General features: G+C 44.2%; 3 protein-coding genes across 6 annotated transcripts in view; 1 reads left to right on the top strand and 2 right to left on the bottom strand.

The window, feature by feature from the left end:
* The window catches only part of eya2 (EYA transcriptional coactivator and phosphatase 2), a 50,031-nt gene extending 26,505 nt beyond the window's left edge, over window positions 1–23,526 (top strand). For all 4 annotated transcript variants that reach the window (XM_084317185.1, XM_084317183.1, XM_084317184.1 and 1 more), the window contains 11 exons: window positions 2,887–2,963; window positions 3,138–3,318; window positions 3,618–3,754; window positions 3,895–3,978; window positions 13,280–13,369; window positions 15,328–15,386; window positions 17,527–17,687; window positions 18,431–18,545; window positions 18,658–18,779; window positions 21,778–21,878; window positions 22,308–23,526. In XM_084317185.1, the coding sequence (XP_084173311.1) occupies window positions 2,887–2,963; window positions 3,138–3,318; window positions 3,618–3,754; window positions 3,895–3,978; window positions 13,280–13,369; window positions 15,328–15,386; window positions 17,527–17,687; window positions 18,431–18,545; window positions 18,658–18,779; window positions 21,778–21,878; window positions 22,308–22,388 (1,208 nt within the window). In that variant the 3' untranslated portion in view covers window positions 22,389–23,526. The remainder of the gene's footprint in view (window positions 1–2,886; window positions 2,964–3,137; window positions 3,319–3,617; window positions 3,755–3,894; window positions 3,979–13,279; window positions 13,370–15,327; window positions 15,387–17,526; window positions 17,688–18,430; window positions 18,546–18,657; window positions 18,780–21,777; window positions 21,879–22,307) is intronic.
* A 16,848-nt stretch (window positions 23,527–40,374) lies between these two features.
* On the bottom strand, window positions 40,375–48,671 carry pxmp4 (peroxisomal membrane protein 4). Its single transcript, XM_084316253.1, has 4 exons — window positions 48,477–48,671; window positions 44,922–44,984; window positions 44,641–44,839; window positions 40,375–42,107 (listed from the first exon to the last, which is right to left on the bottom strand). The coding sequence occupies exons 1-4, from the start codon at window positions 48,587–48,589 to the stop codon at window positions 41,838–41,840; spliced, it is 645 nt and encodes a 214-aa protein (XP_084172379.1). The 5' UTR covers window positions 48,590–48,671; the 3' UTR covers window positions 40,375–41,837.
* Window positions 48,672–48,802: 131 nt separating this feature from the next.
* Window positions 48,803–135,450, bottom strand: itcha (itchy E3 ubiquitin protein ligase a). The gene is made up of 24 exons (XM_084316252.1): window positions 135,320–135,450; window positions 133,555–133,625; window positions 109,293–109,434; window positions 106,072–106,196; window positions 90,772–90,903; window positions 82,736–82,784; window positions 80,057–80,229; window positions 79,193–79,475; window positions 77,576–77,671; window positions 72,726–72,900; window positions 70,009–70,078; window positions 69,470–69,554; window positions 67,519–67,647; window positions 66,704–66,776; window positions 63,904–63,975; window positions 63,624–63,712; window positions 63,083–63,242; window positions 62,671–62,804; window positions 62,242–62,382; window positions 58,163–58,283; window positions 57,798–57,902; window positions 54,719–54,815; window positions 54,361–54,433; window positions 48,803–51,685 (listed from the first exon to the last, which is right to left on the bottom strand). Exons 2-24 carry the CDS (start codon window positions 133,577–133,579, stop codon window positions 51,586–51,588), a joined length of 2,649 nt encoding a protein of 882 aa, XP_084172378.1. The 5' UTR covers window positions 133,580–133,625; window positions 135,320–135,450; the 3' UTR covers window positions 48,803–51,585.
* Between the last annotated feature and the right edge of the window lie 8,729 nt (window positions 135,451–144,179).

The raw sequence follows: 144,179 nt of genomic DNA, 5'->3' as shown, positions 1-144,179 counted from the left end.
CGTGTGGTAGTGAAAGGGTTAAAGACAGCCCTAATCTGGATGTCACAGGGAGATTGAGTGGTGACAGGCGTCACACTGATATAAGGCGGAGGGGGAAGTAGCTGCCTGTGGGAAGAAAATTCCTGCCTGGGCAGTAAGACTGATGGTCTCCCTCTGAGACACCAGCAACACCAGCAGCAGGCGGCCCCACTTTCCCACCTGTATTGTTGTTTGAACCATAAATCAAACTTCTGAGCTCCTCCTCCACCGCTGTCACAACACAAGGACACAGAGAGAATGTCATGGTCCACTGCCATATTCACACGGCGGCCATTTTTCTCTTACATCATACGCTCAGGTTGGGATTCGTGTGAATATGGTCCATTTGTTCACTCATACAACTCCAAAGAATGAGGAACTTGGGCGGGGGGAGGGGGGGGGGGGTTGCTCCATTGCAAATAATTGTGTGTATTTTGTTTTTCAATATGAGGGTAGGGTTCAAGTTGAGAGTGAGTTGAATCAAACCCTGATGTGAGACACTACGTACTTTACTCTCTTTTTTATTTGTTTTTCTTTTTTTAATTTACGATTGTTTTCAGACGAAAAACCATTTATGTAAGTCCGTTTTTTAAATTTTCCGATGAACCAATGTTTTCAGAGCTAATTAAATTATCTGAAGATGGTAAGCGGGAGTGTTTGTGTACATTCGTAGTTAAAAACAGTAGGGCTGTCTTAAATACTTCGAAGCTTCGTTCGATGGCATGAGCTTCGAACATAAAAAAAAAACCGAAGTGAAAAAAAAAAAAGAAAAATCCTCCAAAATGCATCTCCAAGGGAATATCCCTTGGAGTTGTACATGACGGCGACGCCACACAAAACATTAATAAGGCTATGCCTATGCTGCTATGACTAATGTGTTACCAAGTTGGCTAATTTAATTGTAATCATCTGCTTTTGTAGGTGCATTGTCTGATATAATTATAAATTATAAATTAAATATAATATAATTGTTTGCTTGATAGACGAAGGTTGCAACACAATTATGTAATGTCATGTCGTTGGCTGTGAGAGCAGCCCCACTGCACCCAGGCAGCGCAGCCGAGTGAAACCTTGTTGGCTGCGTCACAGTCACGAAAGGGGCTACTTAATTAATTTATCCAATCCACTTTATTTATAGAGCACATTTAAAAACAACAAAGTTTACCAAAGTGCTGTACAAGTCCCACAACATAAGATAACAAAAATAAAAAAATAAAATATTATAATATATATATATATATATTTTTCCCCCGAAGCTTCTAATTAAGATCTAAGCTCGGCCCCGAAGCTTCGATTGCCAAAAAAAGCTTTGAAGGTCAGCCCTAAAAAACAGCAGAGGTTGAGTGCGTTTGGAGCGATGTATCACATTCAGATAATTGGGACGACAAATAATGGACTTTCCAAAATAAAAAATTTGAAACAGACTTAAAGGAGCGCTTCACTGAAAAACAATGCTGATTTATTTTGCACATAATGTCACACACATCCCAAAACTCAGTTTTGCACATGTTAATTTAATTTGACAGCTATTGAGAGTAAATTTGTTTGAATATGGCCACCAGTGATATCATATGCAATATCATTGAATCCTTGTGTTGTGTTTATTACCTTTATATTCTATTAATATTCTATAAAAGGATATAATGAAAAGATTGCAATACCTTGTCTTATAGGGACTGGTACCTTTTCATTGAGCGGTAATTAACACAAGGATTCAATGTCCCCAATGATCACTGGTGGCCATAATCATACTCTCAATAACTGTCAAACGTAATGAATGCGTGAGTTTTGGGATGTGTGTGAGATTATGTGCAAAATAAATCTGCATTGTTTTTTGATGAAGTGCCCCTTTAAATGGTTCTTCATTTCAAGTTAACACATTGACTGCCATGCTCTTTTCCCATCTTTAGTCAATGGCGCCAGCGTTTTTGACCATTTTCGCAATGTTTGCGGACCCATCGTGTGTTCTGTATTATAGATATGGAGACAATAGTATGGCTCATTTGACAGGCATTGTTTATAGTCCAAGAGTGACAAACCAGTTCATTTCTACATACTGTAGTTTGTGCGCTATTACACGCTAAACATTGCCCCTTTCCAAAATAATCCAGTCTTTTTTCATAGATCGCGAGATATGACGTGTTATATGCATTATGCCAAAAATCATTCTGGTTGCTTGCCTGAAACCCCAAATACTTCCAAATCAAAGGTATATACCATATACATATGTGTCTTCACAAAATCATCAATGGGGGGGGGGTGGTCGTTTTAACTAGAAACTGCGATCGTTATGCGTAGCATGTTTCAGGTCCGGTAAAATACGACACTGTGATCGGTACAGAAGCATGTTTTACGTAAAGAAAATACCAGCAGGTTACCTAAGATAGACCTTACCTCAGTCAGAAGATACTCCAAAATGAATAAATCCTGGCGATCGCAATTACTCATGTATATTGGGCATGGCTACCATACGGGAAATAATAGCTCTGAGGCACCAAATCTTCCACCGATTGCTATGTTGTGATCCACTCCTAGGCAGAAACAGCCGGAGGAAAGTCAGTACTGGAAGACAAGTGATATCCCCAGTTCAAAAGGTAGGCGATACTGCCACCCGGCGAGATTCGATCGTCATTGCAATTCCAACGTAGGCAGATGTGCCAAGGAGACCCAGGGAGCTCCGGCTGAGTGTATAGAACGGGGATCAAAGGAAAAAGATCAAAGGATCAAAACCCGAGAATTCTCTGTATGGCGTTCAACCGCTGGCGGCAAAACCAGACTTTTCTCGGGTTTGGCGCAGAAAGGGTTAATGTGACTATGTGTGAGGCGTCCCTCAAATGTAACCGTTTGGATGCTGTTGCTTCTTCTCAGGTGGTGGCATTTCACCCGGCATTTTCCAAGGAACCAACGCCATCACAGGTTCAACCCCATTCAATCCTGCGCAACAAGTGAGTATTTACGTCATGTTCCACTGAGCCAGGGCATGAAAACCAACAAATATTTACAAATGTTCAATTCCTGAAAAGTTTTGCTCTTTTTGGAAATGTCAGGTATTCGCCCGACAGCAACGAAATGTATGTTTTACCTGATGGTTGTTTTCCGGCGTGTCTCCATCTTGTCAGGACTTCTCAGCGTACTCCTACAGCCAGGGCCAGTACTCTCCATATTATAACTCCCATCACTATAACAGCCCCTACCTCGCCGGTAGCAACATCAGTCCCACCGCCATCACGGCCCCGATAGCCTATCAGCATCCAGAGCACCCAGCCATGCTTCCCAATCACAGCCCAGAACCACACATAGGTAAAAGAAAAACAACAACATTGTTTTATTTTTTTTAATATGTTGTTTTCTAAACTAAACTAAACTAAACTAAACATGTATTCATGTGTCAACTCTGTGTGTGTGTGTGTGTGTGTGTGTGTGTGTGTGTGTGTGTGTGTGTGTGTGTGTGTGTGTGTGTGTGTGTGTGTGTGTGTGTGTGTGTGTGTGTGTGTGTGTGTGTGTGTGTGTGTGTGTGTGTGTGTGTGTGTGTGTGTGTGTGTGTGTGTGTGTGTGTGTGTGTGTGTGTGTGTGTGTGTGTGTGTGTGTGTGTGTTCCAGGAGAGTACCACCCGCCCCCCAGCCCCCCCACCCCAGGTAAAGAGGAGGCGGTCCCTGCGAGGCGGGGCTCCGATGGGAAGCTCAGAGGCAGGAAGAGAGCCAACGACCCTGCTCCACCTCTAGACTCTGATATAGAGGTACACATACACACACACACACATGCAAATATATACACATAGACACACACATACTGTATACACACTATATACACACACACAGATGAACCCATGTGGTTTCATAAAGGCTAAAGAGATGTCTCTCTGTCGTTCTGCTGCAGCGTGTGTTTATCTGGGACCTGGATGAAACCATCATCATATTCCATTCGCTTCTCACGGGAACCTTCTCCACGCGGTTTGGCAAGGTACAGTGGTGCAACGGCCCTCTCTGACGTTTACTCTTTAAGAGTACGGGCTCCGTCTCGCAACACGACAGCACATAACACAAGTCCCCACAAAGGCAAACCGTAGCGTAGGGCACTACGGGTACAGTATAGTGGTGGTATAGTGACACGTCAGATCCGTGGAAAGTACGCAAGCTAGCTCTCAATAAAGCCAGTTTGACTCACCGTGGTGATGTGGCGGTGTCTCATCTCTCATGCCGCAATTCATTCCTGGCCGCTTTCCAAGCGAATGGAGAGCTAGCCCGCATACATTCCACGGGTCCGACGCGTCACGCTCATACTGTACACGTGTAGAGGGGTGCAGATATAGTGGTAGATGCCTACATACATGTACAGTAGAGGACAACTCTGTCCTACGAAGGCTGACGGCAGTAGCTTAGTAATTGCTGTTTGCCTCCGTATAGTGCAGTGTTACGCAATGTGTACACTAATGTGTCAATTATTAAAAAAAATTTAACTCACAACACACCAACGTAATCCCGCTGCATTCAGATAGCCGGCAGCGGCGAGAGGGTGGACTGCTTATTTGCCTTAGCGGTCCCCGGGCCGAGCGCGCTCGCTGTGGATCTGACCTCGGGGTTCTGACGTGTGAGCATTTTCACACACTGCTTGTTTTGCCTCCCTGCCCTCTTGTATCTTTACACAATGAACTGGGGTTGTTTGGCCGCCCCGGAGTCCCGCCGTGTGATTGACAGCCAGCGGGGACCTTTACGTAACGGGGCGGGCGGCTGACGGAGGGTAAAAAGGACAAGCGGTGCGTTTCTTGTTTTTGGCTCCGGCTCCGTGTTTTGAATTCTCACGGTCCCCCGGTGGGTTGACACAACGCTGATGGGAGTTTTGAGAGCTGCAGCGCTTTTCAGGCTTCAAGCGGGTTCAGCTGCACCAGGCCCTGCATGCCGTTGTTTTCTTTCTCTTTTTCCTCTCTGTCCGGGTGGGGGTGGGGGGGGGGTGACAGAGAGAGGGAGAGGGAGAGAGAGAGAGAGAGAGAGAGAGAGAGAGAGAGAGAGAGAGAGAGAGAGAGAGAGAGAGAGAGAGGATGTGTTGAAATCTGACTGATGTGCCAAATTCCTGATTCCACCCACCGCCTCTACTGACTCCCCGCTGCTGCAACCAAGGAGTTCATTCAGACGGGCGGTCTGACTTCAAGACTCAAACACGCAATCGAGGAAATCGAATGATCGGCGGGCAGGAATAACAGTTCCGCTAACAGAGAGACTTCCCCCCAAATTGAAGTGATAGATAGATGATGGTTTAATATGAAACGATGGCATGGAATACAGCATGAATGTAGCATAGCGGAACGAATGATGCTTCATCTTCGGTGCCGATGAGGAGCACGGAGCAATCCCTGCCGTGTCGCACAGGCATTATAGTTTTTCATTCGGTTTTTATTTCTTTCTGTTTTAATTTTTGGGTTTTTATTTCTATTTAATTTGTCATTTTTGTTTTCAATTCAGTTATATATATATATATATATATATATATATATATATATATATATATATATATATATATATATATATATATATATATATATATATATATATATATATATATATATATAAACTACAATAAAAACTAATACTGAAGCTAAAAAAACTAAACTCAAACTTTATGAAGGCAATTGATTAATCTAGACACCCCAGTCTCAATGAACATATGCACCAATACCTCCTCACACTTGCCGTATTGACAGAATCGACCAAATGTACAAAGACTGAAACTAAACAAGACATTTAGTACACAATATAGTTCAGTACGTTTAAAAAAAAAATCTAAAGTCTAGTTTTTATTTTTATTTCAGGTAACAAAAATGGAGTTTTCATGCCTAGTGTTAGTATTTAGCTCACAGGAATGATGCACTAGGGTTAAGGAGGTTAGGGTTAAGTCTTATAGTAGAGGAGGTAGTATAATATAATTAGGTCTCTTGCCATTAAGGAATATTATATCATATTATTATTATATAATAAGCATTATTATATAACCGCATTAAGGTTTGCAAGTTGCATCTTATTATTATTGTTATTATATCATGTTCTATCCCACCTTTCATGCAACAACTAATAGACGGAGCAATATTCCCGCGGGTTGGTGGTGTAGGGATAGTGGTATGGGGCAGCGCTCCACTTGTGAAGATAGTTGTGGTTATGATTAGCTACAAGCCACATTAAGTCCTATAACCCCAGCAGAATGAACCACATCATCAGAAAGTCACACCCCTGTCCTGGCAGGCTGCTGGTCCCATTCACACAGTACCTTTGCTGGCGGCTTAATGCCAGAACAACAATGCAATGATAAGTGTGCTAAGGAGCCAGAAGAGCAAAGTAACAACAGTAAAGAATAGGTAAAGAAAAAGGTTATGCACCTGCAAGACACAGAATAAACATTATATAATACAATATAATAATTAACAATAAACATGTATTACAATAAACAACAATAAACATTTTGTATGACAACAGCAGAGAAGGTACAGTAGGATCATTTAACTGAATATACTTGTCTACATAAAGTGTGTACATTTAGGAATTGTGTTCTTTAAATCTTAAAATCAGAAAATGTTTCACCCCAGCTGACTAGATACTGGAGGTGTGGCCATCTGCATGTGGCCTTTGTCCTGCTAATTGCTTCCTACTATACTAATGTCTTCTTTACTACTATGTACTCATCACAGCACCCAAGTTTCAGCACTGTTTGAACATTGTTACTCAGAGTCGTACCCTTCCTGCTGACTTGTCGTACAGAACTTGTAAATCCCTTTGGATAAAAGCGTCAGCTAAATGACTAAATGTAAATGTAAATGTAAATAAACTCATACAGGCAGGTCATAAGAGCCTGTCCTCTGATTTTGTCATTGTCCTTGATCAAAGGTACTGGCGACTGAGACCATCATTGTTAGAAAGGAATTATAGATTAGATTAGATTAGATTAGATTAGATTATATTATATTATATTATATTCAAATCTATTGTCATTATACAGCACAGGTACAGTACAACTTAAAGAAGTTTGGCATCCAACCAAAGTGCAAATGTAGCAGTAAAGTGCAACAGCAATATACAATGTACCAGGTGATTAAACTGGGTACAAATTGTACAAATTAGTACTACTGAGTGTAGTGCTAATCAGATGTATGTACAAAGTTGTATTATAGAAGATGTAAAGAAGATTATACGCTCACATGTGGATCAGGGACGACCGAAGCTGAATAAAAAAGAAAGTGTGCGTGTGTGTGTGTGTAGTGTGTGTGTGTGTGTGTGTGTGTGTGTGTGTGTGTGTGTGTGTGTGTGTGTGTGTGTGTGTGCGTGCATGCGTGTGTGTGTGTGTGTTTGTGTGAATTGGCTAAAAGGGGGAGTGGCCTATCACAAAAAGGTTGCAGCTATTGCAAATGTTTGGGCATGTGTGAGTTGGGATCGGTGTAATCTCTGAAAAAATCACTACATCTCTCTCTCTCTCTTTATCTCTCTCTCTTTTTCTCTCCCTCTTTCTCTCTCTGTCTCTCTTTCTCTGTCTCTTTTTTCACTCTTTCTTCTATTTCTCTCTTTCTCTATCTCTCTCTCTGTGTGTCTCTTTTGATCTCTCTCCTCTATTTCTATTTCTATCTCCCTCTCTCTCTCTCTCTCTCTCTCTCTCTCTCTCTCTCTCTCTCCCTCTCTCTCCCTCCATCTCTCCCTGGACTCCCTGGTCTCATTTCAAAGGGACCGAGTGTGTCTTGTTCCCATGACAGGCAGATAGTGAACTCTCACAGTAAACAAATGTTTGGAGCTATAGGTGAGGGACAGGCCCAGGCCTATAGGGAGCGGAGAAGACAAACGGCCGTGTTGAAAGGTGCTAGTTGTCACCAGCTCAGAGGACTGAGATACACATGAGGGGTCGATTCCATCTGCAACAGCCTCTTCCCTTATCTCATCTATCGCACGCACGCGCGTGTGTGTGTTTGCGTGCGTGCGTGTGCGCGCGTGTGTGTGTGAATTTTCCTCCATGGCCAAGTTTCTTCTTTTTTTTCTATACCAAACATCCGCCGCAGAACAATTAACCCTTTCAGCTGTTTTTGAGAAGTGAATGTTCTAATGATGATGTCACACTGGTGACTGTTGAAAGCTACTGTGTCTTCTAATCGTAAGATAGGAAAGTCTTATATTACCTGAAAGTCTTTTATTACCTGAAAGTCACCTGAAAGTCTTTTATTACCTGAAAGTCTTATATTACCTGAACGTCTTATATTACCTGAAAGTCTTTTATTACCTGAAAGTCTTATATTACCTGAACGTCTTATATTACCTGAAAGTCTTATATTACCTGAAAGTCTTTTATTACCTGAAAGTCTTATATTACCTGAAAGTCTTATATTACCTGAAAGTCTTAGAGTACCTGAAAGTCTTAGAGTACCCGAAAGTCTTATATTGAAAGTCTTAGAGTACCTGAAAGTCTTATCATACCTGAAAGTCTTAGAGTACCTGAAAGTCTTATCATACCTGAAAGTCTTAGAGTACCTGAAAGTCTTATCATACCTGAAAGTCTTAGAGTACCTGAAAGTCTTATCATACCTGAAAGTCTTAGAGTACCTGAAAGTCTTAGAGTACCTGAAAGTCTTATATTACATGAAAGTCTTATCATACCTGAAAGTCTTATATTACCTGAAAGTCTTATCATACCTGAAAGTATTATATTACTTGAAAGGAATTGGTAGATTTTATTATTATTATTTTTTTTTTTTTTTTTTTTTTTCTTTCTTGCATTCATGGATTATCTGAAAGGAGCAGCATTTTGTATTCCTCCTTGGTGCCTCTGTATTGAAATGCTCTTATTCTTTGGAGGAAGCTGATTACAGACAATTACACCCCCCCCCCCCTTTGTTTCCTTTGAATGCTTTTTTAACCTCAACTCTCTCACTTCATCTCTCCCTCCCTCCTCCTCCTCCCCTTCACTCTCCTCCTTGTCCTCCTATAGTCTTCCCTTTCTCCACCCCCCCTGCCCGCTCTCTCTTTTCTCTTCTTCTACCCCTGTGCCATAGTTTCTTGTATTTTTATTCTCCCCACTCACTTCAATCACACCAGGCACTAGACAACCAGGCCAGGCTCGAGGAGGTGCTAGACAGGCTTGAGGAGGTGGTAGACAGGCTTGAGGAGGTGGTAGACAGGCTGGAGGAGGTGCTAGACAGGCTCGAGGAGGTGCTAGACAGGCTCGAGGAGGTGCTAGACAGGCTCGAGGAGGTGCTAGACAGGCTGGAGGAGGTGCTAGACAGGCTCGAGGAGGTGCTAGACAGGCTCGAGGAGGTGCTATGAGGTGCTAGGCAGGTAGGCTGGAGGAGGTGCTGGGCAGACAGGTTTGAGGACGTGCTAGGCAGGCAGGCAGGAGGGAGGGGGTACTGTAGGAGGTGCTAGGCAGGCAGGCAGGAGGGAGGGGGTACTGTAGGAGGTGCTAGGCAGGCAGGCAGGAGGGAGGGGGTACTGTAGGAGGTGCTAGGCAGGCAGGCAGGAGGGAGGGGGTACTGTAGGAGGTGCTAGGCAGGCAGGCAGGAGGGAGGGGGTACTGTTGGAGGTGCTAGGCAGGCAGGCAGGAGGGAGGGGGTACTGTAGGAGGTGCTAGGCAGGCAGGCAGGAGGGAGGGGGTACTGTAGGAGGTGCTAGGCAGGCAGGCAGGAGGGAGGGGGTACTGTAGGAGGTGCTAGGCAGGCAGGCAGGAGGGAGGGGGTACTGTAGGAGGTGCTAGGCAGGCAGGCAGGAGGGAGGGGGTACTGTTGGAGGTGCTAGGCAGGCAGGCAGGAGGGAGGGGGTACTGTAGGAGGTGCTAGGCAGGCAGGCAGGAGGGAGGGGGTACTGTAGGAGGTGCTAGGCAGGCAGGCAGGAGGGAGGGGGTACTGTAGGAGGTGCTAGGCAGGCAGGCAGGAGGGAGGGGGTACTGTAGGAGGTGCTAGGCAGGCAGGCAGGAGGGAGGGGTACTGTAGGAGGTGCTAGGCAGGCAGGCAGGAGGGAGGGGGTACTGTAGGAGGTGCTAGGCAGGCAGGCAGGAGGGAGGGGGTACTGTAGGAGGTGCTAGGCAGGTAGGAGGGAGGGGGTACTGTAGGAGGTGCTAGGCAGGCAGGCAGGAGGGAGGGGGTACTGTTGGAGGTGCTAGGCAGGTAGGAGGGAGGGGGTACTGTAGGAGGTGCTAGGCAGGCAGGTAGGAGGGAGGGGGTACTGTAGGAGGTGCTAGGCAGGTAGGAGGGAGGGGGTACTGTAGGAGGTGCTAGGCAGGTAGGAGGGAGGGAGTACTGTGGGAGGTGCTAGGCAGGTAGGAGGGAGGGGGTACTGTAGGAGGTGCTAGGCAGGCAGGCAGGAGGGAGGGGGTACTGTGGGAGGTGCTAGCCAGGCGGGCAGGCTGTCATTTCAGACGAGCTAATCTGACGTTCACCTTTGGCTGACGTCTCCTGTTCTCTGTCTCACTGCCATTAAAACAATACACACGCACACACCTACTCTTCCACCCTTGCACGACAACAATTCACCTACACTGTTTATCAGCCCCCCAAGACCTGTGGTTTCTACAGTGCTGTCAGTGGAACACTCGTAATTTACTTATTAAGAAACAAGTGTGAACTGAACTTGTGGTTCCTAATGAAACTCAACACCCGGGGTATTTGTTTGGCTTTCGGTGAGAGGAGAGGGAGGGAGAGAGAGAGAGACAGAGAGAGAGGGAGAGACAGAGAGAGAGGGAGAGAGAGGGAGAGAGGGGGAGGGAGAGAGAGGGAGGGAGAGACAGAGAGGGAGAGAGAGAGACACACACACACACACACACACACACTGCACACATGCACACACACACACGCACACACACACACAGACAGAGAGGCCAGGCTGTGTTCACTTGTCATCAAGGATCGATTGAAACAGAATCTCACATTGAAGATCTAAGAGAGTTTTTCTTTGATAAAATAAATAATATGTATCCTGATTTTATCCATCTCCCAGAGAGAGAGAGAGAGAGAGAGAGAGAGAGAGAGAGAGAGAGAGAGAGAGAGAGAGAGAGAGAGAGAGAGAGAGAGAGAGAGAGAGAGAGAGCGCGAGAGAGAAAGGCAAATGATAGAAGAGTGAGACATGGAGGGGCAGACAGACAGACAGACAGACAGACAGACAGACAGACAGACAGACAGACAGACAGACAGACAGACAGACAGACAGACAGACAGACAGACAGACAGACAGACAGACAGACAGACAGACAGACAGACAGACAGACAGACAGACAGACAGACAGACAGACAGGAGTCCTAAAACAAGGCTGCAGCGGCTGCCAGAGAGAGTGATTGACAGGTAAATCCTCACACTTCCTCATTGCACAGATGAAACCTGTTTGTGTGTCTGTTCAAGTTGATGAGTTGGCAGATGTGCAGACTGGAAGGCTGTTTAGACAGAGACAGACACAGACAGACACAGACAGACACAGACAGATACAGACAGACAAACTGACACAGAGAATAATGACATGAATTACAACGTTATAAATAATCTGATTAAACTTCCTGGGACTCATTAAGAAAATGCCAAACTCAGTCCAACCCTCAAACGTGTTTGTCAGTTTGTAATTGAATCGTCTAGGGCGCAGCGCCCTACAGGACTGTTATCGCTTGCACTGACTTAATTCACGAGGTCAATCCCACAGACCTGAGGCGAGGAACCAGTTCTCCTCACTCCAATAACCAGGGGCTAAATAAGCTGCTTAATTAACTGCACAATTTTATATTACCGAGGTCTAAATGATCTTGCGTCACTCGAGGCGAATGACTGACGCGTGTTGTGCAAGAGGTGACAAGTTTAATAACTTTTGGGTGGCGGTCCGGTAGGGGTGGACGGTATAAACCGTATGAATTTGCGCTACGGTATGGATTTTGATTATACCTTCATACCTTGTGACCGGTAGACTAGAGCAGCTTATTATGATGAATTGAAAATGGGGGACCCTGATGTAAACAAGACGAAAGTCTTTCTCTGGTCTGCATCCCCTTAACAATTGTGTGTATTGAGCTGTACTGTATTGTACCCATTCTGTAATTTGTTAATAAAATGTTCAATCAATCAATCAATCAAGCTAGTCACAGCAGTAGCAATGACGTTAACGTTACTTGACGATTCACTCAACGTTTGCAGTGGTCGTTGCATAGTGTTTAATTGTACTGAGTTTTTCTCCACTTAATAAATTAATATACCGCGATATATACCGTTACCGTTTATGCTTCAAATTATACCGTGATATACATTTTAGACCATACCGTCCAGCCCTACGGTCCGGCCTCATGCCCAGGCTAGGGGACGTGGCTTCAGACCGCAATACATACCTCCATGTCTGGGATCAGGTACTGAGTGGCACCGGTTCAACGTGCTGGAGAACCACCTCCTAGACCCACTCATGTTGCTGCACCGAAATAAGCACCGGAGTTGTGAGACTAGTGACAGCTGATGAAAAAGAAAAAGAAGAAATGTCTCCTCCTGATTTGAACGGCTGGCAGGGCTCTCTTTTTTTTGTTTGTTGGGTAGCACTTTCCATGGCTAAGCGTTCAAGTACAATAATGAAAGAAATAAAATGCACTGTACTGTCGGCCGTGTGGAGCAGCCATAATGTTCGGTCTGAGAGGCTGGTTTACAGAGGCAGGTCAAAGGGAACAGAGCGAGGGTTACGGATGTAACAACGGCTCTCTGATAGAACAGAGTTACTGTACGGATGTAACAACGGCTCTCTGATAGAACAGAGTTACGGATGTAACAGCGGCTCTGATAGAACAGAGTTACAGATGTAACAGCGGCTCTCTGATAGAACGAGAAGATAACAAGTTTAAATTGGTGACTCACTGTTCAAAAAAGATATAAAACATAATTTACTTCATGTGTCGGAAGAGTATCAATGTGTTTCTGTTAGTCATGGTCACATTTCTAGAGGTTGAATCAAAGGACCCCTTGTAATACGGCTCAGTCCATGGTCTGAAGTTAATTAAGTAACGCTTTGTCTGTGAAGCTTGTTAAACTGTCATTCTCATTCTGTTAGTAAATGTTAGTGATAGATCATTGATATGCTGACGCTAAAAAGAAAAAAGGTTATTGACTTTGAGTTATTGTGTGTGTGTGTGTGTGTGTGTGTGTGTGTGTGTGTGTGTGTGTGTGTGTGTGTGTGTGTGTGTGTGTGTGTGTGTGTGTGTGTGTGTGTGTGTGTGTGTGTGTGTGTGTGTGTGTGTGTGTGTGTGTGTGTGTGTGTGTGTGTGTGTGTGCGTGCGCGTGTGTGTGTGTGTTAGGACTCTTCTAAGGCCGTGTCTCTGGGTCTGTGGATGGAGGAGATGATATTCAACCTGGCTGACTCGAGACTCTTCTTCAACGACCTGGAGGTGAGACCAGTCATGTATTTACACACAAAACGATCCCCCAAGGCCAAACTATGTACCTAGCGAAGAACGAGATGGAGTTCTGCACTTTCCACATTGTGCCCAGTAGACTTAAAACTCCGGTAGTGATAAACGCTTAGCTTAGTACATAGATGTTATCCCACTCCTCTTCTAGGAGTATTCCACAGGGTCATTATAGTGTAGTTTTACATGCTGTCAGTGAGGGAACAATATGGAGGCTTTTCATCATACATTCCTCTGCCTTGTTCCAACAAAGAAAAGGATTAGAGATGGATGAGAGAGAGAGAGAGAGAGGGAGGGAGAGAGAGAGTGAGAAAGAGAGAGTCTCATACAGAGGAGAACAAGTACACTGTGTGCTGTGTAATTATAGGTGTGTGCCGGTGTCTCTCGAGAGGGAAATTAGTTAACAGGAGGAGAGCAGTTGAAAGGGAGGAAGGAGGCCAACAAAGCCATTTACAAACCCCACTCTTATCCCCTCTGTTGTTGTCAGAGCTCAGTAAATCTGTACAGGAACAGACCGGCAGTGGGCTGACATCTCATGCTAAGTCTTGCGGTTACAGGCACCCCCCATCCCCATCCCCGCCCTCCCCCCTCCCTCCCCCCCCCTCCCTCTGGTGGCAGTAGCTGCGGCGGGGAGGCTTGTAAATGTTTTTCGTCGCCATCATCATTACTGTAACACCGCCGCTACCATCACATAATTATGTGGTAATTGGTACGGATCACAGGGCCCAGTTGATATAAGTCAAAATTTCCATTTCGAAAAAATTTCCGTATTTTTTAAGGAAACTAATATGACCAAGTTGCCCCGGATAAAGTAACGCATGGTAGTATATTTCCACTTCACAGCCAACAGGGGTAATTAAATCACTGTAGACTTGAGAAAGGTGTTGAGAGGGTCTGCTGTGGGTCTGGGGGGGTGATTTGTGTGTGTGGGGGTGGGGTAGGGCGGGGGGTGTAATACGCGGGGGCCGTGTTAACGGGACTGTAGGGGCCGACTGGACCAGGGTGGGAGGCGGATCGCAGCCTCTCTGAGGTGAGGGCCTATATATGGATGGAGAGATGGATGGAGGGAAGGATAGAGGGATGGATGGAGTTATGATGAGGTAGCGTCTCCCTCCGTCTTGAGCTGAAAGGTGATATGGTAGGAGAGCTTGTCTGTTCCTGGGGTCGCTGTGTGACAAGCAAGAGTTATAGTATTTTTGTCTGTGTGCGTGTGGGTGTGTGCGTGTGCGTGCGTGTTTGTGTAGCTGTGTCGTAGACGTAGCAGGATTTAGAGGCTCAAAGAGGGGATCGGGTAGAGGATGAGAGATGAGAATAACAGATAGAAAGATCAGAGTCTCATGACTTTCACTGCAGACAAATAGCATTGTTGGTCGCAGGATGACAAGGCCGGGTTTTCATATGAAAGCATATTTTCCTGGTGCTATACACCGAGAGGGCGTCATCGTGATAGGCAATGCAGTCAAAATAAACACATTAAATGTAATTTAAATGTAACGTAAACCACTTAAGATCTTATTTAGATGTGCACAGTCTTCAGACGCGTCGTTGCTGTCGGCTTTCAGATTGTAGCTAATGCATTCTGCCAAAGGCGTTTTTTAGCAGTAGACGAGGAGTTTGGGGGTGCGGCGTTACGGCGCTAATCGGGGTCGTGTTAGTTGATTACGGTGGCGTGGTGAAGCCAAGCTACCTTTTTACCATACACACAGGAACCTTCTCTCTCTTTCTCTTCTATGGTGCCTTCTTGTCCCAACGCCCCCCCCCCCCTCTTCTCCCCCTCCTCCATTGTCTTTTTATTCTACTTCTTTTTGTAATTTCCTTACTCGCCATCATCCCCGCGGGCTCTCTGGAAGCGGGGAGGCCTGCCTGTGCAGCGCCGGGGCTCTGAAACGGATCTCCCTGTACTGACTCATATATCTGCTTTCCTTCTCATTTGCCAGGAATGTGACCAGGTTCATATTGATGACGTGGCTTCAGACGACAACGGCCAGGACCTGAGGTAAAGGCCTCTGCTGTTGTACAGCTCTGCTGAGGGACTCTGACAGTTCTATTATGCCTCCTGAACCAGACTTGGCCTCTGGGTTTTTCATGCCGAGCGGGGGATTGGGTTGTCAAGGCAGATTGTGAGTGTGTGTGTGTGTGTGTGTGTGTGTGTGTGTGTGTGTGTGTGTGTGTGTGTGTGTGTGTGTGTGTGTGTGTGTGTGTGTGTGTGTGTGTGTGTGTGTGTGTGTGTGTGTGTGTGTGTGTGTGTGTGTGTGTGTGTGTGTGTGTGTGTGTGTGTGTGTGTGTGTGTGTGTGTGTGTGTGTGTGTGTGTGTGTGTGTGTGTGTGTGTGTGTGCACGTGTGTGTGTGTGTGTGCGTGCGTGCGTGCGTGTGCGTGTGTGTGCGTGCGTGCGTGTGTGTGTGTACACACATGTGTGTGTATGTTTATGTGCGCGCATTTTATCCTCTCCACTTCCAGCGCTATATGAGTATTTCCATAATTCTTTCATTTCTCATCAAAACATATCTTTATCACCCTCCCCGTCTCCACTGCTCCAGACGTTTTATTGCATAAACTTGTCGAAGCGCTTTAGGATACGTTTCAAAGCGATTTGAAGAAGAGCCAGAGTACACCAAAAAATGTCTTAGTAAATTCTTTGCTTTATTGCAATTTACTAAGGCCTTTTTCCATTCGGAGGGTTGTTTTAATTCCTCTGCTAACCAGGGCGAATGCTTCCCTCCTCTCTCTCTCTCTCTCTCTCTCTCTCTCTCTCTCTCTCTCTCTCTCTCTCTCTCTCTCTCTCTCTCTCTCGCTGATATCAAAAGCTGACTTCAGTGCTCGATAGCTGTGAGGTTACTGTGAATTTCAATCCCATATCATTATTTCCCCTGGCATTTTTGTGGCAGCGCTGGCGCAGAGGCTAACGTTTTTGATTAATGGTTTGAGCGCTGTTTTTACTTGCACCGTGTCCTTTGTTGTTACGCTTCCAAAGGAAATAGGAACAACGTCTTTGTTATCGGTTTGTGAAAATGAACAAGCAAATAAAAAGCCATGCATACATGAATGCTAGTCGCTCGCCCGGTTTCCCACAAGCATCTTGGCACTAAGATACCATTTCAAATCCAATGGAGCAGAAACTGTAGTGGTTTATTTTTCTTTTGGGTGTTCTGTAACGCATATATACATCATACTGTGTAATCACAGACACATAACAACTGACACTCCGCAGCAGCACGAGTGAGATGAGATGAGATGTTTTTTGTCCCCACGAGGACTGAAATGATATGATTACAGTCAGCAGTGCTCCTCGCCGTTTGGGAGCAAGCAGACATAAACACACTTCTATACACTTAACATGTTTTGTTGATTGTTAATTGTATGCATTAAATAAATAAAACATGTACACAGTATATAAGAAAGAGAAGCCACAGGGAGCTCCAGTAGCTCACCGCGTACCTCGAGCGCTATTTCGGCGCCGGGGACAACCGTGCTCGTCACGGATCTGGGGTTAGCGAGTTCGATTCCCGGACTGCAGCCGTATCTTTCTCAGAGTGTCTTCCCCCCATCTGTACCCATTCAAACCTGTTTCTGTCGGTCATTCTTGACCAGAGAAAATGCGATAAACGCAAAAAAGAGCCAGCGGAATGGCCAAAGTTTAAAAAAAAAAAGAAAGAGAAGCCACACTGGTGATGATCAGAGATGACGTTGTGCTGAGATGCTTCTCGTGTCTTCTCTCGTCTAATCATTCCCTCATGTTGCAACATTATGCACTCGCACACACACAAACGCACCATAGGTCACTTTAAACACACAAGAATAGGACACTTTAGAAAGGAAGGAAAAGGACACTTTAAGAAAATAACTTGTTGTGATTGTTGCATAGTATAGTTAGTAACAGCAAGTATAGCATAGGGACATAGAAGAAAAACTGCACATTGTAGTGCACATAGGATCCAGTGCCTTGAAGCGATTTATTAACATGTCTATTTACCATGTCTATTCTAGTTATCTTTTTATTATTTATTACTATTACTATTGTTTTATTGCACAATCGTAGCGGGCATGGCCAACCGCATTTCCCTGTATGCCCTGGTATGTATGTGATGAATAAACTCTTGAATCTTGAATCTTGAATCTCGATGTTGCGCCTCCACAGTACCTATAACTTCGGCACGGACGGCTTCCAGAGCCCGGCGGGAGCGGGGTCTCTGTGCCTCGGCTCCGGGGTCCACGGAGGGGTGGACTGGATGAGGAAACTGGCCTTCCGCTACCGCAGAGTAAAGGAGATCTACAACACGTACAAGAGCAACGTCGGGGGTGAGTTTCGCTCCTTATTTCCTTTTTTCGACACTTGTCCTTTCAAAGTGATATTTGCTGTTCTCACTTACCACTAAGAAGTTGTGGTGATCCTTCTCCCTGTGTACTGGGGACTTTTAAAAGTTATTATACATGATAATGATAGGGGGTGGGGTGGGGTATCGTCACAGTAAGGCAACAATCAAATGACTATAATAACCGTGCTGGCACTGTCCCCACTCCTCTCTATGGTTTCAGAGTGGCCTCGGTGCCGCGCAGTGTTTTAAATAGAACCCACGTCAACGTGAACGCGCAGCACGTTGGCCCGGGCTTGTCTGCGGTTTGCGGAGGCCAGTCTGCTCGCTACTGAACCTTGTGTTTTCAAAGCCTTCCCTATCTGCTAATTAAGGGAGTGTGAAGGAATACCCTGCAGTTGCTTTTCATGTATACAAAAGAAAAAGAGAAAAAGATATGTTGAGTGGGGAGTTGAACGGCGCTGTGTTGTGTTGCGTTGGCGCGGCGTACGTACCAGTGATTACAGCTGGCTGCTTCTAACTACAGTATGCTGGAAGCCATGTGTCTGAGGTTTGGATAGAGAGGTCGCCGTGTGGGAATTGTCCATCCGGAGATTGAACACAGGCTTGCTGTCAAAACATTGATTTTGCAATGCCTTTTGAAAATGTGAACCCTTTTTATTGGAACTATGACATTTTTTCTTTTTACAAGAACTGTCCATCAAATCTGTGCTATATTCTGATTGGCAGGTTTGGTGGGCAGCCCCAAGCGAGAGGAGTGGCTACAGCTGAGGAGGGAGATGGAGGTTCTGACAGACCTGTGGCTGACTCAGGCTCTCAAGGCCTTGGCTCTCATTAACTCCAGGTCCGTTCACGTCAGCATAGTGTGATTTACAGTGAGTTCAACCCACTCCATATGCTGTAGAAGACATTACTGTAGGTTAAACTCTGTCATTTTGCCCCTCTTGTCTTTCTAGGCCTAACTGTGTGAACGTGTTGGTGACGACCACCCAGCTCATCCCTGCCCTGTCCAAAGTCTTACTATACGGCCTGGCCTCAGCTTTCCCCATTGAGAACATATACAGTGCCACTAAGACAGGTGAGAATAAAGGATACTAAGCCCGCCCTCTTCTCTTGATTCTCCAATTACAACTGTTGCTTCCCCTCGGACATCCGAGGGAAGCAACTGTTGTGATTGGATAATCAAGAAAAGAGGGCGTTGAGATAGGTCCATTCATTGAAATGGACTGTGACAGAAGGATACAAGCTAGGCATTTGTAAAAACAAACAACAAACATTTGTAGTCTAGCCTTCACTATAGGCTACACTATAGCATGGGTTGAAGTCAAGAGGACTTTTTGAAAATAGTCTTGAAAGGCTTATCCAATGAAATACTACATGTTTGGTTGAGTTGACATAGGTGAGGCCGTACGGTGCAAGCCAAGAGGAAGGGCGCACGGCGGAGCACGAAGCGAGGGTGTCTCGGACTCCATCCACGCCCGCTGTGCGCTATCTACCTGTGTTAACCCTTTCACTGCCACACTACCAAAGGGTTAACCCTTTCACGACGATAAAACAGAAGTTTAACCCTTTTACTGCCACACGACAAAGGGTTAACCCTTTCACAACTACACTACAGAAGGTTGACCCTTTCACAACCACACTACAGAAGGTTAACCCTTTCACTACCACACTACAGACGGTTATGGTAGTGAAAGGTTAACCTTCTGTAGTGTTTCAAGTTTCAAGTTTCTTTATTTGTTGTCATACAAAAATACAGAATACTTTTATATGAAATGCTTTTTCCTGTTTAGCTCCTGAGAGTCTGCTAGATAAAAATAGATAAGTATAAAATAGAAAGTCAAGAGTACGTAAACAAGTGTAAACAAAAGTGTTCAATATACATATATACAATACAGAGTAGGGAAAAAAATTAGTAACTGAGTTACAATACAATATACAGTACAATGCAGAAATGGGATGAGGTACAACTTAGGGTAAGGTGCAATGAGGTATGAGTTGTAGTGCAAATCTCTTTACCAATAAATATAAAGTGTGTTAAAGTGTCTAAAGTGGGTAAAGTGGGTGCTACAGTGAGTTGTTTATTTAAAGTGAGTGTGTACGTGTGGATGTGTATGCTGTGAGTGTATTTGATGGTTTGTTACATAGTGTTATTGTCATTGAGCATCCTGATGGCCTGGGGATAGAAGCTCCTTCTGAGTCTCTCTGTGCTTGCCATGAGACTCCGGTATCGCTTGCCTGACTGCAGCAGTTCAAAGAGGCAGTTGTTTGGGTGGCTAGAGTCTTTGATTATTCTCTTAGCCTTACCCCTGCAACGCTTGTTGTAAATGTCTTGGAGAGTGGGAAGCCCCCTCCAATTGTGCGTTCGGCTGAACGGGCCACTCTCTGTAGTCTGCTACGGTCTTGTGCGGTGCTATTCCCAAACCAGGAGGTGATATTGCCAGTCAGGATGCTCTCTATTGTGCATGAGTAGAAGTTCTTAACACTTTGAGTGCCACGGGTCCGGTGCCCCGGAACCCTGTTGCGTGCCACCATCCACTTCAATGACAGAGCTCTCATATTTGCGAACACATAAACTATATCTTAAATTATGGCTATGTGTCTAATATGGCTGTCGCTTATCAATGACTTGTTTGCAGTCAACATTGTCGAAACGGATTGTTTTTTAATCGGTTCATTTCCGTTTTATACCATTTTGAAAAACGCTCGTTTTTTTAAAGTTCCAGAAAAAAATAAAGATTCTGTGATAAACGCCCTTTACTGGAATACACTGGAATACACAAAACACGTTGTCATTTTCCAGCCTATTTATGAATAGTTTTCAAATAAACGCTAGATTATCGATAGTATATGTGTACTTGCATGCTATAGATTCTCTTATTTCCTGATTGCACACACACACACGCTGATATATAGGTGAAAATAGCTCTGATTATCCCAAGACTGGTAAAATAGATTCCTTACCTCAGATCAGATGTTCTCAAAAGATTATTCCAATTTCTGATCGCCATTCCAAATATCGATCGCGTTTATTGATCCAATGCTGGGTACTGGAAACACATTTTCCGCTGTTCTGGTGGTAGGCGATTACTTGGATCGTCTCCGGTTACTTGTCTGACAAGTAAAATGTGGAAGCAGGACTTTTTTTTCTCCATGCGTTTCATTCAATCCAATCCAAAGGGGTGCAGTACCATCCGGAGAGACGATAGGGGGCAGTATTTTCCCTGTTCGAGTTCAGACTGATCCCCACTGGTAACGTGAGGCTAGATTGATGAAAAATGAATGGAAATCGATAATAAAAAATAAAAACGAGATCTCTTGTCGTTGGCACTCAACAGTTTGCATGAACTAACGAGAAATCTCTAAGAAAGTGTTAAGGATCTTCTGACTCACTTTGAACTTCCTTAGGCGCCTAAGGAAGTAGAGGCGTTGCCATGCCTTCTTGACTACACTGCCAATGTGTGTGGTCCATGTCAAGTCCTTGGATATATGGAGTCCGAGGTACTTAAAACTGTTCACTCTCTCGACCGGTGCCCCGTCGATGCTGAGGGGGGCTGTAGTCCCTGACCCCTGTGGTAGTGTGGTAGTGAAAGGGTTAATAAAGCATTGAGACTTTCATATGCATAGAATTTGAGAGAAATGTTGGTACATACAGTAGCGTATATGTTATGTAAATGTTATTTTAATGTATATGTATCTGTTACATTCGTTGTGTAGTCTAATGTCTGTCTGTGTGCTGTCTTTACATTTTGCGAGGTGTCCTCCGTCATGCACCCTGTGTGTTGTTGTCCTGTTAGAACATGGATTGTTGTACGTTCTTGCACAGATAACCAAGTCAAACTGGTGTATCTCTCGATACTGGTGAATAAAGTGATTCTGATTCTGAAAAGAATATATCTTAGGATCATCTAATTTTATTTAGTTTCTCTTGTCCCATGCCTGTGAAATAGCTCTTCCTTTCCTTACAGTAGCTTCTCCTGACATTCAATTTAATACACAGTATATATATTTTTATTTATGTACCGTATATATATTTTTTTACTTGTGTCTTATTCCATGTTTTCCCTGTTTCCCAGGGAAGGAGAGCTGTTTTGAGCGCGTGTCCCAGAGGTTTGGTCGCAGGGCTGTGTACGTGGTGATCGGGGACGGAGTGGAAGAGGAGACGGTAGCCAAGAAGGTGAGACTCAAATCATCATTTTGGCTTTAGAAAGAAATGGGTAACCTACGATACACTCACAGCCAACCTGTCCTTTCAGTAGCTCCTGTGTCTCTAGTTTTTGGTTTTTGTGTGACTTGCGTCTTGGAAGATTCTAATGGCCATGAATCACATGGGCAACATATTAAAGCAGCTAGTAGGAATATTCTGACATCAATATATCATCGTAAATTCAATGTCCATACCTTGGCAGGATTATTATTATTATTATTATTATTATTAGGAGATCGATAGAGACTGAAAGACAATTGCCACGACCACCATTAGTCCATCCATATCCTCTATTTTCTGTTGATATTCTGTGTGTCCGTCCCCGGTGTGTAAAATGTGTCGTCCTCTTAGAAATACATCAGTATTAATCAGTCTGATTGTAATGTGTGGGTCTTTCAGAAGAACATGCCGTTCTGGAGGGTGTCGTGCCGGGCTGACCTGGAGGCTCTGAGCCACGCGTTGGAGCTGGATTACCTCTAGAGGGCGCCAGCCACCACAGTCTGCCCTTAAACACCCACCTCCGTGCCTGCTGAGACACTAAACTCCACGGTAGAGCTACAGGAGTACTGGGTGAAGTTGCCCTCAGACTTCTGATCTGGGGTCAGTTTGGCTATTCCTTGCCACGTTTTGATCAGGAAACGCTGATTTCTAGTCAGTGCTCAGGGGCAGCTTCACCCCTGAGCCAGAGGACCATTGGGGAGGAAGCGAGGACAATTCACTATGTACTACAACACAGTCAAGAATAAGGGACCAAATGTTTCATATCTGAACGCAGGGAATTTGCAGGAATTACTGGAAATACTTTTTTGTGTGTTTTTCTTTTTTCTTCATCAATTCACAAAGACTATGAAAGGTGTCCCACTTTTGTAGATGAAAGAGAGCTGCACTGAAAACAAAGACCTATCTTTACCGACGTTCGCGGTATAGGACTGAACAGATTCAGTGTGTCTGCCTGGATGAAAGGCTTTGTCTCTGTTGTCTGTCCTGTTCCTTTTCTTATTCGGTGAGAGGCTAAATTATTTCTACTTTCCTGTGTGACCAACACAATTCAAAAGATAGAATTAGAAGTGAGGTCCAAAGTCATGAAGTTATTATAAAGAAAAATCAGTCTTTTCTACTATATTTTAGAATCACTTAATACATAGGCTAGAAAATAACAATTGTTAGCATTTCCCCACATAGTTTGAGACTATTGAAAATAGTCCAGTTACAATTTACCTTTAAAACACAAGTTATTTATTGATTGGTAAAAGAAATAATTAAAAAAAGGATATTGAGATATAGAAATGTTCAGAGCTCAGCATAATAATATAGCCTATACAGAGACCAAATATGCCCTTGTAAAAAATGTTTTGATAACAAAATTGTCTTGAAGATGCTGTAATATAGGCTAGTGCTTGAATATTTTCGGATTCTGGGTTGTATATGTTGTCCTGTTTCAACAGTTTTCTGACGTCAGTTGTCTGAATAACCTCTATGTAATACAGATGAACTGGTATGGTTGTGCATGTGCCTGTTACACTGCTTGTCAGCTTAGCTACGATTTGTATATAATGTTTTATTGTTGATTTATTTGGACGGACAGTTATAATAGATTAATAAAGATAAGTTAATTGCATTCTAGAACAACAGACTTTTCTTTTTTAATTTCACTTCACATTTATTGTCAAAAGCATGTTCACTGCCATTGATTTAACTGTGTGTATGAAACCATAAGGTGTGAGCAAACGGATAGATAGACAGATAGATAGATAGATAGATAGATAGATAGATAGATAGATAGATAGATAGATAGATAGATAGATAGATAGATAGATAGATAGATAGATAGATTGATAGATTGATAGATTGATAGATAGATAGATAGATAGATAGATAGATAGATAGATAGATAGATAGATAGATAGATAGATAGATAGATAGATAGATAGATAGATAGATAGATAGGTAGGTAGGTAGGTAGGTAGGTAGGTAGGTAGGTAGGTAGGTAGGTAGGTAGATAGATAGATAGATAGATAGATAGATAGATAGATAGATAGATAGATAGATAGATAGATAGATAGATAGATAGATAGATAGATAGATAGATGGTCAATTTAAATATGTGATCCTTTTCTCACTCCTTTATTAGGCTAAATGCATCATACTGTAACATTACAATGTATATAAAATAATAACAATAACAAAAAAATACAAAGAGGTAAACTTTGTACACAGCAGTAGGCTATACATATTTACAAAAACACTGGGTTATAGATTAGATTAAATGTATTGTCATTGGACGAGTACAACTAAATTAAGTTGGCATAAATATGCTAAACTAATGTATGTTATGTGTTATTATATACAGTATACATATTATTTATATAAAAACAATGTTTCACACAGTGTTTTTTTAACTTGACCATTTCTAAACATTAAGATGTCCCACAAATAAAGATCAGTAAGCTACTGTCAATCAAATACACAAGTACCCCTTATTTGGACCAGTCTTACATTTCTTAATTTCTCACAATTAAATTATACTTTTTTTATCAAAGAATTCGACAGAGCACAAAACATACTGTTGAGTGAAAAGTTAGAGCTTATTCACAGTGGTGCATTGTAATGTTATGTGGAAAGTAAATACATGCATACATACATGCATCGTTGTACTGTAGGCCTACTTGTGCTGTATTCAATACATTTGAATCTAATCTAATAAATGAAAAACAAATCTCTAAATAAATGAATATTACACTTGACATTCATAGTCCGTCAAGTCCCCAGACTGGTTTGAATTCACTCATTAAACTTCAGCGGGTTGATTATGACAGTTGTTGGTCTGTCTCCTCAAAGCCCGGCCAACACCTCGTTTACAACATGACGTGTTCGACAGGTGAGACAATGGCGACCGTTAAAATGTGACTCCGCGGTTTTGATTGATTGATTGAAAAGTTTATTAACAGATTGCAGAATGGGTACAGTACAGTACAGCTCAATACATACAATTGTTAAGAGGATGCAGACCTGAGAAAGACTTTCGTCTTGTTTCCATCAGGGTCCCCCATTTTCAATTCATCATATGACACACATGACATACAGATAGACAGTACTGCTACATCTATACATTTATGACATACCAGATGGAGACGCCGTCTGTCTCTAAGCTGTGTTGACAGTCAGAGACCATCCTGTAGCCTCTGATAACCGTCTTCTTGTTGCTGTTCAGAGCCATGCCCGCCTGCGTGGAGCATCTTGGTTCCCACCATCCTGGGGATAAAGGTGATGTTCTTCACCACTATGCCCCCTGGTGGCAACATCGGCATCCTGCAGGGAGAGGAGAGGAAGGGGGTCAGCTTTTAGGTTTGCTCTCCCACACACATTGGCTAGTAGTGGGTGCAAAATGTCATCACCGTTTTAGCAGACACAGATGCTTTTAGCGTAAAAATACTATTCTCCCGGTGACCTGCCAGACGATTAGGAGGATTGACAAACGGTAGAATTACAGAACTAAGAATAGCCACAGCTAGTTGGTGGCTGGTTTGATGTTTTTGAACTAAGAAAATGTGGTGGTCTGAACAAAGCCAAAGGTAGGGGGAAAAGGGTGCTTGAATGATGCTGCAATGAACAAATGGGTCCAGCTGCTGGTGATCAAGGTAACTGAGAGGATAATAAGAAACATATAGTTGTGCCTTCAGAAAGTTTTACGAGAAACATATAGTTTCTGCCTTCAGATATCATTACCTTACTCATCACATGTTTTTCTTTATACTATATGTTAGATTACTGGTTGCCTAGCCACATATGGCAGATTCTGGGTTTGCTGCCCATGTTAGACCATATAAAAATCTATAAAACATAAAAAGTACTACATAAAAAAGTATTACATACTTTCCACACAGGGAACTTTGCAGGTGTATTGCTGTGTCTGTGACTCACTTCCACCCAAACACAAAGAGTCCTTGTGCAGTTAATACCACACTCTACCTACATTCCTCTGGTGACGCGATGTACTGTACTCTATTGTACTGAACATTCAAACATTCTTTTCCCCACTGAATGGAGTCAAAATGAGTGGTTGTCAAAGCCGTCCTTTGTCACTCCTGGTCTATGTAGTATACATCAATTAGGAAGGCGGGACGTGTCCTCACCTGAAGTGAAGCTTGCCCCAGATCAGCCCTGCGCCGTCTACAGTCATCACTCCACTGACTGGCACAGAGAAGGTGTTGGTGAAGCTTAATAAGGCGGTGTGCTCCTTCTGAGGTACGATGCAGTCTTCATCTGCGATCTAGGAAGATCGCAACCCGTGTTAGTTTGGAACATACAATATGCAGTGGTGGAAGAAGTACACAGTTCCTTTACTTAAGTAAAAGTAGAAATACCCAGATGAATGAGTACTCTGGTAAAAGTAAAAAGTCCTCCATTCAAATTCTGGAGAGAATAGCAAATAAAAGTAGAGAAGTATTTGCTATTGAATGCATAAAGTAAAAGTATGACGTTTGTGAATTCCAGTGCTTGGGAGAATTCGATCCTCAATCCATTGACCTCTTATGTTAAAGTGGTATGTGGTCCAGTTATGCTGCTCTGATTAAAAGTTATGTTAAAGTGGTTTTATACAACGGCACGCAAATTTCTCGATTCTGATTGGCTGAAACAGTCAACTTACACGTGGGTATTTGTACTAAACCTCACGCTCTTGGTCCCAGGACCCGCCCACAACCGCATTACTATCACTCCGCCATGCGAGTTTTTAGAAGTGAAGCAAGATGGCGGACAAACCGGACAGTAAACATTACGAAAGGATATGGATCAATAGGGTCATAACGACTAAATGAAAAACGATTCTGTGACGGCGAATGTGTTAGTTGCTTAAACAATGTTGGATGATGTAGGGATGCTCAATATTGGCTTTTTTACCGATACCGATATACCGATATTGTCCAACTCTTAATTTCCGATACCGATAACAACCGATACCGATATATGCAGGGTTTCCCTCCCCCAAAAACGGAATAATTTCAGGTAATTAACATTACTTATTACATGGTGTTTTCACATTCGCCGAAATGCTTGCTTGTGATTGGTCAATAGCCCCCCCGACAGCGGTCATTATCAGACAATAATGACCGCTGTGGGACAATAATGACCGCTGTGCGCAGCTGTTCGCAATCAAGCCCCACTGACACACACTGTTTCAGTGCAATTAGACACTGCCGGTGTTCTGCTGCCGGCGATGACAGGGGGCGGAGCGACGAGCGGAGCCAGAACGCAGCCAGAACCAGTGTTGCGAGTCGATGTAAAATGAATTAGGTATATTGTTAGTAAGTTAGCCATGTAATAAGCGGGATAATGTATAGCTATACTCGATCATTGTCGCAAAATAATTGACCTTCACTGACGTTTAAAACAGCTCGCCGAGGCGGCTCGGTATTTTAAACTCTGTGTCGGTCAATTATTTTGCGACAATGACCTCGTAGCTATACATTATCCCTTACTTATTACATGGCGTTTTAACATTAGCCGAAATGCTTGATTGTGATTGGTCAATAGCGCTCGGCAGAGGTCCGTTATTACTCGATAACGGACCTCTGCCGAGCAATAATGACCGCTGTTTGCAGCTGCAGCAATCAAGCCCACTGACACACACTGCATCAGTGCAATCAGACACACCTGCCGGCGATAATAATAATGACAGCGGAGCCACACAACAACTGCGACTGCATTTGATCTCGTCTTGTCGATGGTGTAAAATTAATTAGGTATATTGTTAGTAAGTTAGCCATGTAATAAGCGGGATAATGTATAGCCTATACTCTGTCATTGTCGCAAAATAATTGACCTTCACTATGTTTAGAACACCTCGGCGAGGCGCCTCTGTATTCTAAACTCCATGTCGGTCAATTATTTTGCGACAATGACCTCGTAGCTATACATTATTCCTTACATATCTCTTGTTGTGGAATTTACACAACATTATGCATACTTTTGACAATAAATAAAATCTGAATTTATTCTTACTTGCTTGCTTGGGTAAATAAAGGTAATAGAAATGTTAAAAAAAAAAAAATATTGGCCGATAATATCGGTAGGCCGATAATATCGGACATTATGAGTCATTGTGGAACAAAATAAAAACCGCGCGAATTGATTGATTGATTGATAAAAAAAAAAACTTTTACTTATACTTTCTATAGAAGCAGCTGGGAGGTGCACTGTTTTAAGTGAGCGTGGACTATTGAATTGATTGATTGATTGATTGCTAATTTTATTACTGTCCGCCTTGTTTCCAACTGGTTAAGTTTAGGCCCTCTTTCGAAGTTGGTTAAGGTTAGAGTTTGTCTTTAGAGCAGGGCGATAGACCACCAGCCCTGATTCCAAACTCTAACCTTAACCAACTTCAACTAACAGGAGTGATATGCTCCTCTTCCGTGTTTTCGTTAAAAGTCTGGCAGCAGAGTTTTGAATCAACTAATTTCTCAATAGATTTTTTTGGTAGACCAGTAAAAAGAGTATTACAGTAATCTAAACGACTGGAAATAAAAGCATGAATTCGTTTATCAGCATCCTGTTGGTAAAAATGGCCGCACTTTGGCAATATTTCTTAAATGAAAAAATGCTACTTTAGTCACCTTGTGTGCTTTTTAAAATGTATTAGGTCAGAATCTAAAATTACACCAAGGCTAGTTACTTCTGGTTTACTCTGATGGGCTATATTTCCTAGCATAATTGAAAATGCATCCCTTATTGTTTTAGGGCCAACCAGAATTATTTCAGTTTTATCTTCATTTAATAAAAAAGATAAAAATATTCATCCAGTGATTAATTGCAGACAGACAGGTAGTTATACGCCGTATTCGCTATCGCGTCCCGCTCTGAGCCTTATGAGATATACCTATCTCCTATGATACCTATTGTATCTCCCACGAACAAAAAACTACATGCACCCCACCTGTATGGGGCTCCGCCCCCATGGTGGCACCGCCCATATAGCAGTGACTCTGGTCACCACACATCCTTCCTCTATTTTCGTCCCAGCGTACTTGGATGCGTGCACCGTACGATAACTAGTAGGATGAAAAGATTAAAGAAGATTCGTAATGTTGAGGGCTTACCGGAGGATTGTGTTTCCCTGGATTCTCCGGAGCTTGTTTCGACGACGCAGACCTATGCTGGTGGTTCCTCGGCTGACGGCGACGGACCGAGGGGCAGCGTACAAGGTTTGGCTAACGGGTCGGCTTGTACAAAGGTGAGGTCTGTGTCAGTAGGCATCGATGTCGGTGTTGGTCGTGCTGTGGAGTATGTTTCAGCACCGGGGCCGGGGCGGCTTGGCGATCGTTCCACTGTCGTGGGCGATGTCTTGGCGATCCTGGAACATGCTGTTAACGCTAATGCTACTACTGTTTTTTCTGCTAACACTGATGTTGACGCTGGAATGTCTAGTAATCCCCGCCGCGGGTTTCCGCTTTTCCCTCCTCTTGCCAGCTTCATTGATGAAGGTCAGTCGGTGGTGGATGTGGGGGGGTTTGCTGAGCTTTATTTACCTTTTTTACGGGTGAAGGGGCTGACAACGGGGTGCAGGCCGGGGGTACCTTGGCTGAGCAGCCAGGTAGCTTTTTTCCTGTGCCCAGGCGGGGATGAACGGCGTTCCGCTTGGCCGATGCTTGATAACATATCGGCTCGGAGGGTGGCAGTATGGACGAATGAGTGGTATACTGCTGCAGGATGGCATTTAGCGGCGGCCAGTGTTGTGGCTCAGCTGGCTACTTTCCTATCCAAGATGGCGTCGGGTTGTGGGTCTTTGGGTCAGACCGACATTGTAAACGTGATTCATGTTTGTGGTGTTATAGAGATCTTGACTCAGTCGCAAGCTATAACTGCGGGGAGGATTCGGATGCTATCAACTTTAGTTGTTAGGCATGCTTGGTTGGAGCAGTCTCCTCTTGGGGAAGAGGATAGGTTTTCTCTCCTCATGACTCCTTTTTCCTTTTTCTTTTTGGGCGTTCTGTGGAGGCGCAGGCGGTTATTGATCGGGGTCCTACACCGCCTCACGCTGTGCAGCCAGAGGTGGGAGCACGGTCTCGTCAACGACTGTGGCGAGATCCTCGACAGGCGGCCATGTTTCCCCCGCCAGTGGTGCCCTGGTTGGAGTGTCAACAGGGTATCGCGAGGCCGACAGCCTTGGCGGCCGAGGGATCGGCCATTTTGGGTGATTTCGGGTTTGGTATACGAACCCGTCGTCATTTTGCCGCGAGCAGCCCGCTCCCCGTTCGGTCCGCTTTCTGTTACCCTCAGAAGCGGGGCTCTGAGCGTTCTCCTTTGGCTGCGGGCCGCGAACCTTCTTTGAAGCGTATGCGGCCCCATTCTTCGCTTCTCATGGGGGCAGGGGCTGACACCCAGTTGATGGCTGAGCCTGGGTCTGTCCGTGAGAAGGTTCCGTCGTCGCGTGGTTCCTACACCGCAGGTTGTGGGTGGGTGGAACCTGGTGTTACAGCTGCCACTAGCTCCAGTGGTCAGCAGGGGGATTTGGTGCCTCTTCTGTTGAATGCTCAGCAGGGGTTACCCCGGCTTCGCCCTCGCCAGGCGGGGTGTCGCGCTGTTGCCTCCCACTCCCGTCAAACCGGCAGTGGTCTGCAAAGAAGAGGCGAGCGTGATTTGAGTGGTAGCAATATCACTGCAGGGCTTCGGCGTGTAGGAGCCCATGGGGTCCTCATGCCTTGCGTGTCTAGCTGCGGAACGACTCCTCAGCGTACGCTGGTGGGGTGTTCAGGGGGCGAGTGTGTGTCCACAAGTTTGGTGACAGCTCCTCCCGTATCAAACCGGCCCTTTCTGTCGGGGTTCTCCCTTGGGTGTTTTGCACGACGGGGGGGACCGGGCCAACTATCTACTGTTCCTTGCGGCCCAGCGTCAGTTGGCGGCGGGGGCACTGTGGGATTATATTCACATATGGCGACGGGAATGCCTTTTGAATCGGTGGTTGCGGAGAACGTTAGAGGCGGGGCTGGTTTTGCAGTTCGCACAGCCCCATCCTCCGTTCTCAGGTTTGGTACCGACCCTATTGTCAGGGTCGGACGCGGTGACAGCCCTGGCCGACGAGATCCAATCTCTGTTGGCGAAGCAGGCCGTCGTTGTGGTCCCGAGCGAGGACGCAATGTCAGGCGTCTACTCCCGTTATTTTCTGGTGCCCAAGAAAACAGGGGGGGTCAGACCTATACTGGATCTGTCTGCGTTCAATCGGTTGATTGTAACGAGACCATTCAGGATGTTGACCGTCCAACTCCTTCTGCTTGCTGTCAGGAGGGGGGACTGGTTCACCTCCATAGACCTGAAGGATGCGTATTTTCACGTTCCTATTTTTCCTCCTCACAGGAGGTTCCTACGGTTCCTGTTTCAGGGCGTAGCGTACGAGTACCACAGAATGCCGTTCGGGTATTCTCTGGCTCCCCGCACATTCACCAAGTGCGTGGCGACTGCGCTGGAGCCTTTACGTCGTCGGGGGATACGAGTTCTATTCTATCTCGACGACATTCTACTCCTCAGTCGTTCGGAGGAGGTTGCCAGGTCTCATACCAGGCTGGTGGTGGAATTCCTCACCAGCCTGGGTTTTGCTGTGAATTGGAAGAAGAGTACCCCTCTTCCCAGTCAACAGGTGGAGTACTTGGGCTTGACCTTGAGGTCGAGGCCCATGCTTGCGACCCTCTCGGAGCAGCGTCGGTGGGTTCTCCGTCACGCGCTCGGGGGTTTCCGTCTGGGAGGGACGGTTACGGCGCTGCAGGTGATGCGTCTGCTGGGCCTTATGTCGGCTGCTCACGTGGTGGTTCCTCTTGGCCTCCTCTTTATGAGGAGGATACAGAGGTGGTTTATCTCTTTGAGACTGGATCCAGTGAGGGACAAGAGGAAACGGTTGACGGTTCCTTTGTCGATATGGGGGGACCTCACCCATTGGAGGAGGCTAGGTATCCTCTCCGTTGGGGTCCCCATGGGCGGCAGGAGCTCACACGTCACGGTCTTCACCGACGCCTCTCTCACGGGTTGGGGAGGGGTGCTTCGGTCTCATGCAGTGGGGGGCAGATGGACAGGTCATGCTGGCCAGGTTACCCTGCATATCAATGTGTTGGAGTTGAAGGCGGTTCTTCTGGTCCTTCAACGGCTCCACCACCTTGTGGTGGGCAGGCACGTTTTGATCAGGACGGACAATGTGACGGCGGCTGCGTATATCAACAGGCAGGGTGGGACTCGTTCCGCCCGCCTGCTCCGGGCGGCGCGCGAACTGCTGCTATGGGCATCCCGCAGGCTGCGCAGTCTGAGGGCGCTCCACGTTCCTGGTACGGAGAATGTGGGCGCGGATGTAATGTCTCGGGGCGGTCTTCGTCACGACGAGTGGGAACTCCGCTCCGACATAGTCAGGCAGATTTGGGATCGGTTCGGGGAGGCCTCGGTAGATCTGTTTGCGTGCCGACATTCTCACAAGTGCCCCTTGTGGTTCTCGCTCAGTCGAGCAGATCATCCCCCCTTGGGGGTGGATGCCTTCTCAACGTTTCCGTGGCCGCCCGGTCTTCTGTACGCCTTCCCTCCTGTACAGCTGTTGAGTCAGCTGTTGGAGCGGATACGGAGGGAGCGCAGGACGGTGATCCTGGTCGCGCCGGACCGGGGCACGTCGGTGTGGTTCCCGGTCTTAATCCAGCTTCTGATCGCTCCCCCTTGGGTCATTCCGTGGTCGGAGACGGCCCTCTCTCAGCACAACGGGGTGTTTGTCCAACCTCCGGTGTTGGGTCAACCCCTGGTGGTGTGGCTGGTGGGGGGGTGAGTCTGGAGGGGATGGAGTCCTCTGTGGTTGATACCATCCGGTGTGCGTATGCTCCCTCCACTGTCGCGGTTTACGCGGGCAGGTGGCGTGCGTTCAAAGAGTGGTGTAAGGGGGGGGGCTGGGACCCAGTCTCCTGTCCCCTGGATGCTGTTCTGAGTTATCTCCAGTCTCTTCTTGATGGGCTGTCGGCTTCGACAGTGAGGGTATATGCGGCAGCTATATCCTCCTATCATGAGGGTTTTGAGGGGACTGTTTTGTTCAGCCACCCTCTTGTGAAGCGTTTCCTGCTTGGCGCTCGACGCGTTAAGCCGGTGCATCGCTCCTTGGCTCCGACTTGGGATCTTCAGTTGGTCCTCGTCGGTTGTCCTTGGCTCCGTTTGAGCCGCTCGAGCAGGCGCCTTTGGGCCAGCTGTCCTTCAAGACCGCGTTCCTACTGGCTGTCACTTCCGCTAAATGCGTAGGTGAGCTCTGTGCTCTCTCGGTACGTCCAGAGTGCCTGTCTTTTCGGACCGATTGCGGTGCCACTCTGCGACCTAATCCTGCTTTCATGCCTAAGAATATCCGGAGTTCCTTCCGCTCCCGGGATATTGTGGTTCAGGCTTTTCGTCCTCCTCCTCACGCTAGTGAGTTGGATGCGGGCCTTCACCTGTCATGTCCAGTCCGTGCTTTGGGGTTTTACCTCAGCCGTACTCAGGGCTTCAGGGTTACCGATCAGCTTTTTGTCTGTTACGGTGGGGCTCATGCTGGTAAGGCACTGTCGAAGCGGCGCCTGTCCTATTGGTTGTGCGAGGGTATTACCCTCTGCTACACATTGGCTGGGCAGGATCCCCCTGGGGGCGTCAGGGCGCACTCCACTCGTGGGGTGGCTGCCTCTGCCGCCCTCCTGGGTGGGGCCTCGGTGGAGGACATCTGTGCTGCGGCTTCGTGGTCCTCCCCGGGCCCCTTTGTTAGGTTTTACCTCATGGACATGACCGGGGGTTCTGTCTCCCAGGCGGTTCTGGGGTCTGTGGCCTTTCCTGCTTCCCTTCCTTTGGTTGGGTAGCAAAGGTGTATGGGTATGGGCCACAGTGTGTTGAGTCAGACGTGGTTCCGCCTGTACGGTGTGTTCAAGGGGTTCTAGTTTCCCTCTTGTTCGCATTTCAGGTGGAGTTGACTGCGCCCCCCCTTCGTTAGGGAGGATGGGGTGACAGGGCTCCCCGCACCCCTTGATGTGGGCTTACGGGTCCTCAGGGGGTACATTTGTCGGGCTTCGCGTCCGCTCTTCCCCATATCTCATAAGGCTCAGAGCGGGACGCGATAGCGAATACGGCGTATAACGTTAGGTTATGTAGATAACCTAGTTATACTAGTATTGGCTGAGCGTCCCGCTCTGCGCGGCCCTGAGTTCCCTCTTGAGGAATCTTTTCCTGGGACGGGTTTTTTGGCGAGGAAGGATGTGTGGTGACCAGAGTCACTGCTATATGGGCGGTGCCACCATGGGGGCGGAGCCCCATACAGGTGGGGTGCATGTCGTTTTTTGTTCGTGGGAGATACAATAGGTATCATAGGAGATAGGTATATCTCATAAGGCTCAGAGCGGGACGCTCAGCCAATACTAGTATAACTAGGTTATCTACATAACCTAACGTTAAGGAGCATAAAGCACTTGGATCATTCGGCTCAACAGAAATGTACAATTGTGTGTCGTGTGCATAACTATGGAAATTAACGTTGTGTTTTCTAATAATGTCACCCAAAGGTAACATATATAATGAAAAAAGAAGAGGGCACAGACAACTTCCCTGTGCAACACCAAAGGCCATGTCATTATTGTTCTGACACATAATCTCCTAGACTAACATAGAATTTTCTGTCTATAAAATTGGACCTTAAAACTATCCCATCAAATTTAGAGAAATGTAGAGATATGTCGACATTTTGTCTGGCATAGTGATCAGTTGCTGATGACTGAAACCGAAATATTCTGTACTCTGTCTGTATTCACAAAACAATTAGCTTTACGTCAAACAGGTGGTACAGAGGATTTCTATAGTAATTCACAGAAATTACTATGTACGGAAGCCCTAAGAGGCCATACATTCATACATTTTTATTTACTCTGTTTTCCCGTGATAACAAGTTAATTTAATTAGTTTTCTCGAGATCTCGAGTTATTTATGTCATTATCTCCAATATAGAGCAATATAGCGAGGCGTGACAGACCAAACAAACAGTCATCAGAAGCACAGAACGACATGAGGTGGATTTAATTAGAAGATCTCGGCCCTGTTCCCCGTACGTGGCTAACTGAGTTAGCCGGATAATCTTCAGGATAACTTGACATAAGTCAGGCTTTTCGGTTCCACGAAGCAGGTTTGGCTAAATCACTATGGCAACAGATCGAAAGATTTAGTTAAGTTAGCTGGATAAACGTACGGTTATGTATATAACCATAGTTATATGAGTATAGAGACGCTCTGCGTCATACTGGAATACTCTTCCATATCAGTATTAGCACTGAATAAATGTTCACATGCACCTTTACACACCTCATCTGTCTGGCCACACCCCCATCCGCTCCTCTACATAAGCAAGGGTGTGGCCATACTAACAGCTCCTTCCCAAGTATTTCACCACAAAGGCAAGACCACGGGGTCCTCAGTGAGTCCGACGCAGAGCGTCACTATACTCATATAACTATGGTTATATACATAACCGTACGTTATATATCGTATAGCTCCGCTCTGCGTCATACTGGAATACAGGAGCTAAGCAGAGCGAGAGCTCGACAAATGTACCCGCTGAGGTCCCCCACAAGCATCAGACCCGGGGAGGACCCGAGCCCCCGGACCCCCTTAACGGAGGACGGGAGGGTATCGGATCCGACTGTGCGAAGAGGAGATTAGCAACTCAACGCACAGGGTGAGCAGACCGTGGGACTTACCCACGACTACACAAACGCGCAACCCACATGCCACTAGGGAACGAACGGAAGGAACAAACCCCCGTTACAACCCCAACATCACAGGGCCGTAGCAGCGGAGCGCGAAGGAGGACCCAAACCCAGGAAGGGACTGGACCCCCCCAGAAAAGGGGGCCTGGAGAGGCCAACGACGCCGCAGCATCGAGACCCCACCAGGGCTCTACAGTGCGACCATATTGCTCGCATATGCCCCTAAAAATATGTGTGTGCGAACCTGAAAAATCAATTATTATATATATTTTTTTTTAAACTTACATTTTTTTATTAAACATTTATAGACAAACAACACGACATATACAATAACATCAACAACACTATTAATCAGACATAAATAATAAATAAAAAAATGTAAGATACATATATACCGAGCGTAGCAGAACTCTTGAGTTCCTATGCACCGCAACACCAACTTGACAATAACAGAGAACCACACATGGGGCCTGTAAAGAACTCACGGAAGTCGGCAACCAATAGAAACGCGCCCAGTGACGTATCCTATGGCAGGGGGAATCCCATGACTCAACCGACCATTACAGGCGAGGAGTCAGGGAATTCCCTACCCCCCCCTCCCTACCCCGTGCCGACCAATCAGCGCGGTAGGGCTGAATGATAGAGGGCCCAACCCCCCGACCAATCAGAAAAGAGGGAAGGAGGGGTTTATCCGGTCACCCCCTCATGATCCCACACCCCGTATACGATAGTAAACAAGCCACGATGATACCTATGCCTAGCCAGCATGCTAATGGAACAGCGTATATCCTAACAGGATAAGCTTAACCCAACGCACGCTAGCCACAGACGACAACATGTCTGCGAACAGGGTTTATAACAAGGCCGAGGTTTATGTGTGAACACGACACCCGTGTTTCATGTTTCAAGACAAAAACACAGAAGATCGAGAGAGAGGGTCTATAAGACCATGGTACAAGCTACACACACGAGTACTTCTGCAGGCCAACACTCCAGTGTTGTGGCTCAATACCACTGTTTCAAATGTAACAGAACACACAACCCCCTCAGACAACGGTAAATCTTTACCACTATAGGAAGAAACATATTTCTTCAGGACGAGGAAAGAAAATCCCTTTCGACCGAGTGTTAGCTACAGGCCTTGCTAAGCACATATATGTAGCGACCAGCTAAAGACTAAAAAAAGTCCTGCTCTCCTATCAACCCCACAACTTAGGCGAGGGTTCTACACATCGTATACCCCAACATATGCAGTGAATAAACACACAGTTTGTAACAAAAAAGTCCCTCCTAGGAGGGACCTTTTATTATTGTAACAAAAAATTATTATTTGGGGCGGGGAAGGGAACAGGGGTAAACAGGGGAGGGAAAGTCACTTAGCGGCGCCTGCCGCAAACAGCTTGGTGTTTGCCCCCACGGGGAGCAGGCCCGGAGGGACGGTACTGGGGTGCCTGGTCATGACGATCCCTACCATCACCTCCGGGCATGGGTCGGCTGGCTGTGGCGATCGAGGCACCCTCTCTCCTCCTGGCCTTCTTGGCCGAAGGTCCAGCAGTGGCGGCGGTGGCGACGGTCCCGGGTCGCCGACGACGTGGCCTCCATCGAACCTCACCGGCAACATCGGGTGGGGGAAAATGGGGCTGGAGCACTGCACGCTCCTCCTCCATGTCCCTGCAAGCAGCCGTCATCAGCTGCATTGCCGACCCGTAGAGCCCAGCATCGGAGAGGGGGGCCGTGAGCAAGGGAAGTATTTTCCGCTCCGGCACCTGCGCTTGCTCCAGCCAAAGGTGGCGCTGGGTTAGAGTGGCCAGGGCGCGTACTTTCCCGGCGGCGATTGCCTGCAGCTGTATCAGGTGCAGGATGGCTCCAGCCGCCTGAGCGTGAAGGTACTGATGGTGTTCGTCCAACACCGCACCGCCCGCCATCATCCCTGACATGAAGCGCGCCAGCTGCGCGATGTTGGATGTCGCAGCTAGGCTCTGAGTCGAGGCGATGAATGGCTGGTCACTCCAGTTGGCCAACTGCCTAGCCGATTTCCCTTGGGGAACCGGCTTCCGCAACGGCTCCCACACCACCTCAGGACAAAGGAGAGACGCCATCGGGCTATCAAGCCGAGGCACCCCTTCCTTCAGTCCCTCGATCAAACCCACCACCCGTGTGACTTGCACGTAGGCGGGGGTAAGGCCGGTGATGCGGGAGATTACCTGTCCCTGACGCACGTAGGCCTCCATTGAGGGGAAGAATGGGCAGACAACGCCCATCTCCCTCACAGGACGACGTTGCCAGAGATGACCTATCAAGTCATCGGGGACAGGTGCAGGCAGTGGCTGCGGCAACAGCACGCCATTAGCGGCTGCGGCTGCCGCCATGAGCTCCGGGAACAAGGCACGCAATTCCCCATGCGCACCTTCCTCCACACAGCCCGCGTCCCTCACGTACGGGAGGCTGCCACTCATTGTGGTGCCACCATCCGATGCGGTTGATAGCAGGGCATCCCGTCGCCGAGTCAGAGGTTCTAACCCAACACCGGAGTACGAGGGACCCCAAGGAGACATACCAACCCCTGCCACACCCTGAGGGGGAGAGTGATGCGTCCCCAACGGGGCGTCAAACAAGAGCGCCTCCGCTTCCACCATAAAATCCTCTGTTTCCATCGGACAAGGAGAAGCAGAAGCACCCTCGTCTGGCTCCAGCAGCTCACCAAAGCCAGGCCGTTCGCCCCTGCAGGCCACCCTCTTACGACGGGAACGAGCAGAGATGAAGAGCTTGCATCTCAGATCCTCCGCTACCAGAGGAGCCGTCAGCCTATCGGCCGACTGCCCCCCCGGCGGGGGAACCAGAGCTGGAACTAGGCCATCTAACATGAGACGGCCTTGGCTCAACATCTCCTCGGAGAGGCAAACTCTCCACCGGACGCCGATCGGGTGCGTCTGACTGCCACAACCGCGGAGTCAGCGCAGACCCATGACGCACGGCGGAGGCGGCAATGGAGAACCTTTGGTGAAGGGTGACGTTGCGAGCGCTCGAACCCCCCGAAGAAGACATTATAACTTAGATTTTTTTCTCTTAAATTGGTGAAAAAAAAGAAAGAAAAAAAAGAAACAATGTCAACGCAGCTCCAATTCCTTTCTTCAATATTTCAGCAGTCTCAAAGTGGTGTATACAGGCATTTGCCGTGGTGAAAACTAAAGAAGGAGCTGTTAGTATGGCCACACCCCTGCTTATGTAGAGGAGCGGATGGGGGTGTGGCCAGACAGATGAGGTGTGTAAAGGTGCATGTGAACATTTATTCAGTGCTAATACTGATATGGAAGAGTATTCAAGTATGACACAGAGCGGAGCTATACGATATATAACTGGCCACTCCCTCGGAACAAAATGGCAGCTCCCTTCCTCAGAGATTGATTGATTGATTGACATTTTTATTAAAGGAAAACTCCAACATTTTGGGAAATTAGCTTATTTAACGTCTTCCCTGGAGTTAGACAAGAAGATACATACCTTTTTTGTCTCTGCATGCATTAGGCTTAGGGAACGCCCGCACCGTTAGCGTAGCTTAGCTTCATCACTGGAAGTGGGGCAGACCTTTACCCTGAAGTTCCCTACAGTCCCCTACAGTCACGAAATACACTCCAAAACGTTCTTGTAAACATGTTGTGACCTGTGTATTTACCACGTGGAGAAATAAAAAATAATTGAATTCGACATTTATGTTTTCTAAGCAGATATACTCTGAAGTATTCTTTGCCGAACCACTCCTCTCTGGGCTCAGTGATTTCACGTCACCAGTGCTACTTTCTAACGTGAGGCCAGTGTTTGTTTACATTTTCATTTCATTCAAAGGATCTGAACCGATTGAAGTTATTATGGATACCATGACTGTGGTAAGTTTTCATTTATGTTTTTAGATGGAAGGCTGTATTCCATCTGTCTAACGTTAGCGAATATTGTGAGATTGATGAATAGGACAGTCACAACGTTGCTGGACTATCGACCTAGTTAGCCGCTTTCATGACTGCGATGCACGGCTACAGGGTTTGGGCGAGTGAATCCACACTCGTGGTATTATTATAACTAATTTATTGTGTAACGCTAGCCCCTTAAAACTTACCACAGTGTCATGGTATCCATAAACTTCAATCGGTTCGGATCCTTTGAATGAAATTAAAATGTAAACAAACACTGACCTCGACGTTAGAAAGTAGCACTGGTGACGTGAAATCACTGAGCCCAGAGAGGAGTGGTTCGGCAAAAAATAGTTCAGAGTATATTTGCTTAGAAAACGTAAATGTCGAATTCAATTATTTTGTATTTCTCCACGTGGTAAATACACAGGTCACAACATGTTTACAGGAACGTTTTGGAGTTGTATTTGGAGTGTATTTCGTGACTGTAGGGAACTTCAGGGTAAAGGTCTAAAGCTAAGCTACGCTAACGGTGCGGGCGTTCCCTAAGCCTAATGCATGCAGAGACAAAAAAGGTATGCATCTTCTTGTCTAACTCCAGGGAAGATGTTAAATACCGTAATTCCTCTAATAGTAACCCCGGCTTGTATTTGTTTCAACTGTAGCGGGTACCAGGCTTGTATTAGGAGGAGGCCTGTATAAGAGGGAGGCCTATATTTCAAATTTTCAAACGGATCATAATGAATAAATCAACATTTTGTGTCAGTTTGAACCCAGTAAAATGTACTGGGTTCATTTATTGAAACAAAGTACTGTATGAAATAGTAAACAGTGCAATTACAGGTGGTCACTGGTCATTTCAACATTTTCAAAGTGAAATCAAGTAACTTTACCTTAGCAGCTCAGTATGCAGCTCAGTATATTAGTAACCCGGCTTGTATTAGGAGGCCGGCTTATAATTGCTTAGCTCAAGAGCGCACCCGGCCATTAATAGAGACCCGGCTTGTATTTGAGACCCGGTTACTATTAATTTCCCAAAATGTTGGAGTTTTCCTTTAAGAATAGTGATATTCATTATAAAGTATATGGAAGAGCACTAGAGCAGACAAACGCTCATCTAGAGTTGTGACTTTAGTTCACATATCAAAGTTAGGGTAGTATGGCGCTGGATCACAAACATGATGGATTAAGTTATCTTATTGTAACTATACATTGAAGTAAATCAGAGAAATAAAGGGAATTTATTTTTTATTATTATAATTTATTTTATAAATAAAGCAATGTTTCATTCAGTGGCAATCACAAAGAGTAAGAATAAGATCAAACACATAATATAGAACTACACAGCACTGTATTGCATTCGAAAGGCAAGCAAAGAGATAAATACATTATCTCATTACAGCTTCATGAATATAGCTACAGTATATGCAGTCAAACATGGCAGCGCTGCTATTGACCATAGAATGAGAATATGTACTAAAATGTATGATTATGACAGATTGGGAAGTCACATTAATGTTTCAGGCATATTAGAATGCAAATATACAGAATGCAAAAGTAAGCATTGGCATGAAATACTGGATTTACAAGACTGGGATTTAGGGATGTAACGATGCATCGATTAATCGAAATGCATCGATTCTAATATGTTAGAATCGATTATAATAGAAATTTTATCGAAACAAATAATTTTTAATGTTTTGTGTATTGTTTTAATTGACCTATAGTCCATTCATGCTGAGTGAATCAGTTCCCCCAGCCACATTTGTGTATTCAACATTTTTGGGGGAATTAACTGATAGAAAATGTATAGAACATTAATCTAATCGAATCGTGGTCAAATTATGAGATTTCATGATGCATTGAATCGTTGCCTGAATAATCGTAATCGTTGTGAGGTCGCATCGTTACACCGCTACTGGGATTACATGGAGGAACTGTAAACAAATATTATGTGCCATTGATTTGATCATGGATCAGGCACTAATGTTCCAAGGCCTTTCAGGTAAATCATTATAATATCTCATCTACTTATTGCTTTTGACATCACACAAAAAAAAGCCATCAATCAATGTTTACATTTTTAACAGACATTGTCCCAAATTCTCAGGGCCCGCCATTTCGCCAAGCCTATACATATAATCTGCCTGAAACTATATTCATAATTTTAAAAAGAAAAACCTTATTAATCATATTAATGAATTAACATATGTATTTTTCTTAATCACTAAACGTGATCAGTTTCTTTCTCTCAGCAATGCAGAGAGCATGGGTCCATCCATAGAGCGTCATTTAAATTCAGTCTTTCACTGCTGAGCGACAGTCCTTGGTTTATTGTAAATGAGGAAGTCTGAGATGTCATGCCAGACATTGCTGTCGTGGTAGAGGTAGTTCATGGAGGACTGCAGCGACGGCTGCAGGGTGTGTGGGTGGTACTCAAACAGCCACAGGACGACGCCCCAAACCAGGGTGGCGAACAGGGGGAATGGGTCTCGTTTGGGCTGAGGAACGTAGCCTTTCTCCACTGCCAGCCGAGAGAGGGCAAACAGGATCCTGGACAGCAGGTACATGTTGATCTGGAAACACAAACAAAAGAAAAGATTCAAACTACGGCTTTCTAAATTATGTCAATTCTGTATGTGAATCTCAAACTGGTAACAGCAACTCAAAAGTAAAGACATTTGACCACGATACTGCGGACGACAATGCAATTTCCGATATATGGCTCATTTATGTATTAGTTATTAGGTGAAAATGGGGGACCCTGATGTAAACAAGACGAAAGTCTTTCTCTGGTCTGCATCCCCTTAACAATTGTATGTACTGAGCTGTACTGTACTGTACCCATTCTGCAATCTGTTAATAAACTTTTCAATCAATCAATCAATCAAGGTTACAGAAACCCTGGTCCACTCATTCGTCACATCCCGGATCGATTACTGCAACGCTCTCCTCACCGGCCTTCCCACCAAACTCATCAACAGACTCCAAATCATCCAAAACTCTGCTGCCAGGATCACCCGCACAAACTCATCCGACCACATCACCCCCGTCCTCATTCAACTACACTGGCTCCCTGTGCACTACCGGATTGATTTCAAAAACCTCGTACTCACCTTCAAAGCCCTCCACAATCTAGCCCCCACCTACATCACTGACCTCCTCCAGGACTACACCCCCTCCCGCACCCTCCGCTCATCCTCTACTGGACTCTTATCCAGGCATGCGTTGCTCTTGGGACGGGGTTGCACTCCGTGCAGGGTAAGATTTGAGCCTAAGCGCGTGCACGCACACAGGAATGCGCTGCACTCGCCAACTCGCTATAAGTACCCACCTGGGCTACTTTGCATATCAATAGCGCCGGTCATCAGGTGTGTTAAATACGTTCTCAGATACATTCACACCTAACTTGTTGTGAATGATATGTGTTACATTCCATTCGTAGAGGCAATTAGGCACTGTCTGTAGTCTGTGCTCAAGCGAGGGGACATTTATGCGCATGCGCGGGAGCGCATGCACGCGCCGGGAGCGTGCGTACACGTGGCGCCATTAGGTGCGTGCAACCCCAGTTGATATCAGGAACGCACGCCTGCTCTTATCCATCCCCAGCTCACGCCTCAGCACCATGGGTGCCCGAGCGTTCAGCTGCTCGGCTCCCAGACTCTGGAACTCCCTGCCCCCACACATCCGACAGTCAGACTCACTCTCATCATTCAGATCACAATTGAAAACCCATCTGTTCAAACTCGCATATTCACTATAACCTCCGTCACTGCCCAATACCCCCTGCTGTTTGTTTGTCTGTTATTTTAACTTCACCGTTTTTTATACTTCTTGTTGTTTGTCTTATTCTTTTCTTAACCTTGTCTTTTAACTGCCTTGCATACTGGCCATACTCACCATAACTGTACCTCGTGTGCCACTGTTTTATATTTTATACTTATACATTGTTTCTTGTTTTTAACTCCACTGACACTTTTGCCAAGATCATTGTTTTAATCTTGACTGTTTTGTTTTTATGCCCTGTAAGGTGACCTTGGGTGTTTTGAAAGGCGCCTCCAAATAAAATGTATTATTATTATTATTATTATTATTATTATTATTATTATTATTATTATTATTATTATTATTATTATTATTATTACTAATAACTCAATCAGCGCCTAGAGGTCGCTGTTTACCTTGTGGTAAGAAGGCCAGCGCTTTAAAGAATAGGGATAGATGGCGGTGTTTGCAGGGCTAAAAACTATATTAAATATTATAGCTATGGATCTAATAAACACGTTGATTGTCAGTGAGTTTCTTCCGGTCAACATGCAAAAAACAGATAATCTTTTCATACATACATTTCCGTTTTATACCGTGGTGAATATGAGTATAGTTTTAGAGTGATCCTGTCTAATCTCAAGAAACTCCAGCAAACCGTGCTTCAATGCATTTCCTTAGAAATCGTGCCATTTCCCGCTTGATTTATGAATCATTCTGAAATAAACGCTAGATTATCGGTATTATGTTTCATCATGCATGCACGAAAGCGGGGGAGGAAAAGTCGCCCCTCCGTGCTTTGGTCGCAGCCAACGGCACGCACACACACGGACACGTTGTGATCGCTGCGAAAAAAAACATCGGATCAACGCAAGATTGGTAACATAGAGTCCTTACCTCATATCTGATGTACTGCAAAAAGAATAATCAAATTCCTGATCGCCATTCCAAATATTGATCGCGGTCGTCTTTCCAACGTTTATCAACCAAAACACATTAATCCACGGTGCTCCAGTGTCCGCAATCTGTCTGTTATAACCGCTCCCCATGCCCAAGGAAGAAAACCCGGACCGGACTTCTTAGATTGATGCACAGCCCAAGCCAGAGGGATTCCAATAAAAGAAATAACGATTAAAACCCGACTTTTCTCGCGACTGGCGCTCAACTACCGGCGAGATAACCCGACTTTTTTCATCATTGGCGCTGAAACAGATAAGGGATACACCAATATGGTTTACCGATCCTGATTAGGGCTGACAGAACATTTGCCAAAATCTGAACAATGGATGAAAAACAAAAGCATTCGATAAGAGGACATAATGTGACCTTTGAACCAAAGCCTACCTGGCTATTGATGTTGTTATTATCCCCAAACACTAACCATCCTCCTATACAGGCAGCCAGGAAAGAATGAGACTGCAGACTTTTCCCCTGAACCTTCTCCTGCAGCGCTTGCAGTCCTTTGTAAGTGAACACAAAGTAGGCCAGGTTGCGGGAGTGGGTGTAAGTGGCCTTCGCAATGGCTCTCAGCTTGTCTCTCAAACTGGTCAGAGAAGAAAGAGGGGTTCAGTTATTCTTGTTATTTCAACAAAAGCAAAACTTAACATAAGAGGATAAATTCTTACCTGCCACTTCTGAATAGAAATGTCATAACTAGAGCGTGGGGGGCTCTGATCTTGGCCCCATATCTGAAAGTGACACATATTAGAGACCATCATAATGCAGGCTATAGGAGGGACACACATTAGAGACCATCATAGTGCAGGCTATAGGGAGGGACACACATTCGAGACCATCATAATGCAGGCTATAGGAGGGAGTCTGACACACATTAGAGACCATCATAATGCAGGCTATAGGGAGGGACACACATTAGACCGTCATAATGCAGGTTATAGGGAGGGACACACATGACACATTAGAGACCATCATAATGAGGCTATAGGGAGGGACACACACAAAAAAGAGAATGTTTATGACCAAGCCCCATTGGTTGAAAGCTGCTAGTCGCAACCAAGGACCACCCGCCCCCTAGTGTCTATCCAATCAGCTCTCAATCAGCAGGGACAACTTGCAGGGAAACTGAGCATGGTGAGATATTGCTGCCATTGTTGGAGTTTAAGACAATGGATCATGATTAATCCCAGTGGGGAAATCCAGGTGTTGTAACACAGGAGAGGTGGGGGGGGGGTCTGATGGGTTTAGTGACAGTCATAGGGTAGATATTATCATCTTAAACTCAAACAATGTCAGCAATATCTCCTCATGCTCCGTTTCTCTGCAAGGTGTCCCTGTACGACGGTAGAGATGTGTTGTAAAGGTTGAGAAACCAAGCTGTTATCTGCCTCTCTTCCATGAACTATAAACGATTGTATCATGTTAAGATATAGAAAAGGAATCAGTGGAAATGCCCCATTAGTGTACTAAATCCACCATGTGGGAGTTATTTTTTGCGAGCAAACTAACGTAATGTTACGTTAATGTTAACATTACTCACTGAATAAATATCAAAACTCAAAAAAGTCAGAGGTAATGTTAGAAACAATAATAGCCTACTAAAGTAAACAGACTTTTAATCCACATTTGTCACGTGACCCTAACACCCCACAAATGTTCATGTTTAATACAAATAATTTACATGTACCATTAATTCAATAATAAAACCGCCTGGTTTAATTTAATCATGCCATTTTTTTATATTCTTCATCTGCTGATGCAGATAATACATCTGTTTTGTTAGTGAAACTCATGACAGAGGTTTGCTGGTATCTATGCTAGCTTAACAGCCAGGCAAATTAACAGACTGAAATTAATGTTTGATCTAACGTTTGACCTAAACATAAATTCCGGGCCACTTATTTGTCAATCACTTGACCTGAATTTGTTGAAATCGTCCAACTTTTCAAAATGTCAATGGAGAGTCTGTTTACTGGGGGGACTGACATCTTGATTAGAAGGTAAAATGTGTTTTTCCACTTAAATTTTGATTCATCATGGCAGCGTTTACATTTTAAGAACTTGGATCATTTCAACAACTTCGGGGGAAGTGTATTAATAAGAGGCTGAGATTTTATTTGTAGATATTGATAATATAAAATGCTCCTAATCAAGTAAGTAAAATTAAAGTACATGGCGTACTGTCGCCCCAGGACTTGCCTCGTCTTGCAGGGCTGTGAAGCAAGCAAAGCGTAGCTTCACATATTTTACATACACAGCCGGGAGCAATCAAAAGGTATAGACCCATTTGCTCATTTTGCTATATACAAACATACCTTGTTCGAGCCAATCAGCAATACGAACTGAGTCGTGCCCCCTACCTGCGCTAAAACAATATGAAGGGGCTCCATATTGGAGAAACCATGACACTCCCCTGACTAAAAGTAGTTATTTTTTTATCCACTTTTTCTCCTTATTTTTTCTATTTTTCTCCCATCCCAATTTCGCCTCGCCAATTCTCCCTTAAATTTTCCCCTCCCCTGTCTCAAACGTTGCTAGACTATGCCTCCCACTGGTCGGCTGTAGTGAGGACCAAGCCTTGCATCACGTGTCCCCTCCGGTACACGAGGAGGCAGCTGTCGCATCTTTTCACCTGCACAGCGTGATCTCAGTGGGCGAGGAGTAACGCGTGGGAGGCTCACGCTGCCCCCGTTACTTCCCGATTCTGCTGTACAGGCGCACCAACCGACCTGTAGGAGTCGCTGTCCACAACGTCCAATCCCCACCCACCAGCTTTCCCACCCCTAACACTGCCAATTGTGTTAGTATGAACGACCAGCCAAGCTGGTAGCAACGCCGAGAGCTGGGCTCGAACCCAGCATATCCTGCGTTAGTGGCGAGCGCCTTGCCCACTGTGCCACTTAGCTGCCCTGACTAAAAGTAGTTTCAAACGAAAACGGCTGGATGTAATTTTGCAAAATCACCATGGCTGTCAGTGCGAGTCCTTCACCATATCTAGCGTTGGCATGGATTGATTGTTTAGATCGCTAGTATGGCTAACAAATGCAAATATATTGTAGTCTGCCCCAGGATTACGTTCCTTTTGCCCCCTTGATGTGCGCGCACACCGAGTCTGACCACTAAACTTCCACGTTAACTTAGATGGAGCTTACGTCAAGGCTCTAACACGCTCCCTTTCCCCCTCCCATGAGCTCAAAGTACCGGAAATGTTGCGGTGGTCTATAGTTGTACAGAGCAAGTATATAAAGCTTCAAAATTCATATGTTACTGTAGTCACAGGTGTGTGTGTGTGCACCAAGTTACCCACAGTTGTACTGGCCCCTGTAAATGTCCTAACCCAACCCCCTCCAATGTACAGTAAATGACCTAACCCAAAAATACACGAGACCCTCTTCTTAAAACCAAGTATGGTTTTGTCGATATTCCAATGTACAGTTTTGCTTGTACAGTTCTGGTTTCCCCCACCCCACCCCGCCTACCCAACCCCACCCAACCACCTCCAATGTACAGTTCCGCCCCACCCAACCCCCCCCCCCCCCCCCCCATACCCAAACTCCTCCAATGTAGTTTCTACGTCAAATGTATATCACATTTTTTTTACTCTTTTTGTATCACAAACAGTACTGTATTTGCAAATCTGGTATGTCAATAAATGTATAGATGTAGCAGTACTGTTACTACTGTATATCTGTGTCATATAGGTTATGATGAATTGAAAATGGGGGACCCTGATGTAAATTATTACGAAAGTCTTTCTCTGGTCTGCATCCCCTTAACAATTGTGTGTATTGAGCTGTACTGTACCCATTCTGCAATCTGTTAAACGTTTTCAATCAATCAATGCATACGACACACCGAGAGGTTGCTTGCTATGATTCATAGGAAACATTCCGGATGATAAAGAATTGGCCTGACTGAGGTAGTAACGTTACTACGCCGTGGATAACAGGTGACGTTCTGACTGCATTTTAAAACGCCACTGACATTTCTGTCCATGTATTTGTCTCGCACACCTGTGGCAACAACACGTCTGCATTAAAATAGTAAAATAGGCGGATGAAACGAAGAACGCTTTGATAACATTTTATAACAAGTTAACTTTGCAATGGAGTGACGGCGAGCTATCTCAACAAGCCAATGTCACAACAACAACAACAACGTGAGACAGTGAGCGTTAGCTGAGCTAGGAAGCCAAGGGTCATGGATGTGATTATTAAACTCACACGGCGCCATTTCTGAATCCTTTCACAACAGCCAGTGCGGCCTTGTATTTCTCTTGTTGCAGTAGATTGTTGATGGTATATAGAAGAGTTTTGATCAGATCCGGGCCTGCCATGGCTTTCAAAATGCTCACTCAAAATTCTAGATTAGACGGACACTAAACAACGCTGCACAATGTGTACCAGTGTACAGTACACTCGTCGTGCACTAAGGCAGCTAAGGCAAATGGTTCCTACACAGAGAAAACGTCGTCGGCTGATCACGTGTATTTTAGCCCCGCCCATACTATTTATTAACTAGGTTGAATTAACAATAGCTATAGACACAATACGTTTCCAGTAGCCCATTGTTTATTCATGTTCTGAATCAAGTCCATTTTTACATGAAGAACCCACCCTCTTCACATTAGCATAAGAACAAATAAATAGCATTAAAACTCATTTAAACATTTTATCAAAAAAGAAGTTAGAGCCACGACAAAAAAAATAAAATACAGTGATTACACTATCAACATGATTTACAATGCAATCAATAGAACCAAAAATATTAATAGTTTGCATATTTCTATTCATTTATTTCCCCTTTTGATCATCTGGGAACACTGCATTGTTTAAAATAAAGTGGTTTATCAGCCATGTTAGCTGTCAAGGTGCTGTCGTTAATTGTTATGTGTTAAATATCCAACGGCAGTAAATTTCAATCAACATGATTATTATTTTTTTTCAATAGCAATTACTTCACTAGCCAGTGCACCGGTAGCTTACAGGGTGATGAACCATCATGTGTGTTTGATACAGCAGTTTGTGGATCGTTAATGTACAGTATTTAGTCAATTTACTGTACAACATATTTGCTCAATACACATTACAACATAGTGTGACGCTCAGTGCCAAATCATTCAACGGTTCCTTGCCAAGCTACTAAAAATTCAAGTCCATTGCATTCTTTATTTGGCTACAATTTCAGAATTATGGTCGGCAAAGAGCAGTAATTTATAACAATACACATATACCTTGCATAGATACACAGTAATAAATGGTTATTACTATGTATGTCACACACACAAAAAAATCTATATTACTGATAGGCCTGTTAAGATATGCTTGAGAAGCAGTAGTGACATGATGTAAGAATTCTGGAAATCCAACAAGAAGAGGATTACAATTGTCTTTACCTCTCTCTAGAAAGCAATTATTCTGAGCCACATATTGGTTTTCATTTTGGGAGGAGTGGGGGGGGGTCATTAAATCAAAGACCTGGCCATTTAGTTTTTGCATTGGTTTCACAGTAATTTGCTAAACATGGGTCAGTAGCAGGCATACTGTAGTTGGGGACAAGAGATGAAATGCACCATACAAATCTCAACACTAAAAACCCTATAAAACTAGGGCCACTTTGCAATTCATTTAATCAAATGTAAATTCTCAACTTTAAACCTACATCTCCGAGGGCTTTGGACAAACTGCTGTTTTTTCCTTTTCTTTTTTTTTAAGTAAAATGATTTAATTAATACCTTTCTCTACTTTGTAAGTATATTATTTACAAAAACTGCATTAGTCACTCAGCACATAAGACAGTTTAAATTATGTTGACAGAAGCCATTAATGATCTATGATAATACTTAGACATCATCTTGCTACCATTCAGTGGGAATAGTTGGGTCTACTTATTTAACTGACAAATAAATCATTGTTTTATATTATACAGAATTTCCCAACAGTCCTACTTCATCAGTAGCTCGCCTCTTGCCTTTTATAAATAGCAGTATTATTTTCTGGCCGACCCTTATTGACAGTCTTATCAATTGCCATATGTGGTCACATACAGCAAACAGCTCAGGTAGGTAAAGGTGTTTTTGGGAAGGGGGGGGGGGGGGGGGGGGGGGTAGATTTGTTAAATCGCGTAACAAATCTGGTTTACCACATACATTTGCCACTGTGCAAATAATCTCTTCTCCTTATTTAGGATTTAAATCAATAATAAATGCACAAACTGCCTAAATTCTTATGCAGGAGCGGGAAAAAAATTGATTAAACAAATATCTGTTTTGCTATATTACGGGCACAAACATTTTGCTAGAAAACTATTGCACATAAAAATATAGGCTCTCTTAACAACATTCAAAACTATCTTACTGTTCGCACAATCATGTGCAAACCAGTTCAAGGATTTAAACTTAAGAAGGAAAAAAAAGAGAAACAAAATCAAAATAAGTGAAATGATCACTATTACATCTATCAAAAATTAAATCAATACATTGTGTATGTGTTACAGCAGTCCCAACAGTCCATCCATCTCTTTATCTGATTAACTCATCCATCCTTTCACCAGCACAATGGACAGTCTGACAAAGAACCATATATGTGGTTTTATAGTTATTAGAACCCCGTATATGTGATTTCTATAGTTATTTTCTAGATGTTAGGACTTCAGATCCCATTACTATGACTTGAGAGTTCAATAGAGACCAAGCAGAGGTCACCAGAATTGACCAGACTACACTGCTTTCTGTAGTAAAACCTCTCGGAATGCACAAAATATTGTTCTTCCTCTGTAGGATCGTAGACATTGACGTGCATCGATGGGACAAGGTTGGTCAAGAGGTTTACTGAAGGACTACCTGCAGAGATGAGACACAGCACACACTTACACTAGACTTAGCGAGGCAAAAAAAACTGTCTTTTCTTCCTCCGCGTCCTCCTCTTTGTGGACCAGAGCGGGCTAAGTAAGTAAGGCAAGCTAGATTAGGGTCAGAGGGGTCGTAGTGAGCCGGGGTGAATCCAGACAAGCCAGGATGGAGACCCTCGTGGTTAGAAGTGAAGGAACTCGTGAGGAACGGTTAAGGACAGCTGTTGGTTAGTTCACTGCATGTAGAAACGTGACACGGGATAAAGAGCTCTGTATGTCTGAAGCCGTCAGTTTGGTAGCAGCACCAGGCTGCTGAACCGAGTCCATCTGTCCCAGAGGAGGAAAGGAAAAGTGCTGTGGCTTGAAACCTACAAGGGGGGGCTTGAGAAGGCCCGGCTGGCTGCATGCATGATGGGCGTGTGGCTCCTCCAAGCCCCGCTGCTCCTCGCTCACTTTCCCACTCCTTCTGCTCCTCCCGCGCCGCTACTCCTGCCCGAAGCCCTCAGTCTCCTCGATAGCAAACATCAGCTTCTCCTTCAGCTGCTCGTAGCTCTTGTAAGGAGGGAGGTCTAGACGATTAAAGCTGGATGGGACATACGAGACAGAAAAGGGGTGTTAAACATTCTTTCATCTTAAATTGTATTTATTATCCGGGGTTGGTTGACTGAGCAGGGTTTTATTTTCTTTGATTTTAAATTGTATTTATTATCCGGGGTTGGTTGACTGAGGTTTTTATTTTATTTAAAAAAAGAAAAATTATTTTAAACTTTATTTATTATCCAGGGTTTTTGCTTTTTGCATTTTACAAAATAGCTACTGTTAATCCAAAACCAGATGGCCAGGAAGCCTAAATATTAAAGGCAACCAGCTTGTGTCTAGCCACGCCCAACTTGCGTCTAGCCACGCCCCCGCGGCAGCAGCAGAGCGTAGCGGCAGAGCTCTGTTGCGGCAGCATTATGTAGCAGTAATCCCCCCTTTTTTAAGATCCAGAACTAGCTCAATTGGTAGCACTGCCTTGCTGTGGATCCTGCAGTCTGTTGGTGACAAGTTCGATTCCCTTCAATTTTTTTTTTTTAAACATGCATTCTTTCGCCGGTTAAGTTTAGGCATGTTAACTTTAAGCATTGTTTCGGAGTTGGTTAAGGTTAAGGTTAGGCATTGTTTCGGAGTTGGTTAAGGTTAGAAGGGTTAAGTTTAGGCGCTGTTAACTCTTTCAGTGCCACTCACGAGATTTCTCGTGTTTTTTTATAGGTGGTTGCTAGCCACTCACGAGATTTCTCGGAATTATTATTATTATTATTTTTTTTGCGATCTGAAAAATTATTGCATCACCCGAGCCTACCCGAGTATTGCCGAGCTGCGCCGGTGATCACTGTGGAAAAAAGCGCCCCCTGTCGTCTCCCAGATGACATAAGTGATTTTGGAATGGACTCAATGAAAATGAATGGGGGAAAAAATCCGGTACTCCACATTTTCCAGTTCACTGATCCAGCCGGGGTTACTAGAGTTCATTCTGGAGCCTCAGATCCCCGCGGATCATGGAGATCCACTGTGTCGCGTTGGATCCATACACGTATCGATTTTTTCGAATGGTGATCAGGAATTGGAATATACCAGTTGGATACCATCTGATGTCAGGTAAGGACTCTATGTTATCAGTGGTAGGATAATCAGAGTAAGTTTGATGAAGTTATAAGCTGTTTTGTGAAATGTCTTCTTTCGGTTTCAATGTAAAACTCCGAGAGGAAATCAACGAGGCGATTATCCGCGCGCGGCCGTAATGTGCGTGCGTGCACGTATAATATTGATCATCTAGCGTTTATTTGAAAACGATTCATAAAAAGGCCGACGAATATCAACGTTGTGGAATATTCCACTAAAAGACGATTTTCATAGAATGCTCCAGAATGAGCTGTTTTTTATATCAAAACGGGGGCTTTTCTAACTGCTCTGAAACGGCAACGACGCGATAAAAAACGATCTGCCTTCACAGCACTGTCTGGAAAATAGTCTTTGATAATGCGATGGGCAGATTAGACACATAGCCATAATTTAAAACATAGATTAGGCGATATTAACGTTAACATTGGCGCGGATGGTGGCATTCAAGCGGTAAAATGGAAAACCAGGCGTGGCACTGAAAGAGTTAAGGAGCTGGTTAAGGTTAGTTTGTCTTAGAGAATGGCAATATTCTTTCGGAGTTGGTTATGGTTAAGGTTAAGGTTAGGCATAGTTTCGGAGTTGGTTAAGGTTAAGGTTAGGCATTGTTTCGGAGTTGGTTAAGTTTAGAAGGGTTACGTTTAGGCGCTGTTAAGGAGCTGGTTAAGGTTAGAGTTTGTCTTAGAGAATGGCAATAGACAGCCTATTTCCGCGCTGCAGCGCGAGGCAATAGACAGCCTATTTCCGCGCTGCAGTTTTTAACATGCATTCTTTCGCCGGTTAAGTTTAGGCATGTTAACTTTAAGCATTGTTTCGGAGTTGGTTAAGGTTAAGGTTAGGCATTGTTTCGGAGTTGGTTAAGGTTAGAAGGGTTAAGTTTAGGCGCTGTTAAGGAGCTGGTTAAGGTTAGAGTTTGTCTTAGAGAATGGCAATATTCTTTCGGAGTTGGTTATGGTTAAGGTTAAGGTTAGGCATAGTTTCAGAGTTGGTTAAGGTTAAGGTTAGGCATTGTTTCGGAGTTGGTTAAGGTTAGAAGGGTTACGTTTAGGCGCTGTTAAGGAGCTGGTTAAGGTTAGAGTTTGTCTTAGAGAATGGCAATAGACAGCCTATTTCCGCGCTGCAGCGCGAGGCAATAGACAGCCTATTTCCGCGCTGCAGCTCTCTCGCGCTGCCGCGGTCACATGGGCGTAGTGGCCAATCAGAGAAACGCTAAACACAAGTTGGTTGCCTAAAATATTCACACGGCCAGGAAAGACGGCATAGCCTCAGCATTCCTCCACCGTGTTGTGGCGTCTCTCCTGAATTGTGAAATGTACGCCAACAAGCGGAGGGAACTCCTCCCCAAGAGTGCTCCTCTATCGTCTCAGCTCCTACCTACACTGACGCGGGTGTGTTGTGTACTGGGAAACCAGCACAGGCAACACGGCGTGGCAAGCCTACCCGTACTGTACCGTGCCTACTGGTCAGTGGAAATGTGGTGCCATGAGAGGGTCTCTGGGTTGACATTTAAATCAGTTCAGGACAGAACATCTGGTCCAGTGCTTCAGGTAAAAGCGCTTTTTTAGAAAGTAAACAAACAAACAAACAATGGTCTCTTACCATGTGTGGCTTCTTGGAAGCCAGTTTTCCTTGCCCACTTTCTCAATGCAGAACTTCTGCGGGCCGTTGCTCCCTGTATGAATGATGAGGGAATAACAGATCACTCTGACGTGACACACAGGTGACCGCTATGAAACTGTGTGTGTGTGTGTGCGTGTGTGTGAGAAGCATCAGCCTCCCGCAGCAACTCTCTTACAAACCACTGCAAAGTACATTATCTCACAACAAACACACACAGCCACTGCAAACACATTGTTTAGTTATTACACTAGAGACTGACGGACAGGAGAACGGGAGGGAAGGAGGGAGGGAGAGAGAAGAGGAGAGATAGAGACACAGACAGAAGGAGAGAGCGTACCCATGAGATCAGCAAAGCCGCCCATTGGAAGCCGACACGTCCCTGTGACAAACTGCAGCAGTCTCATCCGCTTCTCGTTGTCCATCTCCTTCGCAAACTGTCAACACATCGTTTCATGATTACACACACATATATATATGTATAATATATATAAACTAAATAAGACTTGTGCACATCTTGTTATAGCACCTGAGGAAGCGGAAGCGAAACGTGTTGTGCACCAAACAAATAAAAAGCAAAATCAGTCCTGAGGAGTGTGCGGCCCCTTCTTTTGAAGGTTTTCTTCTTTTAGGTCGCTTTCACACAGGGGCTGTTTGGTCCGGACTTTCGGACCAGAATTCGATAGTCCGGTTTTTCGGGTCTGTGTGAATGCGCGTCGAACTCGGTCCGCGGACCAAGCAGGCGAACTCTAGTCCGCCTGAAAACGTAGGTCTCGGTTCGGCTTCATCGAACCAAACGCGAACCAAATATAGGAAGTGATTATTATTACCACTGCTCACAGCACTCACTGCAAAACAAGCACACTGCATCTAATCTCTCTATCTCTCTATCTATCTATCTATCTATCTATCTATCTATCTATCTATCTATCTATCTATCTATCTATCTATCCATCTTGGGAAGAAGGAAGAAAAAACGCGGCTTATCATTATTACCGAGGCGCGCGGCTTATTATATTATTAATAAAACAGCTACTTGTGGGCACTCATAAAAACACAGTGGTCTACAAGTTGTTTAGCGAGAGGATGGTGGTAATGTGCTTCAATAGAACAATGGATCAATGTCATGTCAAAACTCGGCTCCGCTGATCTGGAGGGCTACGCAGTCCACACACAGACGGGATCGCAGCCACACACACATTTCCACTGTCCAATAGACAAGCGCCCTTTTCGACCGCGTGACATTGTTCAGAAGGTCTCGGTCCGCCTCACAGATATCTGTGTGAACGCAGGCGAACCAAATGAAAAATGCAACAATGTTGCAACTTCACCCCCAGAACCGCACCGAGTCCACCAAAACTATATGTGAAAGCGACCTTAGCTTTATATATACCGTACTTTTCGCACTATAAGCCGCACCTGACTATTAGCCGTAGCAGCTAAATTGAATGATGTGTACATATATAAGCCGCACTGGACTATAAGCCGCAGGTGTTTTAATGTTTAATTACCATATGTAAGGGTTCGTGCACAGAGGGGATTGTCGGGAGAGAGATGGCTGTTTGAGGATGCTCCCATTTATTAACATTTCAACAAACAAGTTGCATATTTAATAAGGGAAGTGGGAACAGATAAATAACATTTCAATGCAGTAAAAAAAGCAATATTTCGATTTTTACATTTTTGGGTTTGGTCCACATATAAGCCGCACCGTTATATAAGCCGCAGGGTCGAAAAATGGGGGAAAAAGCCGCGGCTTATAGTCCGAAAAGTACGGTATATATAAATATAAATCCAAAAAGAACGTATTTCTTTGTCAAAGTCAAATGAGAAAAACAGAGCTTGGCCATAAGATGATGACCGTGGCTGATAAGCGTTGCATGCTGTTGTGAATTTGCTATTAACTGTGGTCAGACTGCCTGAGAGAAATTACTTGTTAGGAACACAGCTGGATTTGAACTGGGTCTGCCCTCGACTAAGAGCTTCTTAGTCCATTAATAATTATAGGACTTTGGTGACTAATGGGATTAGTTGCTTTAATTTGTAAAAGTGTTTCCCAGTGTTGGGGAGTGAGAGGAATAGGAGGGGCTTCTCTACTTTCCTTTTCGATTACCTTCCTTTGATTCACCTTTTGTCTCAACTGTTTTCTATTGAGAGAAATACCTGGGCGAGCGATTGATGAATGGGTGGGAATGAGTGCGCGTGTGTACTACTGAAAGCGGGAACCGATCACCAATAAAAAGGTTGGCTGGTGTTTCAGACTGATGTTTTATAGCAACACTACCATCACGGACATCTAAGAAGGGTGATCCCCTCTTGAACGGCCCTTCTAAGGTTTCTCCCCTCCACATTGCCTGTGGTGCTTTTTTCCTATTGCTAGGTTTTTTTGTGAGTTTTTTCTTTCCTTCACATGGAAAGAAAAAAATGTATTCATTTTACATTTGATTTTGGATTTCATGGTGTTCTTGTTTTGTTCTTTATTTATTGTGATGTTTCTTCTTGACTTGTTTAAAGAAGACGTGTCCGGCCCATGCGGACATTAACGTGTGTTCTCGGGCCTTACAAATAAATTTTATTTGATTTGAAGCTTGTGACACAAACTCACATGTTACTCATGGTGAACACCAAAAACGTTGTTTGTCACCGGACCAACCAAACTATCAAAAGACCTCAAGTTAGTATTGTATCGCCCGCCCACCACTATGGTGCTCCGCCGGGAGGCCCAGGCAGCGCTCCTCCAGGCCGGACACCTGCTGGGCAGATTCCGGTAAGCTAAGCTCTTTCCTCAATGCTACACTGCAATGTTAGGACTAGACCTTGGATTGCTAGCCTGGCTGTAGGTCAGAACACCCACATCTCTCTAAACCTATTGCTTGCCAGAGATGTGCTTAATATTTTTCAGTAAATAACTTATTCAGTATGAAAAAAAAGAAAGGCATGGAAATCGAGAAATCAACTAACAAAGCTGGTTGACTCCGTTTAGACCAAACCGACCGATTTATCAACAAAAAGACAAATGGTAAATGGCTGCATTTATATAGCGCTTTTATCCAAAGCGATTTAGAATTTGTTCCTCACATTTTACCCACTCACTCACACATTCACAAACCGACGGCAGAGGCAACCATGCAAGGTGCCAACCTGCTCATCAGGAGCCATTAGGGGTTTAAATGTCACTTCGACAAGCTGTCCGGGAGGAGCGGGAATCGAACCGGGAACCTCTGGATTATCAGACGACTGCTCTACCTCCCGAGCCACTGTCGGGGCAGTCATTTTGCACAGTGTCGTCATGTGCGCGCACCGACTGAGGCGGTAATAAAATGTATTACTTCAGTAATAAAAGTTGTTTTTGAGCTCATATTAAGCTTCCTCCGTATCGCCCAGCCCTATGTCTCTCAACCTCGTAGGCATGTACAGACCTGCCAGAACCAGAGGATCTGCTTGCTGCTGCGGGCGTAGTGTCTGTAGATGGTGTTCCTCTGCCAGTCCACCAGGTCGATCTCCTGCATCCCACACAGCATCACCTGAGGGACACATCACATGTTACACCGGGGGCCTACTGAGAGGATGGATATCTAGACAGAATATCCCATTAAAAGATAGTTCTGGTTATTTTCAAGCAAGACCCTATTTCCTTTTTATTATATGTTATGAACTGTTCTCAAATGCAACCGAATGTGTGTTGTTTTTAACTCTGACATGAACCTGAGAGGACAGTGATGTTGGGTTTTTGGCATCATTCTTTTGTCCGTTTGTCTGGTGTTTTTGGTTCATAGTTCAGTACCTCTAGCTCTTTGGCGTCAAAGTACTGCAGGTATTGCTGAGGCAGGACTTCATTGAAGCCTTCAAAGAAAGCCTGAGTCTGCTCCTCCACTCCTCTGGACAGCCGCCACTCTGCCACTAGTCTGGATGAAACAGACAAAATAACGCATAAGAAAGGACAAATAAATTATACATGTGTAACACCCCTTCCTGACAGGCAGCGACGCGAGCGAGCGTGATTCCGAAAATGATTCAAATGTATTCGTTTCAATCAGACTATCCTGACCTGCCGCGAGCGACAGCGAACTGAGCGGCGATGTCGTTCCCCCCTCAAATATTCGCTCACTGTGTCTCTAGTTGAGCGATTACGCGTCAGAGTCCCGCCCCTAAATACTTTTTATTGGTCAAGAATCACAGGCTGCTTTGCCCCCGTGTGCTGCAGGTAACACACACACACACACACAGACACACGCCGCCTCATATCAGGACAGTGTCGCGCGCGATTTCGTCTCCAGTTCGCTCGCTCGCTGCCTGTCAGGAACCGGTGTAAGTGTTTGACTACTATGTTATGTAATTATGCTAGAATATAAATGTACAACATATTGTGGTCATGTGAGGGGGGGGGGGGTAAATGCCACTCACCAGAAACAAAAAGACCAACAAAAATAACGTTTGTAAATGGCCAGATTATAACAAATGTTCTCTAAAATTCCACATTTATCAAAAATGTATGAATGTCAAGGCTCATCTTTACCACACGCTAAAATTAATAGCATACTCCGACTAGCTAAACCTGCTCCATGAGAAGTTCTGTTCACATAGCAATGGGGCAAAGAAATAAAGTTGACTGACGAATCCACTACTATCTCATTAAACACTGTGCCAAGTTAGCTTGGTGTATTGAAGCACAGAGACTCACAAACACAGGGAGAGAGAAAAGCAAGCAAAAAATGCAAGATGTGTCTGTAGACATCGGCCGATGCAGATTTAAAAATGTCAGAAATCTGCCAGATTAATCAATCTATCACTGATGAAGGTATGAAGGTATATGAAGGTATGGCAGTGGATCCATGGATTATACTGCACTTGGACACTTTATTGCACCAGTACGCTTCACATAATAACTGATGCTACATTGTTTTCATACGGTCTCATGAATGCCATATATTGCATCCCTACATTATCCCTTTAATTATCATCGACATTGTTTGTGTTTCACGTCAATTATTAATTTGTCTTTGGTCACTTTTTCTTATACTGCACTGTGGCCCCAGGGGACTGTATCTTGTTATTGTTCTTATACTGCACTGTGGCCCCAGGGTACTGTATCTTGTTATTGTTCTTATACTGCACTGTGGCCCCAGGGGACTGTATCTTGTTGTTCTTATACTGCACTGTGGCCCCAGGGGACTGTATCTTGTTGTTCTTATACTGCACTGTGGCCCCAGGGGACTGTATCTTGTTATTGTTCTTATACTGCACTGTGGCCCCAGGGGACTGTATCTTGTTGTTCTTATACTGCACTGTGGCCCCAGGGGACTGTATCTTGTTATTGTTCTTATACTGCACTGTGGCCCCAGGGGACTGTATCTTGTTGTTCTTATACTGCACTGTGGCCCCAGGGGACTGTATCTTGTTATTGTTCTTATACTGCACTGTGGCCCCAGGGGACTGTATCTTGTTATTGTTCTTATACTGCACTGTGGCCCCAGGGGTCTGTATCTTGTTATTGTTCTTATACTGCACTGTGGCCCCAGGGGACTGTATTACATAATTTGTCTTACACCCGTTTGTAATGAGATACACAACTGCATAGAGTTGATCACATTAAATACCTTAGTCTATGGCTTGATTCAGAACTCTCATACAAATGTCATATAGATAACATCGTTAGAAAAGTCAACTTCAGTGCTGGTGTTTTCTACCGCAATAGAAAATGTTTCACACTCACTGTCAGAAAGAAACTGGTTCATCAACTAATTTTACCCATCATGGATTACGCTGACGTACCGTAGTTTATCAAACTGCACCTAAAACCAACCTTCTTCCACTCAACACATTGTTCAACCGTCTATGCAGATTTGCTCTTGGCTGTCCATATTTGACTCACCACTGCACCATGTATGAAAACCTTAATTTGTCATCTCCGACAGTAAGACGACAGCAGCACTGGTTACAGTTAATTTTTAAATGTATTAATTTCAATTATCCGCAATATCTCAAACAGTATATGGACCCTTTCACCTCTAGTCATCAACTGAGACACTGTGCACAGATATTTTTTTTTAAAGTTCCGACAAATGTAACCACCTCAGTTGGCAAAAAATAATTTAGGTTCAAAGGTCCATCTGACTGGAACAATCTTCCAGCTCATATTCGCTCTATAACATCCTCTCAACTGTTTAAAACTGCGCTGTCCTCTCACTTTGAGATTACTTGTTCATGTTTCCACTAATAAGAGTATAACAGATCTTTGACGCAATGACTTTAATATGTGCTCTGTATTTTGTTGTTTGTTCGTCTTGTGTTCCTCTTGTTTGATGTTGTTTGAACCTGTTTATTATGAATTCCATCTTGTTTTGGGTTTGGTTTTGTTCGTTTCTTTTTGTTTTGTTATGGTTAATAGTACAGATATGTACTTTATGTATTCTGTAAGCTGAGGACCCCCTTGAAAACGAGATGGTTCATCTCAAGGGATAATTCCAAATAAAGAATTTCAATATAGATGAATGATGATAAACCTGAAAACAAAATCGATTAAATGTCTTCCGGGAGGTTTTAATATAAATTCTATAAGTCTATAATTATGCCAATTTTATGCTCATTTTATGCCTATGTCTCTCTTTTGTGTCTACATCACTGCTGTGAAGCACTTTGGGCTGCAATTCTTGTATGAAAGGTGCTATATATATAAAGTGTATTATTATTATTATTAAAACAGTGTTTCCTCCCAGCAGCAGGCGATGGGTGAGACATGCAGGACGAGGAAGACATAGCCCAGCGGTTCCCAAAGTGGGGTCGTGGGTAGGCGACAGTGGGGTCGTACATTGGCAAAAAATAAATAAAAAAGCAAGCGAAAATCCGACGAGCCCAACTCAGATCAAGTTTTCCACCTGGCAGCTGTGTGTATTTGCCATGTCTCACCCCTTCATCAACGGAGGCCACACAGTATTCCAATTCACATCTCACTACATCCTGCGCATGTATAATCGCGGATATAAAAGTGCTGCGAACGTGCATGACGGCACATATGAGCATATGAGACGGCACATATGCTGCCGAACGTTTAGGATACACATCTCACTACATCCTGCGCAGGTATATAGTAGCGTAGGCCACGTCTGGCCTCAATATGTTGAATCTGGGACTACAAGGTCGGGACACAGACCTGTTTGGACTCAGCTAAAATGGAGAGCTGGATTAAAAAACTCAAGTTTGTGACACTCATAATCAGCGGAGATTTTGGGGTGTTTACTCTGCTTGATGGCTTTTTGGAGGAACAGAATGTAGCACAAAATTATTTGAAGCCCATTATCTGTAGCCACATAGAAGGGCTGAACTATTTTCCCGAAAGAAAGAGCACTGACAATTTGGACAAATGGATCCAAGATCCGTTCATGACGCATGACGGAACAGACCTCCCACTGTCTGAGCAGGAGGCGTAAATTGATCTTTCAGAGTAGAAGTGGATCTCTGCCTCTTTCTCAGCACAACATGTATCATGTAACTGTTCAAATGTACAAGCACACCCTTCCCGTTAAGTCTTGCTTAGTTTATTATTGAAAATCGCATATGAAAAAAAAAAAAAAAAAAAAAAGTATGTTCTGGAAACATATTTTGGCTAAATATGCCTAGTTTTATAAATGTGTATACAGAAACAATTCCGTTGCTTTTGTTGATAATATTCATTAATTTCATTGTACTGTAATTTCATTTTCTAATACATGCATGATCAAGTTCAACAATGTGTGCTTTTATTTTGATATTCCTTATTTCCACATTGAAATTACGCAATACATTAAGTGTGGGGTCGCCAAAAAAGATCCTAAATAAAATGGGGTCGTGGTATAAAAAAGCTTGAGAACCCCTGACTGTGCCTACCTGATGTACTCCTCTTTGTTCTCCTCCGTGACCACGACGTTTCCCCCGTCCGCCTTCAGCTCGTGGGTGGTGACCTCCCCCAGGATCTCCTTGTCTACTGAGAAATACATCTCCAAGCCGCATTCCTCGATGTTGTTATCCCTGCACGCACAAGAGATCCTTATCATTACACCAAACCCTTCTGTGTTGATATCCCTATGGGAGAGAGTCATCAACGATAACCATCGTTATCACAGCGATAATCGCTGTTATCATGTAACTAGCGATAATCATCATCATCATGTAATCAGTGATAATCAACAAGCCTGCCTGGTTGTTATTCCTACAGGAGATTGAAAGACATCAAGCATCGTCATCATCCAATCAACATGAATGTTGTCGTGTTTAGAGTAGAGCATGTGCCACTTGCCACTGTAACCCCAGACCTACTTGATCCAGATGAGGGAGTTGTAGAACTCTGTGTCTATGGACTCCAGGTCTTTGAGAGCCAGGGGTTTGTTGAGGATGCGCTTGTAGAAGGGCAGGGAGAAGCCTGTGTCAATGAACTTGCCGTGGAACAGGGCCTAGAAACAGAGAAAATGCAAGACATGAATTGCTTCATCGATTTTGTCTCGTGAAGCTCGCATTTACGATTCTAAAAGGCCCAACTTTGTAAGAGCCATATTGATACTTCTGTGGCCAAAAAATCCAGGCCTATGGGATTTGTCAGTACAAACTATTTTTTATCAATACCCAACTAAAGTGATATTGTGATATGTATCATTAGCGGAAAATAATCCTAAATATCACAATGTCCCCGCCCCCATATCGCCCAGTCCTAGTGACAGGTAGTACTGTGTACCATGGCTATGAAGCGTCCAATGAACTTGAAGTACTTGAGGTGGTCAGGGTTGATGTAGGAGGCAGGGTTTATCTGGAGACAGTAGTTGTCCTTGCCGGCATACTCAAACAGACAATACATGGGGTTCAGCACCTCATGGGAGAGCAAGAAGAACCATTCCCTTTAAAACAAAACCACAGACGAAGAAAAAACAGGAGAGAGAAGAAGAAGTGGTCAGACTGGTTCAACAAGGCAGTTCAGAAAGGCTCGTTTATTAAAGATGAAAAAATATTGCAATAGGGATTGATATTTCTTTAATCATTTCATTGGGCTGTAATTAACACAACACAAGGATTCAGTATCCTCTGATGACATCACGGGAGGAAATATTCAGGAGATATTCCAACTCATTAACTCTCAATAAATGTCAACTTAAACTAATGTGTGCAAAACAGTCGCGAACTTTGGAATATAGTAGATGATGTTCAAAATAAAATCACCATTGTTTTTCTGTGATGTGCCACTTTAAAAAGGAGTTGAAAGAATTTGGAATTAAAATTACCTGGCCACACCTCCGTAGTCCAAGCCCTCCTCTCCGGGGAAGATGATCCACAGTCTCCGCCTTAGATCTTGTGGGTGGAAGCTCATGATCTTTCAATATAAACAGAGAAATTACAGACAGCTCAGGAAATTTGGTGTCAACAGGAATGTACCGTTACACAAGACCGGATGTGTTCACATCTTGATTGCATGGGGTGTCAACTTCACGCAGGTAGGTGATTAAGATGGTGTGATATATGGCTGTAAGATGATCACAAACGTAATAATCACAAAGAACTCACTTGTTGGAACGAATCTTCAAACAGGGTTTTGCGAGTGACCGTAATCTTGATGTGCTGAGGCATTGACAATTGCTGAGAGAGAGAGAGAGAGAGAGAGAGAGAGAGAGCGTTACTCAGGGAATTGGTGCAAAAATGCCCCACAAAGCTCTTAACACTTTGAGTGCCGACGACGTGTTGTCGGTATTGAATTCATATTTCATCAACCGAGTCTCCCGTTGGTACAGCAGCCCCTCCAGGAGCTCCGATGGGAAAATACCGCCCCCTATCGTATATCCCTGTGTAACTGCAGGCCATTCGATTATACTGGTGGATGTGTGGTGGATGTGTGTGGGGGGAGCCTACTGGCTCCACTATGCTGGCGAGCCATCTGATCAAGAGGGAAGTGATCGCGAGATGGAAATATATATGGAATATATATTTACAGCAGCCAATAATCAATCAATAAACGTGATCGATATTTGGAATGGCGATCAGGAATTGGAACAATCTTTTTGGAGAACATCTGATCTAAGGTAAGGAATCTATGTTACCAGTCTTGGGGTAATCGGAGCTGTTTTGACATATCTCAGCGTGTCCCGTATGTGTGTGTGTGTGTGGCTGTGTGTGTGTGATATTGAGGAAATGAGGTAATCGATTTCTCAGCTCGCTTCTATAGTGTGCATAAGTACACATATACTATCGATAATCTAGCGTTTATTTGAAAATTATTCATAAATAGGCCGACAAATGACAACGTGTCTAGTGTATTCGAGAATATTCCAATAAATGCCGTTTATGGGGAATCTTTCTATTTTCTGGAAATTTTCGAGAGAACGATAGCTTTTCGAAATGCTATAAAAAGGATATGAACAGATTAAAAAACAATCCGTTTCAACAATGTTGACTGCAAACAAGTCATTGATAAGCGACGGGCAGATTAGACACATAATTTAAAACATAGATTATGCGTTTTTAACGCTAACATTGAAGTGGGTGGCGGCATTCAAGGGGGTAAAAAGGAAAACACGGCCGGCATCGAAAGTGTTAAAGGTGCTATAGATAACATTCAGCCACTAGATGTCACACTAGAGCACCAGCATGTCATTTATCCAATCAGGTGCACTCCACTGTACGGGGAAATTAATAAAACAATTAAAAAAACATTAATTTTGGAACCTTTTTAAAAATCATAAATTCATTCATCAATCATTTTGGGAGGGGGGGGGGGCGTGAACACTTAAGGCAACTAACATGTGCTTCCGCATTGCTCTGATTGGCCAGCGCTCTCCTTCGTGAATCCCAGCAGCTCTACGCACCGAGCGTAGAACGAAAACAGAAAACCGCCATCTTTGATTTCATTTGCAGCAGGAACGCAGCCTCATTTATTGATGAATAGGAAGTACTTGAGGTCATTGTTAAATACGTGTGTGTTTTAATAAACAGTATAACTGTAAAAGTAATGTTGAATTGTCGTGTCGCTAAACTAGACAAAGAGGTTTGAAAATATGAGCGTCTTGGCGTGTAATGACTAGCGATGAATTATGTGTTTTAAATATGTTGCAACCGTCGGATTGTTGTAAAAAACGGAGGGATACTAGCTAAGGTGTGGGGGAGTTGGCGTATATAAGTTGATTGCTTTAAAAACGGAGAGAAATGTCGTATTTACGCTGTTTAAAACGGGCTGATGGGCGAAAATCTTTGTTTTTAGCTTAACGTCAAACCGGTGCATGAGATGGGGTTCTATATGTAGAACATGGTACAGTAAGGTGTGAGTGTAAACAGTGATGCAAACCCCCTCAATGTACAGTGATTCAAACCCCCTCAATGTACAGTTTCTGCACATTGATGCTTTATACTAGTGCAAGACAGTTTCGATAGGGCTTTGAATCAAACCCCCTCAATCTACAGTTTCCGACAGCTGGGCTGTGTTGCGAAATAACGTTATGAATAAAGCGCGAAATAACAGCATATAACGTTATGAATAAAACACGAAATAACAGCATATAACGTTATGTTATATAACGTTTATGAGTGAATCTCGTAGAGTGAATCTGGTAGTTGTCTGGTAGAGTGAATCGCGTTGGTAGTTGTTTTGATAAATATGTACATTCCCATTTCCGCAAGTAGGTCGCTTAACATTACAAGGCTCGCTTGCGTTACCGGCGTGCGGGCGAAAACGAGCGTAGAGTCACGTGGGGTCAGTGGGCCAATCAGAGCAATGCGGAAGCACATGTTAGTTGCCTAAAGTGTTCACGCGGGGGGGGGGGGGGGGGGCAATAATTTTATTCTGCACCTTTCTAAAAGCTCTGTGGATGTATTATTAAAATCTATAGCACCTTTACAAATGCCCCTGAAATGTAGACAACAAATGCAAAAATGCTCTTTGGAGAAAGGATATTAAATGAAGTAATCCAGTTTGTTAACGATGAGCCATGTGTAACATGTCAGATAATCAAAACACAGCTAAATGGAATTTGTGCATTTTTGGCACAGAGAAGCATGTTAGATCATGTAAACATATAGTACTTATAATGATTATCATATTGGTATTAATATGAAAGATTGTTCTGATGATTTTGCCCCATAAATAATTTTTTAAATATGTTGGTAGAGAGAAAAACAACAACAGTCTCTTGACCTCATTCATTGACTTTTGCTACAAGGAAAAGTAACAGAAAGGGTATATTTAAAAAAATGTCAATGTACTATGGGACATAATTCTACATGACCTTTACCTAGGCTAAAACACCTCAGACTAATGTATTTTAAGACTAAATCTATCCATGGGATGCTCTTGATTGGATGATCGGGTCACACCTACCTGACACCAGAACCTGAAGTACTGTACTTTGGCTTTGAAGTCCCTGACGTAGGTAATCTGGGGCCCGTTCTCACTGTGGAGCAGAAAGAGACAGGATCATCTGTACTTGTACCCACCAAGTACATATTAGAAGAACATCACATTTATGTGTACTTGTACCCACCAAGTACATATTTAGAACAGGATCATGTGTACTTGTACCCACCAAGTAAATATTTAGAACATCACATTTACAGACACGTTACCTTGTGGGATGATAATTGATTAATAAATAAATAGTTCCGGGGATATCAATTACCGTTTCAGAATTCTCCCATGTTACATATTCTTTGTATGCAATTTATGCAGTATCCGTTAGTATGGAAAGGAAACTGTATGCAAAAGAGATTTGGAGGAATACTAAAAGGACCAACTTTTGAAGTACGGAGTGGATGGTTGCGACATGATCATTTCAATCCCACAATTCTTTGCACCAGGTCATTTCCCAAACAAGTCCTCCAAGTATGTTGTATGTTGCGCATACTGCACTGAACCACAAGTGGTACAAGTAAGGAATTCGGAAGTAGTCCTTCTGCCCTCACTTTCATGAGCACTTAGTACAAGACTGTTTGGGATTCCATTTTGGTAAAACAAGTCTAGCTTTATTCAGAGGGTCCTGTGCTTTCAGAGTGTGAGTGCTGCCCTCAGATCAGTGTGAAAGCTTTTTCCTGTCACATTGTAATGTACGAGACGACCAAGGGAACACGCCGGCTGGCCTATGTCACCAGACACAATACACCTAAGCCCATCAATATTTACAGCTCTAACAGACTTACAGCGAGGATTTCCCCGTGCGAGGGTCGATGTAGGTGGTGGTTCTCCTGTTGTGGTCTACGAAGTAAGGGATGCCGTCCACCGTGAACCTCATCTCCCAGCCGTCTGGCAGGGGCTTGTCGTTCAACAGCCTGTCACACACAAAGCCAACACAACAACGCACACCGTTTATTTCAGTCCGAATCAGAAACACAGAACAGGGAAATTAGCAGCACCTCAACCCATTTAGACCTAAAACGCCTGCTAATAAGGCATTATATAGCCTGCATATACAAATGTGTTTCCCAGTTTCAATTGGCTAGACAAACAGGAAATCACTGGCTCAGGGTTACACCAAGCAGGGCCTCCTCCATACAGTAACATCATCTAGAGTTAGGGCTGGGCGAGAAAACGATAACGATAATTATCGCGATGTTTTAATAATCGATAATACAAATATCAATAAATTTTTTTCTTCTTTTTTTAATGTTGTGACCTGCAACAGGGCAGTTTTAAAACCAGAGACAGTGGACAGACTTGTCTTTCTTGCCTGCAACTTAAAGTAATGGCTTTGCTTGTCCAAATGACAATACTGACCAAATTGAGATGTATTTGTCTCTTATCCATTTATTTTGTTTGCTTTCTAATTTAAAATACAGTTTGAAACAGTCTGTACACAGTAGGCTATGTGTGCTAGTAGAGCTAGTCTCTCCAGTCGCGAGTCACGGTGCACATGTGCGGTGGTTTGTCCACCAAAAATACTTATACTAATACGTATAACAATAGCGATAATTATCTATATCGAGTGATATGATAACATTATCATATCGTTATCGTGATATCATTTTTGGCCATATCGCCCAGTCCTATCTAGAGTGTTATCAAGTCTACTCCCAATCTCTCATCAACAGTAAGTAACAGTGTTATCAAGCCTACTCTAATCAACAGTAACAGTGTTATCAAGTCTTCTCTCATCCACATTATATAGTGTGGTCAAGTTAGATTCATCTATGAAAGTCCCAAATCACATTACATATCTCAATGAGCTTCACGGGCCACAGTGGAACAACAGCCCCTGGCTTAACCCCCAATAAAAATAAGTAATAATAATATAATAACTTGATAGGAAGAAGAATGGCATTTCAATGAGAAATCCCCCCAACAAGGATGACCAGGTGTGCAATAGGGGTTGAACTAGGGATGTGCACAAGGTCACTTTTTCATGGTCGGTTAGTTGGTGGGTGGTCTGAAGGAATAACTGAATGATATATTGATATATACTATGTGTGCCCACATTTATAAAGGCTAGAATAGATGATTTTTTTTAATGAATCAGCTTTGTGGAGATTTTGCCACAGTAGGACAACACCAGTCCACATGTCCCACAATAGACACAAGTTTCCCACAGGGCTAACGTTACGTTGCAGCTACTGAGCCACAATGACAACAATCTCGGAAACCCATCGGCTATAGTCTTTACTTTTACTGATGAGGATTTAGCCTCTCTTTACCTGCATGCAACCAAAGCAATACTACTCGGGACTATAAAAAGAAAGCTTCAGATATCAAATTCCTCTCCCTTATTGTCATGCAGATATCAGTTTATAGAGATTAGAATGAGAACAAGAGGCAGCACATGCAGGACAGAGGCCAGGAAGGACTGGTGCTCCAAGTTATTGACACAGTCCCTCCTAGTGGCTGAAATAGAAAATTGCTTTTCAGTCAACACAGTTCCACCAATGAAATGATCAATAACCTGCATATTAAAAAAATATTATAATAAATGCCAACCACATTACAGAAGTTGACTTTGATCCCCATAAATTAGTATTCGTTTTTTATGACCCATTCCTAATTTGAACAAGCCCAATTGTCCGGTAAGTGCTTTATACACAATTGCATAAAAGGAGATTGGTTAATGGATGCAACGAGCATACATACATGCACAACACACACACACACAGAAATACCCACCCTTGCGTCCTGGGATCCTCCCACTGCGTCATCCGAGTCGTGTGATGAACAAAATACACTCTGCCGTTGGTGTCCGTTCTCTTCTCTGAAGAGCAAACAAAACATTGATTGAAACCTTTTATTTATTTATACTCAGGTGAGCTCTGAGGTGAGGCCACCTCATTTACAGAACTGCTGAGTGTACAACAAGATAAAACAACAAAACAATGTGCAGTGCAATCAGTTAAAAACAGTTACAACATGAATCATAGAGAAATGAAATCAGACATTTAAATTCCGTAAGGGAAGGGAGAACGTCCAACTTTAACTTTGACTGTGTCATTCAAGGACTTTGGGGCTGCATAAGAGAATGCTGTTGAACATGACAACAAGTAATGAAGACATTTTCCACCGTTCACTGCCCACTGACTGTTTGCTGGATTCCGTTCCGAGCGACATGGTGTTTGTTAGAATCCCTCGTTATACATCTCTCCCCTCCGATGTCCATAAACTACAATTGAAAACAGACACTCACAAATAAACCACCAGACGATGCTTACCCCAGCCATGTGGCAGAGGGCCCAGTGGGTCAAACTCTTTGTTCGCTGTGGGTGCAAGTTGGTCTTGGAGCTGAGAGGGAGAGAGAGAGAGAGAGAGAGAGACCGGCGTCAACAAAGCCTGTCACATCTCCAAAATGACAGAGCTTTAAGATGTAAAGTACCATGATGATCTGTGATTCATTTTCTAAAATATCATTAGAAATATTAAAAGCAAAAAGGCCCTGGGAATAATTCTCTCAGATATGAATCAATACCAACTCTACTATATAACAAACATCGATCCACCATCCATCAAAAAAACATTAATTTCATTGAGAGCTCCATTAGTCCCACTGTTTTAGGAGAACCTCAGCCGTGTGATCTAGACCGGAACATGGCACCCATAGCTATCCATTACTAGAGTCATGTAGACGTGTCGCATGAATAGATTTCAGACTCAAAAGCCAAATCATGTGTGAATGGAGCGAAGTACAAGTACAGGGTATTTGCAGGTTCCAACAAGTTCAATTTAAGACTTTTTAATACCACTTAGAGCAAAACTTTTTCACAACCATAATAGGAATTTTATTTTTAAACACATAGGGATTCTGAACTGACGGCTGCCAAATTAAATGGTTGCGTGTTCCATACAAGCTCACGCCAGACGCACCAAGCTCCTGGTAGCCCCGCAAAAAACAACGACTTGAATACAAAACATTTCATATATTACAAAAACTAATACCTGTGCAAATGAAATTGAAGACCTTTTAAGGCCTTAAATTGAGAATTATGAATTTAATACTTTTTAATACCCCATAGATAATACCCTGAAGTAAAGGCTGTCAGAACAGTGCACTGTGCACAGGACAGTGTGACGAGAGAGAACTGAGAAGATACTCGTAAAGCCGCAACACCTGCACCCGATGTAAACCAGCCCTTCAGTACCCGATGTAAACCAGCCCTTCAGCACCCGATGTAAACCAGCCCTTCCAGGGCTGTACGCTAAGCTTTTTCACTAGGGGCACACTTGCCCCTAAATGAGAAATTTAGGGGCAAAAAAAATTTTTTAGGGGCACATTTTTAAATAACAATTTTACCATTATTTATATCGATTGTTTTTTTATTTAAACCAGCTCCACTGTCTGTGTGTACTGAGTAGCCTCCAGCTACGGCCAGGATTCTCCGGAGCTGCAGCTGGGCCCTATACTGTAGCCTCCAGCTACGGCCAGGATTCTCCGGCGCTGCAGCTGGTCCCTATTGACTATATTCAGCGTGCCCTCAGCTCGAATACGCATCGACTCAGTGTTTTATAAGACATTGATATCAGGACGGAGCTATCTGAACTATTTAGTTTAATGGGACGTTTCGTTTTGAACAGTAAGCTAACGCAAGCTATCATGCACTACTAGACTTACTGGAGCATTTGTTGATAGCTATCAGTAGCTAGCCGGCTGGCAGGCTCACCGAGGTCCCAGTGTTTACAACAGCCACGGGTGCGAGTCTGCGAGAGCGCTGGAGGAGGAGCAGACGCCGCAGCTCGCTGATCATACCTGCTGAGTGCTCACTGCTCAGCTCGCGTGAGTGACGTCATCGCGTCATCACACGCCTTGGATAATTTAGGAGTGAAATGCGAATCCAAGGCTTGAAAGCACTACTCGCAAGCCCGCCCCCAGATAATATTTACCAATCGCAACGGCCAATTAAAGGGGCAATTCGCGACAATATCATCGCACTGTACAGCCCTGCCTTCTGTACCCGATGTAAACCAGCCCTTCAGCACACCATGTAAACCATCCCTTCAGCACACCATGTAAACCAGCCCTTCAGTACACCATGTAAACCAGCCCTTCAGTACACCATGTAAACCGGCCCTTCAGTACCCGATGTAAACCAGCCCTTCAGCACCCGATGTAAACCAGCCCTTCAGCACCCCATGTAAACCAGCCCTTCAGCACCCCATGTAAACCAGCCCTTCAGCACCCGATGTAAACCAGCCCTTCAGCACCCGATGTAAACCAGCCCTTCAGTACACCATGTAAACCAGCCCTTCAGTACACCATGTAAACCAGCCCTTCAGCACCCCATGTAAACCAGCCCTTCAGCACCCGATGTAAACCAGCCCTTCAGCACCCGATGTAAACCAGCCCTTCAGCACCCGATGTAAACCAGCCCTTCAGCACCCGATGTAAACCAGCCCTTCAGTACACCAGGTAACCCAGCCCTTCAGCACCCCATGTAAACCAGCCCTTCAGTACCCGATGTAAACCAGCCCTTCAGCACCCGATGTAAACCAGCCCCTTCAGCACCCGATGTAAAAGTAGACCTCACCTCAGCCTCGCTCACGTCCCCACCTAGCTTAACACGATCTTTAACCAGTTTGATATAGTAAATACGTAAATAAATCAATAGTGCAGGTCCTTGGCAAATCCACCAACTTTAAGCAAAATTGGATAAGAACATGTGAATAAAAAGGGTTCTCGCACTCGACGAGACTCAAAATATCAATTAAATTGGCCTCATCTTTACAGAGTGCCAGAATCCTTTTATCGTCACAGGATTTACAAGTCATGGACGGATCAGCGCCTTGGTATTTCTGTCATAGTGCTCCTCGCAGACATAAGGAAGTAAAAGCAAAGATTCAAAAAGTGCAAGCAAAAACCCAAGGAGAACCCATGAGAAATCTTTCTATTTAAACAAAAGAAAAACAAACAAGTCAATGAAGGCACTGCACTCCTCACCCCGTATATGAACCTCTGGTTGAACTGCTGCATGGCTCCCTGCAGCTGGCTGCGCTGGTGCTGCCATTCCTCGTAGTTGCGCACAGACTCCTGCGTGGGGCGCTGCCAGGTGGTGGTGCGGGTGATGTGGTCCACGTAGTACACCCTGCCCATGGGATCCACCCTGCGCTCCCACCTGGAGAGGGGATAACAGGAAACAGAGGAGGAGGCGACACGTTGAGTTGGTGATGTGGAGGAGAAACAGGCAACCTGGTGACACTGTATAGGCCCCATCTCAAGCCCCACCCACGAACAAACTAGCAGTTGTAATTGGAGGATCAAGAAAAGAGGGCAGGGTTTGAGATCAATTTCATTCAATACATTATATATTACATATATATATACATATATTACATAATACATAGTGTATTGAATGAAGGATGTAATATATAGTGTAAGATAAGATATTCCTTTATTGATCCCCTTGGGGAAATTCAGGCATCATAGCAGCATGGGGGAGGGGGGAGGGGAGGTACAGGTAGTAAAAAAGCAGTGTACACAATATAACAGATCAATATAATTAACTCTGGTCATGTGCATAATGGGCAACAAGGTGCGAGATGAGGGTATGTATGCCATCTCACTATTTGCCCTACAATAGTTACAATATATAATCTAATAATCCAATAATCTAAATCTAATCTAATATATAATCTAAAAATGCTAAAAGCTAAATATATGATCTGATGAAGTATACATTATTCACATAAGGCAGTGGTATTTATAAGTGGTCACCAAATCCACTGTCTGGCCATTAATGACACTACTCTGAGGAGCTAGTGAAGATAGTCTAAAATCAATGCACATGTCTTTAGTCTTTGTGACATTTAGTTGTAGAAATAAGAAATGCCTAGGAAAATTCTGAAATTTGCACCAGGAAACAAAGTAATCTACAACTGGGCCATGGCTGGCCTCATTGTCACTCAGGAGACTAACAATTACAGAATATGAGGTTAAAGGGATAGTTTAGATTTTTGGACATTAAGTTGTATGAAATACTTGCCAGTACTAGTGTAGTGGATGCAAAGCTATTAACACATCCCATGCCGGAAACGGCTTACGACATGTTTCAAGTTCATGCGAATTCTGCCAATCCACGGTGTACGACGTTATTGAGATCATTTTTCGACATGTTATTCATAATTCCCTCACAGAGCCTGGTCTGATGCAGTGGGAGCATGCACAACTCTGCAACGCTTCAATACTGCCGCCTGGTGAATGATCGGCGAGTTGCAACCGGAAGTGGATCTCTGGAGATCTCCGGTGCATCTGCCAAATGCGTCCGGCACTCGCATATTGTTGCGGGACTGTATACACACGTCCGTGTGTAGCGATCGCTGCCATAACGCAATAATCTATACGATTTGGCCGTTTATTACGATTATACAAACCGGAAATGGATTTAGGCGATCGCCGTCAAATAAGTGGGATCTTTTTCCTCCAGTCTCATCGTCGAACGGTAAGAGGACGCTGACGTCATTTTCAGCGCGTTTGTTTATTATTATCCATGCAAACTGCTCTGATCAATATATCACCCATACTACATAAAGCATTTACTGACGATCACGGAATTATAAACGACCCCCCCCCCCCCGTTCATCCGCGCATGATCAGTCATAACGTTTAGGATCATGTACAGTTGAAATTTTTAATATAGCGTGTATCGCCAACAAACGGCATATATGCGTTTATGCCTATATCTCACGTTCTAGGAATTACTGCAGAAAACGATAAAAACATTTATATTCTAGACGGTATTTTCGTATGAATCTATGAATGAAAAAGTAAAACGTTCCTACATCCTGAACGATAGATAATCGATGTTGAATGGGCCATAGTAATGTCAATTTAGCAATACAATTAAAAAAGTTATAGCCCTGCAAAGAAGGTGAACATCTCCATAGACTTAAGAGTGCTGGCAGAGAGTGGTATAAGATGCTCAAATTGCGTGGCAGGGAATGTGTTAACTTACTTACTGAATCCCGTGGTCAGAGTTTTGGCCACGTTCCCAAGTGAACTGTTAAGTGAACGGGGTCTCGAAAGCAAAAGGTTTTTAATTCCACACCACAGCATGCAGACAAAAGAGGTTACAACCGTATCTAACACAAAACAACCAGCATTTCAGACTCTCCCATCACTTGGCACTAGGCCTGTCCCCGAATAAGGATTTGTATATACCGGTATATATATAAATATTTTAAATAAAGAAAATGAAATTATTTTTATTTTATTTTTTATCATTCCATTTACATTTACATTTAGCTGACACTTTTATCCAAAGCGACTTCCAAGTTCTGTACGACAAAGGCACAACTCTATCAGCTGAGTAACAATGTTCATCAAAGAGTGCTACAGTGTAGGTTAGTTTATTAGGCCAAGTGCATGACAGTAAGGTTAGTTAGGGTTAGATTATTATTATTTCTTTTTTCTTTCTTATTATTTCAGATAATGGTTGAAGAAGTGCGTCTTTAGTCGACGGCGAAAGATTGGACAGGTTTCGGCTGTCCTAATTGGGTTGGGTAGTTCATTCCATTTGGGCTGTGGGGGGTGCTTAATGTCTGAAGGAGTCAACTGAAGGCCTACTTGGCACCATGTTTTTTATAGAAAAAAGCCAGTGTATTACTACACTGCAACCCGTTCACAGGGAATGCGGCCTGACAGCCGTTTCAAAATGCTGGAGGACCGTGGTTTTGTTTTGAAAATGGGTAACCAAAGCTTACCCGGTTCACTCGGAACCCGGCCAGAAGTCAGACCATGGGACTTGGTAAGTAAGCTCGATTACGCTACTGCTCAATATTTCAAACCATCCCTTTAAAGTGCAGACTTTCAGCTTTGATTTGAGGGTGTTTACATCCATACTGGGTGAACCATGTAGGAATTGTAGCCCTTTTTGTTCATGGTCTACATTCATAGGGTGCTGCATGTGATGTTATTAATAATTATAATAATAAATAAGGATGCCCCAATCGATCGGCCAGCGATCGGTATCGGCCGATATTCAGTATAAATATGAGATTGGAGAATTCTGATAATGCTTTCTAGTCGCCGATTGCGAAAACTGATCGATGACGCGAAAAACATGAGCCAATACTCAGCGGAGTTGGTGTCATTGTCGCATGTTAATTAACATAAAACATGTCAGCGGTGTGGAACTATTACAAAGTGTCTGAGACAGATGCAACAAATGCCATCTGCAATGTATATGCCAGGATAAAATAACTTGTGGGGGAAACAGTCCCATCACCCAGAGGAGCATGGAGAGTTTGTTAAGCTTACCGCGGAGTAAAAAGAAAAAAGCAGAGAAAGAACCAAAACGGCCGCTAACGCCAACCACTTTAGAGAGCACCCGTGCGTATAATCGTGATAGTCAGAAGAAGGCTAAGGCGATCACAAGAAAAGTCATGGAATTCATGGGGCTGGACGACCAGCCATTAAGGGTAGTCGAGACAATGGACTACTCTCTCACATTGAGCCCCGCTACACTGTCCCAGGTTGCTGAAAGAGACAACAAGCATTCCGTGAAGACCCGCCCTACTCTGCCTCTGATTCGCATACTGTGGGTGGGGGAATGTGATGGACCAAAGCAGAGTAGACAGACACACACACAGACAGTGGAGCAGTCGGACATCCAGAAACGCTGCTTGCAGTAGAGATAGCGGAGAATTTGTACTTGTTGCGTTGTGGCGATGTTTCGCAGATAATATAGATAATACATATGAAAAGTATCATTTGCTCAGAGTACAGAGACAGTTGTGGTTCGGTCCGGATCTGGACCGGACTTTGAGAATGCCTGTGTTAGACCTACAGTATAATACTGCCAGCTGCTATAACAAAACCAAAAACTATCGTTTTTTCATCGGTGTATCGGCCGATATGTCTCAGACGATCTGTATCGGTGGCAATAAACGTGATCGGGGCATCCCTAATAATAAACTGCAGCTCAAAGTGCTTCACAGCAGAAAAAATTTGCACATAAAGTGCAGACATATAAAATCAGTTTTTCACATTAGGAACATCCCTAACAGGCTAACATCCCAACAGGCCACCTTGTTTATGTTATCGACTGCATGAAGTCTGCAGCCTTTAGATAACAAAGCAGAGGCCGATGTCCCTAAATACATTTAAATGGGACTTAATGTGATTTTCTGTGTGCAGTGGAACTCTCAATCAGAAGACAGTATGAGATATGTAGTTGACTTGTGGGTGTCATATGTTCCGGTCACTGAGGGTTCAAAGAAAATGTGAATCATCCCCCTCCCGTCACCGTGAACGTGAAAGTACAGACAGGTGCAATGTGGACACGACTGGAAATCTCAGTGAAAGTCAGTGAAATTGTTGAGACGAACAACCTACGGGAAAGGTACAGGAAATTTACCAAATTCACACACCGACCGTGTCATGCTCAGGTTGGGATTTCTTACCCACGCAAGGTGGGAACGGGGTGGAAAGAAATCCCAACCTGAGCATGACATAAGAGCAAAACAGCCAGTGTGAATATGGTCAATGTCAAACTGAGCTGGTATATCAACAGGCTATTCATAGTATAATATTCTCATGACGGGTCACGGTTACAATCACCAGTTGTTCGTGACCAAATACGAATCACTGCCACCAAAGTGTAGATTGTTACTGCATTGAATAAATACCCTCAAACAACAACATGTAGGCCCTGCTGCAGCTTACTGCTACAATAAAATTTACCAAAGCCTTATTTTGCACAATTGTATTACTTCACAGTGCGAGAGATCACAGCTATATCCAGTCCATGTTCACAGAAGATATAAAAAAAAACGGCTCAGGTGTTTAGTTACCCAGAAGGCAGAGACTCAGGCCTCTCCCAGGTCGTCCTCTTCTCAATGTGATCCACAAAGTACATCCGGCCATTCTGGTCTACCCTCTGCTCCCACCTGCACAGGTAGTACAGAAGAGTCAGCCAGACACACACAGCAGCATGGTTTACATGAAGGCCAGACACACACAGCAGCATGGTTTACATGAAGGACAGATACACAGCAACATGGTTTACATGAAGGACAGACACACAGCAGCATGGTTTACATGAAGGCCAGACACACACAGCAGCATGGTTTACATGAAGGACAGACACACAGCAGCATGGTTTACATGAAGGCCAGACACACAGCAGCATGGTTTACATGAAGGCCAGACACACAGCAGCATGGTTTACATGAAGGACAGACACACAGCAGCATGGTTTACATGAAGGACAGACACACAGCAGCATGGTTTACATGAAGGACAGACACACAGCAGCATGGTTTACATGAAGGACAGATACACACAGCAGCATGGTTTACATGAAGGACAGATACACAGCAGCATGGTTTACATGAAGGACAGATACACAGCAGCATGGTTTACATGAAGGCCAGATACACACAGCAGCATGGTTTACATGAAGGACAGATACACAGCAGCATGGTTTACATGAAGGACAGATACACACAGCAGCATGGTTTACATGAAGGACAGATACACAGCAGCATGGTTTACATGAAGGCCAGATACACACAGCAGCATGGTTTACATGAAGGACAGATACACAGCAGCATGGTTTACATGAAGGACAGATACACACAGCAGCATGGTTTACATGAAGGACAGATACACAGCAGCATGGTTTACATGAAGGACAGACACACAGCAGCATGGTTTACATGAAGGACAGATACACAGCAGCATGGTTTACATGAAGGACAGACACACAGCAGCATGGTTTACATGAAGGACAGATACACAGCAGCATGGTTTACATGAAGGACAGACACACAGCAGCATGGTTTACATGAAGGACAGACACACAGCAGCATGGTTTACATGAAGGACAGACACACAGCAGCATGGTTTACATGAAGGCCAGATACACACAGCAACCGGACGGATATCTAAACACATTAGATCATATCTAAACACACATTAAATGATATCTAAACACATTAGATCATATCTAAACACATTAAATGATATCTAAACACATTAGATCATATCTAAACACACACATTAAATGATATCTAAACACATTAGATCATATCAGTGGTGGTGAAGGAGGCAATTTCCACCCTACATTGTGGGGAGCGCTTTGAGTGTCTAGAAAAGCGCTATATAAATGTAATAAACATTCATTCATTTATATCGAAACACATTTATTTCTGCCAAATATCGCACTTGGAAAACAACTTTGCTACTTAATTGAATAAAAAGCATTTCAGAAGATCTTCCACGTGTTTTCACGCATATTTTGATAATCCAAACATTTCAGTTTAATGAACAACCTCCATTCACAAGGGGCCTGGATGAGCGCGGCTCCACTGCACATGAAACACAACTGGAAAAGGATCGGCTGTGATCTTGATATAAACAGACTAAAGTGGCAGCGACAGCAGTGAGTGTGGCATGCTTCTCCTCACCCTGGTGGCATAGGTCCATTGGTGATGGGCGTGGCCCTGGGGGTGGGCGGGGCCGCGGCTGCAGAGGGCGGCGTCTCGGGGCCACTGGCTGTCTGCGAGGGGCCCGCCGCTGCTGCCGCTCCTGCTCCTGCTGCTCCTGCTCCTGCTGCTCCTGCTGCTGCTCCGGCTCCAGCCACAGCGTCCTGTGGTTCTGGAGCAACACTGGCAGAGGCCAGGGAGGAGCCGTCTGAAGCCAAAGCCGGAGGCTCGCTCACCTCGCTGGGGCAGGAACTGCTGGAGGAGGCTGAGAAGAGAGGAGACGTGAGGTGTGGTTATGATAAGTCATTCTCATAGGCTTATAAACACTCACTTTAGACACTTTAACACTACATTATATTTACCTATTTATTAAAGCGATTTGCACTACAGTCATACCTCATTTGCATGCACCTTAACTTAAAGTTTTGTACCTCATTGTCTGCATTTGTACCTCACGGTTTAATCATTTTTACTCGCTGTACTTCGGCGGCTGTACTTTAGATTGTATATTGTATATTCCTCTTTTACTTACTTTTTTACTGTATGAAGCACACTCTCAGGGGCTCATACAGAACCAAGCATTTCACTATAAAGTACATGTATTTTATTGTGACAACTAATAAACAAACTTGAAACTTGAACAAGTCTTGGGCTATTTCCATTAACTGCGGTCACTACTCTAGTAATGGCAGACATTAGGACATCTATCGTGGCACTTGGGACATCAATTACACAGTTCTTCCATCTCACGTCTATGGAAGTTCCAAAAATGCAACTTAATGGTGTGGGTGTTCACGTGGTTCCCGTCAATGACTTTCTGTAGTATTTGTACAGTATTTCTCCCACCTGGTGAGGCCGTGGGTCTGCGGGGGGTGGGTGGAGGAGGCCGGGCAGGTCTAGGGGGACGCGAGGAGCCCCCTGGGGACGGGGCGGAAGACCCCGGTCCACTGCCGGGATGGCCGTTGGGCACCATGACCCACTCGTCTGAGTCACTGGAGGGAGAGGTGTCTCTGCTCCACCTGAGGAGAGGAGGAACGTTCGTATCACACCAAGCCCACAAAGCCCAGTAGAATTGCCTCACACTTAAATGGGGAACTGCGCCAATTTCTGAATTCATGCACGTTATTTAAGACAGTACAGAAATATCAAGTGGAAATGAGCAACTCTCTCCCAAATCCAAAAACGACAAACGTGTGATGTCATCAAGTATTAAGTCTGAAGCTGCTCCATAGACAATGAATTGGGAAATATCTTATCGATGACACTGACGACATAGGTGAGGGAGCTCATAGGTACATGTTCTGCTTCAGAACTAATACCACTACTACAGAATAAAGCTGTGGGTCCACAAAATCAGTCTCCCGTTCATTGTCAATAGAGCAGATCCAAACATTATACCAAAGGTGACATCACACACTTTGATTCTTACTCCTCTGGCTCCTCTGGTTTCCGGCTCTGGGAGAGAGCAGCTCATGTTGATTGACCGGTCTTGGAAATAACATTATAATTTTGAGTGGTGTTCCACTTTAATGACTCGTAGGCTGACCAGTGTCAATTATAGACCTTTATTTTACATTTTTGCAGGTTAAAAACAAAGAATGAATGAAGCGTTTTGCATCGCTGCTTCTTCAGGTTCACTTAGTTATTAATGATCTCACACCTACCGGTAATGGAACTCTCACATGTGTTATATATATATATATATATATCACCGGTCCGTCGCCATGCATGGCGGTGAGTGGCTCACAGGTGTTTTCCTTTGGTGATGACGCAGGGCTTGACATTAACTTTTTAACAGATATTTTACTTGTCCGAAAGCTAAACTTAGGGCCCGCATCCACCTGCCTCATATTTCCAGCTGAAGAACTCTGGCAGTGCGCCGGTAGTTTTGGGATGAAGCGCATCTTGTAGCGAGATGACAGAGAGAAAGAAATCTAGCGATAGCCATCGTATTTTACTGCCGCGGTTTTGCACATAGCATATTTTAATACACTTTATTGTATATTAATTATATATATACCGTAGTTATTGCCTGACACCACAGTTCGCCTTTTGCTTTTTATTAGTGTATTCGTGTAGTTATTAGTGTATTTGTGCGGCTGCCCTCATACTGCTCCTGTCTCTTGCGGGTAGACAGGCAGGCAGCTCCGGTGTCAGGTTACAAGCAGAGTGGTAGATATGACTGGCTGTGATTGGTTGTCTGAATATGCGCTCGGCGCACCGCTCTGGAAAGTTCAGAAAGTTTCAACTCTCTAGGCTGTGTGCGGCCGCATAAAAAAGCTGAAAGGAGCTGGGAAAAAAAGCCGACTGCAGCGCATTACCTATAGGCGGCCGCAAGCGGCCGCATACGCTCCCTCCCCATTGGAATACGCGTGCGGTCATAAATATGAGGCAGGTGGATCCGCGCCCTTACTTGTCCGAAATGTACTTGTGAAAATAAAGGCCTATTAAAAAATAAATAAAACGACAAGAGATTTGGACAATTATTATGATTTAATAACTTAAACACAGTGTGTGTGCATTTGTGTGTGTGGGGTATATACTGTATGATCAGTCCTCCAGCTCATCTTCACTCCCCATCAGCACCAGTTCATCTTCCTCATCTCCCCTCTCTCTTGACGACCAGGGGTTAAACCCTGGTCTACGCCTATAGTTGTTATTACGGTATAGTTGTTACTTTTATTAAACATTCTGATATTTTCGCGGGTCTCGTGCCACTGTCAACTACTAAGCGAGCACTCAGAAGACGCTCACCGTTTGTCCGGGACAAGTAATATTGACGTACAGAGATCGGACAAGCTAAATTGTATTAAGGGGGGGGGGGGGGGGGGGGGGGGTGTCTTGGATGGGGATCTGGTAGGGATTGATGTGTGGGGTGTTTGAGGGATTGACTGTTCCGGGGGGGTTCACATGCCTTCGAGCGACATTGTACTTATTTTATGCCTATTCTTAAGTCTGCATGTTTACATTGCACTACTTTTATACCTAATCTTATGTCTGCAATTTATGCATTGTTTTTTATTCTGTCAATAAAAAATGTGTTCATTTTATACTAACTGCTGTGAGGCACTCTGGACTGCGGTCCATGTGTGAAAAAAGTACTATATAGTTATTAATATTTATTATTGTTATATTGTAGAAATGTGTGCATTGAAATGTCTGTAAAGTCTCGACGACATTGAAAATGAGGGTAACCTCAATTGTCTTTGAGAATAAATGAAGGTTTGAAATATATAGGGTGCATATGATTACAAACAGGTCAAGCTGCTCCTGCGTTGTGCAGAACCAGAAGAAGCTGTGCATTTGGCACTTTACTAGTCTTTGATCACAGATATATATGTGATATCGTATTTGTTAAGATTCCAGATTCGTCTACGAGAGTCAAATGTAAATGCATGACATGTCCAATAGGAAACACAGCGAAATGCTTAAAAGCCGTACTTCCTTCTTGATGAGTGACCCAAAGGTCAGTCGAAATAAATGGAAGGAAGAGATCACATGGGCCTAGCATAAAGAGGACCGTACCTGTTGCCAGAGTCGCCATTCTGTCTCACATTCCCATTTGGAACAGCAGCTACAATAGGGGGGTAAAAGGACAATATTCATATCGAACTCCACTTCAAATAATGAGTTAATTAGTTGTATTTTATATCAGAATCAGTATCCAGTTTATCTTGAAAACGAGGCGCCACTCTTGATCCTTTTGACGCGGTGTGTGCAAGTCTCCAGCGCAAACCCTAGCCAGCATTTCCCAGCAGCAAAGCCCCCCCCCCCCTGTCTGCAATATCACATGGGCGGTTGTATCACGGCTGATCAGCTGGGGACAAGCCTTCCTTGCTCATTTTCCTCACTGACTGAGGTAGCATGCATTTCTATTTATTTCCAAATACAAGAAAACCACCTCCAAGTCCTCTCTGTTTTGGTCAAGTCCTCTCTGTTTTGGTCAAGTGCACTAGCTAGCAGATACGTACAGTAAAGTCTGGCTCTCATAATAGCTGCCTCATAATCATTCTGTGCTCCACAGCGGTGAGGACTGGAGTGCCACAAAAAGAGGCTCCGGGGAGTTCTTTTCACTGTGTTGCAAAACGAGTGTTTTGGGCCCATTGTTCACCAGAGGTTCTTTTTCCTCAAGGTTTCTTCTTCTTTTCAGCTTTTCATGGCAGTCTGGCTTCATGGCAGTCTGGCACAAAAGTCCAGAGTCCACTGAAGACCATAAACTCTACCAAACATGCCTCTATAAAACCATGCCCAAAGTCCACTGTTGACCGTAAACTCTACCAAACATGACTCCAGAGTAGGAGTGTAACGATGCGACCTCACAACGATTAATTTCATTACGATTATTCAGGCAACGATTCAATGCATCATGAAATCTCTTCATTTGACCACGATTCGATTAGATACATTTTCTATCAGTTAATTCCCCCAAAAATGTTGAATACACAAATGTGGCTGGGGGAACTGATTCACTCAGCATGAATGGACTATAGGTCAATAAAAACAATACACAATTTTTTATTTCGATTAATTTAGATTATAATCTATTCTAACATATTCAAATCGATGCAGTTGAATCGTCACATTAGAATCGATGCATTTCGATTAATCGATGCATCGTTACACCCCTACTCCAGAGTCATACTTGCAAATGAGTGGGATGTTGGTGGCTGGGATATTGTCATAACAAATGGCCATGTGAACATTTCAGCATTAGAACTCAAATTGATAGAAAGTGATGTTACTTGTAAATGCTTTGTCCGATTTGCATCAAACCTGACTCATGTTTATCCTCCTATACACACTGGTACAGGAGGGACCATTCTATCTATTCCAGTTCTATAGACCACCGCAACACTTCCGGGATGCGTGAATATTTTAGGCAACCAACTTGTGTTTAGCGTTTCTCTGATTGGCCAATACGCCCATGTGACCACGGCAGCGCGAGAGAGCGGCAGCGCGGAAATAGGCTGTCTATTGCCATTCTCTAAGTCAAACTCTAACCTTAACCAGCTCCTTAACAGCGCCTAAACTTAACCCTTCTAACCTTAAGCAACTCCGAAACAATGCCTAACCTTAACCAACTCCGAAACAATGCCTAAACTTAACCGGCGAAATGAATGCACGTTAAAAAATATTGCCATTCTCTAAGTCAAACTCTAACCTTAACCAGCTCCTTAACAGCGCCTAAACTTAACCCTTCTAACCTTAAGCAACTCCGAAACAATGCCTAACCTTAACCAACTCCGAAACAATGCCTAAACTTAACCGGCGAAATGAATGCACGTTAAAAAATATTGCCATTCTCTAAGTCAAACTCTAACCTTAACCAGCTCCTTAACAGCGCCTAAACTTAACCCTTCTAACCTTAAGCAACTCCGAAACAATGCCTAACCTTAACCAACTCCGAAACAATGCTTAAAGTTATGCCTAAACTTAACGGCGAAAGAATGCGAATGCACGTTAAAAAAAATAAAAATAAAAAATTGAAGGGAATCGAACTAGCCAGCAACGAGCCGTAGGATCCACAGCCATGCAGCGTTGCCAATTGAGCTATTTCTGGATACTGAATAAGGGGCGGTTACTGGCATATAATGCTGCCGCGACGGAGCTCTGCGGCCGAGCTCCGCTCTGCCGCTCCGCTCTGCTGCTGCCGCGTCGCCGCGGGGGCGTGGCTAGACGCAAGTTGGGCGTGGTTAGACACAAGTTGGTTGCCTTTAATATTTAGGCTTCCGGCGTGATTCTGAAATCGGGGAGGAGATTGCGGGGGGAGCATATGAATGAATGTGGATGAGAGCCGTGATGTAAGTGGTTGCCGATACGGCTGTGGGGGTGCTAGAGACATGATCGAATAGACGTTTATGTGCCTCAATCTCCTGAACACGGCGTGACCCATTCCTAATCGATCAGAACTAAATCGGCAGAGAAAAAGCCCATTTTAAAGCACCTATTCCGCATGCACATGCGCAGAGTGCCCATGGAGTCTGGACGACGCGAGATGACGCACAAATGAATGTGGACTGTTCCATCAGAGGGCGGAGCTTCGGTGGTAATGTGAGTGGCTACAGACCGCTGCACTTAAATATAAACATTAGTCTACCTGGAGACTCAATGAGGTAATTATAGATGTCGCCATAAGACGCGTCTGGCCATTTAGTGGGATCATTTTTTTATTATCCTGTTCGGCTGAAAGGACACTGGCCACCAAAGCTCCCCCCTCTGATGGAACAGTCCACATTCATTCGTGCGTCATCTCGTGTCGTCCAGACTCCATGGGCAATCTGCGCATGTGCATGCGGAATAGGTGCTTTAAAATGGGCTTTTTCTCTGCCGATTTAGTTCTGATCGATTAGGAATGGGTCACGCCGTGTTCAGGAGATTGAGGCCCATAAACGTCTATTTGATCATGACTCTAGCACCCCCACAGCCGTATCTGCAACCACTTACATCACGGCTCTGATCCACATTCATTCATATGCTCCCCCCGCAATGTTATGATGTTGTCTGGAACCCTGAGAAGCCACTCTCACAAAGATAGGTAGTGCACAAAAAAAATAAAAAATACAATTTTAATGACTAATCGACGCAACAATTTCTCGTCGACGATTTTTTATAATCGACGTCGTCGATTATGTCGACTAATCGTTGCAGCCCTAATGTCAGCTAAGTTTGGTCATGTGGTACGGTCTACAGCCAATCACAGCCTTTCTTACCAAAACTTAAAAGACAACCTGGGCCGGATAATAGAAACACCACCCAACGCTAGCTATCAGACATTACTGATTGCTTTCAAATTTTGATTTTTTATGAAATTACTTTTAAATTACATTTATTTTAGTGCCTTTTTCCCCTTTTCCCCTGATGTGGAATAATTCACTATCAAATTATATAATCTTTATCCGTATGATTATTAATTTACTTTTATTCCAGATGTACCTCGATGATAAGAGACAGGACATACAGGCATGGGACGGGTGATCTGGAGGCGAGGGGAGGTTTATGGAGGCAAGGGTAATAAAAAGAGCTGTATTACGGAGATAACAGCTGCAGTGGGTTGTGGTCAGAGTCTACAGATGTAAAAAGAAGTCTAGACATTAGAAAGGTTTCCAACCAGAATAGGTTAAGACCAGGCTCACTCATTATACTATGGGGAAGGAATTTCAATCAATGACTTCCTCCTTCGTATGCATTATCTAGGTCTCTCCTCGTCCATCTCTGTGAGGGCAGTGAATCTCCGCTTGCAGACCAGATGAAAATGTTTAATAATGTGGCGGTCACAGAACAAGTGTTCTTAAACTTTAAATCTGGAGGGTAGACAAACCTAGCTACGGATTAACAGCTGCTGTGGGTGTGAGGGATACAGGTAAAGGGGGGTCTCTGGTCACATGACCCTCTGTAGTGAGATCAGTTTTAGGGACTTGAAGGAGGGGCAACTCCCTTCTATAAACCTAAACTGAGACTGAGGTCAGAGGTCAGATTGGAGGACAAGATGTGGACTCTGGACATATAGGGTGAAATTAACCTCTTTTCTATTACTTGGTATGGATACATACAATAATTCCCCCGTCATCATATGTACCACCCTGTTAATAATCAGCAAGGTGTCATTAGTTATGACATAACATCATAGCCATATAATTGTAAAATTGTCATATAATATGAAGTGATTAAAAGTGTTCATAATCATTGAGAGAAATCATTTGTGTAATCCGCCAATTTAGTCGTTATGCCAATTCCCTCCTGGTCATTGCACGACCCCCACTGTTGGTCTGGGGAGGGTGTAGACTACCTTACTGTCGGTCTGGGGAGGGTGTAGACTACCTTACCGTCGGTCTGGGGAGGGTGTAGACTACCCTACTATCGGTCTGGGGAGGGTGTACTGTAGACTACCTTACTGTCGGTCTGGGGAGGGTGTAGCCTACCCTACTATCGGTCTGGGGAGGGTGTAGACTACCCTACCATCAGTCATTTGCTCGTAGTTTAGCTCATACCTGTCAACTATCCCGTTTTTGTCCCGTATTTCAACCTTCCTTCCCGCCGTCATCCTGTTAACATATTTTCAGTTTTTTTTTTTTATTATTTTTTACAAAATGGCTGCAGTGTAGATTAGAACGTGGCAGCAGTGTAGATTAGAACGTTAGCACAGGAAGTTAGACCGGAAGACTGTTGCGCCCGGAAGACGGTTGCACCCAGAAGACGGTTGCAACCGGAAGAAGAAGAAGAGCATCCGGAAGATACCGGCAAAGTGGGGTTGTTCCCGGAGAGCTCACTCTCGGCCGTGGTTTCTCAGTGTATAATGTATGGTGCTCTACCTCAACATGCGAGTAGGGTGAGAAAACACCATTCTTTAGTCCAAATAATACCCTACTTTATACTATATTATTGTCATTCGTTTAATGTAAAGTCAGTCTTACATTGGCACTGCTTTAACGTTGCATTTACCCATAATCCATTGCTGTATTAGACCCATGTGCCAGTATAACTTCTGTAAAGTAATGAAGAGCAAATGTAAAGTTACTCAATACACAATGAAACAATATCTTTATCTATATCACATGTCAAAACTACTTTAATAAAAGAAGATTTCCGTTTTTCATTTCTACTCATTCATGCAAAACAAGACAGCAATTCTACTTCTGCATGCACCGGGAGAATTGAGCTCATAGCACAGATTTGGAGTTTATAGAATGGACATTGCTGTTCTTAGGAAATGTTGCACATGGTGGAAATAGTGGAAATGAACATTTCTAACATTAACATTTAGTGTATGTTTAAAGTTGATACATTGAGGCATGTTAGAATTTCACTTTATATTACAGAAGTATCCGTTTTTAACATTACAATTAGTGTCTGACACTATAGACGAATGTTAAAAGTCAAAGTCAACTTTGTCATTTTCCAATTTGTGCAAGACATACAGAGAAATTCAATTACGTGCCCCCCTTCCCACGGTGTATATAGAAAGAGACAATAAACACAAAAGTAACATAGGACACAATATACAACACACAGGACTATGTACAATATAAACAGTGCCTACAATTAAATTAATGAATGAATTAAATAAGAGGTAAAAGAGAACTTAGTGTAAATATTCCTTAATTTGTGTCAACGTTATAAAAATCCTATTGTATTCAACAAATGAATTATGATACACCACAATGTGCCCTTTCTATCTATTCTAAATCTATGGCCTCGCAATTCTACGGCTGCGCAGTGCAGACAATATATATATATATATATAATATACATACGAGGGGGAGGAGACTACATTGGGAGGGGGCGGGGCCAGGGAGAGGGGGCGGGGTGAAATATCCAGTTTTTTCAAATCCCAATGTTGACAGCTATGGACCAGGGGTTCTCAAACTTTTTTATACCACAACCTCCTTTTATTTAGGATTTAGCCACTGTCACCTAACCATGACCCTACTTTGGGCCACGACCCGTAGTTTGAGAACCGCTGGTGTAGACTAACCTACTATCGTCTGGGGAGGGAGTAGAGTACCACATGCCTCCTTCGATACATGTTGAGTCACCAGTTGCTTATTTTCACCAGACAGATGGGAGTTTCACTGGGAGAGCAGATGCCCTCCCTGTTGAACAGGCGCCCAGACTGACCAGTAGAAGTTGTTGTTGCAACGACCATGACTCATATCCTACCGGCTTCCCACCCGCAAACACTGCCAATTGTGTTCGTAGGGATGACTGACCAGAGGTACTGCTGCCCGGGGATTTAACCCGGGTCTCTGCTGTGGTAGACGAGTGCTTAGACGTCGACACTACCCAGCAGCCCCAGTCGTGCTTGGTCTAATATTTGTAAAGGCAGCCCCATTGTCAGCATTCAATTACTTAACAGAAATTTTGGCTATTTGTGTTTATGAGACCATTTTGAACCGTTACCCTTTTGTGATGCAGCATCATTCATAATCAAGTCATGATAAACTTGCACTGTTTTGGTGTAGAGGTCTAAGCACACATAACATTTTTAATGACCATAAAAATCAATGAAAGCTGGCCAGTGGCCAAACAAGTACGGTAAACAAGCACAAAACTATTCAATAATCAATATGATTTCGGTGTTTATTGCGTCATACAAACGGGAAATGGATCTAGCGGATCAACGTCAAATAATTGGAATATTTTTTCTCCAGTCTCATCGGCAAACGGTAAGAGGAATATAACGTTATTTTCAGCCCGATTGTTTATTCATTTCACGGCAATCCATCTGATCAACATATCAACCTATACTAAATAAAGCCGTTACTGATGATCAAGGAATTATAAACGACCCCCCCCCCTTTCCTTCACGCATGATGAAGCATAATGTATACCGATCATATACATTTGGATTTTTTAATATAGCGTGTATAGGAAAAAAACACCAATTGATAATCCATTTTATGCGTCAGGGCCTATAACTCACATTTTAGGAATTACTGCAGAAAACCTTAAAAACACTTATATTCTCGACGGTACTAACACGACAATGTATGAATGAAAAACATCCGGAACGATAGATACCCGATGTTGAATGGGCCATAGTAATGTCGATATAGCTATAATATTTAAAAAGTTATAGCCCTGCAAAGAAGGTAAACATCTCCATAGGGTTACAGCACTGGCAGACTGGGCATAAGGATGGGCACAATGCCTGGCAGACAAAGTGTTAAACATGGATAGGAGATGATGTGATCGTTCAGGATTAAAGAACCATGGAAACCACCTTTACTGCATCGCCAGTCTCCGCAATCTGGGGGTGTATTTCTGACTGCGGCAGACCCTTGGGGTGGGGCAGGAGGTCCATTTGACTGACATCTTAAATAGGGTTGGGCATTGTTTGGATTTGAACAATTCCGGTTCCGATTCAGATTCTCCATTTAGATTCCTGTTCTAAACGATTCTCGATTCCGATTCTTTGAGGTGCAGGTCAAAACAGGTCACAGCTTATTTCGCAGGAGATTTTTTTTTTTTTTTTAATCTTAAAATGTTTTCATACTATTCACATTGTCAGTTGACTTGATACAGTTTAATTTGGTTGCTGTACTGTAACTAGGGTATTAATTAACAGTTTTTTTAAGAATCAAAATTAAGAATCGAAATGCAAATATTCCAGTTCCAGAACCGGAAGTTAGGAACCGGTTCCTATTAGAACCGGTTCTCAGTGCCCAACCCTAATCCTAAAGCACCCACGCGTTGGGAGGGCGCAATTCAATATCCATTTTTATTCAACTTTGCCTTCAAGTGCAGGAGTGATACAACTCGGGAAGAGAAAACTATGGATTTCTTCAGATGGAGGGAAAAAGGATAGTGATAAATAGATGAGAACTAGGTGCAGACAAAAACAGTGTGTGTGTGTGTGTGTGTGTGTGTGTGTGTGTGTGTGTGTGTGTGTGTGTGTGTGTGTGTGTGAGAGTGAGTGAGTGAGTGAGTGAGTGAGTGAGTGAGTGAGTGAGTGAGTGAGTGAGTGAGTGAGTGAGTGAGTGAGTGAGTGAGTGAGTGAGTGAGTGAGTGAGTGAGTGAGTGAGTGAGTGAGTGAGTGAGTGAGTGAGTGAGTGAGTCCTCACCGTGGTCCCTCTCTGCAGAGGAGAAGGCCTCTTCATCGACCTGCATGCCATCCAGACAGACGGACAGATCACCTATGACGTCCCGGGAGTCTCTGTCGGAGCTGAGCTGCAGCGTCTGCACCACCTCACACACTGAGAGACGGAGAGAGCAGCCGCGTTACGACAGACCTTTCACTTCAATTCACCAATGAAATGATGCATACATAGAAATTCAAACAATTCACACAGGTTCCATCCAGTGTTATGGACTTTAATATAATTTTTTTTAAGGACCATACCGGCATGGCAATAAACAGACGTTAGAATGTATCTCCTGGTTTGCGTTGACAAATTAGTAGCCGCTTGTCAAGAGGAATCGACGTGTGCGTCAGACCAGAAAGGCGCTACGGAAAGCGGAGTTCATGAATGTAAACTCTGTGATTGCAGGTGAGCTCGGTTGATTGGTTGAGGGAATGATTGTGCAAGTACTGTGTGCAGATCTCAAGGGAGCTGACTGCTTCCAGCCTCCAGACCTGTGGTTTAAGGGCTGACTTCCCCTGTAGCTCCTGTGGGCCTCTCCCCTTCACTTCCAACCAACCTGCCAGTCAACATATTTTTGCGTGAACTGTTCCATAACGGGTAACGGCACAGGTTCGGTAGGGGTGGGTAGCATTTTGGTTCACCCATTTTTCGCCTGTTTTCTTGTCAAGACAAGAGCTTATTGAGGTCTTTTAGTTATTTTTGTTTGAGTAGTTGAAATCTAGTAGCTTTAGTTCCTATTTGTTTATTATTTAGCTGACAGACAACCCAACTCAATATAAAACGGGCTTCAAACCTCTTGTTGTTGGTGGTTCTTGGGAGCTAGGAAGAGAGGAGTCACATTTGTATGTTATGCCAGGTTTCCCCCGAGGCCAGGGAAAATGTAAGCTATGCTTAAGAAAATGGTCAGGGGTAATGTCAAATATGTATACCAATTAGTAAATGGGATAAAACTGATTAAGACTGGTATGGTCCTTTTAAGGATACAACAAGTATTGACTACCTACTAGGGGTGTAACGGTACGTGTATTCGTCCCGCAAATTTACGGTACGGCTGTCACTGTGCGGTACGTGCAGTAGGGATGGGTACCTTTCACATTTGAACAGATACCGGTACCGGTACCTAACGGTACCTTTTTTCGGTACTTTAGTCTCAAGAAATTTTATTTACCTACCTCAGTCATAAAAGAAAATCCAAACTTCAAATAACTACAATTTCGACAGTTTTCGGCTTGTCATTGCTCCGACTGCTTTGTTGTTGAATCAAGTCAAATCCTAGGTAAGCATATATTGTGCGTGTGAACGTTGACATGAAAATAAAAAAGTTTAAAAAAATAAAAATTAAATTAAATTAAAATCGGTATCTCACTTGATTTGATACTCTGTAGTACCAACGTGTTTCGGTTCGGTACCTCAAAAGTACCGAATTCGGTACCCATCCCTAACGTGCAGTGATACGAAGAATACGCCTCACAGCGCAAACACACCAGTCGCGCATGCATGCACTCGCGGGTTCCATGCGAGAACAGCGCGCGTGGCCGGGCACACCGAGTCCGACTTCACAGTGCACAGAGGAAGACACATTTACATTGGAACAGCTGCAGGGTCATTACAATTTTACAGTTTTCTTTCGTTTTCTTGTTCGCCCAATGTTAACCAAATGAAACCAATGACACACACACGCGTCGCCAACACACACACCAACATTCTCCCCCACCGGACTCACAGAAAAAAAAAATAAAAAAAATAAACGTACTTTTCCGGACTGATCATCGGAGCTCCTCTCCAGTTGAACTGCTACTGTGTTTAAATCCAAATATTCCTCTGCCATTGTTGTAACATGTCATCTGTTCTCTAGTATTCAGTCTCGTGAAGTTAAATACTCTCTACAAGTGAAACTGAACATTAACAAGGATAAGTTGTTAAAGGGGCAGTAGGCAATTCATTTACTCAGTGGATGCCTGAACACAGAATGCCACCAGTATCACTGACTACCACGGCAAGCCTATAGAAAATTATTCTATTTAATAATAATTATCATAAGTATATAATAATAATTATACATATTTTTTTTCTGTTGTACCGAACTCGTACCGAACCGTGACCGCAATACCGAGGTACGTACCGAACCGTGGCTTCTGTGTACCGTTACACCCCTACTACCTACCTATTATACCACCTGACTACCTACCTATTACACCACCACACAGCCTGACTACCTACCTATTACACCACCACACAGCCTGACTACCTACCTATTACACCACCTGACTACCTACCTATTACACCACCACACAGCCTGACTACCTACCTATTACACCACCACAGCCCGACTACCTACCTATTACACCACCTGACTACCTACCTATTACACCACCACACAGCCTGACTACCTACCTATAACACCACCACACAGCCTGACTACCTACCTATTACACCACCACACAGCCCGACTACCTACCTATTACACCACCTGACTACCTATACCTATTACACCACCACACAGCCCGACTACCTACCTATTACACCACCTGACTACCTACCTATTACACCACCACACAGCCTGACTACCTACCTATTACACCACCACACAGCCTGACTACCTACCTATTACACCACCACACAGCCCGACTACCTACCTGTTACACCACCACACAGCCTGACTACCTACCTGTTACACCACCACACAGCCTGACTAGCTACCTATTACACCACCTGACTACCTACCTATTACACCACCACACAGCCTGACTACCTACCCATTACACAGCCTGACTACCTACCTATTACACCACCACACAGCCTGACTACCTACCTATTACACCACCACCACACAGCCTGATTACCTACCTATTACACCACCACCACACAGCCTGACTACCTACCTATTACACCACCACCACCACACAGCCTGACTACCTACCTATTACAGCAGAAACTCAACACAATCTAGTTGTTTATTTCCTTGATAGATTAGGCCCACAAGTCACTAAGAGGTAAGTTTATAAACATGTCCAGGGCTGACAGATATCAAAACCCATTAGCCTACAGTCAAGAGCCAAGACCCACAATATAGGCAGCAAATGAATGAATGATCCTTAGCCAGTTTGTTCCTTAGCCAGTTTGTATATACTGTATGTGTGGGTGCATGAGTGTGATGTGTGCTGGACATGGATGCATGTGATTCAGGAACGTACAGATTAGGTATGATCAGTTAGTTTTAACCCCTGGTGGCATATGCACCATCTTTAGTCAACGTTGTGATATAATGAGCAAACAAAAGCAGACAAAAAAAAAAGACAACAATGGTAGGGGCACCACACCACTATGACAATGCACAAGTGCCACCATGTGTTTAAAAAATATATGCATTAGGGCGGCTACGTGGCGTAGTGGGCAAGGCACTCGCCACGAAATGCTGGAGACGCTGGGCTCGTCAGTTCGAGCCCAGCGCTCCACATTTGCTTTCAGTTTAGCTGGTCGTCCACAGTAATACACATTGGCCGTATTACGGGGAGGGAAACTGAAGGGTGGGGATCGGGCATTGTGGACAGCGACTCCTACAGGTCGGTTGGTGCGCCTGCGCAGTAGAATCAGGAAGTGTCGGGGGCAGCGTGAGCCTCCCACGCGTTACTCCTCGCCACTGAGAGATCGAGCTGCGCAGGTGAAAAGATGCGACTGCTGTTACCTCAAGTACCGGAGGGGACTTGTGCTATGTATGACTTAAGGCCTCTACATGCTACAGCAAATTCAAAGCAACTTCAACACAACATCGGCGCGATTTCAGCGCGCTTGTTGCAGACAGTCTTGTAGACTGTGTTGCTTGGGCGTTGCGTACCTGTGTCCAAAATCGAATCTAAAGACCCGTTGCGTTGGTATTGCGTAGCAGTGATTGGTTGGTAGTGAATGGGGGCGGGGCTGTCATAGAATAATATTGGTCAGCGAGGAATACCATCCGCCATTGTTGTAGGCAGCAAGCTATGCTATCAATATTAGCTAAATAATTAGCGTCATAACTGGCCTTTTTCTGAAAACCCAAGCACATATTGTTCCATAGCATACGCCTTCAGTTGATCATGACAAATCCTCTCTTACCTTGACGATTAAAAAGCCTCCATAAGTTAGTAAATAAATCTGTAGCCAGCCAGCTAGCATTGGTGATATTCAAAATGCTATCCACATTAGCTACATAGCTAACCAACTAAATACAATGGTATCCTGAGGTAATGTTAAATACAACGTTTGCTAGTCGAAATGACTGGACACACACAGGGACAAGTTAAACATCAATCAATTAATTTATTCCAACAGGTAGTTTGAGCTGCATGTGAGCCGGTCTTTCTCTCCTCTCCATTGGAAACTAATGAAGTTACGTTGAAGCACAGAACCGGCTGACAAGTTAAGCTGCTAGCAACAGACACTATAATACTTCCGGTCGGGGGATTTCAAAATAAAAGAGCGACGACTAAAAGCACCGGAAATACGTTTATTTTGTACATTATCTAACGTTAACACGAACCTAAACTAACTTTAGATTAGTTTAGGTTCGTGTAACGTTAGATATTGTAAAAAATAAACGTATTTACAGTGCTTTTAGACTCGCTCTTTTATTTTGAAACCCCCCGCCCGGAAGTAAAAATGATGCTTATTCTTCTGCCCGTTATCAATGGGTTGGTTGAGAAGGGAAGCGTCATCTATCTAGGGAACCTAGCTACGTACGGGGTACAATGTTACATAGGCTGCGCGTTGATTTTGCAGAAGCATAAAGGTAGAGTGTCTGCAACACCGTTGCTTTGTCGATGTTGTGGTGCAGTTGCTTTGAAGTTTCTGTAGCATGCAGAGGCCTTTAGTCCACATTGCAGCCGGCTTGTGGGAGGCAAGAAACAGCGTCCGTGACAGGGGAGGGTTGAATTGGATGATACGAAATTGGGATGGGAGAAAAATATAGAAAATGGGAGAAAAAGTGGATAAAAAAATATATATATATGCATTAAAAAAAAAATGTGCAGTGAAAGTTTGGGGTCAGCTTAGAAACACACATCATTGTCTAATACGTGATTGCTCAGTCCTCTGTTGTGCATGCATGTGTTTTAGTGTTCAACGTTAAACCTTATACACTGTACTTAAATAAATAACTTCTTAGGAACTTAACTTATTTGGAAGTTACCCTTGTGTTTGCTATGTCATTGGAATTGTGTTTTTAAGTTGAAGGAAATGTATTTCTATATAGCACTTTGTATTTTTTGTGTTTATTTATTAACACAGTTAAACAAAAGTAAAAAAAATAAATACATAAGTTATAACCATATTGTGAAGGAGAAGTTAGAAGCCTAGAGGCTTATCGAGAACTTCCCCTGTTTTGTAAAAAAGAATATACATGTTATAAAATACCAGAATACATTCAAAAGATACATGTTAATACAAACATACATACACACAGTACATACATGCATATATTGTATACTGCGTACATAATAATACATAACCACCCACCCACCTGCCTACAAACCCACATAACCAAATGCATACCTACATGTATGACCTATTTATCTATCTACTACTTTTGGATATGAGAATTTTTTGTAGTTTTTTTGCCTCTATATAGCCAAGTTTTGTTGTGACTCAGCATCCTCTTATTCAATAATCCCGGGGAAGGACCAGAGACATCTTGTGTAAAAGACTCTGTCCTTCTTCTTTCACAGTCAGCATGAAGTCTTAACAGTGATGTTCCACACAGTGTTTGCTATCACTGTAATACAGTAAGGTGACGTAACGCAGAGACACGTGAGCTATTCTTCAACTAACAGGAATGATATGGAAAGACATCGGCATGCTGCTTCATAAATAGGAGCAATTCTTAAGAGTGACTTCATTTTTTTTTTTAAACATCTCCCTTACTTTTTATAAGCGGCACAGCGTTCTAAGCCAACAGGTAGTGGTGTATTATTGCTACGATGATATAGGCTACTCAACAAACGGTAAGCAATAAACGTTGTTCCTTTGAAGCCTCGGTAGAGCGACGTATGGAGTGAATTTTTTACTTTGAGCTGCTGAAAGGGAGCCGTGTCACAGAGTAGGAGAGTGCAAAGCAGAGTCTCATGTCACATGGCTTGATGTCTGAGAGGAGCCATTGTACAGGCAGAGTAAACACATTCACCTGCTTGACTCAAAGTCAAGGAGGTCATGAGCTTAATATCTCAATAGAAACTATATAGTATAGCATATATACACACTGTATAATATATACTCCATGTCCCCGCAGGTAGACCTGTATACTCAGTATAGCCTGGGGAAATGTCCACAGAACAGACACAAGCAGAAAGGCGTTCTTACATAACAAGTGGACCAACAGGCCAAGGGTCCACAGTGTGTGCAAACGCCAAGAAGTCTCCAATGTAATTGCTGTGGCCTAACATGGGGTCATCATGTCATATTTCAAGCTTCTTGTCATAAATATAATGGCACGACAGTTCAAAAGCCCCGGTGGAAAAAACATTCAAAAGTTCTCTGAAACAAATATGAAACATACGACACCAAGTCCAGTGGCAGTAGCCAGGCTGGTAGCCAACACGATTGATAAAGGAGACAACGCTGCTCCATAACCACTGTGCGTTCAGTAGAAAGCTATCCGGTTGCAAACTAGCTTAGCACAAATTAATGTATACAGACGAGCTAGCCTAGCTGTTCAAAAACACCTCTTCCTGAGTTTTAAGCTAGGCTAGCTGATCTGTATCCGCTTCCATTAATTTGTGCTAGGCTATCTTGCAGCCGGATAGCTTTCTCCTGAACGCACAGAGAGGAGATTGGTATCCATCTTCTTGTCTGACTTCCCATAATGTATAATAAGAATAAGATTATGGACTTTAGGAGGTCGGGGGCCAGGGACTACAGCCCCCTCAGCATCGACGGGCACCGGTCGAGAGAGTGAACAGTTTTAAGTACCTCGGAGTCCACATATCCGAGGACTTGACATGGACCACACACATTGTAGTGAAGAAGGCACGGCAGCGCCTCTACTTCCTTAGGTGCCTAAGGAAGTTCAAAGTGAGTCATGTGTACACCTGTACAGCAGCGTTTCCGTTAGCCGGTAATTACCGGTATTTGACCGGCAAAATCTGTTGAAATCCGACATATTTAATCTCTCCGGTCTTAATGTCCGGTGAAAATAATTCCCTCTAAGCACAATTTGATTATTTGAATTGTATTAAAATAGGCTAAAATTAAATAGCCTATGCGATGAACGAAACAATCATTACATTTGTTTCATCGTTGCTTCTAATAATGACAACGACGTTGTCAGCGAGAGCTTAGTGCTGCGTTTGCGAGTGCATGTGAAGCTGCAGAGCCGGAGCAGCAGCGGCACAGTGCAGTACTCCAATTCAGCCATTGGCAATTCAGCTGTTGGGTGGGGGGCGCTGCTGTGCGGTCCCCAGATAGAGCCAGAAAACAGCTGTATCTGCTGCTCTGCATCGACATACTCTCGCAAATAAGTCGTTGGGAGGTGGAGAGAGAGAGAGAGTCGTCACGCAAACCCACGATAATGTTGCCGTCTCTCTCTGCCAAATTTCTCAGTTCTTCGCTTGATATAATTAATACAAATGTCCAATATAACGGAATTCGTTAGCTCATAAAAATGTGATTATAACAGACTGCTGTTTATTAATGTCGGGCGACTGCCCACAGACACCTATTTGATTTAAAGTCGGCAGCAGCACGGAGTCTCTGGACTTATTTTATTTGGAATATAATGACTTTATACGCAAAAGTAGCCTAGTTTTAAGTAAAAATATTATAAATCTACATGCCTTGATGATGTCATTCTTTTGTTTTGTTGTCATTCTTTTGCCTATCAATTGTTTTTAAGCTCAATAAACTGACCGGAATTTCTCTCATTTGACCGGTAGATTGAAATCTACCGGACACTGAGGCCGGCAACAATTTTTTTTCTAACAGAAACCCTGCTGTACAGTCGTTGATCCTGCCAGCCCTCCCATCAGGCGAGCATGATGATCCTCGAATCTCTGGTCTCCTAGACTGAGTGATAAGGCTATATTAGTACCCCGCACATTTGGGGGCTGTAGAAAACGCCCACCCCCTTAAGGTTATTGAAGTTGTGTGCTGCTATGGCGCGACCCCGGTCAGTCGCCTTTGGTTTAGCTCCGCGACGATTGTGCAAATTTTTTGCTATTATGTTTGTTTTTTCTACTTTTTTTATTAAAACATCACTGGCGGGATTGTCATACGACCGCCAGACACTTATGGACCTAAACTCCGGACTCAAAGAGGAGTTTGGAGACACTTTATGCCCAGAATGGCTAACAGAAATCAAGCGGGAGAACGGCAACAAAGGAAACGGCAGAAAGAGGCAGAGGAAGACGAGGAGGTATCAGGCTTAGATTAAAAAGATCTGCTTACCGTCCAGCAATTCCATCCATCTTTCTGGCGAATGCACGTTCGTTGGAGGGAAGGATGGACGACTTGAGAGCGAGGGTCCGATTCCAACGGGAGATGAGAGACGTTAACATCATGTGTTTCACGGAGACATGGCTCAAGCCAGCGACGCCGGACAAAAGCGTCTCTCCATCGGACAACTTCACCGTCCTGAGAGCGGATCGCACGGCAGCCTCTGGGAAGAGCATCGGAGGTGGGGTCTGCATCCTCACGAACAATCTCTGGGTTAATCCCAAAGAAGTACATGTCCTCTCAAGTTCATGCTCCCCAGATATGGAACATCTCTCAATCCTGTGCCGTCCGTTCCACCTACCCCGTGAGTTTACCGCGGTCATTATGTCCGTCGTATATATACCCCCACAGGCAAATACTGGCAAAGCGCTGGTGGAATTACACGACCACCTCAACAGACAACAGATCAAGCACCCGGACGCCGCGATGATAGTGGTTGGTGATTTCAACCAGGCGAATCTGAAGAAAGTGATGCCGTCCTTTTTTCAGCACATCGCCTGCTCCACGAGGGGGAGGAACACACTCGAGCATTGTTACACCCCGTTCAGAGCCGGCTACAAAGCTGTAGCGGCTCCGCCATTGATGGGTGCTGCAAGCGCGAGCGATCACGACTCCATTTTTTTAATCCCTGCATACAAACAAAGATCACGTGAGACAAAAAAGTGGTCTGACGAATCAGAGGCCACGCTACAGGAGGCGCTCGCAGACACAGACTGGGACATGTTTCAAGGAAGCGCCAGTGACGTCAGCGAGTACGCTGATACCGTTGTGAGCTACATAACAACAGTAGCTGACAATTTGGTCCTCACGAAAATGGTGCGGGTGTTCCCAAACCAGAAACCTTGTTGGACAGTACTATCAGAGCAGCTCTGAACTCTCGCACCACGGCTTATAACCTGGGCAGAGAGTCAGGAAATATGGAAGAGTACAAGGCTTCAGTCTACACTCTGCGCAAGGCTGTTAAACTTGCTAAGAGGACATATGCTGATAAACTGGAGACACAAATGGCACAAAACGACACAAGAGGCTTGTGGCGGGGACTGAAGACAATAACTGACTACAAAGTCAGCGCCCCCTCAATGGGGAGCGACGACGCCTCTCTCGCGGACAAACTCAACTCCTTCTACGCTCGGTTCGGTGTAGACAGTGTCGCCGCTAGCCCTCTGGCTAGTGACGTCACTGGCGCGCCGGCTGTTGTGGAGGGGGAGGGGCAACCGCGGGGGGGCGGGGGCGCTCTCTCGTTGTCGGAACACAGTGTGAGAAGAGCATTTATGCAGGTGAACACCAGGAAGGCTGCTGGCCCAGATGGTATAACAGGACGCATACTTAAGTCCTGTGCCAACCAGCTTGCCCCGGTGTTCACCGCCATATTTAATCAATCCCTGGCGGAGTCAGTGGTCCCTGCCTGCTTCAAGATGTCTACCATCATCCCTGTACCGAAGAAACCCTCCCCAACATGTCCAAATGACTACAGACCGGTGGCACTCACCTCTGTGGTCATGAAATGTTTCGAGAGGCTGGTCAAGGACCACATTTGTGCCTCCCTCCCCAGTGATATGGACCCTATGCAATTTGCATACAGGACAAACAGGTCCACTGACGACGCGGTCTCCCAGGTACTGCACAGCACTCTCTCCCACCTTGACCGTCAGAAGGGGGGCTATGTGAGACTGTTGTTCATTGACTACAGCTCAGCGTTCAACACCATAGTCCCCACCAGACTGGTGGACAAGCTGATCGAGCTGGGTCTGAGCTCCGCCCTGAGCGCCTGGGTACTGGACTTTCTGAGTGAAAGACCCCAGGCGGTCAGGGTGGGGGGTCAGACCTCCAACACCATCACCCTGAGCATCGGGTCCCCCCAGGGCTGTGTTCTAAGCCCCCTGCTGTACTCACTCTACACACACGACTGTGTGGCCAAGTTCAGCTCCAACTCCATAGTGAAGTTCGCAGACGACACGGTGGTGGTGGGGCTGATCTCGGACAACGACGAGAAGGCCTACCGGGAGGAGGTTGAGGTACTGGAACGCTGGTGCCAGGACAACAGCCTGCTCCTGAACATTGGTAAAACCAAGGAGCTGATCGTGGATTATAGAAGAGGACAGCAGGAGACACACACACCACTGATGATTAACGGGGCTACCGTGGACAGGGTGAGCAGCTTTAAGTACCTGGGGGTCCACATCTCAGAGGATCTGACATGGTCAACACACAGACACAGTAGTAAAGAAAGCGAAGCAGCGCCTCTACCACCTGAGACAGTTAAGGAAGTTCAGAGTATCGGGGAAGATACTCCAGTCCTTCTACTCAGGAGCTGTAGAGAGCATCTTGACCGGAAACATCACTGCCTGGTATGGAAACAGCACGGCACAGGACAAGAAGGCCCTACAGAGAGTGGTGCGCTCAGCCGAGCGTACCACGGGTATTGCGCTACCTCCCCTGCAGGTTCTATACAACAAGAGGTGCAAATCCAGAGCCTGCAGAATAATGAAAGACCCCCACCACCCCAATAACAGCCTGTTCCAGCTGCTGAGGTCAGGCAGACGCCTGCGAACCCCAGCTACTAGGACAGAGAGGCTTAGGCTCAGCTTCTTCCCCCAAGCCATCAGAGCCTTGAACAATGAACATTGAGTGCCACAGAACACTGAACTATCCACACACAAGCACACACGAGCACACACACGACACGCACGCTGTGCACGCTCACACACTAGCAGCCACTTTAACACGAGCGGGCACACACTCACGCCGCACGCACGCACACTTATGGCCAAGAGGAAAGGCCACTTTAAATTAGTATAACAACAGGAACAGTGTATAGCACTACTAAAGCTACCTAGCATGTCCTATATGCTCTGTAAATAATATGTACAGATACCGAGATGTCACACCATGTTACCTGTTTATTGCACAATGTTTTCTTTTTTTTCTTTTTTTAAGCTTCATTTTTTAGCGTTTATCGCTTTTTCTGGTCAAGCATGACCGACAGAAACAGGTTGAATGGGATATAGATCAGGGGAAGACACTGAGAAAATACGGCGAGTCCGGGAGTCGAACTCATGTACCCCAGATCCGTGACGCGCACGGTTGTCCCCGACGCCGAAATAGCGCCGAGATACGCGTGAGCTACTGGAGCTCCCCGCAATGTTGTTTTTTTATTGGATTCTATTATATGTTGTACCACTGTTTTTTTATTGGATTCTATTATATGTTGTACCACTGTATTGCACATCGTCGCGGGCAAGACCACCCGCATTTCATTGTATACTTGTATGCCGTGACAATTAAAACTCTTGACTTGACTTATGTGGCAAAATTCATACTCATGTGTTCCCCAACTGAGTTTATCTTTCCCTGTGATTTCAACGATGAGCGCTCTAAGAAATGTGTTTTCTATTTAGGTGGAAGGGTCATATACAGTATAATTCTACATTCAATCATATTTTAAGCTGAAGTGCAGGTTGTTTCATGTCACATTTTCAGGCCTGGCTGTAACTGGCTAAAGGCTATCAATCAAGGGTAGTGACATTAGGGACACAATGTGTCACATGGATAAGGGTCTCTCATGTATGAAAACATACATAACACAAGGAGAACTCCAATACATCGCCTATAATTCATCATTGAACTGTCCCCCACCATGTACTTCACTTCATCTGGAATGTGATTATATGTCGACCTCATATGCACTATGATCAATATTAGGGATGCACCGAAATTTCGGCACCGAAAGTTTTCGGCAGAAAATGGCAAAAAATGGCCTTTCGGCTTTCGGCCGAAAGAGTTTTTTTCACCGAAAATATATCACCGAAACAGAAACAACCTCGCGTGTTGTTGTGATGATGTTGCCCTGTCGGGAGTCGCGCTGCCCCTATGTAAACTCTGCGCGCAACGCGTCCAACAAATGCGTCTTCAACATGCTTCCATATCCTCATTCACTATTATGCCCGTCGCGGTAGGAGTGATCTATGCATATCATTCGCGTGTTGTTGTGATGATGTCGCGCTGTCGGGAGTCGCGCTGCCCCTATGTAAACTCTGCGCGCAACGCGTCCAACAAATGCGTCTTCAACATGCTTCCATATCCTCATTCACTATTATGCCCGTCGCGGTAGGAGTGATCTATGCATATCATTCGCGTGTTGTTGTGATGATGTCGCGCTGTCGGGAGGGGCAGGTATATATAAGATTTTTTCTTCTTCCTGTTCCTTTCGGCCATGGTATTTTTTGTGAATTATGTGAATATGTACTGTTGGACTGTGGTGATTCCTTGTACGGATAAATAAAATGATGATGATGATGATGATGACATCCCCATTCACCATATGCCCGTCGCGGTTAATCACCGAGTGATCTAATATGCATATTATTCACATTTTGACGCTGTCTACTGTGCCGAGTCAAGCGAGCACATTCAGCTGGGGACTAGAAAGGTGCGCTCAGTAGAGCACAGATGTCCGCTGCGGCAGCCAGAGAAAAGATGGAATTAATGTACTGTATGCATTCAGAAGTGCTGAATAAATGTTTTATGTAGAGCTGCCGCGGTATTGATTATTTCCTTACCGCACAAATTTGCAAAATATTTCCTACCGCCGCGGTTATTACCGCATGCACACAAAAAATTAAAAAAAAGTTTGAATGCATTTTTTTTTTAGTAGTAGTCTACTCTTTATAGCATATAGCCTGCCTCTAGTCTAAATGTCTATTTTTAGAGGATGACTTTGCAGCATGAATATTGTTTGGGATTCGGCAAGCACGCATTAGTTATTGAAAGTGAAACACGGATTCGAAGTTTACCCTCTGGTCGTGCGCCGTTCACTCGGTGTCGCGGGCAGGGGTGGTTACCCCTAACCCCCCCGACCCTTTCTTATTATTATTACTATAAAGTTACTACTTTATAATAAAGGCATTCGTTTTGTGGCATTAACATTATATAGTTATACGTTCAATAACATCAGCGTATTTACCGGACAATAGCAAGGTAAGCAATACTCTATTCATATCTCAGTTCCTTTCTTTGCTCAGAGCGTGCCGAGTTGTCCCATTCTGCGGTCTGTTAATAAAGTTTTCAATCAGACAAGTGTATAGAACGAAGGGCTTTTATTATAACATTCGTTGCAGACAGTAAAATCATTATGTCTCGTTTAGTACTCCTTAGGAGCGATCGTAGTCGACTCCGGCGGAGAGTTAAAGCTAACGTTATTAGCCGTGTTGTGATGATCTGACATTCAGGAAGTAAAAACCTAACACGCGCTTGCCGATTGGTGGTAACACACTGCATGACGCTACAACGTGTGACGCGTCTCTCTTCTGACCAATCAGTGGTCTGCAATGTTTCACGTGACTTTTCTGGTACCCAATAGGGTCGCTTGGAACCTCGATAGATGAGTAGGGTATATCTGCAGAGCCGCAAGCCCAACGAGAGGAGGATAATTTATTATTATTATTATAAAAAACAGCGGTGACGCGGTATTCAGCCTACTCTGCGGTGGCCGTGATGTAACAGCGATACCGCGGTAATGCGGTAATCGCGGCAGCTCTAGTTTTATGGACGCATAATAGTGATTATTTATTATTCAAGTTAAGTTTTGCCATAATCATATATTTTTCCATAATCATAATGTTCCACAACATTGGTAAAAAAAATCTATTCTATGAATCATTTTCGGCCTTTCGGCTTTCGGCCAACTGTTTTCTATTTTCGGTATCGGTTTCGGCCAAGAATTTCCCATTCGGTGCAATCAATATGCCACCACTCATCATGCACTTATCAATCCTGTTGTTACAGTTCTCTCTCTCTCTCTCAGGCTGAAGAAATCAATCTATTCCAAAGGGGTGCAGTACCACAGGGAGAGACGATAGGGGCGGTATTTTCCCAATGGAGCTCAGAGAGAGTTTGCAGCACTAACGTGAGACTAGATTGATGAAATAGGAATTCAAATCGCTAATAAAAAAAACGATATCTCTCGTCGTTGGCAATGAAAGGTCGGCATGAACAAACGAGTTATCTCGTCGTTGGCATTGAAAGTGTTAAGTGTTAATCTCCTCTATGAAACAGATGACCACCAACCCCAATCGTAGCCTCTCTAGGACACTGCATGCTTTCTTGTTGAAGCAAGGCAAACAACAGAGCTATTAATGGACATTTTAGAGTACATAACAGTAGGATGATCATAAGGATATAGGGATAGAACTTTGTGATACGATAGTAATAACGTCCCATTTGGTGGGCTCTTCTATAGGGAGGTGTAGTGGTTACGTTATTGCTGTTTCCGGCCGGTCCACCATCTTGAAAACGCAATGTACCTTTCTGTGCATATTCATCCACAATCTATAGCTCAACATAAAAATATTCGCAATTAATCGTAAAAATAAATCGCTGAATTTAATTTCAACCAAAAATGCTTAAACAATAATGTTAGTGATAGAAGGGAAGTCATTCTGTGAAAAAATGGAAAGCTTTTCAATGTTCATGAGGCAGAATTGTTACAATAGCCGATAATCCATTTTCCCAATGATAAATCCCTATACGGGTGGACCTCGCGGGCGGTCCAAAGTGACGTCAGACTACACCTCCATATTCAAGGTGCCTTATAGTACACCGAGTGCTTGATTTTCAGAATGCGTGGTCACGTTGGTGTCAAACTCTTCCAACTGAGTTACACAAACTCAAGTTACGACTAAACCAAGCATATAGGTCCTCTACTGTCAGATCCTCTGTGCAAAGCCTGAGACCCAACATTTGGTCATGCCTCCAGAGTCTGGAAGAAAGGCTAGCGTAAGAAGGCCAGCACATAAGCGGAACGGAAGAGACTGAACTCACGTTTCAATTCATTAGCCTTGAGAGTCTCACTGATCTCTAGCGTGGCCAGTCCCAACAGGATGTCTGCCTTCAGAGTCTGGTGGCTCCACACGCGGAAGATCAGCTTGCTGAAGGGCGTGACGATTCTGGACAGAGAAGAGAAAAATGTGAGTTTGATTTAAAGAGCGCATTATAAGCTCTGCACAGCCACAGTACGGTTGAAGAGCCTACTGTCTCCAAAACACTTCTTCAATCATTATTTAAAGTGATAGATGATACTATGATACGATTATGCTTATGTCTCGTCTATAATTGTGTCTTGTCTGTTAATGCTTACGTCTTGTTGTCTATAATCAAGAGTCAAGTCAAGAGTTTTATTTGTCACGGCATACAAGTATACAGTGAAATGCGGGGGGTCTTGCCCGCAACGATTGTGCATAATACAATAATAATAATATAATAAGAATCCAATAGAATGACATTGTGCAATAATACAAGTAATCAAAGTAGGGCATATCGGTATATGTACATGAGTTTTTACAGAGCATGGTAAGACATGCTAGGTCCTGTGATAATGCAATACACTGTTAGCTACGGATGAGGCACTGGGTCTTTATGTACACTGCTATATTATACAATCTCAAGTTATACTATACTATTTTTAAAGTGACCTTTCCTTTTGTAAAGTGACCATAAGTGTGAGCGTGTACAGTGTGTGTGTTGTGTGTGTGCTCATGTGTGCTTGTGTGTGGAGAGTTCAGTGTTCAAGGCTCTGATGGCCTGGGGGAAGAAGCTGAGCCGAAGTCTCTCTGTCGTAGTTGCTGGTGTTCGCAGGCGTTTGCCTGACTTCAGCAGCTTGAACAGGCTGTAGTAGGGGTGGTGAGGGTCTTTCATTATTCTGCAGGCTCTGGATTTGCACCTCTTGTTATATAGGACCTGCAGGGGTGGTAGTGCAATACCCGTAGTACGCTCGGCTGAGCGCACCACTCTCTGTAGGGCCTTCTTGTCCTGTGCCGTGCTGTTTCCATACCAGGCAGTGACGTTTCCAGTCAAGATGCTCTCTACAGCTCCGGAGTAGAAGTATAAGTAAGTATAATTGTGTCTCATCCGTTAATGCTTATGCCTTGTTGTCTATAATTGCGTCTCGTCTGTTGATGCTTACGCCTTGTTGTCTATAATTGGGTCTCGTCTGTTGACGCTTGTTGCCTATAATTGTGTCTTGTCTGCTAATGCTTAATGTCTTGTTGTGCATAACTGTCAGCTAATTTGCTTACGTTTTATTTTGTGTCTGCTTCATGTGTGCCTTACTGGTGATGGATGTCTCGGGATCTTGGCCAAGATAGCAGAGACTGCTCTACGTGCACCACTGAGGCCACGGATCAGCTCCTTACAGTCTTCTGTCTGTGGTCTGTCAACATGGTTTGTGGTCTGTCAACGTGGTTTCATTGCTGGGTTAAGTACTTCTATTCTATTCATATAATATGCTTACTTCATATATCTACTCTATTCACACATATGCTTACCACTTGTATCTATTGCTATGTCCGCCCACTACAATCACGCGAGCTGTCTAACGCCTGTCCCGTCTCCCTGTGAGTTGCTGTGCCGGAGTGTTGACCGGAGTGTCGGACGTCCCGGGAGGATGCGACCCTCCCTGCGTGCCCTCCTGTCTCCCCGTCTCCGGCGGTCTCGTAGTCGTGACCGGAGTGCTAGACGTCCCGCGATGATGTCGGGGAGGTTGCGACCCTCTCTGCGCCGCCCCCCATCTCCCTGTCTCCGGCTGTCTCGGAGCGATGACCGGAGTGTTGAACGTCCCGTGATTAAGACGGGGAGGACGCAACCCTTTTTGCGTCGCCCCTGTGCCTCAAATAGATTCGCTATCAGCTCTATCTTTAATCTCTCAAAATGTTCAGTTGCTAACGCTATCAGCTCTATCTAAAAATTTTCAAAATGTTCAGTTGCTATTGCATGCACTCATCTGTGTTTCACTACACACATGAGTGCATGCTTACCAACTGTTAGTCTGCAACACTACTATCACCGACATCTAAGAAGGGAGATCCCCCCTTGAATGGCCCTTCTAAGGTTTCTCTCCACACTGCCTGTGGAGCATTTTTCCCTATTGTTAGGTTTTAGTGAATTTTTCCTTACCTTCGCGTGGGGTATGTCTGGGAGTGCTTGCATTCTATTATTTATTTGCATTTATTTTAAATTTGTTGGACCTTATGGTCTAGTTTTGTTCTTGACTTATTGTTATGTTTCTTCTTGACTTGTTTAAAGAAGACGTGTCCGGCCCATGGGGACATTAACGTGTGTTGTCGGGCCTTACAAATAAATTTGATTTGATTACTGTACCAACTACTTGGCTTATTCTATATTCATGTTTTATATACTTTTGCTTTTATTGACTTTTAATTGTTTGCATGCAGTTATGTCTTCCTTTTACTATGTCTTCCACTATTACTACTATTAGCACATTTACAGCACGGTTGATTAATGTGCACTGTCCCTGTAAACGTTTTATCTGGGGGGGGGGGGGGATAAAATAAATAAATGACTAATAATATTGGAGCATTTAGGTCACCGGTCCATTCATGACATGCTCTGTGGTCTAAACAGGTCAAACAGCTGTACAGTACACTTCCTTATCTTGTTCCCTATCAGGTGATCAGCTGACTGAGGGAAGCTCTGGCACTGCTTTCTCCAGAGCAGCATGAACCAACACTACCCCCAGGTACCACTCCTGCTAGAAATGCATGGGGTTTATGCATTTTGGTCCAGAGATTGAAGGCGCCTCTCAACGTAGATGCAATCTGTTTAGGTCTCTAGATGTGTGAGGCTATGAATTTACCCGTGCAGATGGCGTGGATTCTTGAAAATCTATTTGATCATTATTATAATTACTATAAAGTAAGGCTGTACTAGGGATGTGCTACCGGTCAACACGACACAGTTGCGTTGATTATTTCTGGCACGTGATACACTGCGTTGATATTAGATACGAGTGCTTGGGACTTCTATTTTGAAGAGCAGGACCACTATCACATGCCAGAAATAATCAATGCACGTGTGTCGTGTTGACCGGTAGCGCCATCTAGTACAGCCTTACGAGGATCAAAGTGAATAGAAATTATCAAATTTAACCCACGCCATCCGCACAGGTAAATTCCTAACCGCACACATCCCAACAGCCGACAGTGACTTGACATGGAGAGAGAGAGAAAGGCTGTAGTGCTACTTACACCGTGAGCGCCTGCTTCCATTTGGGGCTGTGTGTGTTGTTGCACTTCTCAGTCTTCTTGGACTGGCCGTCCACAGTCACCTCAACATAGGGACTGGGGCCAAACCAGTTCTTCTTGTTCTCCTTCAGTTTGGCCGACAGCACTGGGTGGATAAGAAAACAAACTTGCTTCTTTATCTCACAAGGGGTTTCTCAAACTAATTAAGTCAGGAAACAAAAGTTATTATTGCTTCTGTGGAAGTTCCCTTTAAGGCCTCTGTTCACACCTGCCCCTCCACCCTGTATCCTCTCCTTCCTCTTCCCCTTACACCCCTCCCCCTTACACCCCTTGCCTCGTCGTCCCTCCCCCACCCTTTTCCCTGAAATGAACTGCATTTATATCTCTTTTATCCAAAGCGCTTTACAATTTGTACCTCTACATTTTTACCCATTCACACTGACGTCAGAGGCAACCATAAGGCCATGGTTACACTGGTGTAAAACAGCAACGTTCTATTTTCGAATGATTACGTTTGCATGTCCAAGTTAAAAAGAACCGCAGTTTTGGCAGGAAAACGCGTTTTTCTAGTGGCAACGCTGAAAGGGTGTTTTCGTTTTGGAAACTCGCCGAAACTCGCCGACAATGGTGCCATGTAATTTGCGCGAGCCGGATACGGAGCCGTTCTGCCCAATGCCCATGCGCAGTAGAGACCGACGCCAAATTCTCCCCTGGCTGGACGTCGACTCCGTCCATTAGTTAATTATTTCCAGTGTTTACAGCAGAGCTGTCCCAAGTAGCTGCGGCTACCAACGTGTTGTCAAGTTATTGTTATAAGGAGCCCAGTCCAAGCTACAACAGTCTGCATTCCCTTAACAATTGTTTGTATTGAGCCGTATTGTATTGTACCTAGGGATGGGTACCTTTCACATTTGAACCGATACCGGTACCGGTACCTGTGAATCAATACCGGTACCCAACGGTACCTTTTTTCGGCCTTTAGTCTCAAGAAATTTTATTTACCTACCTCAGTTGTGAAAAAAAAATCCAAACTTCAAATAACTACAATTTCGACAGTTTTCGGCTTGCCATTGCTCCGACTGCTTTGTTGTTGAATCAAGTCAAATCCTAGGTAAGCATATATTGTGCGTGTGAACGTTGACATGAAAAAAAAAAAAAGCAAAAAAAATATAGAAAAATAAAAAAAAAATAAAAGAAAATTCGGTATCTCACGTGATTCGATACTCGGTAGTACCGACGTGTTTCGGTTCGGTACCTCAAAAGTACCGAATTCGGTACCCATCCCTAATTGTACCCATTCTGCAATCTGTTAAATAAAGTTTACATCCATTCATTCTGCTAGCATTAACGTTACTACCCTGCTAGCCACAATGCTATACTGTTATAATGGCATATCCCAATCACGTTAGCACGTAAGCTAACAAAATCTGCGATATTTTTGTGAGACTAAACTCCGCTCTTGGTGGTCAATTGTGTTGATGTTAGTTTTGTTTCATCAACAAATCACCAACAAATGAGGCAGAACACACAGTGAATGTATCCGTTTTTGTTTATTGCACTTTATTTCTTGCTGAAAAATAAATGCTATGTAGCTACTAGCTAAATGGCTCATGCGAGGTATAAAGATGGTGGCTTTTCTGAGATTTTGAGCAGGATGTAGATGACTCGTTCAACCTTTCTGATTGGATGAAAATGGCCTTCATGTTTGAACTACATCACCACCTACTGCTTTGGCATTGTACTACATGTATATACATCACTCAGTGGTCAGGAGACAAAACGATGTCTAACTTGCCTGCCATTACGTAGCGTTCTGAAAAACAAAACTGAAAACGAAATCGGCCCTAGTGTAACCGCAGCCTAAGTGTCTTGCTCAAGGACACTTCGACACGCTGCCTGGGAATCGAACCGGGAATCTCCAGATTACCCGACAACTGCTCTACCTCCCAAGCCACTGTCACTCAAGCGGACAGAATTGGATGGCCAGAGAAAGGCAAGTCCTCTACCGAACTCCTGAATCTAAATGATATTTGATTAGTAATGTTTTAACAATACATTTGTATCAACCGTGTGCATGATAACCTCTCCCCCACACTTCCCTATTATCATTAATTTGCAGTTTAATTAAGGGCAGATTATTTTTTAATCCTTTATTTACCCAGGGTAGGTTCTCTGTTCTTTTTCAGCAACGCCCTGCTTCACATTCACACAGTTCCATTCACACCTGGGAGCCACTGTTGGCCACTGAGCAACTCCACTGAGCAGTCGGGGGTTAAGTGCTTTGGGCAAGGGGCACTTCAGGGGTTGGTATTGAGGGACGGGAGAGTTATTAATTCACTTCCCCCGCCCGGATTTTCCCTGCCGGTCCGGGGGGTCAAACCAGAGACCTTCTGGTCACAAACCTGCTTCTCTAACCTTTAGGCCACTCTGGCTTACAAATCATATCCTACAGTACAGACGTAAGCAGACATATTTGTTTGGTACACTACCGACCGCGACAAAAAACACATCATGTTAATTAATATGTAGTTTTAATACTCTCTCCCCCCCCCCCCCCCCCCCCCAATGGAAATAAAATAAAAGCCATTCCATCTAACATTCTGAATCATATCGCAATTGCAATCTGTGTTTTTCCATATCGTTCAGCCTTAACACATTAGACGCCAACAACGTGATAATTCGTTATTGCCCGCCATGCGTTGAACGCCAACAACGAATAAACACATTGTTGGGATCAATATTTCATTTTTTCGCCATGGCATTCATAATCCATCCAGCCTCCCTCTGGGACTGCAGCGGCACCCTGTCTGATATTGCAACTAGTGCTGTCAGGCGATAAAAAAAATTAATCGAATTAATTACAGGATTTATAATTAATTAATCTAATTAATCACATTACCATTTTATGCCTGATATTCTATAATCATATTTCAAATTGCATGTGTCCAGATGGCAGAATTCAGTACTGTATCTAGTAGAATAAAATGTGCATTCAATCACCGCGCAGATTGATTGATTGAATGAAAATGTTATTAACAGATTGCAGAATGGAGGGCGGCTACGTGGCGTAGTGGGCAAGGCGCTCGCCACGAATGCGGAGACGCTGGGATCGCCTGTTCGATCCCAGCGCTCCACATTGCTTTCAGTTTAGCTGGTCGTCCGTACTAATACACATTGGCCGTATTAGGGGGTGGGAAACTGATGGGTGGGGATCGGGCGTTGTGGACAGCGACTCCTACAGGTCGGTTGGTGCGCCTGCGCAGTAGAATCAGGAAGTGTCGGGGGCAGCGTGAGCCTCCCACGCGTTACTCCTCGCCACTGAGAGATCGAGCTGCGCAGGTGAAAAGATGCGACTGCTGTTACCTCAAGTACCGGAGGGGACTTGTGCTATGTATGACTTAGTCCACATTGCAGCCGGCTTGTGGGAGGCAAGAAACAGCGTTCGTGACAGGGGAGGGTTGAATTGGATGATACGAAATTGGGATGGGAAAAAATATAGAAAATGGGAGAAAAAGTGGATAAAAAAAAAAAAACAGATTGCAGAATGGGTACAATACAGTACGGCTCAATACACACAATTGTTAAGGGGATGCAGACCAGAGAAAGACTTTCATCTTCTTTACATCAGGGTCCCCCATTTTCAATTCATAATGAATTGTAAGTAAGGGTGCAACTTGCACCGTGCAATCCATTCTTTGTGGATCTAGCCCACAGTATTTCTGACACTGGGAATACATTCCCTGAGATTCATAGATGTCCCTAGAATCAGATACCAAAAACATGCAAATGGACCATATTAAAAAAAAAAAGTCTGTAAATGTGTATTCTACATTCTTATGGAATTAATGATACAAAAAAAAAAGTATTTCAATATCATTTTATTTTTTGTAATACATTTTTAGTTAATTTTTATAACGCGATAATTTGCTGTGTAATTAATTAATCGAATTAACGCGATAAACTGACAGCCCTAATTGCAACGCCTCAATACCGCCGCCTGGTGGATGATCGGGCGAGTTACACTCCACGCCAAACCGGAAGTGGCGCTGGTGCATCGAGGAAATCCCTCCGGCAGTTATATTTTGTTTTACGTGGGTCCAGACAAACACTCGAGTGCATCGGATCGCTTTCGAAGCGCTATTACAGGGAACAAACTTAACTTTTTGACTTACCAGCCATTTGGCTGGTAGATTTTAAAAACTACCAGCCGGGCAGATTTTTTACCAGCCAAAAATCCAATTAGTATTTATATTGTAACGTTTGGCCACTTTAAATCATTGAACAGAGAGAGAGAGGTAGAGAGGTAGAGAGGTAGAGAGGTAGATAGATAGATAGATAGATAGATAGATAGATAGATAGATAGATAGATAGATAGATAGATAGATAGATAGATAGATAGATAGATAGATAGATAGATAGATAGATAGATAGATAGATAGATAGATAGATAGATAGATAGATAGATAGAGAAGGCAAGCCTGAAAACCTACCTGTTCAAAAAGGCCTTTGACTGTTAGCTTTTTATTTTAATTTTATTGCGCTTTTGTTTTTAAATTGTCTGTTTAGACTATGTTTTTAACACTTTGACTGCCGGAAAACGCTTAAAAGCGTCATTCCCGGCCATGCTCAAGTTGCCGAGGACCAGGGACCGAAACTAAAGCCCGCCGCCCGCCAGGGGCGGTCTGTTTTTACCTTTGGCGCATGACACTTAGAGGGCTGCCCGCCGTGTGGCGTGTAGACGTTTAGTTCATAAGCAGGCCCCTAAAAATATGTGTATGCGAACGGTAAAAATCAATTACGCGCACGCTGTGCGAATACAGATTATAGCCTCTCTCGTCTTTTTTTTCCTCCGCTGCGAGATCGTTAAAAAACTACAAGTCCCACATTGCACTCAAGCCAACGGTCCAATCACAGTAGAGTGAAGTGACTGGTTTCATGGGAAATAAAGCAAATGACCAATCGGAAGCTCTCATTTTTCTTGTTTACTTCCTGAAACTCCGCGATCAGGGCTCTCGTTTTCCGAGACACCAACTTATTATAGTCTCTCTTACCAATAGCAATAGATTTTAGAACACCTAGATTTATCGATAGCAATAGTAATATAACGTTAATGCAACAAAACGAATGCCTTGCTTTGTTAATCATAACGTTGATGCAGTAGCGTATGTCGGTGTGTTGGCTGTAACGGACATGACAATAACATAACGTGTACACATTAAAATTGCGATAATCTATTCTAACATTTTCAAATCGATGCAGTTGAATTTCCCCCTTAGGAACGATGCATTGTTACACCCCTACACCAAAGTCACTGGCCCACTGTGTATCTGTGTGTATAATAACTTGGCTAGCGTTATCAACAGCAGAGGTGGGCAATGGGTCCAGCTGCAGCACCGGAGTGCAAGCGATGTGATGTAATTGGCAGACTCGACTGTCAATCAATGGTCTACCTGACACGCAAACTCAAACAATGTTTCTGTACTGGAGGTGTGATTGATTGATTGATTGAAAACTTTATTAACAAATTGCAGAATGGGTACAATACAGTACAGCTCAATACACACAATTGTTAAGGGGATGCAGACCAGAGAAAGACTTTCGTCTTGTTTACATCAGGGTCCCCCATTTCAATTAATCAGGAAAGTGTACAGTATTTCAATAGGCAACCCTGAAAGGATTATTTTTCTAGAAGAGCAACACAGCCAAAACAGACAGTGGAGCTGTTTGCAGATAGCAAGCATTTTGACTTATTGCGTGGTGGCGATGTCTCGCAGATAATACAACTACAAGTATGATTATATAATATATATTTTATTTAAAAAAAAATTGTATATATAAAATATATATTGGCAGGTAAGAAATATGCTTGGCGGGTAGACTCTTCCCATCTACCCGCCACTGGCCGGTGAGTCAAAAAGTTAATTTCGCTCCCTGCCGAGGACGCTTTACAGCGTCTTTAATATCAATATTTCAAAAATCTGGGATCGGATTCATATTTCCACTCCGCTGGCCTGAGATCCACCAGGAGGACCCACTGAGCTCTCTGGCGGTTCAGGAGCGCCATCTGGTGGCCGATCGGCGCAATCGCTTAACAGGAAGTGCCGTAGAGGTTGTGCTGGTCTGCCATATTACTTCCGGGCACTCGCTATAGGTCCCGGGACTCGATCTCGACACACTACATAGTGATCGATTGCCAATAACTCGATAAACAACATGATTTGGACGTATATACCATTATACAAGCTGGAGATGGACCGGGTAAATCGACATCCCATAATGGTAAAATTCTCTGGGGTGCTCCAGTAGCACACCATGTTACCGCGCTGCGTCGCGGGACTCCGTGCTGCGTCACGGATCTGGTTGACTCCGAGTTCGATTCCCGGACTCGCCGTCATTTGCCGAATGTCTCCCCCTGCTCTCTCTCCCGTTTCACCCTACAACTGTCGGTCATGCTTGACCAGAAAAGCGATAAACGCTAAAAAATAAAGTTAAAAAAAAAAAAAAAAAATCTACTCTACGATGATCGCCCAACGGCGCTCGGAGACTGGGGTGAGTTTTAGCGTGTAAAATTACCGTCTTCGATACTAACTGCTATTATCAACATTTGACCCACATTAGATGATTGGTATAACGCTGGCCACGGAATTATAAACGTCCCCTAGCCCACCCGGTCAACATCAGATGACGTGTAGTAACTTCTAGAAGTACGTCTAGTTGGAATTTTTTATATCGCGCTGATTGCCATAAAACTGTATTGCATCATCAATATAATGTATTTGGGGCTATAGATCACGTTCTGGAGAAAGCTGCAGAAAGAGATGAAAACATACTTATACATTAGACCAGACCTGGGCATTGTACGGCCCGCGGGCCGCATCCGGCCCGCGGGATGATTCTGACCGGCCCGCGAAAGATTATATGATAATAAAAAAAAATAAAAATAAAATATTTTTTTTAATATTTTTTTTTTTTTTTTTTTTTTCATGTCAACGTTCACACGCACAATATACGCTTAGGAGACATGCTCAGAAGATGTTGGTTCTCTTTGGATCCACCTACATATGTGAACAGACATTCTCATTCTCGTTTACCAAGTCCAGGTACAGATCCTCTCTCACTGATGAACATCTGGCAGCTGTGCTTCGCATCTCCACCTCAGACATGCAACCTGACTTTGATGGACTTGTTAAAGCTCAACAGAGACTGGATTTCTCACACCGAATGAAAAAAAAAAGAACTGAAGAACACTAAAATGTGGAAATATAACAAGTGAAATGGGACACTTGATATTTTTTTTTCTTAAATGTTTAATATAGGCATGTAAAGTAAAAAAGGCTACAAAACTGGGACACTTTTCTTTACACAGTTCAGTGACATGTCTTGTTTATTTTTGCTATAAGATGATGTGATGTCTTTAGAAAGCTAAGAAAATCCTTGTTTCAATAGTATATGAAACTCAAAATGCCCTTTGTTATTAATGTTTCACATTTTGTTTATCATTTTGGAAATAAATTCTATTTGAATAAATTATATTTTTGAAAGCTAACCTCACCTTTTAATTGCCAAATAATAACATACACTCAGGGGTCAAAACAATGCCATTTACTGCTTTTTATATAGAAATAAAATGTATATTATGCATAATTGAGTTTGGAATTTTGGCCCGGCCCCCCAACATATTTTCAGTTGCTCATTCGGCCCCCCGGGAAAAATAATTGCCCACCCCTGCATTAGACCATACTTTACTATGAATATGTGAATGAAAAAGTTTAACGTTGCTACACAATGAACAATACATATAGGACTTTGAATGGGCCCTAATAATGGCAATGTAGCAATAGAATTTAAAAAGTTATAGCCCTGCAAAGAAGGGGCCTTTCTCTATAGACAAATAGAGCCGGCAACCTACGGTTGATAATGAATTTAACCCATGGCACCCAAAGTGTTAATTAACTATGTTCTATTTTTATCTTATTTTTATTCTGTATTTTATTTTATTTGTTTTACTAATAACTATTTTATTTCTATTTTTTTAACGGTTTTAACCATGTAGTGTAGCACTTTGGGATCCCAGTGAACAAAAAGTGCATTACAAATCCAATCTATTATTATTATTATTATTATTATTGTTATTATTATTAATTATTATTATTATTATTATTATTATTATTATTATTATTATTATTATTATTATTATGTGTGGCTGCCGCCCTGGCGGACATCTGTGCTCTACTGAGTGCACCTTTCTAGTCTAGAGAGAGAGCGCTGATTCCCCGTAGCTGAGCAGGGTTGCATTTTGTCAACACAAGTTGGAACCCTGGAGGAAGCGATATAAGGAAACGAATTGCTCCGCTAATCGCTCATGTTGACCCCGCCCCCAAGTCACTCTCCGCTCGCTCACCTTGAATCGAGCGCTCCCCGCGCCACATCGCTCGGCAGATTGTTTATTTTTTTGGAGCATGGTGTAAATTAGCTCAAACTACAACAGTCTACACCCCCATGGGCCCCTTAACAATTGTTTCAAGTTCAAGTTCTTTAATAGTTGTCATACAGAAGTACAGAATACTTTCATACAAAATGCTTCTTACTGTTACGCTCCAGAGACTGTGCTAGACAAGATAGTATCAAATAACATAATAACATAATATAGCATGAATTTAGAAGAAGAAAATGAGGTCACAGTGTTCGGTATAGACATATGTACAATGTTCTGAGTTACCATATAATATACAATACACAATACTATGCAGTGTACTAATGTACAGTACTATCTAGTGCAAAGCAGAAATGGGATGAGGTACAATTTTAGGTACAATTTACAGTAAGGTGTACGAGTTGTAGTGCAATCCTTCATCCATAAATATAAAGTGTGGGGAGTGGGTGCTACAGTGTGTTTGTTTAAAGTGGGTGTGTGCTATAAGTGTGTGGAGTGGGTGCTACAGTGTGTTTGTTTAAAGTGAGTGTGTGCGTGTGGATGTGTGTGCTATGTGCGTTTGGTGGTTGTTGTTGTGTAGTGTTCATTCATTGTTCGTTTAGCAGCCTGATGGCCTGGGGATAGAAGCTTCTTCTGAGTCTTTCTGTGCTCGCCTTGAGACTCCTGTATCGCTTGCCTGACCGCAGCAGTTCAAAGAGGCAGTTGTTCGGGTGACTGGAGTCTTTACAAATGATTGTTTGTATTGAGCCGCATTGTAATTGTACCCATTCTGCAATGTTAAATAACGTTGTTTATCCATTCACTAGCTCTATTAAGCGATGATAGCTAGCCTAGCCACAATGCTATGGTCGCTGCCATTAACGTTAGCATGTAAGCTAACGACAACAACAATGGCGTCAAAACTTTTTCTAACAGGATGTGAGTGACAAAGCCTGAACAGGATATCACAGGTTCACCCGATCTCTACAATTCGTAGCCGCATTTCTGCAGACCCCTCTCTGATTGGTTGAGGCCATTTCTGCAGACCCCTCTCTGATTGGCCGAGCGCGCGCATGCGCATGAGCCGCGACAAGCTCCTCCAGCCAGGAGTCGAAACTCCGTTAAGCTCCAGAGAGAGAGGCTGAAAACCCACAGTTGTTGCCCGACGGATGGGAGCCGAATCCCGGATCCGAGTTTTCTGATGAATAGCCCAAAAACATGGAGGTCGCGAACGCAATTTATACGCATGGAAGTATTGATTACGCCATAACGAATCATTAAACAAATATACCGTTAACTGGAATATGTTGTGTGTGCCTTTACACATATGTTGGATAGGATTAATTGGTTTGTCATTAACCAATAATAAACTTTCTGAATATGATTTGGGAGGGTTATAATAGAAGAAAGACAGTGTAAACAATATAAAGTTATGTGAATAAACCGCGAAATAATAACTAATTCCTTGGTCAATAGAAGTCTCTCTGATACTTTCTGAATATGATTTGGGAGGGTTATAATAGAAGAAATAACAACGTTATGTTATATAATGGAATAAACCGCGAAGTCACACGAAATAAATAACGTTATACGCGAATCTGGTTGTACATTTCTGCTTATCTTCTTGATATGATAACATTACATCCGCCTTTTACGGCGTGACGAGCTAAACCAATCAGAGAGGGGCTTCGCTCAACCAATCAGAGAGGGGTCTGCAGAAATGGAGCTCAACCAATCAGAGAGGGGTCTGCAGAAATGCGGCTACGAATTGTAGAGACGCGGTTCACCCTTCTCATTGGTTGAAAATGGCCTTCATGTTTGTACATCGCCATCTGTTGCTTTGGCATTGTACTACATGTATATTACATCAGTGTTAAACCACTGTGAGCGGCCTGGAGGGAGTGGATTTGAGCGGAGGAGAAGCGGTAGATGCAGTGTATTTTGTTAGCCGCCAGGTGGCGGGCAGACCTTAAATTCTAATCGCCAAAGAATAAATCTACAAGCCAATGGCGCTGGGCGTGTAACTATTTTGTACCCCGACGCTATATGATATATATATATATATATATATGATTTCAGCGTTTATTGCGTCATACAAACGGGAAATGGATCTAGCAGATCGAAGTCAAATAATTGGAATATTTTTCCTCCAGTCTCATCGGCGAACGGTAAGAGGAATATAACGTTATTTTCAGCCCGATTGTTTATTCATTTCACGGCAATCCATCTGCTCAACATATCAACCCAGGGCTGGGCGATAAAACGATAACGATAACTATCGCGATAAATTATTTCCTCGAAATAAACATGAAACGTGGTCGCAAAGTTTCGATATATCGATTTTCCAAGCTTGGCTCCGTTCAGCCTCGGCTCAGCTCACTCACTAACAACAACCAACGTTACGTGATGACGTGCTTACGCACAACAGCTAACAACCAATCAGTGAAGGAGATGGCCGAGACCCGGAAGGAGGTAGGACTCACTCAACAACAAGGCTTGCTAGGCTAATTAGCTTGCACGGCGTCGTTTTATATATTTACGTGCCGAGTATGTGTGTGTTTTGAATTCTGAGGCCACGTTTATGGTAGTGTGGGATATACAGTGGACGTCGTTTCAATATATTGTGGCGGAAGAGAGTATTTTAGTGTCATATTTAGCACATTGTCATGGAATGCACCGCTTAGAACCAACAGGCTGGCTAGGATAACTAGCTTGCACGGCACTGTTTTATATATTTACGTGCCGAGTATGTGTGTGTTTTGAATTCTGAGGCCACGTTTATGGTAGTGTGGGATATACAGTGGACGTCGTTTCAATATATTGTGGCGGAAGAGAGTATTTTAGTGTCATATTTATTGTCATGAGATACTCCGCTTGTCGGCTAACGTGCGCAGACTGATGACGACATCAACTCGACTTGAGACATTCGCAGCAGCATAAGAAGTTAATTAAACTTGACAGACATTATATCGACGATAATTATCGATATCGAATTATATGAAAATAATTTTATAATTTTATCGCGATAACGTTTTTGGTCATATCGCCCAGCCCTATATCAACCCATACTAAATAAAGCCGTTACGGACGATCAAGGAATTATAAACGACCCCCCCCCCCCCTTTCCTTCACGCATGATGAAGCATAATGTATACCGATCATATACATTTGAATTTTTTAATATAGCGTGTATAGGAAAGAAACGCCAATCGATAATCTATCATAGCTTCAGGTAGAGCCATATGAAATCCGCGATCACGGAATCGCGGAATTGAGCAATAAAAATGGAATCAACTGTGTAAAAAAAAAAAAAAAAAAAAAAAAAAACATTATTTTTTTTTTTTTAATGTTGTGGGACTTGTACAGCACTTTGTTCAACTTTGTCAGTGCTGTAAAGTTTAAACCTTTTTAAATCTTAGACAAACAAAACACTTTGCTTTCATGAAATATTGTAAGCCGTCATTTGAGGCTTTATAAAAGCAGCAAATGAACACAATTCTGTCAGTGCCGAGTCTGACCTCATCTTAAATAACAAACAGCATTGCTTGTTGTAATTAACAAAGAGAGGCAGAGTTGATTTTGCAAAAAAAAATATATATATCATTTATATTTTTATATTTTTTAATAATCAAATTTTATTTTCATATTCGAATCCCATGCCCATCGAACAAAGCTTCGAAGCTTCGAAGTATTTAAGACAGCCCTATTAAATGGACTGTTATATCTTATTAAATTGTGGACATTTATTCATTCCCACTTATTAGACACTATTTCTGATGGTAAAATGAGCGTACAAAGCAAAATACAGAATTCTGAAATATTAAAACGGAAAAAACGGAATTTGGAAAAAAATTTAATGGAATTTGGAAAAAAATAAAACGGATTTCATATGGCTCTAGCTTCAGGGCCTATAACTTGCCTTTTTGGAATTACAGCAGAAAACCTTAAAACATACTTATATTCTCGACGGTATTAACACAACAATGTATGAATGAAAAAATATAACATTCCCACATCCGGAACGATAGATACCCGATGTTGAATGGGCCATAGTAATGTCGATATAGCTATAATATTAAAAAAGTTATAGCCCTGCAAAGAAAGTATAATAATAATAATAACTTTATTTGTATAGCACTTTTCATACAGGGGTTGCAGTTCAAAGTGCTTCACAACAGTAAAAAATACAGGCATAAGCGAGCATAAAAAGATAGACAGGTAGCAAGGTATGGCAAATCAGTGTTTCACATTAGGATCTAGCATCCCAATAGGCTCTCCGCTTACAGTTTTCAGTAACACAAATAGTAAAAATAGTTTAAAATGATTCAGTTTAAAAATAGTCAAAAAATTATAAAATAGAACGGACATAAAAAATACAGACATGAGCGAGCATAGCAAGGTATGGCAAATCACAGTTTCACATTAGGATCTAGCATCCTAATAGGCTCTCTATTCAGTAATACAAATAATCACAGTGTTTCACATTTGGATCTAGCAAATAATAAAAATTGTTTAAAATGATTCAGTTTAAAAATAGTCATCAGTAAGAAGTAAAAAGTGCAATAACCGACACATGAATTTGATAGGCAGTGTACAAGAGTAGGCAGGGTAAGAATAGTGCAGGTAAATACAAGTTGTGTCAGGATATCCCTGATGTTTCCTCTTGCCACTAGGTGGTAGCAGATATCCATCAGTGAAATGCCCGAGCAAAGAGATAGGTTTTAAGCTGTCTTTTAAAGATGTCTAGCGAGTTGGCTTCCCTGATGTTTTGGGGTAGTTTGTTCCATAGTTTTGGGGCATAGTTGATAAAGGCTGCATTACCGATCCTCTTTTGACTGCTTCTGGGAGCCTCTAGTAGTCCAGCAGCTGATGATCGCAGTGTTCTTGCTGGTGTGTAATTTATTAGAGTGTTGGCGATGTAGCTAGGTCCCTGTCCATTTAGAGCTTTGTATGTAAGGAGAAGGACCTTAAAGTCAATTCTAAATGTTACAGGAAGCCAGTGTAAAGCAGCTAAGACTGGACTAATGTGCTCTCTCCTTTGGGTTCTAGTTAGCAGTCGGGCTGCAGAGTTTTGGATTAGCTGAAGTCTCTCTGTGGTTTTCTTAGGGAGACCTGTGAAAAGTGCATTACAGTAGTCTAACCGGCTAGATATGAATGCATGAATTAGCTTCTCAGCATCGCTGATTAATAAATGGTCGTACTTTTGCTATATTTCTGAGATGGAAGAACGATGTTTTCGTCACTTTGCTAATATGAGAATTGAAGTTCAGTTCTGAATCTATGATAACCCCAAGACTAGTGACCTCAGATTTGATCCAAGGGGTTAGTCCCCCCAGGTTCTTTATTAATGTTTCTTTTTTAGTTTTGGAGCCGATAATTAGAATTTCAGTTTTGTTCTCGTTTAGTTTCAGGAAGTTCTTACTCATCCATTTATTTATTGCCAGTAAGCAGTCTGTAATGGAGCTAATCGCTGTATCATTTGGTTCAGCAGATATGTACAGTTGTGTATCATCCGCATAGCTATGGAAATCTACATTATGTTCTCTGATGATATCACCCAGCGGTAACATGTAAAGGGAGAAGAGTAAAGGACCTAAGCAACTCCCTTGTGCAAATCCATAGTTGTTGTCGTATATATCAGACATGTGATCTCCTAGTTTAACATAGAATTTCCTCCCTCTGATGTATGTTTTAAACCAGCCCAGCACATGTTCTGAGAAACCGACATGGTTTTCAAGACGATCGATTAGAATATCGTGATCGATTGTATCAAATGCTGCACTGAGATCTAACAGGATAAGGATGGAGATCTTATTCTCGTCAGAGTTTAGTCTGAGGTCACTGATTATTTTGGTGAGGGCAGTTTCAGTGCTATGATATTTTCTGAATCCTGACTGAAATTCTTCTAAGATGTTGTTTTCTTCAAGAAAGGAATTTATTTGAACTGAAACTATCTTTTCAAGTACTTTACTAATGAATGGTAGGTTGGATATTGGACGATAATTTGCCATTTCATTACTATCCAAGTTAGGTTTTTTTTAGTAATGGCTTTACAACTGCTGTTTTAAAGGCATCTGGGAAAATACCAGTCCTAAGGGAAGTGTTTATGATATCTAGCACAGGGCTTGAAACACTATTAAATACCCGTTTGAAGAAAGCTGTAGGTATAGGGTCAATGTCTGAGGTGGAGGAGTTACATTCTGAAACAGTTTTGCAGAGTACATCTAATGTGATGCATGTGAAACTTCTCATGGTTACATTGCGCGGTTTGCCGCTATCAGCTTTATTTCCATCATGAGTAATGCTGGCCCTGATCAAGGTTATTTTGTTGTTAAAGAATAGTGCAAGTTCTTCACACTTAACCGTTGATGACTGAGGAGGTGTAGGGGCAGTGTTGAGTAGTACATTAATAGTGGAAAAAAGGATTCTGGAGTAAACATTTCCATAGGCTTACAGCGGTGGCAGACTGGACCCAATGATGGGTGCAATGCACGGCGCCCAATGTGTTACAGGGCTCTACGCTAACCTTTTTGCTCCTAAATGAAAAAATTTAGGAGCACATAAAGAAATTTAGGAGCACACAAAAATATTTAGGAGCACAGTGAAAATATTTCAAATAACGGAGTTAAAAAAAAATGTATACATGTATATTTGTACTGTGCGTGCATGTGCAAACGGGAACGGGACACACATCTGTGCAATAGCACATACCACCACCAAAGTCACTGGCCCACTGTGTGTGTGTGTGTGTGTATCTGCACGTGCAAACGGGAATGGGACACAGACATTTGAACTATTAAGTGATTAATGCCTACTGTGGCAAAGTTGTAGCCAACAACTAGGCCTAGGCCTAAAAAGAATTATGGTTTGTTTCCGGTTGCCGACCGACCCTGCCGATTTAGGTGCGACCCAGTCTTAGCGTTTTTATCAAACATTTTGTCGACCCAACCACAACCACCACGCACATGGATATTTTAATCCATGGTTCATAACGTGCGTGTGTCATCTTAATGATGACGTCACACCAGGTACAGGGCAGCAGGGGGTGCTGAGAATCACACGCAGGTAGTGGCAGGAAGCAAAGAGCCTTGCTACTACTAGCCGAGGATCTAGTATCTGTTTCACCTAACACTACTGCTCCGTGATCATAGCTGTAACTGAGGGGTACAATTCCCTGACTGTATTACTAGATATGATACTTACTACCACTACCTTTGTACTTAATATTCGGCCACCCAGTACACGGCATAAATATATTATCATGAACACTCTCACGTAGATGAAACGGATCCAACACAAATGTACGAATTAGAAGCAGGTCTTTATTTCCTACACAGCGATGGTGTGTAGGATAAGCACTTAATCACTTAATTACATTTATGAATTGAAATAGTATGCACTTTTATGGCAAGGAGTATTCGTCGGTATATCAATAGATAATGTCCAATCTCTGAAGGCGCAGGTGGTAAATATACGACCTGGAATAGTTAAGGAATAACAGCAATGATACTTTAATGATTATAGGCTGGATACACTAGAGGGGGTTAATCCGGTCGCTTGTAAGCCGACAGGAGTAGGAGGGGGGGGGGGGGGGGTAGAATCCAGCTGCCTCGTCCGGCCAAGGGTATCCCAGGTGAACCCACTGTAGTGCCGTTCAATGCGCCGGCGATCCTTGGACCACAGATGAAAGCAGGTGGACTCTTTGTGGGCCGGCTCTCTCCGGTCCACGGGGGAGAGATGTGGAGAGACCTCGTCTTGCAGAGCGTCTCCTCACCTTGCGTCCTCTCCAGGGGGGGGGGGGTTCCAACACACGGTAGTGTCGGGGGTCTTTATCCATAGAATAATCAAAGTATCCAAAGCATAATCCGTGCCTGGGAAGGCGGGCTGTCGTCGGTAGAATAATCCGGTATACAGGTCCACTCGCTCGTCGGCTCTGGGGCTCCTCGGGTGCAGCTTCACATAGGGTCAACTACCCTGGGTAAGCAGCCAGTTCTCTGCCCGAAACGATGGGGTACTGACTACGGTAGTATTCTCACCGCACGAAGCACTATATATTAACAGACTATTATTAGCTTAATAGACTACGTCCAACTCGACGATATAGTGCCAAATATGACTATTCAAATATTAATATACACGATGTCTCAATACCGATGGTAGGCCGAACTTGGCCTTACTCCCACACGTGGCATCGCGGGGAGGCTTTACGTCTGTGACTCTATTGGAGGGTAAGAAACTGGACTGAAAAGAAGTCCTACTTTAATAGCGCAGTATATATACGCACTATGAACAAATAGTCCCATTAGTGGTGCGGTAGCCAAATTCCTACGCGGAACTAGGACTTGTTCGTACATGTCGAGCGGTACGTTTGAACTGGGTCTGAGGGGTATGGCAGCCTGGCACCAAGGTCTCGACCAATAGTAGAATGGAGACTATTATGGGATGTTCAGTAGGCTAGAATGGATATTCAATGCATATTGTACAAGGAATATACAAGGGATATCAGGGAATATTAGAGAATATACAAATACAATTAAATATATATATATAAATAAATATATATATTCGGTTTAATCTGGCCCTTCACAACAATAGCCATTTATCTCTAAAGCTAACCACTATTTGTAAAAGCCACAACCACGTTACCATATTTGTAATAATGTAAATCATTGTGTCGTTGTACATATTGTGTATATAACGTTAGCTATAGTTAGCTAGCTTGGTAGCCAGCATTCTCGAAACTCCTAACATGCCCCGATTTAAAATGGTTCTCTCCTCGTTGTATACCTTTGTCCTCACAAACAAAGTATTCTGCCAGGGAACTTATGGACACGACAATAGTAGTAGTTATAAGGTGTTTGAGCTTGTAACGTTAACGTTAGTTAGCTAATAGCTATCATGGTAGCCCGTTTCGTGACTGTGATGCACCGAGTGCTATCCGAGGGGCTGCTATCGTATCAACATGCCGTGACGTGTACCTTGCTAGCCGGCATGATGCGTGTGCAGTGCTTTGCCCCACAGGTCTGAGAAGAGGACCTGCACATTTTACTCGTTCCCAAAACTCTTTTACATGCCCCGATTTAAAATGGTTCACGACAGTAGACATAATGCTAATGTTAGCAGGGTAACGTTAGCCAGAGCCATATAGCCAGCGTGGTACTATGACCCGGATGGCCATAAGGCATAAGTTACCGGCAGTGACGTCACGGCTTTGATAGCGTCTGATAAGCTTTTTGATTTGCTCCATACAAGTTATTCATGCATGGACCTTTTTAACCCTTTGAGTGGAATTTCCGGCGTCAAATGGAAAAAAATAAATAATGAAAATAGATACCAATGATGTCAACTACCCATAATTGAAGAGTAGGGTTTAACCTGCAAGTTGGCTTTTAACACGTGCTGTCCCTATCAAATAAACTATCAAATCAAACTACTGCTACAAAAGTAACAGTCACTTAACTTTAGCTTTTGTCCCTTGTATGCATACAATGCCTATGTTTTGGCTATTGTTGCTCTTCTAGAAAAATTATCCTTTCAGAGTTTGCGTGTCAGGTAGACCATTGATTGACAGTCGATTCTGCCAATTACGTCACACCGCTTTCACCCACCTCTGCTGTTGATAACGCTAGCCAAGTTAGCATACACATACACACACGCACAGTGGGCCAGTGACTATGGTGTAAGGGTGTAACAATGCATCGATCCTAAGGGGAAAATTCAACTGCATCAATTTGAAAATGTTAGAATCGATTATCACAATTTTAATGTGTATAGTGTTATGTTATTCTCGTGTCCGTTACAGCCAACACAACGACATACGCTACTGCATCAACGTTATGATTAACAAAGCAAGGCATTCGTTTTGTTGCATTAACGTTATATTACTATTGCTATCGATAGATCTAGGTGTTCTAAAAATCTATTGCTATTGGTAAGACTAGAATAAATTACTGTCTCGGAAAACTCTCGCATATCGCAATGGCGGACTTTCAGGAAGTAAAAAGGCAAATGAGAGCTTCCGATTGGTAATTTCCTTTTCCCCCCTTGAAACCAGTCACGTCACTCTACTGTGATTGGACCGTTGGCTTGAGTGCAATGTGGGACTTGTCGTTTTTGAACGATTATCAGCGGAGAGAAAAAAGCACGACTGAGGCTGTAATCTTCACTCGCACACACCATGCGAGTAATAGATTTTTCCTATTCGCACACACATATTTCTAGGGGCAAATGCGAGCAATATGGTCGCACTGTAGAGCCCTGTGTTAACACATTAATTGCCAATAACGAGTATACTCGTTATTGGCCGCCATGCGTTGAGTGCCAACAACGAGTAAACTCGTTTTTATGATCATTATTTCTTTTATTCGCTATTGGCATTCATAATTCATCCAGGAAGCCTCCAGGAGCCAGCTGGACCCTGTCTGATATTGCAAGTTGCAACGCCTCAATACCGCCGCCTGGTGGATTTCGGGCGAGTTACACTCCACTCTAAACCGGAAGTGGCGCTCGGTGCATCGGGGAAAAAGCTCCGCCAGAGATATCTTGTAACGTGGATCAATATACACACCTCGAGTGCATTGGATCGCTTTCGAGACACAAGAATCAATATGCTTTCGGCGTTTATTGCGTCATACAAACGGAAAATGGATCTAGCAGATCGACGTCAAATAATTGGACATTTCTTTCTCCAGACACACAGAGGTAAGAGGAATCTAACGTTATTTCCAGCTCGATTGTCCATTTATTTCATTGCAATCTGTCCGATCAACGTATGGTGTCTTACTAAAGAAAGCCGTTAGTGACAATCAAGGAATCATAAACGCCCCCCCCCCCCCCCCCCTTTCATTCACGCATGAATCCATGATGGAGCATAATGTATAGCGATCGTATGCATTTGAACATTTTTATATAGCGTGTATAGGGACGAAACGCCAATCGATAATGTATAATACGCATCGGGGCCTATAGCGCGCGTTCTAGGAATTACTGCTATACAGTCTAAGAGCCTGCGCAACTGTTGTTTTGCAACTTAGACGGTAGAGCGCTCGGGCCGATATCAGGCTTTTTGAGATAACCTGCATCGGACAGTGACTGCGCTAAGGCTGTCCCCAAAGCCTGTTTTTGGGATTCGAACTTCGTCCGGGTTTTTCGAACAAACCTTCGTTTTTAATACAAATAATAATTTTAAAAAAAATCACATTTGTTTTTTTAATAATTTTTTTATATACCGGTATATATTTTTTATAAATATCCTCAAACTAAATCCTCAATTTGAATAAAGTGATTAATCTGATTAAATTAGTATTTTCTTTCAACTTTCCAGCCCGAGCCCAGGGAAAAGCCCCAGCCAACTAAATTAACTTTCTTTAATGAATATAACTCAGTTTCTTTTAATACTATAATATTAGTGTAGCCTAATCTTTATCTGCAACTGTGAAGAAAAAACAGAATATATTTTTTTATTTTTTATTAAAAATTCGAATGTTGATTTAGAATTCGAATGCCAACGTAAAGAACGAAGGTTCGGACGTTTGGGCTCAGCCCTAGACTGCGCCCACTAGGCTTGCCGTGGCAGTCGGTGATACCGGTGTTATGTTCAGGCATCCACCGGTGTATGCTTTTTTTTATAAACAAATTAAAACCATTTAGTTAATTTTCGCATATCAGTGCCCACATTCAAATAAAAAACGCTAAGTTATAATAATGTGACAGAGCGGCTCAGACACTGAGTGCAGAATGGCGGCACGGTGGTGTAGTGGTTAACACTGTCGCCTCACAGCTAGAAGGACCAGGGTTCGATTCCCGCTTGGGGACCAGGTTGCCGCGTTGCCAGGCAGGTACCCAGGTGGGATATCTCCTGGGCCTTTGTGAGTTTGCATGTTCTCCCTGTGCTCGCAAGGGTTTCCCCTCCAGAATATAAAAAAAACAATGGAAAAACATGCAGAACAGATAGTTAACGCTGTTGCGTCCCTGACGAAGACGGACAAGAGCACTTGGATTGGTCCCCGGGTGCTGCCCCATGCCGCAGCCCATGTCTGCTCCCGGCTGCCCTTGGGGGGTAGGACAACGGCCGACGGGATGGGTCGAGGCGAAATGTTATCCGCGACCCAAAAATTGCATGTGTGTGTTCCTGTGTGTGCCGCCCATCGCATGCGTGTGTCGCTGTATGATGACATTGTCAATGTGTGCATGAGTAAAGACTTCTTCAAAATCCAGTTTAATCTTAACGCACACACTGACATACACGTTCTTCGTAGTGGCTCCGACACCGAGTGCGGGTAGCACACACACACACACACATTCCCCACTCCCTTCTCTTCTTTCAGTAGCGCAACCAAGGGTGTGAAACACGTTATCAAGCATGTAAATCAGACAACATCACGGACAGCAGCTATTTTTATGTTTGACTTTGTTTTAACTTCACGTGAAGGAGAGAAAGAAGGATCTAGAGACAAGGTGTTACACAACGATAGCGGAGGATTCGGAAATATTTCGGATTAAAACGAGTGAAAGCTCAACAGGAGAGGAGCTCAGAGGACCAGACCAGCAAGTTCAGCAACAATATTTTTGTGCGATGCACTAAATAAGGCTGTAGCTACAATAATGGTCTGTCCGTCAATGAACCGATAGAAAAGAGATGGAAGGTATTACTGTCCTTTGGTTTATTTTTCAATTAGAACCTAACGTCAACTCTGTCTGTCCAACAAATGGAAACTAATCATTAAAAAAATTAAATAATAAAAAAAAAACAGATGTAGACGGACAGACACAGTGGATCAAAGTAGCCACGTAACGTTAAATATCAAAGTAGGCGCTCTACATATATTGAGTGTCATTTTGTAAAATGTCCAGTGTCACCGGTAAATACCGGTGTTGTCACAAGTTTATTAGTCATGGGAAATTCCACATCACCGTGGCAACCCTAGCGCCCACGTAACCGATGAACAGAAAAATGTCAGCGCTCTCTAGGGATGGGTACCGTTCACATTTGAACCGATACGGTACCGGTACCTGTGAATCGATACTGGTACCCAACAGTACCTTTTTTCAGTACTTTAGTCTCTAAAAATGTAATCTACCTACCTCAGTTGTGAAAAAAAAATCCAACCTTCAAATAACCACACTTTCGACGTTTTCGGCTTACCATTGACTGCTTTGTTGTTGAATCAAGTCAAATCCTAGGTAAGCGTATATTGTGCGTGTGAACGTTGACATGAAAAGAAATTATATATTTTTTTACAGTACCGACAACGGTATCTCACGTGAATCGATACTCAGTAGTACCGACGACGTGTTTCGGTAAGTACCTTTAAAAGTACCGAATTCGGTACCCATCCCTAGCGCTCTCCATCGTGTCAATTTTTCCGCCATTTGCAGTGGCTGCTGTAGAACAGTAGGAAAGGATTCTGCAAATGCTGGATGTGGCTCCTGCCTTTCAGAGCCCAGTGTATTTGATTGGCCACCCTTGATACCATAATACAATGTTTACTGTATGAATGTATAATTCAATTGATTCTAGTCTTTTAGTTGAGATAACGCAATTCCTAGTTGGCAACTGTGCAAATCTCCTGTACTATATGGCCAGTCCCTGATCATATACAAACCTAGCCAGTAGACCCTCCTGTATATGTCTAGTTCCTGATCATATACAAAGCTAGCCAGTAGACCCTCCTGTATATGTCTAGTTCCTGATCATATACAAACCTAGCCAGTAGACCCTCCTGTATATGACTAGTCCCTGATCATATTTAAAGCTAGCCAGTAGACACTCCATTATATGGCCAGTCCCTGATCATATACAAACCTAGCGAGTAGACCCTGGCCTGCTGTATAAAGGCGCTCCCATAGTCCAGCAGACTGTACACAGAGCAGACTCCGCGGAGGTCCGCACGGACTCTTTGAGCCTTCATAGTCGAGCGGACCTCCGTGGACCAATTTCCTAGATGTCACGCGCCAGTTTACACAATTGTCCCCACGCTGTTCAACTTCTGTCATGTCGTCGTCATCCGATGTCAAAATAAAGAGTATGTTATCTCCGTTTCCAATATTTCGATAATAAAACGGGCAGTTTTACGCACTTGAATAACAGGTATATAGGCAGCGAGATGCAATGTACCGTATAGGCTTGAGGTGGACAGCGAGTGGTGCTGAAAAGACACATTGCATGAAATAAAAGCACCAGTTTTATTTCAAAATATTGGAAACGGAGATAACATTCTATGTTATCTCCGTTTCCAATATTTCGAAATAAAACTGGCAATTTTACACACTTCATTTAGAAAAGCCATTCAAACATCTCTCTTGGCACGGAGCGAGTGTTCAGAGTAAAATGCAGATCGCCGTCACATTAAATGCAGTTCGATGTCAACCAAAATGCTGAGCAGCGTTTTGTGTGACACCAAGTCAGCGGCGCGGATGTCCGCGCGTCAGAAAATTGGAGCTTCGCACCTGTGGGTCTGCTGTCCGCTGAGATCAAAGCTCAAGAGTCCGGGCGGACCTCCGCGGAGTCTGCTCTGTGTACAGTCTGCTGGACTATGGGAGCGCCTTAAGGCCCTGATCATATCCCTCTCAACGTAGATGCAATCTGTTTAGGTCTCTAAATGTGTGAGGTCATGAATTGACCCGTGCAGATGGCGTGGATTCTTGATAATCGATTTGATCATATTTATTCACTTTCATTCTCGTCGCCTCGTCGTAAGGCTGTACTAGATAGCGCTACCTGTCAACGCGACACAGGTGCCTCGATTATTTCTGGCACGTGATGCACCGATTAGAAAACCAAGTTGATACTAGATACAAGTGCCTGGGACTTCTATTTTGAAGAGCAGGACCACTATGACGTGCCATAAATAATCAATGCGCCTGTGTCGTATAGAGAATGAGCTGTAGTCTATAGCCTTACTTAACACATTGAGTGCCACGGGCGCGTTTTGTCGTTAGTTCATGCCAGACATTCATAGCGTTTGTTTCTGTTTTTTTTTTTATTGGTGATTTGAATTCATATTTCATCAATCGAGCCTCAGGTTAGTGCTGCAGAGTCTCTGAGCTCAACTGGGAAGATACCGCCCCCTATCGTCTCTCCCTGTGTAACTGCACCCCATTACTTTACACTGCTGAAGGGGGGGTGGCCAGTTTGCTCATTTTACTTTTCCCTCAAGCCAACTGAAGGATCGATTGTGCTCGCCGGCCCGGAAAACTTGTGGATTATGTATTTACAGGACCCAACACTGTAATCAATAAGTGTGATCGATATTTGGAATGGCGATCAGGAATTGGAATAATCTTTTTGGATAACATCTGATCTCAGGTAAGGAATTTATTTTACCAGTCTTAGGATAATCAGAGCCGTTTTCACACAGATATAAGCGTTTGCCCTATGCGCGTGTGTGGCTGTGATCGCTGATGAGGAAATGAGAGAATCGATTTTTCAGCCCGCCTCTATAGCGTGCATAAGTACACATATACTATCGATAATCTAGCGTTTATTTGGAAACGATTCATAAATAGGCCAAAAAATTACAACGTTTTTGTGTATGCTAGAATATACCAGTAAATGCCTTTTATCACGGAATCTATATATTTTCCAGAAAAACGAGGGCTTTTCAAAATGCTATAAAACGAAAATGAACTGATAAAAAAACAATCCGTTTCGACAATGTTGACTGCAAACAAGTCATTGATAAGCGACGGGCAGATTAGACACATAGCCATAATTTAAAACATAGATTAGGCGTTTTAACGCTATCATTGAAGTGGGTGGTGGCACTCAAGCACTAAATCGTGCGCCCCCTGCTGGCACTTAAAGTGTTAATAGGTGGAGCAGCTCAAATGGTAAACATTTACTTTACTCACCTGTGACTTGTAATTGGGCCTTCATGGTAAAGCCATAACACTGCAGGCCAATTTGACTACACTGAAAGGACCTGCAACAACCAGAAACAAAAGAGACAATGACATCACATGTGAACACAGGGACACTCTATACAGGTAACCTACTTAAACAGGGATTAGCCTACCATTGCCACAGTCAATGGAACATCTAGCTTTAAATAGAGGTGAATACACATAGCCTAGCGTTTAAAGCGCTGCCGATTTATTTTACAGCGTGAGAAAAGTACCCTTAAATCTGATATATTGAAAGTGGTTATTAAAAACAGGGAAGGCTATACAGGCCTAGACATAGGCCCATTTGTGTTGCGCTGCTCAAATATCCTATGCTGTGTTTATTTAGCCTCTCTCTCTCACAAACACAAAAATCACAAGTGACATAATTCACCACCATTACAAACTACACTGATGCCTTTAGACAACAGAGCTCAAAGCATAGGCCTACATGATAACAATCTTACCACCAGCCATTCTCCATAGCAATGGAGGAAGCGTAGGCCTAACTTTATGAGCATGTTACATTTGTGAACCCCATCCACCAAAGGAAATTATGTTTGTTTTGTTTTCAAGTTATCTTACTTCATTGCTGAAGCCAGCAGTCTAGGTTAATAAATATACAAATGAAAACCCAGGGATATACACATGCAGGCCCTTTACTCTACATTATTGTACCTTGTTGTATTGTAATTATAATAACCAGGTTGAGCCATTATGTCTGAGTCATACATAGTGAGAATAATCTTCCATTGGGATACGCAGATCTCAACCTCTACAAACTAACGCACACACACACACTATTGATTGATTGATTGAAAACTTTATTAACAGATTGCAGAATGGGTACAATACAGTACAGCTCAATACACACAATTGTTAAGGGGATGCAGACAAGAGAAAGACTTTAGTCTTGTTTACATCAGGGTCCCCCATTTTCAATTCATTATGACATATGATATATGACATACAGATAGACAGTACTGCTACATCTATACAGTACTGCTACATCTATACATTTATGACATACCAGATTTGCAAATACAGTACTGTTTGTGAAACAAGAATAGTCTAGAACATCACTCCACTGACTTGACCTGACACTAACTATTTCAGGCAACCATCACGCACCTTCCATAATAGCCTCGGTGCTTCCATAATTGAAAATCCCAGCCTTAGTTACATAAACCCTGGCCTGCCTTTCTAATCTATCTCACAAACATGTTTGTGAAAAGAGAGACAGACGGACGTGTAGAACATTGGAATGAAACCTGTTCGCTCTAGCTAGGTAACAAAATGCAGTCTGTGTTGTTGGCAGTAGCCAGTATTATTATTATGAAGAAGGTTGTAATGTGTGAATATCACATTAAAACCCTTCCCTTTCATCAAGGCCAAGTCACTAACGTTCAGTTGTTTGTGGTTCGCTGCTAAGCGCTGTTGCCAAGCGAAACACAACGCTTCAGTATCAACTCTCATCTGTAAACATGTCATCTATCGTTAAGTTACAGCTATAGCTAGGATTATGATGATTGATCGTTTTGTTTTCTATTACTATGCGATAGGAAAAAGTTGACGTGTTCTAGCTGCTCAGCTAAGCTAGTTCCAGTATGAATGATCGGCTAACGTTAGCTGCTAGGCTAATCATGCTACATGGCCCGGTTACTTTATCTTTGATCTTTCGCTCGTTAACATCTCATACTCCTTACTTCAATGGGGATTTATTAAATGATCTTACCCGTGTTTAGGGGACGTAGATGGTTATATCAGGCCCACCTCTCTCTCCCACAGAGGCCTTTATTAGAGCTATGCCCAGATTGTTGACAGGTTGCTGGCTGCTAGTAGCAGCGTGAACCTAGCCACTCCAGAACGGAACGGAGCGCTACTTCCGGTCAAATGCTGCTCCTGGACTTCAGAGTTAAGGCTGATTGTCATACAAAAACTAAAAGAAAATAAACAAAAAAAGCGGAGCACAACTCAAATTAAGAATTCCAATCATGTCTAATATGCCTATTAGAATCAATATTTATGAACATGAGCTACTCTCATCCAAAATGTCCCAAATTCCAATGGTAACATATCACAGAACATGAATCCATCCATTCAAGTTATGTGGCAAATATGTAGACATCACATTTGCATACAAATAAAATAGCATTACAATAAACATTTAAAAAGTATTATTAAAACCAATAACCAGGTCATAATAACGTAGCGGTACATATATATTTTAATATATTAATTTATTGATTAATCTATTACATATATCAATGTATTATTATTATTATTATTAACCCATTCTTCGCCAGGCATTGTACCCTTCTTATACCATCCTCTGCCAGCTCTATTTGTCTATGGAGATGTTCACCTACTTTGCAGGGCTATAACTTTTTTAATTGTATTGCTAAATTGACATTACTATGACCCATTCAACATCAATTATCTATCGTTCAGTATGTGGGAACGTTATACTTTTTCATTCACACATTCATACAAAAATACGGTCTAGAGTATGAATATGTTTTTATCGTTTTCTGCAGTATTTCATAGAACGTGAGTTATAGCCATTTATGCATATATTAGAGATCATCAAATGCAGTTTGATAGCGATTGACGTCAGATTAAAAATTTCAATTGTACAAGGTCCTAAACGTCATGACTCATCATCTGCTGGTGACCGGAGGGGGGGGGGGGGGGGGGGGTCATTTATATTGCAATGACCGATGTTAAATGATTCATGTCGTATGGGTGATATATAGATCATAGCAGTTTGTATGGATAATAATAATCAAAAACGCTGAAACTCACCGCAGCTTCCTCGTAGCGATGGGGGATGATACTGGAGCAAAAAGATCGCTATTATGGGATGTTGATCTATGCGCTCCATTTCCAGGTTGTATAATACTATATACGTCCAAATAATGTTGTTTATCGAGTTATGGCAACGGATCGATTATCCAGTGTGTCCAGATGGAGTCCCGCGAACGATAGCGAGTGGCGGACGGAATAGGGGTGACACCAAGCACTTCCGGCCCCACTTCCGGTTTGGCAACTCGCCGATCGGCCACCAGGTGGCGGTATTGAAGCGCTGGAGAGTTGAGTGGAGATCTACAGCACCAGTCATGACTCCGTGGGTGAAATGTGAATACCATGACGAAAATTTGAAATATTGATCTCGATGACGACGTTATCCGTCATTGGCAGATTAAGCATGGCGAGGAATGACGTCTTAATCCGTCAATGGCGGAGAATGGGTTAATATTATTGTTGTTATTATTATTAGTAGTATTATTGTTGTTAGTGTTAGTGTTATTGTTGTTATTATTATTATTATTATTATTATTATTATTATTATTATTATTATTATTATTATTATTATTATTATTATTATTATTATTATTGTTATTATTGTTATTGTTATTATTTATGTTTTGTTTGTGCTGTTTGTGCTGTTATGCTGTTATTCATTAGAAATCTTTACAAAAAAGAGCTGTGTCAAGCTAGTGTAATTAAGCTTAAATAACTCCCTGTGGAGAAGTTTTGCCTTCAAAATAAAAGTGCTGAAATAAAGTGGATTAAAAACGTCTTTGTCATAATAATATATAATAAATTATAAAGGAATGTCTCTTTTTTCATTAGCAATGGAGGTTAAAGTCAAAGCAGTGACCCTCTATGAAAGCAGTGTCCAGTGACCATCTGGGACAGTATGAAAGCAGTGTCCAGTGACCCTCTGAGTCAATATGAAAGCAGTGTCCATCCAGTGACCCTCTGGAACAATATGAAAGCAGTGTCCAGTGACCCTCTGGGACAGTATATGAAAGCAGTGTCCAGTGACCCTCTGGAACAATATGAAAGCAGTGTCCAGTGACCCTCTGGCACAGTATATGAAAGCTATTTCTTCAAGAGGTGTTTCTCCCTCTACAGAGATACTTGAGTTACAGTATTTGCCTTGTGTAGACACCTGAATATTTTCAACAATAATTCAATGTGTCTAATCTAATTCCTTGTACTCTACTGTGTTCAGGATAACGTTGTGTAAACTCCCCTTTCTAACATTGACAGTTGATAGTGGAGCGTGCACTGGACTGCCGCCAGGGGGAACTGGTGTGACGTTGGGCAGGACAGATGACAGAGGAGGAAGAGGGGATGAAGGAAGAACCGAGACAGCGTAACACCCTCTTTGTCGTTTGGACACAGCGGAGAGCGGACGCGTAGAGCGGGGCTCTAGACCCTAAGGACACGCGAGATATGACCCCCGTCTAGGGGCGGGTTAGTAATGTCGTATGCGATAGCTTAGCTTCCAGTTATATGCCGTATTCGCTATCGCGTCCCGCTCTGAGCCTTATGAGATATACCTATCTCCTATGATACCTATTGTATCTCCCACGAACAAAAAACTACATGCACCCCACCTGTATGGGGCTCCGCCCCCATGGTGGCACCGCCCATATAGCAGTGACTCTGGTCACCACACATCCTTCCTCTATTTTCGTCCCAGCGTACTTGGATGCGTGCACCGTACGATAACTAGTAGGATGAAAAGATTAAAGAAGATTCGTAATGTTGAGGGCTTACCGGAGGATTGTGTTTCCCTGGATTCTCCGGAGCTTGTTTCGACGACGCAGACCTATGCTGGTGGTTCCTCGGCTGACGGCGACGGACCGAGGGGCAGCGTACAAGGTTTGGCTAACGGGTCGGCTTGTACAAAGGTGAGGTCTGTGTCAGTAGGCATCGATGTCGGTGTTGGTCGTGCTGTGGAGTATGTTTCAGCACCGGGGCCGGGGCGGCTTGGCGATCGTTCCACTGTCGTGGGCGATGTCTTGGCGATCCTGGAACATGCTGTTAACGCTAATGCTACTACTGTTTTTTCTGCTAACACTGATGTTGACGCTGGAATGTCTAGTAATCCCCGCCGCAGGTTTCCGCCTTTCCCTCCTCTTGCCAGCTTCATTGATGAAGGTCAGTCGGTGGTGGATGTGGGGGGGTTTGCTGAGCTTTATTTACCTTTTTTACGGGTGAAGGGGCTGACAACGGGGTGCAGGCCGGGGGTACCTTGGCTGAGCAGCCAGGTAGCTTTTTCCTGTGCCCAGGCGGGGATGAACGGCGTTCCGCCCGGCCGATGCTTGATAACATATCGGCTCGGAGGGTGGCAGTATGGACGAATGAGTGGTATACTGCTGCAGGATGGCATTTAGCGGCGGCCAGTGTTGTGGCTCAGCTGGCTACTTTCCTATCCAAGATGGCGTCGGGTTGTGGGTCTTTGGGTCAGACCGACATTGTAAACGTGATTCATGTTTGTGGTGTTATAGAGATCTTGACTCAGTCGCAAGCTATAACTGTGGGGAGGATTCGGATGCTATCAACTTTAGTTGTTAGGCATGCTTGGTTGGAGCAGTCTCCTCATGACTCCTTTTTCCACAGATAGTCTTTTTGGGCGTTCTGTGGAGGCGCAGGCGGTTATTGATCGGGGTCCTACACCGCCTCACGCTGTGCAGCCAGAGGTGGGAGCACGGTCTCGTCAACGACTGTGGCGAGATCCTCGACAGGCGGCCATGTTTCCCCCGCCAGTGGTGCCCTGGTTGGAGTGTCAACAGGGTATCGCGAGGCCGACAGCCTTGGCGGCCGAGGGATCGGCCATTTTGGGTGATTTCGGGTTTGGTATACCAACCCGTCGTCATTTTGCAGCGAGCAGCCCGCTCCCCGTTCGGTCCGCTTTCTGTTACCCTCAGAAGCGGGGCTCTGAGCGTTCTCCTTTGGCTGCGGGCCGCGAACCTTCTTTGAAGCGTATGCGGCCCCATTCTTCGCTTCTCATGGGGGCAGGGGCTGACACCCAGTTGATGGCTGAGCCTGGGTCTGTCCGTGAGAATGTTCCGTCGTCGCGTGGTTCCTACACCGCAGGTTGTGGGTGGGTGGAACCTGGTGTTACAGCTGCCACTAGCTCCAGTGGTCAGCAGGGGGATTCGGTGCCTCTTCTGTTGAATGCTCAGCAGGGGTTACCCCGGCTTCGCCCTCGCCAGGCGGGGTGTCGCGCTGTTGCCTCCCACTCCCGTCAAACCGGCAGTGGTCTGCAAAGAAGAGGCGAGCGTGATTTGAGTGGTAGCAATATCACTGCAGGGCTTCGGCGTGTAGGAGCCCATGGGGTCCGCATGCCTTGCGTGTCTAGCTGCGGAACGACTCCTCAGCCTACGCTGGTGGGGTGTTCAGGGGGCGAGTGTGTGTCCACAAGTTTGGTGACAGCTCCTCCCGTATCAAACCGGCCCTTTCTGTCTGGGTCCTCCCTTGGGTGTTTTGCACGACGGGGGGGACCGGGCCAACTATCTACTGTTCCTTGCGGCCCAGCGTCAGTTGGCGGCGGGGGCACTGTGGGATTATATTCACATATGGCGACGGGAATGCCTTTTGAATCGGTGGTTGCGGAGAACGTTAGAGGCGGGGCTGGTTTTGCAGTTCGCACAGCCCCATCCTCCGTTCTCAGGTTTGGTACCGACCCTATTGTCAGGGTCGGACGCGGTGACAGCCCTGGCCGACGAGATCCAATCTCTGTTGGCGAAGCAGGCCGTCGTTGTGGTCCCGAGCGAGGACGCAATGTCAGGCGTCTACTCCCGTTATTTTCTGGTGCCCAAGAAAACAGGGGGGGTCAGACCTATACTGGATCTGTCTGCGTTCAATCGGTTGATTGTAACGAGACCATTCAGGATGTTGACCGTCCAACTCCTTCTGCTTGCTGTCAGGAGGGGGGACTGGTTCACCTCCATAGACCTGAAGGATGCGTATTTTCACGTTCCTATTTTTCCTCCTCACAGGAGGTTCCTACGGTTCCTGTTTCAGGGCGTAGCGTACGAGTACCACAGAATGCCGTTCGGGTATTCTCTGGCTCCCCGCACATTCACCAAGTGCGTGGCGACTGCGCTGGAGCCTTTACGTCGTCGGGGGATACGAGTTCTATTCTATCTCGACGACATTCTACTCCTCAGTCGTTCGGAGGAGGTTGCCAGGTCTCATACCAGGCTGGTGGTGGAATTCCTCACCAGCCTGGGTTTTGCTGTGAATTGGAAGAAGAGTAGAGCTTGCGACCCTCTCGGAGCAGCGTCGGTGGGTTCTCCGTCACGCGCTCGGGGGTTTCCGTCTGGGAGGGACGGTTACGGCGCTGCAGGTGATGCATCTGCTGGGCCTTATGTCGGCTGCTCACGTGGTGGTTCCTCTTGGCCTCCTCTTTATGATCACGGTCTTCACCGGCGCCTCTCTCACGGGTTGGGGAGGGGTGCTTCGGTCTCATGCAGTGGGGGGCAGATGGACAGGTCATGCTGGCCAGGTTACCCTGCATATCAATGTGTTGGAGTTGAAGGCGGTTCTTCTGGTCGTTCAACGGCTCCACCACCTTGTGGTGGGCAGGCACGTTTTGATCAGGACGGACAATGTGACGGCGGCTGTGTATATCAACAGGCAGGGTGGGACTCGTTCCGCCCGCCTGCTCCGGGCGGCGCGCGAACTGCTGCTATGGGCATCCCGCAGGCTGCGCAGTCTGAGGGCGCTCCACGTTCCTGGTACGGAGAATGTGGGGGCGGATGTAATGTATCGGGGCGGTCTTCGTCACGACGAGTGGGAACTCCGCTCCGACATAGTCAGGCAGATTTGGGATCGGTTCGGGGAGGCCTCGGTAGATCTGTTTGCGTGCCGACATTCTCACAAGTGCCCCTTGTGGTTCTCGCTCAGTCGAGCAGATCATCCCCCCTTGGGGGTGGATGCCTTCTCGACGTTTCCGTGGCCGCCCGGTCTTCTGTACGCCTTCCCTCCTGTACAGCTGTTGAGTCAGCTGTTGGAGCGGATACGGAGGGAGCGCAGGACGGTGATCCTGGTCGCGCCGGACCGGGGCACGTCGGTGTGGTTCCCGGTCTTAATCCAGCTTCTGATCGCTCCCCCTTGGGTCATTCCGTGGTCTGAGACGGCCCTCTCTCAGCACAACAGGGTGTTTGTCCAACCTCCGGTGTTGGGTCAACCCCTGGTGGTGTGGCTGGTGGGGGGGTGAGTCTGGAGGGGATGGAGTCCTCTGTGGTTGATACCATCCGGTGTGCGTATGCTCCCTCCACTGTCGCGGTTTACGCAGGCAGGTGGCGTGCGTTCAAAGAGTGGTGTAAGGGGGGGGGGGTGGGACCCAGTCTCCTGTCCCCTGGATGCTGTTCTGAGTTATCTCCAGTCTCTATTCCTTATGGGCTGTCGGCTTCGACAGTGAGGGTATATGCGGCAGCTATATCCTCCTATCATGAGGGTTTTGAGGGGGATGTTTTGTTCAGCCACCCTCTTGTGAAGCGTTTCCTGCTTGGCGCTCGACGCGTTAAGCCGGTGCAACGCTCCTTGGCTCCGACTTGGGATCTTCAGTTGGTCCTCGGTCGGTTGTCCTTGGCTCCGTTTGAGCCGCTCGAGCAGGCGCCTTTGGGCCGGCTGTCCTTCAAGACCGCGTTCCTACTGGCTGTCACTTCCGCTAAACGCGTAGGTGAGCTCTGTGCTCTCTCGGTACGTCCAGAGTGCCTGTCTTTTCGGACCGATTGCGGTGCCACTCTGCGACCTAATCCTGCTTTCGTGCCTAAGAATATCCGGAGTTCCTTCCGCTCCCGGGATATTGTGGTTCAGGCTTTTCGTCCTCCTCCTCACGCTAGTGAGTTGGATGCGGGCCTTCACCTGTCATGTCCAGTCCGTGCTTTGGGGTTTTACCTCAGCCGTACTCAGGGCTTCAGGGTTACCGATCAGCTTTTTGTCTGTTACGGTGGGGCTCATGCTGGTAAGGCACTGTCGAAGCGGCGCCTGTCCTATTGGTTGTGCGAGGGTATTGCCCTCTGCCACACGTTGGCTGCGCAGGATCCCCCTGGGGGCGTCAGGGCGCACTCCACTCGTGGGGTGGCTGCCTCTGCCGCCCTCCTGGGTGGGGCCTCGGTGGAGGACATCTGTGCTGCGGCTTCGTGGTCCTCCCCGGGCCCCTTTGTTAGGTTTTACCTCATGGACATGACCGGGGGTTCTGTCTCCCAGGCGGTTCTGGGGTCTGTGGCCTTTCCTGCTTCCCGTCCTTTGGTTGGGTAGCAGGGGTGTATGGGTATGGACCACAGTGTGTTGGGTCACACGTGGTTCCGCCTGTACGGTGTGTTCAAGGGGTTCTAGTTTCCCTCTTGTTCGCATTTCAGGTGGAGTTGACTGCGCCCCCCCCTTCGTTAGGGAGGATGGGGTGACAGGGCTCCCCGCACCCCTTGATGTGGGCTTACGGGTCCTCAGGGGGTACATTTGTCGGGCTTCGCGTCCGCTCTTCCCCATATCTCATAAGGCTCAGAGCGGGACGCGATAGCGAATACGGCATATAACGATAGGTTATGTAGATAACCTAGTTATATTAGTATTGGCTGAGCGTCCCGCTCTGCGCGGCCCTGAGTTCCCTCTTGAGGAATCTTTTCCTGGGACGGGTTTTTTGGCGAGGAAGGATGTGTGGTGACCAGAGTCACTGCTATATGGGCGGTGCCACCATGGGGGCGGAGCCCCATACAGGTGGGGTGCATGTAGTTTTTTGTTCGTGGGAGATACAATAGGTATCATAGGAGATAGGTATATCTCATAAGGCTCAGAGCGGGACGCTCTGTCATATGCACAGTTAAAACGACAGTTTGCCGGGCGGTCAGGTGGCGTAGCGGAGATTGCGTTCGTCACCAACACCGGAGACGCTGGATTCCAGCTCACAGCTCCAGCGTTGTCACCAGCTTGGCTGGCCGTTCACACTACATTACATTTACATTTACATTTAGTCATTTAGCTGACGCTTTTATCCAAAGCGACTTACAAGTTCTGTACGACAAGCCATCAGGAAGGGCACAACTCTATCAGCTGAGCAACAATGTTCATCAAAGTGTTGAGTGCTACAGTGTAGGTTAGTTTAATAGGACAAGTGCATGACAGTACGGTTAGTTAGGGTCAGATTTTTTATTTTTATTTTTTTTTATTCAGATAATGGTTGAAGAAGTGCGTCTTTAGTCGACGGCGAAAGATTGGACGTGATTCGGCTATCCTAACTGGGGTGGGTAGTTCATTCCACCATTGTGGGGCAAGGACTGAGAATAGGCGACTTCTCTTTGATGACCCTCCCGGAGCTTGGATAGGAGTAGGTCTGAGGCGGCCAGAAGATGCAGAGCGTAGGGGTCTTGGGGGTGTGTAGTTAGAGACCATTGACCGGAGGTAGGCGGGAGCGGTTCCCTTTGCCGCACGGTATGCTAGGTCGAGGGCCTTGAAGCGGATTCGTGCAGCAATGGGGAGCCAGTGCAGGTCCCTAAGAAGTGGGGTGACATGGGCCGACTTCGGTAGGTTTGAGATCAGGCGGGCCGCTGCGTTCTGAATGAGTTGAAGAGGCTTAGTGGCAGTGGCCGGGAGGCCAGCGAGCAGTGCGTTGCAGTAGTCGAGGCGGGAGATGACTGTTGATTGGACGAGGACTTAGGTGGCTTCTTTTGTCAGGAAGGGGCGGATCCTTCTGACGTTGCTCAGGAGGAATCGGCAGGTTCTGGTCGTCGCTGCGATGTGAGCAGAGAAGTTCAACTGGTCGTCGAGGACAACACCAAGGTTCTTGGCGG

This window comes from Notolepis coatsorum (assembly GCF_963971535.1).
Source record: "Notolepis coatsorum genome assembly, chromosome: 6".
In the NCBI taxonomy this organism is placed as follows: Eukaryota; Metazoa; Chordata; class Actinopteri; order Aulopiformes; family Paralepididae; genus Notolepis; species Notolepis coatsorum.
The sequence above is the reverse complement of the archived record's forward strand: the minus strand, read 5'-3'. Positions and strand labels throughout refer to the sequence as shown.

Excerpts from the sequence above, each read along its gene's own strand:
- itcha (XM_084316252.1), bottom strand. The coding sequence starts at position 133,579 with ATGAAGGCCCAATTACAAGTCACAG. Across the intron at positions 67,648-69,469 it reads GAGGATCCCAGGACGCAAGG|GCTGTTGAACGACAAGCCCC; the intron begins GTGGGTATTTCT and ends TGTGTGTGACAG. Across the intron at positions 51,686-54,360 it reads CTTCCAAGAAGCCACACATG|CTTTAATCGTCTAGACCTCC; the intron begins GTAAGAGACCAT and ends TGTCCCATCCAG.
- pxmp4 (XM_084316253.1), bottom strand. The coding sequence starts at position 48,589 with ATGGCAGGCCCGGATCTGATCAAAACTCTTCTATATACCATCAACAAT. Across the intron at positions 44,985-48,476 it reads GGATTCAGAAATGGCGCCGT|ATATGGGGCCAAGATCAGAG; the intron begins GTGAGTTTAATA and ends TGTCACTTTCAG. Across the intron at positions 44,840-44,921 it reads TTTCTATTCAGAAGTGGCAG|TTTGAGAGACAAGCTGAGAG; the intron begins GTAAGAATTTAT and ends TTCTCTGACCAG.